The sequence below is a fragment of the Tauraco erythrolophus genome, chromosome Z (genome assembly GCF_009769465.1).
Source record: "Tauraco erythrolophus isolate bTauEry1 chromosome Z, bTauEry1.pri, whole genome shotgun sequence".
Classification (NCBI taxonomy): domain Eukaryota; kingdom Metazoa; phylum Chordata; class Aves; order Musophagiformes; family Musophagidae; genus Tauraco; species Tauraco erythrolophus.
The window spans coordinates 53,334,741-53,478,919 of NC_141496.1; the positions used below are offsets into that span (position 1 = coordinate 53,334,741).

At 39.2% G+C, this 144,179-nt stretch overlaps 2 protein-coding genes across 3 annotated transcripts; both read left to right on the forward strand.

Moving 5' to 3' along the window:
* The first annotated feature begins 9,744 nt into the window (after positions 1 to 9,744).
* On the forward strand, positions 9,745 to 13,243 carry TNFAIP8 (TNF alpha induced protein 8). 2 transcript variants are annotated; one of them, XM_009986875.2, is made up of 2 exons: positions 9,745 to 9,829; positions 12,594 to 13,243. In XM_009986875.2, the coding sequence occupies exons 1-2, from the start codon at positions 9,745 to 9,747 to the stop codon at positions 13,157 to 13,159; spliced, it is 651 nt and encodes a 216-aa protein (XP_009985177.2). In that variant the 3' UTR covers positions 13,160 to 13,243. The 2 variants fall into 2 exon arrangements, with proteins under 2 accessions (XP_009985177.2, XP_086485476.1); XM_086629350.1 differs by lacking the exon at positions 9,745 to 9,829 and adding an exon at positions 9,922 to 10,004.
* A 13,081-nt stretch (positions 13,244 to 26,324) lies between these two features.
* HSD17B4 (hydroxysteroid 17-beta dehydrogenase 4) lies at positions 26,325 to 98,124 on the forward strand. The gene is made up of 24 exons (XM_086628708.1): positions 26,325 to 26,382; positions 29,726 to 29,779; positions 33,875 to 33,982; positions 34,510 to 34,569; positions 35,631 to 35,652; positions 35,762 to 35,808; positions 36,579 to 36,663; positions 38,283 to 38,470; positions 43,819 to 43,910; positions 44,521 to 44,545; positions 46,185 to 46,313; positions 57,795 to 57,901; positions 58,572 to 58,805; positions 59,255 to 59,306; positions 60,687 to 60,758; positions 62,250 to 62,353; positions 66,169 to 66,234; positions 78,156 to 78,225; positions 81,553 to 81,659; positions 81,977 to 82,063; positions 84,489 to 84,578; positions 86,547 to 86,685; positions 95,723 to 95,850; positions 97,712 to 98,124. Exons 1-24 carry the CDS (start codon positions 26,325 to 26,327, stop codon positions 97,799 to 97,801), a joined length of 2,214 nt encoding a protein of 737 aa, XP_086484834.1. The 3' UTR covers positions 97,802 to 98,124.
* The last annotated feature ends 46,055 nt before the right edge of the window (positions 98,125 to 144,179 follow it).

Below are 144,179 nucleotides of genomic sequence, written 5' to 3' on the forward strand. Positions count from 1 at the left end.
TTGAGTCAGTAAGAGCACTGACTTAAAGCTGTTAAATCGTAAGAGTCTGGAAGCAGCTCCGCATCTCTCTCCTCAAAAATCGAAAGAATGTTTGGTTTTATTTTCTTGGTCAAATCAGGGTAACCTTTAAGATAACCCATCTGGGAATGGATTAGGTTGCCACTCTCGTTTTTTCTGCAGGCTCAGAACTGAATGTGTTGAACTGGTGTTTGAAAGTCCTTATGGAGTAGTTGTCTTCTGCAGACGCTTTGTACTGGCATATTTAGCAATCTCTCCCTTGTGCGTTTGGAGCAGATGAGGAAGCTAGGTGGTAATTTGAGCAGAGGCCACAGAATAAGCACTAACTGTAGCTGGTAGGTTACTTCACAGAATCACTGAAACACTTGACAGGTTAATAATTTAGCTACAATTATTGGGTGGAATGCTGGATTGCTTTGAGAAAATTCCATTAATATCATTACACTTATGCAATCAAATCTTTTAATCCATAGTGAACTGCAAGACTCACGTGTTTAGTCGCAAATAAGGTATAGTCCCTTGAGCTATCTGGTCGACAGAATCACAGATTAACTGAGGCTGGAGGGAACTTCTGGAGGTCATCGGGCACAGCCTTCCACTCAAGGCAGGGCCAGTTGTGAAGTTGGATCCAAATTCAAAGTTAGGTGAGGTTGCTTAGGCTTTTTCTAGTCAAGTTCGTAGTGTTTTCAAGAGGGGTAGTCCCACAACATCTCTAGCAACGTATTCCAACATTTGACCGCCCGTGCTATGAGGTGGTCATTCCTAATGAGAATCCCCTTGTTACTGCTGGTGTCTATCGCCGCTTGCTCTTTTGCTGCGTATCCTCAAAAAGAGCCTGGCTCTGTCTTCTCTGTGACGATTCAGTAAGAAGTTAGTTGTGTTGATTAGGTCCACTATTAGCCTTCAGGGTAAACAAACCTAGTGCTCTCAGCCGGTCCTCTATATCGTGCGCTCCAGCTCTCTATCTGTCTTGGTGGCTGTCTCTTCGACTTCCTTCAGATTGCCAGCTCCTTTTTTTTTGAGAGATAATAGGGAGGCCAAAACTGGACACAGTACTCCACATATGGAGTCCAAGATAGGACTTCGCTTTCAAATTCTACCAGTCTTTTCCATAGAATTTCCATAGAATTGACTGTATTACTGGAGACTTAGTTTCCTCTTCTTCCTTCCTTTTGTCTGTTGATAATAGCATTTGCTATATTATAGTACTACTTAGACCCTCAGGTTATTTTCTTTGAGGAATCTGCAAACTATGTGCTGTCATAAATGAGACAGATTATAGATCAGGGAGCAAAAGGCAGTGAATCTTCCGGAGAATCAAAAGAAGTATCTGGGTAAGGGAAGTTCCTTGCACCTACATTCAGAAAGGCTGTATACTTAGTCAGTATTATTTCCAAGTATAGGAACAGGCTAAATGAATGGCTTCTAAGAAAAGTGAGTATTTTGTAATAGAAGTGCCAGGGATAACATAAGGAAAATGTAATACTCAAATACTAATTGTAAGTTGCAACTTTTATTCAAAAGCACACATCATTCCTTTCATCAGTAACAATTGATCCTTTGGTCAAATCTTCTGTTAAATGTGACAGTTTTTTGAGAAGCAGATTGCTTCCCCTTACTCCTCTCTCCTCGGACATTGAGAGTCTCCATAAACACGGTTGGGTAGTAAATAAAGCAAATGAAAACTATATTGCAGGTGTTATTTCAACCTTCTGGACTAACTTTTTTTTTTGTTACAATTTGATTACAAAATGTGATAAGAGGAGAGCATTTCATAAAGAGGTGTGAAAGAGCTACTGATTTTTATGCTACTTTATGAAACAACTTCTGTTTTTCTTTTTCCATACATCACACTCAATAGAAGAAGTAGTAGGCTAAAAATAGTTTCATCTATTTCGTAACAGCTTTAAAGCCAATTACTTTTTTCATGTTCAAGGATTAATTTTTCATGTTTACTTATAGGGTAGATACTTAATAGATCCAGAGGTAGTACTGTTAGTAGTAACAGTTGCTTTGTAAGAAATTTGAGTGCTTGAACTGACTGTTTCTGCATTAATAAATAGCACTAATCTGAACATTAGTCTTATACATATTGACATTAACTTTTTTTTTTTTTTACTGTGGGAAATCTGAAAGTTAGGGGTTTTCATGTTTTCTCTGTCTGCATCAGTAGAATTGCCGAGTTGTGGTTTTTTAATGGTACACTTTTCCTTTTGTGGATGCATCTCCATCCTGACTACTGAACAGGATACATTGTGGGATTAGTGATGCAAATGCAACTCCCAGCAACTTGGTTCTTTTAACCATAATAGCAGCAAAAGCACAAGCCTTAAATCTGCTGTCATTTGGGCACAGTCTTGTTTTGAGCAAGGAAGAGGCAAACTGGGAAGCTGGTTCTTTAAGAGTTTTGTTCTACATTCATCATTTTGGGATGTTTTCTCATAAATTTTGTTTTTCTTCATAAGATTCCCTACTTGGGTAGGGGTGTGGTTTGATTCAGTTCCATCGGTTGATTCCCTTGTCGCAGTTCTGTTTTGTGGTTGATTTCTAATGCTTGACTGTCTGGCAATGAGAAGTAGGGAGCCCACGTGTCTGCAAGGCATGGCAGATTCAGTCTGGGAAACTTGGGATCCAAAATCTTCACCACAGATCTCTCAGCAGAAGGAAAGTAAAGAATCGAATACACACTGTATAAACTAATTTATTTTACCCTACTTTTTGCTGAATTGAATATTGATATTTGTAACCATAGAGATTAGTAATGAAAGATCAAAGAGTCCGTTTTGCATAGCAATAAGGGAAACCTGTGTTTCAGTTTGACATACGATATATGAATGTTGGAGTGTCTGCAGAGAGCCCTGTTCCTGCTGCCAGCTTACAGTAATGAGAATAAATTGCATTAAAGTAGGAGTTAGCGTTTTATTTATTTGAGAACGTTTATCCTTGAAAGGTTTATAATTTGGAATCCAGGGAGATACTCCGAGATTTATTTATGTATCCATGAAGGTCAGTACTTGCAGGTTTCTCCAAGGTGTTGGTAGCTGACCTGTGATTTCAGTCGACCTCTAAGAATGTGATTCTCTCAAGTCTAGATCCCAAAATGTTTACTTTTTGCTTTATACAGGAATTAATAAAGCACTGAATCAGTGCATGCACAGACAAGCTTCCACTTAATTAACTTCGTTGAGGTGTGTAGGAAACTTTGACATTGAAAAATGCAGAAATTCCATTGTTTTAAAACGTAAAGCTTTCACGAGATCTGTTTTTGCTTTTACTATGTCTGCTTTACCAAACTGTTCTACAAAGATAGTTTTATTTATAGAAGGAGAAAATTTTGGTTTAATATTAGCAAAAGCAAGTAACTGACACTGGTGAATACTTAACCTACTGATTCCAAGAAGAACAAGTTGCTAACAGTATTAAAGGCCTAATTTTTCTCTTATGCTTTATATTCTACCAGGATTTAATGACATTAATGAAAAGAAAACCAAACGCTTAAGATGCATGGGGAGGTGGACTTAATGTTTTGACAGTCTTAGTTTATGCTTGGGAGTTCAGGTGCTGTTAAGTCAAAGATTTTAAAGGTGAGGTTTTTTTTTTCCCCGGTAAATGTTACATGTGGAAATACTGTGCATACCTTTTAAGCTGTTTTGAGCATTGGTTTTGAATTGGAGTTGCCAGGAATAAAGCAAACCCAAGTGGAAACAAACAGGAGTCAAAGCAAAGCCTCCAAAAGATCAACTGTGCGTTTAGATCTTGGAGAACCTGTTCTGAACTGACAGCAAGGGAGTAAGGGAATGAAGGAGAGAAAATACTCTCAACTATTGATTTGTTGGCTGGAAGCTTGGATGAAAGTCCTGGTAGTTGTAGTGTGGATACAGAGAGAACAGGCTGTGGCTACTAAATATTGGGAGAAAAAATTCAAACTGAGAGGTTTAATTTGCTTCTCATGGAAGAGCAAAGTAAGGGACATGCATGTTAGCAGTGGCAACAGAAAAGACCATCGCAGCCACCAAGTGCAGTCCTCCATAATCACAGGTAACATGAATGACTGGTGGAGAAGAGTAGACAAAAACACACATTCTATGAACGGCCGTGCATTTAATGCCAGAAAACTTATCCTTTGTGCTATAAAACAGGAAAAGAGGTAGTGAAAAATTAAAACCTGCAAAATAGCTGGTGTCACTAGTGTCCCAGGCCTAAAGAACAGTCAGTATTTGATCACTAAAATTCTCGTGGTTTATAGTCCGCATTTCAACATTGATATCGGAAAAAGCATATACTAACCAGACACCAGGTAAGCGAGCACCCTGGGAATCACTACCGGTTTTCTCTGCATCTGGCCTGTAGCTATGGCAATCTTCAGTGCCTCAGAAGTTCCTTTAGAAAGGAAGAGACGGAAATCAAATTGGGAACGTGTGGGGCAGGTGTCGTTTGTTTTCTCAGGGTGAATAGTGGAAGATACGAGAGTAATACGTATAAACAAAGTGCAAGCTTCTCAACAGTGCAGTGAGAGAGAGAGATAACGAAGGACTCCTGTCCTGCCTGCAAGAATCAGACAGGGTGGCATACAGATCAACATGGAGAAGAAGACAGAACCAGAACTAGAAATACAGGAAAAGCGTTTTTTACTTTCAAAGCCATTGTAAGATCACTCACAAACCTTTCTGTCTCTTGAACTCTCTTGAAGCCTCTGCTGTGGCTTTCTTTACATGGTTTTCAAAATACATGCCCTTTGCGTTTTCACAGCCAGGTTGCTACCTTGTCCCTGTAATTGAGTTCCCTCTTCCTCTGATGCCAGATTGCCATCTTGTCTCGACCTCCCAGTTCATTGCATTTTTTCCACATGTATCTTAAACTTCCTCTTAACTCCCCCCTCCCTGCCCCAATGTCAACTTTAAGTCTCTCCAGTGCATTCAAAGTTCCCCAGGGCTGCTGGTCTCATGGCTCTTCCTTCTGCATTCAGGCCGGAAGCTCTTCTGTTACACTCTAGCTCCCATGCCTACAGGTAAGTTTTTTCTGTGAGAAGACTTTCCTTTTGCCAGGAAGGTTGTAATAGCAATTAGATACCTCTTTTTTAACTTTTGGTAGAACATTCCATCGTAACGGCTAGATTATTTTACTGGAAATGCCATTTGGGTTAGGGAGCTTGGCACTGTTGCCTTGCTCTAGTTTGGTACGTGTTTCTAAGGCTAGACAAAAAAAATACAGTACCTGTGTTGCATTTCCTTGGTCGGAAGGAATGACCTAAGATACGCTTTATTTCCTATGAAAAGATTTGTGCAGTATTACTGTTGAGTGTGCATGGACACCTGGTAGATACAGAGGAATTTGATGTAGCCCTGAAATGGCCAACAGCTGAAATAGACAAGCTGCATATTTAATACCACAGCATCTGTTGTTACATTCCAGGAAAGATAACAAGTGGTGGCAAAGGAATGAAATACCAAATTAAGTTCGTGACCCTACTCTGTGCGATTGTCATTTTCTCTTTTTAAAATCCAACATATTTTAAAATATGCTTCTCTAAGAGCAGTCATCAGAAGTTAATCTGACTTTTTTTTTTTTCGTATTAAAGCTGCACTGTTAATCAAAATGCATGCAGAGGCTCTAGGAAAAAGGGCTTTTAAGAAGGCTTTTTGAATTTCTAAATCAGCTACAGTATATGTATCATGTGATGCACAGGGTGGCTGTGGGAAGCACAGGCATGTAAAACCAGAATAACTTGTTGGCACAAACTGGTCTCATGGGACTGCAAAACTCTGCATATACATTTTTGTTGGAAATAGCATCTCTCCTTGCCACATTATCCAGCCTTAACCTCTAGGTACTTTTTTTGGCAATTCTTCTCACCTCTTGATCAAAAAAATAACTTTTTCATGGTTTGTTTTTGTTTTTGCAGCTAGAAAGTGCGTCATGTTTTGCTGTTTGTCAAATTTTGGACATTTTAATACACTAAGGCTAGAATTAAATAGCAAAATCAGGAAGCATATAACAAGATCATATACATTTCGCAAACCTATTGAAAATCACTTCTTCAGCACTTATATTGAGTAAGAAAAGGTGTTCCCAGCAGTGTTTGCTAGCTTTTCTTTTATCTTTCCCATGTTTCTGGTGCTGAGTGTATGCTCACTTTCAGTATGAGTATGCGGATTAGACATAATACGTATTTCAAAAAATGCTTGATTAGCCAGACTTTTTTCCAAAATGGCTTGATTAACTGTTGCTTCAGAGTGACTTGTAGGCTGAGAGCTGACTTCCAAATCCAGTAAGCCTGCTCATGCAACATTTGCCATGCATTAGGCTTGGCTTCAGATTGTGTATTCTTTCTTTTGAAGGTCTTCCAGTGTGAATGTTAAAATTAGTACACGTTGCTTGACTAATTAACATTCTCACAGTAGACTCAGTTAGTGAGTGAGAATTTAGTACAATCTACTGTTCTTATTAAGAGAACTGTTGGCAAAGGTTACTTACCTTTATGAAAGAACGCCTTCTATGCATTGAAAACTTTAGTTTAAGCTGTTTTCTAGTTAAAATTGATATTCATGTAAAATCTCCCTTTTTAAAAACAAAGTGCCAAATTAAATATTTGATCTTCAAATAAGGACCTTGTGTTCTTGAAGCAAAAAAGCAGAGACGTATGTGGAAGAAATTAGTGCTGTATAGAGCCCTTGGGTTTGGGTTGTGGTTTTTTTTTCTCCTTCTGCACTTAGCCGTTTGCCCTCTGGGTTTTCCACTGCCTGATGGTGCTTGCCCAAGCTATCTGCCCCGTTGCAATCCTTTCCTCAATAAACCCTGTGGCTGCCCGGGTCTCTTCTCGCCCCTGCCACCAGCCAGCTTAGAAATTCTGGTCCCAGTGTCTGAGGCTGAAGAGTGAAAGCTGTCAGAGCCCTGGCTGGTCTTTCACGTCTGGTACAAGCTTCAGTTTTCATCAGCTTTTGGAAAGCCAACATGTGAACAAACACTTGGAATGCAGAGACCGGCCAATACGCTGAAATGGCTGTCTGGGGACTGCTGCATTTTTGGACTGGTTTCTACACTGCAAGGACTTTATCTGTGCTTTCAAAAAGTTGAAATTTAACACACCTTTCACCCAGGAAGCATTGAAGCACTTAGATAGGAATCAAAACACTGACTCTTATGTTTAAAAAAAAAAGACAACACCAAAAAACGTTCTTTGAAACCGTGACTCACTCAGATAGTTATTAAGAAGAAGCTATAAATCATGATGGCAGCTAGAAAAATCAGCTTGCTTTGTTCATATCTGAAGAATTCATAGTCTGTGTCTTACCACTTGTTTTTTAATCTTATCGTCACGCAATAACTACATTGTGAAAATTGTTACAGCCCTGGTAACAGGTTTATTACTCTATTTCTGCCTGTTCTGTTCTTCAGGACTTGTTTGTTCCCTCATGCTAGCTCTTGCAGTTTATCACCATTAGAGCTTTACCTTACTGAAGTCATGTGTTTATACATGAAGGCATACATTTATACGCCTCAGTGTAGGTATTTTTTTAATGTTTCTGGCCTTTATCATCCCTGAAAACAAGGGTAGCCCAGTAAAGAGCCAGAAAACAGAAGGCACAAGGAAAAAAAAAAAAAGAGGAATTTTTTTATCCCTTGCTATCTAGGTGATCGCATGATTTTGGAGGTGCATGACTCATGGATGCATACACTTGGAGAGCGTAGCGCTGTCAATCCCGCTTGATTTGAGGTTGCCTCCTGGGGGAAAGGATGCTCTCTCACTCCGGGAGGCTGACTGAATATGCCGTTCGTATGGCGTGCGCAGGCTTTTAGCTGTCACTCTCACCCGCAGCCTGTAGAGAGACAAACACGCTCGTCCACACAGGATGCCTGGCAGGAAATCGGCTCCCACACTTCTCAAAGCGATGTGATACAGTCTTTTAAACGCTCCCTGAAGCCCTCAGTCGGTGCTGCCTCTTTCCTGCTAGTCCGATGTGAGTGTTTTTTGTGCCTTGCCCAAAAACCCCGTCATTTTCGGACCCTGCGCTCTCCAGGTACCAGCGCAGTAGCTGGGATGCCAGTCACTAAAATGGGAACTGGGTCCCGCGCAGCAGCGTCGTTATTAATGGCTTCACAGTCACATTTTCTCTTCCGCCAGGACTGTTGTGTCAACATACCGAGGATGTACACACGCACGCTAGAAATGCAGCTCATGTCAGAGAGCTCAGCTCTTGACTTGCTCATGAAATTTAACATGGTTCACTGGAAGTTTTTACTGGATGCTTTTTTTCCTGGTCCTTCTTTATTACAACAAGCCTAAAAATACTCAGTGAGTCAAGTGTTCAGTGTCAATGTACACGGGACTAAGTAAACTAAACTTAACTGCAAGTGATGTCGAATCTACTGTTGTCTGTTATCTTGTGGAAGAAACATTCTGCCTTGATTTAAGGCAGTGAAATCACCTGATGCAACTTTTTTTTTTTTTCCGTAGTTTAAATAGAGTTGAGAAATAGGGTATTTAGTAATAGGCGTTTGCTGCAGTACAGAGGGAGGTGTACTGGCTTCCATGTCGGGGAAAAGTCAGCATCGCAGTTGTAAGTAGTGTAGTAACCTTCTTGTGCTTTTATACCAGTCTCTTGACAGCTTATTAACCCACAGTTCTAAATTTTCACTGCAAGTTTATACTTCCACCACATTTTTAAGGAAAACATACATAAGGTGGAATAGTTCAGGGAAGACACATCCAGAATGCTGCATGTCCAATAGTTATTTACACAAAATACAAATTTTAAACACACATACTGTTGATTGCAAAAATTTCACAGGAGGCAGCCCTAGAAACTTCTTTGCTCCTCTAGATCATGAATTATAAGACTTTGCAGATGTCCCTATTACCCCTAAGATCCTGTGAATTTTGAAGCAATGGAGGCTTGATTTCCCCTGAGAGCCTTTCCCCTTGGACTGGTTTCCTCTGCGGAGGGGTGGCTCTACTGAACATAATCATCTTTATCTGTGTAGTTTGTACAGAAAATGACATCCTGTTGATTTCAAAAGGGTATTTTTTGATTATATGCTTTTAGGAAGTGAAGCGTAAAACTGCACAGGAAAGAAATAGTAGCTATAAAGAGCAGTCATGCGGAAAAACTGTCTGTGAGATCCTTAAAATTAGTGGGATTACCTGCCCATGCTCTAGGTCTACGACAGGCCACCAAAGAAATGGCACTATTTCGGTTTAATGTGCAAGGGTGGGACCTGTCCATACAGTAGGCGTGGTCAGAGATTTATACATCCTGGCCAGCTACTGTAATCACTCTTAAAAGGTGACTATGTACAATCAGCTCTTAAGAAAATGAGGCTGCTTTAAGTCGTTGTCTAAATCTGGATTTACAGGCTTGTTTTCAAAAGTTGTAGTCAGAGATTTGAACGGGGATGCTTGGTGGTCCTCACGTGAGGAACGGGGGCTGGTGACGCATGCGGCTGGTGGCCACCCCTCGCCGGCACCCTGTGACCTGTGAATTGGGCATCTCCCATACATGGTTCTATGATTCTATGGGAGCATCTACTTCTGCAGATACCAGGTTAATGTTTTAACCTCTTCTTGACATGTCCCCTGCCCTTTCGAGTCACAGGACCTGCCTTCTCCCTCCCTTTCTGCTAATTGTTCCACTCGTCAGTTGGCAATAACGGCTATTGGTGTTGCACTGCTTGCTCAGCAGTGCAATTTCCTTTCAGCTCTCTTTTCAAGGAAGTGAAACCGCTGCGATGTATTTTTGCATTCTGAGGTGCCAAAGCAAAATGAAGCACTGCAGGCAGCAGAGAAAGGTAGCTGAGAGGAGCTGCTGTTACGGTGAGGGGGAAATCACATTCATTCTGTGATAGCTTCTGACAGCGTTTCAAAGCGCATGGTAGAAGTGTGTGCTGGAATTAGCGGAGTAAATAAGCCTCAGGCCAGTCTTCACCTCGGATATTTTGTCTCTTTTCTGCTGTCAGCATTGGCAATTGCAATTCCATTTGATGAACAAGTAAGTAACAATTTTACTGTTTTTTAAGGAAGTATGTGTGTGCGGTCTGAAGGAGCTCTACAATCTTAGTGCTAAACTCAGTTTTATTTAAGTAATCGACTGTGAAATACACTTAAAGTCTTTCTGCCATTGGTAATGAGGAAGAAGTCTGATTATAAAATACAAATGGTTTGCAAGTTCCTTTTTGGATTGACTGAAATTCTGAAGTATGAAATTTACGTATTAAATTAGAACCCATGTAATAACAGAGGGAAAATGAAGCTGACTTCTGGTGTGTTGCAAAGTAGATAGAGAATAGGCCATGCTGGGTAGTCTCAAAACGTGGACAGTTTTTAGAGAAATGCTCTTAAGAGCATTTACCACCTCTTGTAAGTGAGCAATTCCTCTTTTGCTTAGCAATAATAATTACATGTCGAGCTCTGCAGGTTTTTTTTTCTGAAAAACTGTAGAATGTTTAGAAAACTGCCATGTTTTCAATTTCTTGAAATTGATACTTTGCAGGCTGTTAAGTGTAAATTGCTAGAACCATACCTGAGTGTGTGTGTCACTTGCTGGAGGCAGGTTGTACGGATTTCTGTTCAATTACAGTGGAGCATTCTGTATGATATAGTTAGCGTTTTATAAGAATACCTATAGCATCCTGGGAAAGAACATTTAAAAATACTTGTATTGTGGGGGGTTTTCTCTGCAAATTTATCGAATATACTTTGAAACAGCAACATCTATGTTATCTTTGTGGAGTGTCAAAGAAGACATCATGAGCAATCAGTAAACTGGAAGGCTTTAAGAAATAAGTTATGAAAGAACAATCAAAATTCCTGTTTTCGAGGAAAAAAGCTATTGTTCATCTGTAGATCTTTGTAAAGCATTGGCTGTTGAGTTCTAGTGTTTACCACCCTTTGAAATACTTTGATTAGTTTTATATGAATAGTAACAGAGGCAGTTTTATATTTAAAAACATAAAAAGTCAATCAAATGTTTTCAGTTCAGATTGACTGCTTAGCATCTTTAATGTCTTCCTGTGTCTTTGTGGTTGAGAAACGTCTCTATCTTGTGATCTTGAGTGCCTTGCCTAAGATGGTTAACAATGAGTTCTTTGGTTTTTGAGTGTCCTCATGTTGCAAAGATTTTTAAAAATGCGCTCAAACATTTCATGCTTCAAAACAAAATACAGATATGCACTGAAAGTCTTAAGAAACAAACCTCCTTGAAAGTTTCTGAGATGACAAAAAAGGACCTTGTTGCTAAGTTTCTTAAAGGTACTGTTGAAGAAAAAAATACAGATTTGTGTCTCACGTGTCCTGAAGGACAAGTTCCTTCTGTTTGTTGGAACCCCAGAGGCACCCTCTGTCTGAACACACCCAGCTGCCCAAATGCAAACAGCTAAGAGGAAACATTTTCCAAATTCAGGGACGTAGGATTTGGCATCTGCAGAGTTTATGTTTTCATTAAAAGAAAAAAAAAAGTTTCCAGGCCCTGTGTTTGCAAAGCAAACATTCCATATGTGAAGTAAATGTAAACAGATGAAGCTTTCCTTCAGCCTATCTGAGACTTCAGGAAAGCTGCAGTGTAAAGGCAGCCGTCCCCCAGACTGCTCAACCTGGAAATAAAAATTTACGTGTGACTTAGTGGAGAAAGTGCTGCAAAAGGAATGTGCTGTAAATAATTGCCACTGGCAACCGAACACGTGCAATAGCATTTCACAAAACAAGTCTCTGAAAGAATGTTGGGGGTTTTAAGTGTTTGAAGAAATTACAAACCAGTCATTGGGTATCTTAGTGCAAGCAAGCGTAGTTCTGGAGGTGGAAATCTGTTCTGAGATCTACTTTATGGGTGACGGAAGGATTTCTTTATAAGGTTATGCGTGTTGTGGCAATCCCTAGACTGTTCATTTTTGGCTATTTCTGCATTAAGTATAGGATACAGAAGTGTTAATCTATACTTGCTTCCTTTCTGAAAACTAGCATCTTCAGATTGCACCCAGAGGACATCAGTATTGTTTGCTGACACAGGATTTTTGAGTTTGTGTTACATTTTTATAGATGTAACTGTGTATGTGTTTATCTATATAAAATGAAGTACATGTGTGGGATCTGAATTCACTTATCATGTAAAATGCTAAGCAGGAAAAAGTTGCACAATAGCCAATTCACTGAATTACTGTCTCTAATTGAGGTAATACTCATGACATTGGAATAGTCGTGGTTTCGGATTTCGTTATGAATATGAGAATCAGATCAGAGTTATGACTCATCTGATCAGATAGGGTACGTTTATTGCCTCAGTTTGAAATCTCATCAATCCATATATAGGGAGATATTTTAAACCATTTTTGAGCAAGTTCTGTCTCATTTTGTGTTTTCTCAAAAGTAAAACAGTGTGAAAGAATATAAAGCTAAAGACAACAGATTTTAGGGTGTGAAAAGATGTGTTTCTCCGCCACGACCTACGTTAAATTTGCATTATTTTTGTGGCAGTTAGTAAGACTAACATGAATCGATAGACGTGGAAATATTCCTCAACTTACTGTCCATAGGATATCTGTTATGAAGTATTGACTGCATACTTTTTTTTTTCCCTCCCTCCCAGTGGCCACAGATGTCTTCAACTCCAAAAGTCTGGCCATTCAGGCCCAGAAGAAGATCCTTGGAAAAATGGTGTCCAAATCAATAGCAACTACTTTGATCGATGATACAAGCAGTGATGTTTTAGATGAGCTCTACAGAGTGACAAAGGAATATACACAAAATAAAAAGGAAGCAGAGAAAATAATCAAAAACCTCATTAAAATAGTCCTCAAATTGGCGATTCTCTACAGGAACAACCAATTTAACCAGGATGAAATAGCGTTGATGGAGAAATTCAAGAAGAAAGTTCATCAGCTGGCGAAGACCGTGGTCAGTTTCCATCAGGTGGATTATACCTTTGACAGGAATTTTTTGTCCAAACTGTTAAACGATTGTAGAGAGCTACTTCATGAAATCATTCAGCGTCACCTAACTGCAAAGTCACATGGACGTGTCAACAATGTGTTTGATCACTTCTCTGATTGTGAATTTTTGGCTGCCTTGTACAATCCCTTTGGACCTTATAAACTTCATTTGCAGAAACTTTGTGATGGTGTCAACAAAATGCTAGATGAGGGGAACATATAAGTACTTGTATTAAAGGTGACTGCCTATGCATTATTCGTAGATGGAACACTGTTGATTTATGAAGGAATAAGGGAGCATGCAAAAAGGGTTTTTTACATTATGAAAAGTATTTCTAAAATATCTTTATTAAATTGATTCCTTATTATGAGCTATCTGTTGCTATTCAGTCAATCTGCAAGAAAGACTGCACATGACTTTTTTACTGTGCTTTGCCTACAGAAAGAGCTGGATAAAGACAATAAAACAGAATGGTCCAAATAGAGTAAGAGTCTTGCAAAATAGATATACAAAACAATATGCTGTCAGACAATCCAAATCTTTCATACATTTACATAATTATTTCTGAACTATCAGAGTCCAGTAACGTTAGTAACAGGCTATCATGGTGATGGTGCACTCTATAATTTCTTTGACTTATTTGTAAAGTATATATTTGATTCATTTATAGTCTTTTATGCTCTCTGCACAGATCATGAACTTCCTAGTGTTGCCCTTATGAAGCATTCAGTTTTAATTAACATCAGTGATGCTGTCACGTTGAGTCTTAATGGGCTTGTTCATCTCCAGCTCAGTGGTGAGAACTTCCTGTCTGCAAGGCTACCAAGTATAGATACTTACAGACCGCACATATGCTTGCTTCCTTTGATTATATGGGGATTATTTGAGAAATAAGCTACAGTAAAATAGCCTAACTGGGGAAAAGTACTCCCTAGAAAACACTTGCGGTACATAACTTTAACTCTGCCTATGATAAGGTAAAATACAGTGACTGACCTGTGCATTTCCTTAAGATAGTTATAATCCTGCTAATAGGTCATAATTCTTTTTGAAAAGGTGTGAGTCAGTATATTCTATACACTCGGCTGATGTGTATGGTGATGTGAATTCAGCAGACTTAATCACCTGAAAATGAAATCCAAGCCAATTTGCTTTTTGTACAACGAATCTAGAAACAGAAATTAGTTTTATCATTGCGTTATATACTATTTAACTAATAGAAAAATGTCATCTCAACTAATTTTTTTTTTCTTCCTTTCTCCTCTCCTACCTTTCATCCTTCTTTTTCTCCCTCATCATCTTCCTGCTTTGCTCTTGGGGATAAAAAAAATGTGACTTTCTAGACACTGTATGTACTTAAAAGCATGAAGTTAATACATTTCAAACACCTGAAGACTTTTTGTTAGGAAGCATATAAAGAATTTGCTGTTTATTTAATTGCCAGTGTTTTTGCTATTTGCTGTGTTCTTTTGTTTTATTGAGTAAACCAAAGAATATTTGCACTCCGAACTTTTCATGCCTTTTTTTTTTCCTCTTGTTGCATTTTAAATGATAAAGAGCAAACTTTGGCCGTGCCAGCAACGAAAGCATCACAGCCATGACATTTGGCTTCACCATTACTTGTGATTTTTTAACAGAGAAAATTCACTTTCATTCATGTTTGTTTGGTCACTAGGCATTGAATATTCCCTGAAAGGTGCCAGAAAAATGTGTGTTCAAAATGTGAACTCATTTTATACGAGCCACTAGTGTACTACTAGGCTGGAACAACTAGGAACTGATGTAAGGATGGCACATCAGAATTTGCCAACAAGTAGATTATTAGCTTGACATCTGAAGGAATATAATTTAAGATCCCTTCCCATGTTTTACTTAAACAGTAAATACATTGTACTTTTGTCCATCAGAAGTCATGAATAGGAATGCAACATCATGAGGAAAATCCCACAAATTGTAAAGAGTATAGTTTCTGATGTATTCGCTCCACCTGTTTATTCTGTTTTCCCACCTAGAAAGAGAAAGCTGTTTGTTTTCTTTCCCAGTTCTTCTTTCTGAGGTGAGAATACAGAGGAACTTGACTTACAGAAATTGGAACGGTTTTCTTTACAAGTCCTATTTCTAACTCATGTTTTGATTCGTCAAAACAGCATAGTTTGTAGTGGATGGTAACAGTTACTGAAAGGAGGACAGGACGGTACCTTGTTTAGAACCAGGCACAATGTATGCATGTGCTGTGTAAACCACAGGAGATTTTCTTCAGCCATGACCTAGGATATTTTGACTGCTCAAATTTGAATTTTCTCTGGGACAAAAATTGCTTACATTGTCTTTGAATATCATTAACGAACATGTACTTACGTGTATATGAGCCATATTGTAGTCAAACCATGCACATTTTCAGTAACACAGTAACTTCTTGCTCAGGTGCATTATCTGGTCATATACTTTTTAAAGCGAAAATTGTCATGGAGATTGGATTGTAACATAAAAACTTGACAACTAAGAGAAGTTATATTTAGCTCACAATCTAGTTACATTCTTCTGAGATGCTGTAACAATAGTTCTTGTCTGGCATTCATTTTCAATCATAAAGAAGTGACTTCTGTAACGATGAAAAAAAGCTATTTTAATGGATTTCCAAAGACCTTACTTAATAAATAACACAACTTAGCACTTAAGCTGTATAATTTTGCAGTTAATTTGTTATTCCTGCAGCATGCATAAATAGTGTCTTTAATTACCAACATTTAAAAATAAATTGATAGCATTTTTCCTTGTAATACACTTGTTGTCGTATTAAAGTATTGATTCTCTAGCAGGAACTCGACATAGTCAAGAGTTTAAAAACGGTTACAGTACTACTGTTTAATTATGGGTAGGATAATGCCATTATTCTGTGCTGTAAAACTGATGCAACACTTTTAATAGGGTAGCAATTATTAATATATTAAAATCCAATCATCATGGATTCATTTTACAATAAGCTTTTAATTCTCAGTACCTTGAGTGTTCCATATTCTTTAATATTTAGTTAATATGTAGTGCCTAATGCCATCCAAGTGTTTGTTGGTGAAGTTGTGGAAGTTAAAACTAATGTTACAGACTTCTAGGGGAGCTGAATGGTAAGTCAGACCTTGGATACCTTTTGCAAGACCCATCAAACAACTATGATCTCAGCCATGCAAAGTATACAAGGTACAGGGGTGTTATCACGGCCGTTTTGTGTGCCACACTTTAAAAGGGATTTACTAGAACTTTTGGCCACCCCTTAATTATGTGTGTATGCATAGACAAACAAAAAGACACAATTGGGTAAATCGCGAGCCTTATTCCTGTCCTTAAGCTCTCTTTAGATTTATCTCCATTTAGAAGGTACAGAGATTAGCTGGAGTCTGGAAGCTTTCAGCGACTTGTGTGGTGGTGTTTTTTTTCTTTGGGAAAATACCAAATTAAATCTCTGCTAAAAAAGGATTCCACCCCACCCATAAAGCAAATTCCTGTAAAATAAAGGAATGAGGAGATAGCCAGCTGCTTTCTCGCATCTATCCCTAAAAAGATTGCATTGTACCAAGGAAGCAGTAGCAAACTGGTTTTGACGCCAATTGGCTTCAGATGCTTTCCAGCCCCTTGTTGTAGCTGTAACAGCTATAATGTGACTATTTCAAGGTAGACTGGAATTCTGCATGTTAACTCTTCAAAGGACCAGAACATGCTTTTTTCATGGTCTAGCACAGAGGAATCCAAACTACTCGTTAAGTCCATCGTTGTCAAAGATGTCAGTGTTATGAGGAGGATGGGTAAGCTGCACATTGTACTGGCTTAGATGATCTCTCTATGATGAGTGTTCACCATCTGGTGACCTGCTACCATAGCTTTCCTTTGACATGCTTTTCATGCCCTTTCAAGCAGCAGAAGTAGTCTTCAGACAGGTCCATTCCTTCCCTACTCTTTTTGCCACAAGATTATATTACATTGTGTATGCATCCAAGGAGAACAGTAGGTAGAATATGTTACCCACTTCACTTAATGAAAAAAACAGAGCTAAATACCAGTTTCCTGTTTTGGGTTTTTTTTGTGGGTTTTTTTTTGCAATGTAATTTGAAATTTGAAAGAATAGTCTATGTCTTGGTTTAGTTTTGGATATAACTATACCCTCATCGGTACAGTAAGCATTTAGCTGTGATTTCAGCACATGTACTTCTGAGCCTTTAAAAAAAAAAAAAAGTAGTGCTTTTGAATGCATTACAGCGTGCATATTCACTTTAGTGTGAACATGAAATGAAGATTCCCGTATGCGTAACCACTTGCAGAGAAACCTTCTTGTTACAACTGTTTTTCATTGAGATTTGGGCAGGTCAGCCAACATTCATGGGTAAGTGGCAAACATCTGTGCACTGGATAGAAGAACTGTCAAAGGAGATTATAGTTGTCCAGAAAAGTTCCATAATATCTTATTTTTGTGAGGTGCACATAAATGAAACTTCTTTTGGGAGAGGAAAGTTTCCTATCTATCTTTAAAAAAAACAATTGCTACCCAAAACCACCATGGCTACTACTCGGAATGACTAAGTAATGTAGTTGTTATTTCTAATTTTTTTGAAAATAAAACTTGCATTCTTGTTCTTGCAGAGAATGAAGTTCTAAAAAATTAATCTGTACTAAACTATTGGTGCTGAAGTTTGCATACTGCAGCTGAAATTATATTGCAACTTTGACATTCTTATCTATAGTATTATATATTTTAGGTTACCATGTGATTTATTTTCCTTCTACGAAAATAAAGGAGTAGTTATCTCCTTACAGGCTATGTCTAAGAGCTGTCTCTGTTACAATAGTGCTTGGTCTGCATCACAAATCAAGATTTTTTAATGTTTAAACCACAAATTGCTGAAGTGACCTCTCTTTGCTTAGTACTTACTTTTAATATTTAGAGTTCTGGCTTCCAATTTTAAAGCTGATGTTTACAGATAGGACATTCCTGAATCAATACCCACTTTTTCTTGCGAGTTTGGGAAATACAGGAGCTGAAGTATATTTTCTAACAATCTGTAAATTCCTACTTGCTATCACTCCACCAGTTTCTGGAGAAACATCCCTTACGGCATTTCTTTCTATTAGGGAGCAAACTGAAAAGCACCAGCTCATAGCTTCGAGATGTCCCATAATTACACAGTATCAAGCAAAGAAGCAGACTATAGCAGTTAAGAGTAATGGAACTAAGGAGATACGTTACTTCCCCAACTTTCCCAAGCAACCGAAACCTGTTTGTTATTTGTTGTTCTCCCCTGTGGGAAAGTCTTGGTGTGGTAGGTAGAGGACAAAGGTGGAGCTTCCTACAGTTACTGTGATTTAGATATAAATTTTACTATCACACGTAAGACCTTCCATTTTCTACTCTAAAAACCTTAACACTGGATTTTAAAATCATGCTTCCCATTGTCTTCATGACAAATTAATTCCTACTTCAGTTTGTATTAAATATTTGGGTTTAAAATGTACTTTTATTAGTGCACATAAATATGAGCTGAAACAAAATAGAATTCAGCCGTGTGCATTATACTTTTTTTCCTAGATACCTTGTTTTTTTTCAGTCAGTACGTGTTCCGTATACTATAAAGAAACTTCTTTGTGGATGTAATTCTTAAGGTTTTGATAAATGCAGGTTGTTCCAAGAGAAAATTCTTGGCTTTTCACGCACTTGTTCTCCAGTTCCTGCTGGCAGCTTTTCAGAGTATTGGCTCCACTGGTCTTTAAACAGCAATTTAGAGCTCTTCATTTGCAACACTCTTTGTGGGACATTTTGAATTATGTTTTTCAGAATTCATTTATTGTTGATTGTTCTGGCCAAGTCACAGCTAATAGCGGATGAAAAATATTGTTACATTTAATTTGTGTGAGGGTTTTTTTTTAATACAGAGAGTATGACAGTGTAGATGGAACAAATCAGCCCAAATAGGGTCCGTATAACACCAACGCTTCTTTTCTTGCATTGAAATGGCAGTGCACTAGTTCTACTCCATCATGGTCTGGTGTTGAAAAATAATTTGGCTTTCTTGAGCATGATTTAGTCCCCTTCTATTTGAAGAATCTATTTCAGTAGCTGGGCTTGTCTTGGGTCCTGAGGAGAAAGTCCCCTGGATGTTGATAGACTATTGTTAATTAAGGGTTCCTGTGACATGAAAGGACAGCGTTTCCCCATTCCAGAAGCACTTAGCTGATGCTCTCAATTTACTTCACTGCCTGGACTTGAGATCCTGTGGTTTTTTGCTTGCTTTGTTTGGGGTTAGGTTTTATTTTGTGGAGAGTCAAGACCTAGAACTGTGTATCATCTGCTAGGCCTTCTAAGAGATTGAAGAAATAAAACAGACTGAGGCAGTGCTTTGAACCAAGGAGGGAATAAGTGCTTTCGTCTCAGGACATAACATGGGATCAGCTGTTACTTTCAAGAAAGCTGGTTCTGTATCTCAAGGATCTTGATAATTCAGCAACAGAAAAATGATCTCATCCTTGGAACTAAAGGGAGTCTCTTCACCCAACTGAAAAGCTATCTCGGTTATAGGCTGCTTATCTTGATTTCAGCTGTATGGATACTCCCAAAGGTGCATTTACTGTGCCATCATACAAGAAACTATTAGGGAAAAGTGGAAAGGAAAGCTCAGCACTTTTCTGGGAGAAAGGGCTGTGATCAAACCAAAATCTCATTAAGTTTGCTTTGCCGTCTTCACTGAGATAAGGTCTACTGCCTACCATAAGCACAGGCATTTTACTTTGGCTGAGTAAGACAATATGTTTAAGCTTACAGTTCCAGTATCCTATGACACCGCAATCTACAGTTTACCTCAAAACTAGAACTGAGAAGCTAATGCTGGAGAATATGCAAACAGGGAAGGAGGACCTTTACAAAACTATCAAAACTAGTCTTTGCTTCCGTTTGGAGCTGGGATAACCTCGTCTTGGGAGTTCAGACTTTCCACCTCATTCCTGATTGAGCAAAGCAAGTGCTGAAGAGGAGTACAAGCTACTACAGGAAAAAGCGTTTATCTTGTTACTTAGTTGACTGGCTGTTCTTCACCTATCCATCTTGCTTCTCAGGTAAGTGGGCTATTTCATACTTCATGTATTCTTGACTAAAATTGCTCTTTATTGCAGGTTGGGAAGGAATTCTCACTACAGAATATAGTTAATCTGAGCCTGTGTTGTTTGGCTTTCATCTGCGTTTTTGGGGTTGTTGGGATGAAAGCTGGTGGAGTAGGTATTTCAGAGAGACAACTGGTCATCGGCTGTTCATCCAAGGGGAACAAATATATATGTGCTGTTGTGCACAGAGAAAACTTCTGTAACAGCGCTGGGATTCAGAACTCTAGAATGTACTTGGTGGCAGCTTGAGAAAACAGGCCATTTTAGGAATCACAGTTTAAAGTAGCTTATCTTTTGTGCACGTCTTGTTTATTAAAGGAGCTGTCTGGATTTATTCCAAGAGCAGAACCTCTTGGAATTTTTGGCCATTCTAAAGCTCAGTATGGCCATTAACTCAGGAAGCAACTGAACTGAATCAGTTTTCTCAGGAGGCATTTCAAGTCTTCCATCTATTCTGTGAAGACTGAGCTCATCTGTAGATTCTATTTCCCCATAACTTCGTAGTAATGCCAATATGCATCTGATTTCCACAGACTGTGACATACGGCTATTTGCCAGTCTTTTTACCTCTTATTTTAGTCCATGTGGGTTTTATGCTCCTTTTTTTGCCTTCAAGGAGAGAGATCAAGTTAATGGATTTTTCATGAAGAATCATTTAGGATGAAACAGAGTGGTTGTGTTATGGGAGCAACACCATAACCTTTTGCTGGCACCTCCCTAACATTTCTCCGCAGGATGTATTTTCAAAGCTGTAGATGTGTACAAGCAACTAGTTTCTGCTTGATGAGTTTGTTTTACTAATGTGTTATTACATACCAGCTCAGCGGTGCACCAAGCCCTCACTGACCCAGGGCTTCAGTCTCCCTTAAACCATGAGTCTCTGATGGAATCAAATGGAGAGCTTCCATAGTGCTCTGCTTGTGCCCTCAGCATGGATTTTCCACTTAATTGAGTGGTATGTGCGACAAATGCCAAAATTAACGTTTCTTGCCAAAATAGGACATAAGACCTCCTGTGATGTGGGCTGCTGACAAGAGCTGTAAAAATGTTTGCATTTACATTTGTAACTGGTTCGTAGGAATATATCAGGTCTTAACTACACAGTAGGCTGTTCCTCAACATCACATCAGGAATGCTGCTTTTCAATTTCTGAGGATGACAAACAATGAATTCAATGGCAAGAAAAACCTCACTTGCTAACTGCTGTAGGCTCACAGAAAAATAAAAGCACACAATAGAATGCAAGTTAGAATGGAAATAATACTTTTTGCTGTTCCTGCAGATGAAAGGAGTCTCTATTAGAAACACTATATGCTAGCTATAAAGAATTCCTCGACAGGGCATTCTACTATGTAAAACTGTATACCTAATCAAAATTAGTTTTCTCTAACCACTTTTACGGAGAGAGTAATTAGTAGGGTGAGCTGGGCCGTACTGTTCGTTTATATTAGATGAATATTTGTGACCAGCTCAGGGCTGAGAACTCTCAATGACCTCTCTGCACTGGCAGCCAGAGGATGGCTGCAGAGAGAGAGGAAATGGGGAATGATGACCTGTCTGCAAGCGAGTCCTCTCTGGTCACAGCAGAAAACATGTATCTTCAAAACCCTGGGGACTTCTACAGCACTAAGGCTGTGGGCAAGTACCATCTGCTTTAGGCCATGTTTCATACTGTTTCAGTGAAAGGTGCCACAGTTTTTAGCATGGGTTAAATATCTAGTTGCTGGTCATGGCAGGAAACATCTGGTTGCCCTCTTCACTCACATTTGTAGAGAAATCTGTGTTCCCAGTGAACAGGCCACTACAAATCTCCATCAGCAAAACCATTTACAAAGCAAATAAAGTACTTGAAAATGAGCCCTACGATCCAAACAGATCTTTTTGCAATATTAAAAAACACAGAGTAAAAGCAAGTCAGTCAATTCTTTTATTCTCCCTGAATAAAAGGTTCAAAGGTGCTCACTATCTACAGCAGCAGATGGCAGAAAACATTTTAAATGGGATTAAGACTCGTACAGTATCCACAGCACATGCAACCCCAAGTTTGTAAAAGAGACAGCCAAAACCACCCCGATTATCTCACCTGTAACTCCAAAGAATGGCTTTAGAACATACACCAAATTTGTTTTAGTGCACAACATGAAAATTCACTGTTTATAAAAGAACTTACCTGCTCTAGGCATTGAAGTGTAACAAAAAAAAAACATAATCATACTCAGTATTACATGGTACTGCTTGGGGTTTTTAGCAAATTTTTCCCGGTGTAGAAAGCCTGCTATGCCAGTAACAGAGTTAAATATATGCTTGTTCACAGTGCTCACTAAGAGACAAAGTAGAATCGGTCTTCCTTTTTAACTCACTTATTTCGTTACCAGTTTCAACCACTTTAAACCTGTCTGGCTGAGTTTAGAATCTGGATATCATGCTATTCATCTCTCACTATGGCTCACTCATTCAAAACTCAGTTTGACACCTGCTACTGATTTGTCGCTTGACACCTGCTCCATTCAAGCTTCTGCCTAACATCACCCCACTTTTGTTAACAGCGGTAGTGTTTTGCGCTCATACCTTGTTTCAGACTGATGCAAATATTTTCTGATAGCTGTACAAATTTTGGAACAAACTGCTTCTGACTGTTAAGGGAACCCATCAAACCCCTTTCCATTCTGAGTGGCTCTTAGTATTTTGATCTCTTTAATACAGTCAGAGTTCACTTTAAAGACATAAATGTGACCTACTTTCACTCCAGTGCACTTTCCAGTGTGTTTTCCAGAAATAAACCTCCATTTTTCTTTATTATTTTGCAGTGTGAGCTCTTTGAAGATTCTAATTCCAGTCTATGCAATAAAATGAGGAAGCTATAAAAGATCCTGACTTGTTAACAAGGCTTGTTTGTTAGCTACCTAAAGAGCAAATTATGCTATAGAAGTACCTCAGAGCCTGATCTTACTTGGGGCACTAACCACTAGCTTCCAGGCAAATTCAAGAGTACAGTCCTTTCCTTGAATAGCCCATCATCTGAAAAAAAATAGGGCATGGAAGGCTCTGGAAACTGAAAAGCTAGAGCTGAAATGGCCTGTTTAAGATCATGTAAGAGGCCAGAACCAGCACCAAAAAAGAACCCAGCTCTCCCAGAACTTGTTTATAGCCATGCACACAGAATGATACTGCTTTAGATAGATACGATTACATACGGGATTACAGGAATAAATTTGGTGGTGTAAGGATGACCACATTAGTTCCTGTCTAAACGTCTCAGTATTTCCAGTCTGAACCAGATGTTTCCAGAAGCCCATGCACAGTTGACTAAGCTGGGTATTTGTGCTTAGTTTGCATGCATTCCCTACCCTAACAAATTACATCCGAATCGTAATGGACAGTACAGAAACAAGCCCCTAACACTCCTAATAAACGCGTGGGAGCCAGTAAAGGTATGTAACACTCAGCATATAGCACAGTGGCTACAGACTGCATCAGTGCAAAGGTCTCTTCTGTGCTCCGTACCTTTAGAGGTACACGGTGGGTCAAGGTCGTGTTGCAGGGCCAGGGAAGCGGCTGTCGCAGCAGCCAGTGCTGTTCTTGTCCTGGAGACTTCCCTCTCTTTTCCCAGGTGGGAACCCAATCCCACAGTGTAGCAACAAGAAACAAAATACTGAGCATTGAGGCTGAATTGAAGCTCACACACGGTTATGAGCTCAGTCCGTTACTTCCTCAGAAAGAACAATCGCAAACTGACTCACAGCTCTGCCCTCCCGGGAGGCAGCTTCCTCCAGCCGGACAAATCACGATGAGTGACGTTCCCTCTGTGATACACGGCCAACTGCACGGGGCCACTGACGGCTGGAAAATTTGCTCTTGTGTTGAGCTGCGTTCAAGTGAAACAGGCAAACTTTGCAAGTGTAATTAGTTGTGAGGGTATTTTGTGCTGATTAATACAGTGCCAGAATAACACTTGTCCAGTGTTGTTGTTTTGGTGCATATTCAACAATATTTCCCATACTTGTGATTTTTTGTAGACTGTTCATCTGTCCTGTGTTCCCTTACCTGCCTTCAGAACAAATTTTTTGTAGCTTCCAGTGAATCTACTGGCTAAGTAAAATCAGCGTGTATTAAAAGCAGTGTCCCTTCGACTCGATCTGTGCGTAAGCCTTTTTTAGGTTCTTCGTGTAAGAATTTCACTACTTTCTGGTGCGATAGTTGTCAAGTTTAAGTCGGTTTTACTGTAGCACAACGCTCCCTCTAGTGCGCAAACTGTAAATTGCAATTATAGTATTTAATGCAGTGCAATTTCTCCGTTCAAACTGAACTGTGTGTGATAAAGCCACACGCAATACATCTCTGTTCCTAATACTGCTAAAGGAGCCAATGTTACAGACTATGTGAGGTCAGGAATGCTAACTCCTTCTGCTTTGGAATTATCCAAATAGCTGTCACTCAGGTAGCTATCACCTCTCTTTAGTGTAGACAGTAAAGCACTAACAGCCAAGGGGATAATCTTCAGCAAAACCAGTTTTTATTTCTACTAGCTCCAGAAATAATCCAAACTTTGCAAATTGTACAAGAAAGGTTAATCATGAATTAAAGTTCATCTGTGCAGAGGGAGCATGTAGATGATTTCCCCAATAAAACAAGTTCATCAGCTGCTCTGAATTTCGAGCGCTCCTTACACCATCCTCTGTTCCCTGGGCACCTCCTAGGTTTGAGACAGACAACGCAGAGAAGCAGGGAGTTCACAGCTCCCAGAGGCTCAGGTTTATGGTGCTCTCAATTCAGCTGTAGAGTAAGCAAGTAAGAAGGAATAGCTCCATGAAATCTCTGTCCATAGTTCAGGTGAAGTTTGTCATCACCTGCATTGAGTGGGTAATACTGGAACATGCTACCTAGATTTACTGCTGAGATCCTGAGCAGTGGCCCTATGAAACTCCGATACTTCAGAACTTACGTTCTGAACGACATTGTCTCACACTACACCATGCCTGCAATGGTATACTGAATAGGCATGTTCATTCCTACTTAACCCGCTGGCTGGTTCCACAAAACATAATCATCTCTGCTACTCTTTTCCTCCTCACGCTGTTCCCCTGCTTCACTATGGGGTCACTCCCATGCGTTCTCCATGAACTGCTCTAGTGTGGGTCCTCTCCAAGGGGTGCAGTCCTTCAGGAACAGACTGCTTGAGTGCGGGTCCCCCGTGGGGTCACAGCTCCTGCCAGAAAACCGGCTCCACTGTAGGCCTCCATGGGCTGCAAGGAGACAGCCTGCCTCACCATGGTCTTCTCCACGGGATGCAGAGGAATTTCTGCTCCAGCACATGGAGCACCTCCTCCCCCTCCTTCTTCACCAAGCTTGGTGTCTGCAGGTTTGTTTCTCTCACCGTTTTCTCCCTCACAATTGCCTTGCAGTGTTTTTTACTCTTTCTTAAACATGTTCTCACAGAGGCACCACCGTTGCGGCCACTGGGCTCAGCCGTGCCCTGCGGCAGGTCTGCTGGAGCCGGCTGGAAGCGGCTGTGCCCAGCACCGGCCTCTCCTCGCAGAGGGCCCTGCAGCTCCCCCGCCAGCGCCTGGGCACGGACCCCCGCACAGCCTTCCGCCCACAGAGAGGCAAAATCTCGGGAGGGGGAAAAACGCTCCGAGTTTCACGTGAATTGTTCAATCTAAAGAACTCCCACGACCAGGGAAGCAACAGCTGAAAGCAGTAATGTGGATTGGGAAATAGTTAAGTGAAGAAAAAAACAAAACAAAACAAAAACAACAAAACAAAAAACCCCACAGCATATTAGATTAATACGAAAGAAGTAAATAAAGAAATAACTTTAAACGGAGGCGTGATGTCTACATTCGGGCAGCCTGATCTTGAAATCCACCCTGCCCGGACACGGCCTCTTTAGACACCGAGGATGCGCCTGTTATGGAGCGGACAGACGAGCTCGCCGGTTGAAATTCCTGCGTTTCACAACCGCCTCACCTCGCCTCGCCTGTAAGGCTACGGAAACGCAGGGAGCAGGCGGAGCTGGAGCCTGGCAGCCTCCGCCTCCGCCGCCCCGGGGCCGCGCTCCCGCCCCCGCCCCGCTCCGCGCCGCCGGGGCGGGCGCTGCCGCCCAGAGCCACCGCCCCGGAAGGCGGCAGCGCATGCGCAGTGCCGACGCGCGCTCCGCCCCCGCCGCCCGTCCCTACCGTCCCCGCGGCGGCCGGCCCGGCGGGCAGCGTAGTGCAGCGAGCGCAGGGCGGCGGAGCGGAGCGAGAGCGCCATGGCGGGCGGGCTGAGGTTTGACGGGCGGGTGGTGCTGGTAACCGGCGCTGGAGGAGGTGAGCAGCGCCGTCCCGTCCCGTCCCACTGTGTTTCGTCCGCCGGGAGAGGCGGCTGGGACCGTGGCGGGGCTTGGCAGCGGGAGACCGGGCGAGGCGGGAGCCCCGCAGCCGCCGCTGCCCGCGGCCCTGGCAGGTCCCCCCGTGCCCTGCGGTGGCAGCGGGGGGCGTCGGTGGGGGCTTCGCTTGTTCCAAAGGGGTTTTTCCCCGCAGAAGGGAGAGGCGCGGCGGCAGGACGGAGTCGCGGCGCGCCAGGCGCCCGCTGCGGCGGCGGCGGGCGGGCCCCGCGGCGGCCCTGTCAGGTGCCGGCCCTCGGCCGCCAGGGCCGCCGAGGTGGTGCCAAGGCTGTGCAGGGGTTACCGCCGCGCTGCGTGCAGGGCTGTGAAGCTGCGGCGGCTCGATCTGAGCCCCACCGCTGCTGAAAGTGAGCACGGCAGTGCCGCCGCCGGGTGCGTGCGTCCGGCTCCTTAAATACGTGAGAGAAGGAACGCCGCTTCGTGCCAGCCCGTAATGGCTGTCCTGCGCCACGTATCGCTGGGGTATCCTCGTTCTTTGCAGTTCGGCCCTGGAACTGGCGACCGGCGCTCGTAACTTGTGCGGTCTGGCAGCGTTGTTCCAGCAGGGCTTTGGCGCGTGCCTCCGACCGGCACCTGCCTGCTCCCGGGAGGCGGTCTGAAGGAACGGGGGAGAGGGCAGCGCGGAGGTGGAAGTGTGGCGGGGTGGCTGGCCCGTGCTGTTGGTGGGCTGCGGGCCCGGCCTCTCCAGGGAAGGTGGTTCTGCAGTGGAATGCTCGGTTTTGCCAGGAAATGTTTTTGTATTTGTTGTTGTGGCGTGGGATTGGTTTGGGTGTGGGTTTTTTTTTTGTATTTTTTTTTCTTCTTCCTCTGAATGCATGCTTTGACCTTTGCCTACTCTGCTACTTCCTGTGAAGATATGAGCTGTGAGTGTGGATGAGAGAGGCCAAGTTTGTAGTTGTGATGAGCTGCTAAAGGAACTTGTTCTGCCATCCTCTAAGAAAGTTCTGCCTTCCCACAGTGAAGTTTTGCTTTTTTTTTTTTTTTTTTTCGTGGAGCTGCACTTAGCCAGAGGAGTCATTTTGGGGACGTAGATTATGTAAAGTCTTGCAGAGAGGGATCAAAAGATTTTGTGGAAGGCACTGAACAGTCCCCTCATACCACCTGAAGGTGACAAACCTGAGACTAATTCAGGCCAGATCTTTGCATGGTGCTTTTTATTTTTTTACCAGAGCTGTGTTTATATGCTTCTCTATATAGAATCATAGAATCATAGAATGGTTAGGATTGGAAGGGACCTCGAAAATCATCTAGTTCCAACTCCCCTGCCATGGGCAGGGACACCCTCCACTACACCAGGTTGCCCAAAGCCTCATCCAACCTGGCCTTGAACACTTCCCGGGATGGGGCATCTACAACTTCTCTGGGCAACGTGTTCCAGTGCCTCACCACCCTCTGAGTGAACAATTTCTTCCTTACTTATAATAAGTTAACTTATAATAAGTTCCACTGAAGAACAGATTAAGACCTTAGGTAACAGCAAAACAAAGACACTTAGGCAATAACAAAGCTTCTAGAAAGCACTGCATGGAGCAAAAATTGCTTGTCATACGTGTGGGTGCAGTGAACCTTGTATTTCTAGTATTAGGGTGCTTGAAAATGGTCTCTTAACAGAGAAAACTATCTTTGGATGTGTTATTTCACAATAATTTTTTTGATAAGTTGTTGATTAAAGGGCTGATTACAGGGTTGATTAATCTTCCCTCAAAATAAAGGGAAGTGCTCTTAACTTCAGATTACTTCTTGTTTTGCTTTTATTTAGTTTACTGTGCTGTAATTAGACTGTACTGCTAATAGCATTGTTTGTTGACATTGATTTTTTTTGAATTGGATGCCAGTGAACAGATCAGAGCTGGGAATTTGTCTAAAACATCTGGATCACTAATTTGTTTTAAAGTGAGACCTGTCTTCACATACATAAGCATCTAAAAATACAGTAGTTTCTTTTCGCTTTGAGCAAATCCCTTGTGAAGTATTGCTCCTACTTGTAATGCAGCACTGTCATTGTTTATGCAATTCAAGGTGATTGATTTATATTTATTTTTTTTTTTTTTTTAAGATTAGTTTTGATTCTTAAGCATTCAGTCCTTACTTGCCAATTCAGAATACCAGCACATATAACATGGTCTGGGTTTTTTGCACTTCTCAGTTATGTGGCTTTTAAAAAAAAAAATAAAAATTCTTGGACTTGAGTAACATCAGGCAGTGGATGTATCTGCCCCTCACGTCTGACACTCTCCATTGCAGAGGCTCGTAGGAGTCTTTAGAAAAATTCCAATTTGTGGGCGTGAGATTAATGTGTTTCAAAACACTCTAAACAGTTCTGGTTGGGTTTTTTTGTTTGTTTGTTTTGTTTTTGTTTTTTCCCCCCCATTTTCAGTTTTGAGAGGTAGCTTTGTATACTTTGTTGAGAGGCAAGGTACTGTTGCACTCTGAGAAATTTTTTCCTGTCTTTGATCATCTTTTGATCATTCAAATCTCAGTTTCTTTTAGAATGAAAAAAAGGATCATCATCATTGATTTCAGTAGCTTTTGACTGGTACAATGGATAATATCTCTGTAAATCATTTGTTGTAACAAATAACTAATCTATAACACACCTAGAATTTAAGCCAGAGTAAAGGTGCAAAAGTCTAGCTGTTGTATGCGAGGCAAAATAAGTGTTCTGTTATGATAGGTAAACTGTGGGTGCATCTGATTAACTGTGATATTAAGTAATTCCTTTTTATCCGAATAATTGGAGGGGTTTTCTCAGTACATCTTCAGTTACGGTTAAATTTTGTTGTTTCTTCTTCGAATCTTGAAGTCTAGCTTTAAAGTCTAACTTTAACCAGGGAAGTACTTTATTCACTTATAATGTAATTAATTAACATGAAACATCCCCTCCTTCTTCAAGGTTACATCAAGACATTAAACTTTCTGCCTTGCAAATGTATTTTTCTATCACAAGTGCAAACTGGGCAGCAGACAGCTTTCCCTGATGGTTTCGTTGAGTGCAATAACAAAGAGTAAGCATGGGGATTTTTTTTTTTTCCCCCCTCTGCCTGGAGGTTTGTCTACAATTTATCTGTTTGTTTACTTTTTTGTTTCGAACTTACCTGAAACTTTAAACTCCTGGGGTATATAGTGTCTTTTGAACCTTTGAGGTGTTTGTGTTGATTTGGTGCATTTTTCTTCTTGCAGCTAATTTTTGTGTGGCTTTTTCTCTGAATTGAGATTCAGGAGACAAATTGACTCTTTTTTTATTTTCTTTTATTTTTTGAAACTAGGTTTGGGCAGAGCATATGCTTTGGCTTTTGCTGAAAGAGGAGCTTCAGTAGTTGGTAAGTTTTATTTTAACTGACTTGATCTAGGCAATAACCTTTGCTTTTTCACGTAGCTTGCATTCAGCTGCCGGTGCCCTTTTTGATAGTAACCTTGATAATAATTTTTTATTTAGTTGTTATCTGCCGTATCTTTTGCTATTTAAATTTTGCTTCTAAGCTTTATATTCTTATGAAATGAGTTGCTCAAGTTTGTCCAAGGGCTTATCTTTGCTGGAAAGCTGATTTGAATCAGATCATTTTGTGGGCTTGACTTTCATCCATGCACACCAACCTTTACAGTGAGTTGTGGCCAGAGAGGATATTGTCCTAGGTGAATACTGTTCAGAAACTATTAATATGACCGTTTGAAAATGTGAATATGTATCTTCTAGTATCTTCTCCTAGGAAAGGAGTTACTGGAATGTAACACACTGTCAGTAGCCTCCAGAAAACACAGAATGTGCTGAAAGTGCACTCCCTTGTTTCTGCAGCACAAGAGCCATCTGGTCTCAATGACAGTGCCAAGTAGCTCTCACTAAGGGTTTTCTGATATTTTCATAGCCATTTGGCTGAACCTTCTTCGGGGAGTACTTAGTTGTGCAAAATGCTGTATCACAAGGTAATTCTGAAGGATAAATTGTATTATTGGACACTCTCTGCCAGTTGGCATTGCCATTTGGCTGCCTGTGAATGAATTTGTACAGGTATTGTTGATGAGTTCAAGTTAAATGTTTAAACAGATTATGGACAAGAGCTTGCTGACTGATTTTAGTAGCTTTCAACTAAAAACCTCAATCTCAGTTTGCAAAATTTCATAAAAATTGTTCGTTTCTAGTTTATTGATTAAATGTGAGAAGTCTGTGTATAGGTGACTTAAAAAAAGTAGGTTTTTTTCCTGATAGTTGCCACCTTTGATACTTACCTTATTTACTAGGAACATGAATACTTCATCTCAAGTTCTTATTTAACAAAAATTAGGTCACTAAAGCAGCCCAAATGTTTAATTGTATTGATTCTGTGTAGCTAGTGGTTTTCTGACTTTCCAGAACAATCTGAAAGAAAATGTATTATATTGCCTGACCACAGCTAATACTCCTTTGTCTCATGGCCTTATTGCACAATAGCTAAATCAATAGTTAAGAATTGACTTTGTGTAAGGGAAACATCTTGTTTCTCTTTGGAGGCTGCACCTCACTGCACTTCTTATAGTAGTGCTTTGCAGTTACCTCTACGTGCTTGTATTTGTTTTTCATACTCTTGTTCTCTTATGATTCCGACTTCAAAGAGGTGAGAAGTTACTTGTGTAAAGATTTGATTTTTTTTTTTTTAACTAAAGCAAATAAGAGACTTGCATCTTGTCTCTTTAAAATAAGTTCCCGTTTTTAAGTTACGGAAATGAAGGTACGTTGTAAAAACAGTGATCAAATACTCTAGCTGGAGGAATACCAGTGGGTCCCAACATGGGAGCTTTCTCTGCCCGGTCCCACATCTCTCCGCGTACAACCCTCTGTTGCGAGGGAGTTGCTGTCGGCATGGTTAGACTGACCAGTGTGACCCAAGTGGAACCCTCCCTTTTCTTACCACACAAAGGCTGCCTGCTACCACCTTCTTTGTCATGCTTTATCTCTTTTATGCTTCTCATCAAAAAAAAGGTCCAAGCAGGAGGAAGGGAATGCTTTGTTTTTGTTTTGCAACCTTTATTATGTCCAGACGCTATTGTTTCTTCCTCTTCAGTCTACCTGAGGACTCTTCTGCGTTGCCATTTTAGTTTAGATTAGAGTCCTGCTTTTGAAGCAAGCATTTCTCCAGATTTATATTTATTTGTGTTTTTGTTTGCCTTGTGGGATGGTATTGAAGTGTGTGAGTGGAGTTCCTTTGAAAAGCAAACTGGAAGATGCAGCTGAGCAGTGCAGCTAACTTGTTTCAAAGGTGTGTTTGGTTTGTGGCACCAGACTACAGCAAGAAATGAGCTGGTTTATTTTTTTAAAAAACATCTACTGTGGATGTCAGGTCCTCAGCACCAACGGTTTCACTCCACAGGTTTGCTTCTGCTGCTCTGCACTACTTCGTGATAACACACTCATAGCCTTAGAGGAATTCTTCTCTGCTGTTCAGACTATAACAATGCCATGACACGCCTGCTCCAGTCTCTGACTCTTTTCTACTGGGTGTTTTCAACTGGAGATTATATGATGTAAAGCTTGATCCTAAAATAATGTTATTTATCCATTGTTTGTTTGTTTTTTAAAAAAATTACTCTGTCACACTTGCAGAATTATTTTATAATTTTTGAAGCCTAGAATAGCTCTGTTATTTCTTGTGTACTGTATCAACTCTGTTAGTGTCTGCGCTCAGCCTAAGGTGCTTTGCTGCCTCTGGAAAATTTCCCAAATATTGAGTTAAGCTTTTGTTGGCAAATTACTATTGAAGTGGAGAACAAACATGCGTAAGTGTGTTTTTGGTAGAGAGTTGTAATGTTTTAACAAGACTAACTGAATATTTTTGTGTACATACTTACCACAAAATTGTCCACTCTTCTTTCCCAGGACAGATTAGAAATCTTAATGCTGTTCCTGACTCGCTTTTCTTTAATGTCATGTTAAAGACCTTTGATGTTGCGGACCGAGGCAGTCTGCCCATGTTGCCTATTCACTGCACTTGGAAATTATCCCTAGTACCTCACCTGAATTTTGCTACCTGCATGTTTGAACTGTTAGATATTGATCTATTTAGCTTGGAGATTTTGTTTCCTTTCTTTTTTAAATCAGTCTGTTAGCGTACTTGAATATGTCATCATGTTCTGTTTTAATTCTTCCAGGTTCAGGATAGACGATTCTTGGGTTTGGTTTGTTGTTGTGGTTTGGTCTTTTCTGTTTGTTAGTTTGGTGGTTTTTTTTTCCTGCTCTTTACATGGCTCACTTTTTCTGGGCTTTGGCATTTTCATTTACTCATTTGGATTTTCTACAGTGTTCCCACACTTCTCTTGAAGTGCTGTCTACAAAATTGAATACAGGGTTCCAGATGAGACTTTCTTGGTCTGAATAATAGAGAATGATTTTTATCATGTGCCTTGCAAGCTACGTTCCTCTTTACATGGAAAGTTGTTTAAAAAAAAAAAAAGAAGGGAAAGGGGCACAACATGGGTTTATTATCTTTTGTGATGATACAGCAGACTTACAGTTGCTGTTTATCACAAAAACTAGCAAGAATATCTTCCGTATTTTGTAGATTTCGCTATGGCTGGTTTCTTGAGGACTTTGAAGAAGTTAGAAGGCACAAAGTTGGAGTTCATCCTAGCAAAAGAGTGTTTAGCGAAATACCGATGTTGCATGTAAATCTGGGTCAATTCTGTTTTCCTTACAATTTTATTTTGCACCCATTTAAACATAATTCTTACCATTTTTTTTAAATTTTATCCAAATATAACATGTATGGATTTTTTTTTTAGGGTATTTTGTTCCCTTGATGAATTCTGTGAAGCTGTGGTACATGCAAACAGAGCAATGCACCAAATTGAGTTGATGATACAATGCAGCTGTGAAGACTGATGCATGCCCCAGTACTGAAAGCAGTCTGGGAACAAAGCTCTTTGTCAGGTGGCCTTCTTATCCTACAGGAGCAGGATCTGAAACTCCAGAGCAGGCTCTTCTCCCATTGTTCAGACTTCTTGATCTGTTCTTTTGTGGAGTTTACTTGTAACATTTTAGCTACTCTATTAAACAGGAACAAAGTCTTCTCAGTCTTGTTTACAGTTCATGCAGTAGCTATAGCAGTTTGACAAAAGACCAGAATTAATCGCCTGTGATTGATATGTAATCTTAATCTTCATCTCTGAACTACAATAACACAATTGGTGAGGTAGCCTCTGCAGGGCAAGCAAGTTGGGGAAAAAAAAGTTCAGTTTCCCATGTTATTTTGAAAAAACTATACCATATGTTATACTACTTTAAAAAAAAAAGTGACCTACTGTTCTTCTCTAGTCATCAGAGATTCTCAGTAGGATACAAATGCAGCAGGTTTTATTAATACTCCTTATAACTTCCAGCATGATATAGAAGGCGCTATGAAGTCTGAGTGTTAACAATGAAAAATTAATTTCTCTGTGATGCACAGTGAATGATCTTGGAGGTGATTTCAAGGGATATGGCAAGAGCTCCTCAGCTGCTGACAAAGTTGTCAACGAAATCAGAGCAAAAGGAGGGAAAGCAGTACCCAATTATGGTATGTTATTTTTCCAGACTAGTGTAATGCTTTATCTGTAGGAATAGTGGGTGTGTTGAATGAAAAGTTGACACTGCTTAATAAAGGACTACTGCCAGCTTGCTAATATTATGTGAATTAAATTGGTGTAATGTCACGTGGAGTAGGGGGACAGAGACACTAAAAACAAGTGCATAAATTGCTTTTTAAATTAATACTCATCTAGTAATGCCATTTTCTTTCATATGCTTTCTCAGCAGTGAAACACTAAGAAACTGCCTCTCTGTAGTTGTCAGAGGCAAAATGGGAAGAGGTGATCCTTACTTGTTTTGCTTCTTGTTTTTCTTGCAATGGCAAACGTGCCATTTAGACTTACTGTGTGGGATTTGCTTTAGGCCATGTGCAAGTAGTGGCTGAATTTGAATTTATTTTATATTGGGGTTGTATACGATTTATTTTTCTTAGCTATGTGGAATTAGTTCTGAATAACCTGGAAGTGCAGTGTGTCCAGTTCATTTTACTTGAAAATTCATACTTTTTTCTTATAGATTCCGTGGAGGATGGTGAAAAGCTTGTGAAGACAGCACTTGAGGCTTTTGGCAGGATAGGTACAGTTGCTTAATCCTTCTTGTAACTCATTTGCAAGTGCAGAGCCATTATAAACAATGCAGTTGACAAGAAGTGCATGAAGTACAGTGTGACAACAGTAGAACTCAGCAACCTTTGGTGCCCTTAGTTAGTGAAACCTAAATCAGGGGCTTTCCACTTCTAATCTGAATGGGCAACTTTTCTGTCTTTTTGGTACTTTTTAGCAGAAGTTAAAAGCTTGATATAGAATTCTTGTTTTCCTGCCCTTCAAAATTTTGGTACTTCAGTTGTGGAGTAATGTTTAACAATTTCTGTCGCAAAGCACAGAATTCATCAGGTATGATAACTAACTGCATAAAATTGGGATAAATAATGTTGCTGAAGAGTCAGAGGTGCTCTCTCATGTTTTGGAAGCTCTTTTGCCTACGTGAAGATCAAAATGCTTTAACGCAAATTAAAAAAAAAGTAAAGCTTGAGGTATTTTATCTAACGAGTAACGTTCCTCTTTACCATATGTTTACCACTATTTAGTTGTGATGTTTATGTGATATTAACTCAGGGTTAAATGGCTTAAAGTACGCATGATCAAAGTCAACAGGAACAAAATTAAATATTTGACAAAAAATTGTTATGATCCAGGTTGCTTTAGTGGCTCTATGACTGTGACGTTCTTTCAGTTATCATTTGGGCTTACTGCAGCAGAGACAGTGGCACAAACTGCGTAATTGGGAGCACTCTGGAATTCAAAGCAAGCTGCAAAACTGTGCAGGATGGCGGCATCCTGCAAGTATTCTATTCCTAGGTAGCCAGCACTTCTCAGCTATATCTCCCTGTCAGACTTTGTTCTGTTGGCAGGCCGAGGCTTGCTTGTGCTGAAGCATTTTGTCTTGTCTTAGTTATTGTCCAGTAGTAGAGTTCCACTGTTTGGGACAAGGAGTTATAGAATAGTACTATGATATTTGTGTGCAGTGTTCTTGTTTATATATATTTTTAGAAGTGGGAGAAAAATAGAAACAAGCTTGTATTTTATCAGTGTGTTCACTTAGTTTATTTTTTTTATTTTACTTTTTTTTCCCCCCAGATATTGTTATAAACAATGCTGGGTGAGTAAACCTGAAAATTTTTTCCTCTCTGATTCTGGGCTGTCACTTTTATATAAACACCTGTTAATGTTTTGTTTGTTTTGTTTGTTCTCCTAATAATGCATTTTAGGATCCTAAGAGACCGTTCATTTGTTCGGATAAGTGATGAAGATTGGGGTGAGTTGATAAACTTTGCAATGTACTTACTGTGTGAAAGTTGCATTCTTCCCATTGATACAAGGAAGAAGAGAGGCGAGGAAGGCTGTCTGAAGATGAGAGGATTATCTTTTGCCTTGAAAGCTTAGTGGTAAGCTGCTTGTGTTCAGCTTGCAAACCAGATCTGTGCTGCAATGCCTAGTAGGTGTATGTAATTCCAAAGGGGAATAAAGGCTTTAGCTGCCACTCCTAGTTGCTGAGTGGAATGCAAAAAAGAGCCATGTAAAACACACACACACAATAGTTTTTGTGAGCAGAACACATTCCTAGCACCAGCACTGACTGGCTGAATGCTAAACAGGCTTAAAAGACCCAGAACTAACAACAGAGGAAATAAAGCTGATGTGCCAAGGGACAGAAGAACAGGGGGAACTTTCTGTGAAATAATAGGTGGTGATAAGCCAGTTGAGCAGATTTTTGCTAAGATGATCTAGCTTCTGTAGTCCTTGTTTGACTGTGCTTAAGCGCAGAAGTTTTGAATACTTGTGCATTCTGTACAGGAGAAGCCCATCCAAGAGACAGATGATCAGTTCATGTTCAAGAAAGCACTTCAAAATGATCTATAAAAAAGGGAAAACAAAATAAAAAAAAAAAGGCCCACCACTTTTTTAATAACAGTTTGAGAGTGTGAAGAGAGTGCAGTTTTTTGTCATGACAAAGAAACGAATGGCATATTTCAAGCTGGGAGACGAAATCTTGGAATTTTTAAACCAACATTAATTTGTTCCTAGATATAATTCATAGAATTCATTTGAGGGGATCGTTCCTGGTCACCCGAGCTGCATGGGATCATATGAAAAATCAGAAATTTGGCAGGTAAAAATTTTTCTTTTTTTTTTATGAAAAAAAATTCGTCTAAACGTGTGAGCCCTTGCCCTTTCGGTTCTGCCCTCCTTGTCTGCCTCCCCAGCCAAATTTTTAAAGGCTTTTTCCATGTAGATGTAAATATCCCGGACAGGAGCCTGGGATAAACAGAAATACTGTTTCTTTTAATGAGGATGGGTTAGAAGTGTTTGTTACTTGTATGTTACTGCAAGTCCGAGGGATTCTTCTCCTTCTCCTTCTTATTCAAGTGACAGGTACATGCAGTGCTGCTTGTGGGTCTTGGGTTTTTTGTTTGGGGCTGCTTTTCCCCTCCCTTCCCCATTGGGCAAATGTCCTTGTTTTAGAAGTTGTGGGGGTGTTCTTTATCTGTCTTGGTATGTGTTACTGTTAATTGAAATTGTGCAGTGAATTCAGACCTTTACATTTTTTCACTTTTGTTGTTCTTTGTCAAAACACTGACGTGATCATAGTAATCGTAAAAACGTACCCAGATTTTGAAAGCTGTATGAGCTTCTTTGTCATTCAGTGACCAAAATGACATTCATTCTCATTCAGGGAACTGAACTGTAAGGCTAAGGGAAGAGATCAGCAGGCAGAATACAGGGCTAAAGTCTAGGAGTTGCATCCATTTATGAAAATGCTTCCCTTGGCTCCTTTTCTGTGTTTGCCTAGGTAACAATGGTAGTGATTGCTTCTGCAGTTTACGTTTAGATTTGTGCCATCTGCAAGATGCCTGTTTTGTGTAGATTTTGCAGCTTTTTTCATCTTCATCATATTAAGCCAGTACTTGTAACACATCTCTTTATTTAGATTTAAAACAGTGGATTATTGCCAGTGAGACAAATTATAATAAAAATTAAATAGATTTTGGTCCTGGCTGTGCAGTCTGTTTACAGTAGATTGGAACAGATTCTGATAAGATTCTTTATAAAGGTGAAAGTGTGGACCTTTCTCTTTTGAATTCCAATTTATGAGAAGACATGCAGCACAATGATTTCTTGACTTAAGCTATGAACTGCAGTGGTTTTAGAGCTTTCTTGTGAGCAGTTCAGTCATCTCCAGAGCAGTAATGTTAGGGGACAGCAAGGGGCAAGACTTTTCATGTTTTTAACGCACATTAGAATTCTTTGAGCATGAATTCTGTAAGAATTCACATATTACTAGGTAGATATTAAGGTGAAGTAATTTTCAATAGTAATTCAATAAAATAATTTTCTTCTGACCCCTGAAGCCATTTGTGAGTTGTAAGAACAACGCCACTTGCAGTGCAGTTAAAACATGAAAAGAAAATATGTTTTTTACTGTACCCTATTGTCAGAGAATGTCTGTTCCAGTTGTGCAATATGACTCAAAAAGGCTCATGACTTTTTGTTAGTTTTCTGCTACTATGACAAAGCTTCAGGATTTGTCAGATGTTTGCTATCAAAGATAAAAAAGGCATATGTTTGTTACCGAAACCAACAAATAATGTTTTCTTATTTGCACACTTTTTTTTGTGGCATATAAAGAATATAATGCCAAAGCTGGAAAATGCTGTTGTGTAGAATTAAAAAACTTGAAGAAATCATTAAACTTTTCTTTTTCTTTTTTTTCCCCTCCTCTCCTCTAAGAATAATTATGACATCCTCAGCTGCAGGAATATATGGGAACTTTGGTCAGGCAAACTACAGTGCTGCAAAACTTGGCCTTTTGGGTCTTTCAAACACAATTGCGATTGAAGGCCGGAAGTATAACATCCACTGCAACACAATTGCGCCTACTGCTGGATCCAGACTGACCCAGACAATCATGCCACAAGGTGAATCATTTAAGGTGTACATGTACTGAAATTTTTCAATAATTTGAAGCACAGCTGACTTTCTTCTCCCTTAGAAAATGCAACTCCTTTACAGTTCTTACTCTGCTAATTCGTTATTCCAACTGTCTTTTTGTCTCTGAACGGGCAACTTACTTTGTCTGTTGTAAGGAATTCTTTTTTTCTGCCACAAGATAAGAAGCAATTTTTGTAATTCACAAAAGCAATTTCTCATGGCAAGGCTCTTTAATTATAGCCTCTTCCAAGATCCTCATACAGGAGTGGAAAGGCTTGTTTGTTTCATCACATGTGGAATCAGGTATGTGCCTAAGGTGTCTGCGCTTGTAATAATATTATCAGATTACAAAATACCATTTTTTGCACAACACGTCATGTGTGTACTTCTTTCTTCCATGATCAGCAGGAGATGATAGTGAACCGACTTGCCCAATATATTATGTTTTTCTTTATTGCATAGTTACTAATCTTTGAACAGTGTTTAACAGAGTGCTGATTGGGAAGTCAGAATAAAGAATGTTGTAGGAGGCAGCTGTGTGTAAAGTGTAAATTTAGGATAAATAGAGTGGCTAAGTACTTCAGCAAATGACCAGAAAAGCAAAAGGAATTTAGGCAAAAAAGTCCATAAAAGGAACCTGCTCTCGGAGTCTTCCAGCATCAGCCTATTTTATTTCCCACCCACCCATCTGCTAGTGATAGGCAGATTTCAAAGCCAGGGGAACCATTACATTTTTCAGCCTGATATACAAGATACTGAAGAGTTACATATTTTATGCAGTTATACATGGATTGAATGCATGATTTTGACTAATTCAGTTCTGTGTCAAGTATTCTGGTTTAGCTCTAAATAATCCAAGTGATCAGGAGAACTTTAAAGGTTGAAGGTTCCAGGGATTTATTGCACAGAAGAGTCAAATGCATTAAGAAGCTTGCAGCTGTGAGTTCCTGAAGTGTAAAGTGGCGTTCAGTAGCTGGAATTTCCAAAGATATTTACATAGAGTGATAAAACCTCCTCCTAATTTTCTTTCTTAGTCAGTTTAAGAAGAGTGAGATCCTTTAGTCTTCCTATAAGATAGTTACAGCTCTGACCATTTATTTTTAACCTCGCTCCCTCCCTGTCACAGAATCACAGAATGTTAGGGATTGGAAGCGACCTCAAAGGATCATCTAGTCCAGTCCCCCTGCCGGAGCAGGACCACTTACATTAGATCACACAAGAACGCGTCCAGGCGCGTTTTGAACAGCTCCATCTCCACAGAAGGAGACTCCACAACCTGTCTGGGCAGCCTGTTCCAGTGTTCTGTTACCCTTACTGTGAAGAAGTTCTTCCTCATGTTTAAGTGGAACCTCCTATGTTCCAGCTTATATCCGTTTCCCCTTGTCCTGTCATTGGATGCCAGTGAGAAGAGCCTGGCTCCATCCTCATGACAGTCACCCTTCACATATTTATAAACATTAATGAAGTCCCCCCTCAGTCTCCTCCAAGCTAAAGAGATCCAGCTCTCTTAGCCTTTCCTCATAAAGGAGATGCTCCACTCCCTTCATCATCTTTGTGGCCCTGTGCTGGACTCTCAAGCAGTTCCTTGTCCTTCTTGTACTGAGGGGCCCAGAACTGGACACAATATTCCAGATGCGGCCTCACCAGGCCAGAGTAGAGGGGGAGGAGAACCGCTCTTGACCTACTAACCACACCCCTTCTAATACAGCCCAGGATGCCATTGGCCTTCTTGGTCACAAGGGCACATTGCTGGCTCATGGTCATCTTGCTGTCCACCAGGACCCCCAGGTCCCTTTCCCCTGTGCTGTTCCCCAGCAGTTCAGTCCCCAACTTGTACTGGTACATGGGGTTGTTCTTACCCAGATGCAAGACTTGCCCTTGTTGTATTTCATTAAATTTCTCCCGCCCAACTCTCCAGCCTGTCCAGGTCTCTCTGAATGGCAGCACAGCCTTCTGGTGCATCAGCCACTCCTTCCAGTTTAGTGTCATCAGCAAACTTGCTGGCCGTGTACTCTATTCCCTCATCCAAATCATCAATGAATGTGTTGAACAGTACGGGTCCCAGTACCGACCCTTGAGGGACTCCACTGGATACAGGCCTCCAACTGGACTCTGTCCCATTGACCACTACTCTCTGGCTTCTATCCTTCAGCCAGTTCACAATCCACCTCACTACCCAATCATCTAGACCACACTTGCTCAGTTTAGCTGTGAGGATGCCGTGGGAGACTGTGTCAAATGCTTTACTGAAGTCAAGATAGACCACCTCCACTGCTCTACCATCATCCACCCACTGGGTGATGTCCTCATAAAAGGCTATCAGGTTTGTCAAGCACGACTTCCCCTTAGTGAAGCCATGTTGACTGCCCCTAATGACCCTCTTATCCTTGATGTGCCTAGAGACAGCACCAAGGAGAAGTTGTTCCATTATCTTTCCAGGGATGGAGGTGAGGCTGACTAGTCTATAGTTACCTGGGTCTTTCTTCTTGCCCTTTTTGAAGAGCGGAGTGACATTTGCTTTCCTCCAGTCCTCAGGCACCTCTCCCGTTCCCCACGATTTAGCAAAGATGATGGCGAGTGGCCTGGCAATGACATCCGCCAGCTCCCTCAGCACCCGCAGGTGCATCGCATCAGGACCTATGGATTTATGGATGGCCAGGTTGCTTAATTGGTCCCTAACCAAGTCCTCGTCAACCAGGGTAGACTCCTCCTCTATCCTGACTTCCTCAGGAGCCTTAGGGTTCCGCTGCTCATCAGGATAGCCTCCAGCAGTTTAGACTGAGGCCAAGAAGGCATTCAGTAACTCTGCCGCCTTCTTATCCTGTCACCAGGGCACCCTCGTTATTCCCCAGTGGGCCTACATTGCCTCTAGTGTTAGTTTTATCTGCAATGTATTTGAAGAAGCCCTTTCTGTTGTCCTTGACCTTTCTTGCAAGGTTTAATTCCAAGGAGGTCTTAGCTTTCCTAGTTGCCTCCCTACATCCTCTGACAGCAGACCAATATTCCTCCCAAGTGGCCTGCCCCTCCTTCCATGATCTGTACACTCTCTTTTTCCACTTGAGTTTGCCCAACAGTTCCCTGTTTAACCATGCAGATCTCTTGGTGCCCTTTCTTGACTTCCTACCTGTTGGGTTGCATCTGTCTTGAGCTCGGAAGAAGAGGTCCTTGAAGGCTAACCAACTATCTTGGGCCCCTTTAACTTCCAGTACTCTGTCCCATGGGATTTCTCCTAGCAATTGTTTGAAAAGATCAAAGTTGGCCCTACTGAAGTCCAGGCTTCTAGTTCTGCTAGGTGTTCTCTTCCTGCCACATGAGATCCTGAACTCCACCATTTCCTGGTCACTACAACCAAGGCTACCCTCGATCTTCAGCGCTTCAACCAGACCCTCCTTATTAGTGAGAAAAAGATCCAGCAGTGCTCCTCTCCTAGTAGGCTCATCCACCGTTTGCATCAGGAAGTTATCATCAATGCACTGAAGGAACCTCGTGGACTGTGGATGGCTGGCTGAGTAGGCCTTCCAGCAGATATCAAGATAATTGAAGTCCCCCATGACAAGTTTTCTGTCAATTGAAGTCCCCGATGACAACTGTCTAGTTGTTCAAATGCTCTTTAAAAGATTGTACACTAGAACTTCAAAAACATTTTCATTTGTCTTACCGAATTATCCTTGTTATCATAGTCAGTACTTTCCTGTTCATCTTTAGATGTCTGCAAGCATCTGTGCTTTAGCATTGCCACAATTATGTATGTTCAACTTGGCCCACTTGTTGTTGTTGTTCTTGCTAGAACTTTAAATGTAGTTTGCATCTTTTTTTGTGTATTTTTTTTTAACCTTGTAACACATTTCTTAATAATTTCTGTAGTAGTGGATTAATTGTATTAGTGATAAGTCTAGTGCTAGCTTTTGAGACTAAATGGTGTGTGGCATAAAGTGGAATACTTTAGAATAGCCTAAGGCTTTTGTTGTGCACTTACAACGTGACATGTTAAATAGAGTTCAATTTCCTTTTACCTTTGTGGAGCTTCTGAAAAATGAAATTCTGTTACTTCAGCTTGGCTATTAAAGAAGTACCCATAACATTGAATTTTCCCAACTCTTCATCTGTCAGGGTATATTTGAAAATGCTTGCTGACCTTTAGCAGAGAAACAGCTATGTATCTGTTGCTTTTGAAAGAATAATATTCTAAAAGTTGAAAGAAGAAGTTTAAGTTATTTTTTTCTTTTCAGATGGGGTAGAACATGTGGTAAGAGCTGCCTGGACAGCCACACTCTGCTCCATGACAATATCTCAATTTTCAGATAGTTTTCTCTTGTGCCAGGTGACAATGAAAATCATAGAATCATAGAATGGTTAGGGTTAGAAGGGACCTTAAAGATCATCTAGTTCCAACCCCCCTGCCATGGGCAGGGAAACCCTCCACTACACCAGGTTGCCCAAAGCCTCATCCAACCTGGCCTTGAACACTTCCAGGGATGGAGCATCCACAACTTCTCTGGGCAACCTGTTCCACTGCCTCACCACCCTCAGAGTGAAGAATTTCTTCCTTATATCCAATCTAAATCTGCCCTCTTTTCAGTTTAAATCCATTGCCCCTTGTCCTATCACTACACGCCCTTGTAAAAAATCCCTCTTCAGCTTTCCTGTAGGCCCCCTTTAGGTACTGGAAAGCTGCTATAAGGTCACCCCGGAGCCTTCTCTTCTCCAGGCTGAACAGCCCCAACTCTCTCAGCCTGTCTTCATAGGAGAGGTGCTCCAGCCCTCGGATCATCTTCGTGGCCCTCCTCTGGAATTATCAAAATATAATTGGTAAATAAATTTAGCAGGGCTAATAATTCCTGATATCTCATTTGGAAATAACGTCATTTCCAAACGGGATGTTTTTCAAATATTCAGCAGCTACAATTCTTTTTGTATTGTCTCATCTTTGTAAATGACTAGCAAATTTGAAGGGAAATTGCACAGGTACATCTCCATCAGGATTATGTCTAGCTGGCTTAGCCTTGTTTCAGGCTGCCTGTCAGATGTAAGTTTAGGAAGGTACCTGGCTTTGCAGTCTGCATCTTACAGCGCTCCCAACGATTAGACCATGTTTCACCTGTCTGGCTGAGAACCACTGTCATTGGGTGTGGAGGCATACGTACGTCTCACGAGTTCTTTGTATTTAATGAATCTTCAAAGGTTTCATTTCACTTCGCCTTTCTTTTCATGGCAGAACACTGTTGATTGAATTCTTCTTAGTTCTGCTGTTCATCAAGAGGTGTTAGAATAAGAATAATTTGGTGAAATCATACAGTTTTTCTATTTTATAATTCTCTCCTCCAATTTACTCTAGATATGATTGATGCTTTCAAACCAGAGTATGTTGCTCCCTTAGTTGTTTGGCTTTGCCATGAGAGCTGTGCAGAGAATGGCAGTCTGTTCGAGGTAATTTTCTCGTTTTCCCTTTCTTCCCCTTCTTCCCCTCCCTTTACCCCTTCCCCTGACATCAGTCATTTGCTTTAGCCTGTCCAGTCTTAAACTTTTTGCTGAAACTGAATTATTATGTGAGATACTACGTAGTCAGCATAGACAGAAAAAATGTTGACCTTGTTGTGACAAGTACATCATGCAGTAACAACTTTGTCAAATTCTAGTGTGTGCTCAAAATACTACTGATTTGATTGTTACAATTCTTATTGTGCCCTTGAGAGGTTCAAAAGGTACCAAAGCAACTACCTCAAGAGAAGTTTTTGTTTTCTGTATCATTCAAACACAAAGAGCAACTTGCAGGAAGGATGAATTACTTAGTTATGGAATACACTATAGTTATTGTTATCGAACTGCTAGCTCATAAATTGCGTGGAAGCTGTTATCTTGTTCTTGGAGTTTTATGTTGCTCGTGTTCCAGTGCTGGTTAAACTGTTAAATACAACCAGCAGTAGTTCAGAAATTTGTATTATATTGAGTTTGTTCTGAAGCCTAGTTTCGTTTTCCTGCATTAACAAATCTTTGGTTTGTAATGTGGTAAGCTGATGATTTTCTTTTTTCTTGACAGGTGGGAGCTGGATGGATTGGAAAATGTAAGTACTTTGTGTTGCAGGATTGATTTTGTTTTTTTCAGTTGACAACAAAAACGTGCAAATCATCTTTGCAGTTAACCTCTGCTCAAGACATTTTTATATAGGGAGAGAAGATTAGCAAAAGCCTAGGATTCTGAGGAGACTGCTTCTTTTACTTAAAAGTCACAAATTTCACGACACATTGGGGAAATGGGTGACTTAGGTATGGGCTTTGTTATGCTTTTGAGCTGACTAATAGTAACTGAAAATCTGCCTAAGTAAACCTTAACGCTTGGATTGTGAGATGTAATTGAAGTCAAGAATCTCCATTTATGGTGCTAAGCATATGTTGTTGCCTTTTTTTTGATAACTTCTGTTTTTCATGATATAAAAGTATCACACAATGGTAAACAGACTGCTTTTTAGTTGCTTTCTGCCTTTATTTATACTTCTGTAAGAATACTAGTGATAATGCATTAACATATTGATGCAGTTAGTCTTGTTAATGAGCAGTTGCTATGCTAGCTAAGTATTTTCCTTAAGTGACTCTAGTAACTAACTTAAATATGAATATAAAGAAAACTTGCAGACAATACTGAGGGTTTACGAGATGGGAAACTTAATCCATTGTGTGAAATGTCTTAACCTTTTTTCTAAATATGTCAAACCTAATACCAGCATTATTTTCCTGAACTGTTCAAGGACTTTTCAGCCTACGTGAGTATCATCAGTGGGTTGGAAGTAGGGCATTCAGTTAAGAAGTTGTTCTCCCTTCTTCCAAAACATTTTTTTTTTCCCCACTTGATAAAGATTTTGTACATCTCTGATTATGGTGGTGGCACTGGAATAGCTTTTCCCAAGTAGTGTATTAAACAGATTAAACAAACTGGCAGCAGCGTAGAACCTCTTGCTACCCTCCACAAGGAGCTGAGTTTTCATACAGCTGAAAATCTCTGACTTCTCTTCTCTGGTCCGAAGAAAATACCGTTTTTCATCATTATAATGCCTGCTGTTGAAGTCTTTAAAATGAAGCCAGATTGTTAGTGAGGTACCAGCATGGTCTCATTAATTGTTTATTTCTAATTAAGAGCAAAACCAACATGACAGGTTAAGGATTAATTGCAATCCAGGAAGTCTGTATCCTTCCAGAACTGATTTCACATTAGCCTCACCAGTTTCTCTTAAGTTACAATATTAAAATAAAACTTCAGGGACCATTTGGAGTTGCTGGCTACTGGTATTAACATTCTTTTGTAGATTAAAAGTGGTTTTCACATTTCCCTTATAGTTTTCCAAGACTTTCAGAAGATTCCTAAGCATTAGTAGCCAAAATGATATCAGAAGAGAATGTCTGTAGATATATACTAGCTACAGCTTTTCACTAGGCAGAATCCTAAAACTGATGCAATATTTTTAGAAGGCAATCAGTCTGTTGTGGCTTTAATGAAATTTAAACCCAGTCCTATTCCTTTTCTAAATGTTGGTTAAAAGCAGTGAGTCCTTTTAGTCCAGCTTAAAGTTATAATGGTGAGTTAAACTGGAGTACTTATAACTTTTCCTTTCTTGCACCATCTTGAATGTAGCGGCCTAGATAAAAATGGTCTAAAGAAACGAAAAGTTTCTTTGTTACTTTAACTCTCTGGCTCATTTTTCCCACTAGTGCGCTGGGAGAGATCCCTGGGTGCTATTGTCAGAGGAAAGAATCAGCCAATGACACCTGAAGCAGTGAGAGAGAAATGGGAGAAGGTCTGTGACTTTGATAACGCCAGCAAACCCAGAAGTATCCAAGGTAAAGGAGACTTTGATAATATGGATAGTTTGGGCAAGCAAAGCTTAGAAGGGAATGCTTTCTTGTCAGACATTTGATGAAACTTAACTTCAAAAGTTTACAGAAGCAGTGAATTCTTTGGTAAATGTGTAACTTTAATCATTTACTGCTTCAGTACAGTCACATCATTTTAAGAAAACTTTTTTGTTCTTACATGTAGAATTAAGAGAGTTTTATCTATCTTAAGAGTTTCTAGGGAAGCAACATCACTGTTGTTTTATGTATTATGGCCAGACTAATGGCAGTGTTTTATTTGATGGCACATACATAGAAGTAGTAGCAGTTTAATAGATTGTACTTTCTTTTGAGTCCTGGAATCTTGTTTTTTTGGGAGACATTTCCATACCAAAAAGATCTTTGGTTAAGTCATTTGATATAACACAGCAAAGAAATTCTTCCTTACTGCCTTGTGTTCCTGGGTAACATCACCTCCTTGGCTAGTGACCAAGATGACTGTCTCTTCCAATGTGTTTTTTTTTTTTACTTTCTATGTTCCTTCCCATTGCTGATTTGTTGTTTGTTTGGGTTTTGTGGGGTTTTTTTTAGCCAAAATGACTCTGATCTTTCCTGTTGCCATACTTGGTTCTCTGTCATCTACCAAGCTTTCTCTTTGTTGTCTTATGTCTCTCTTTATTTAGATCCTTTATTTATTAGTTGTCATAGTTCATAAATGAATCATACAGACTAATTTTCCTGGCTGCTTTCCAAGATTTCTTGAGATATTCTCTTTAGTTTGTTAGTGTGAGTTGCATGATGATTGTTATTATGCATGTCATTATTTAGGTCAAAGATTATTTGTCAAATTAGGAAATGCCAGTGTTTGAGGGAGGAGGGAAAGAGGCATCTTTATGTACAATGCCAGTTGAGTTTCCGAGATACTTAGATACACAGTAGATGCTTAAGCTGTTGGTCCTGAAATCCATTAGAGCATTTCATTAAAACCTTAGGGATATGCTTTTAGGTGCCTAAACTAAAACTAGAATAGAAGACACTTCGCCCTTTCCCTCAGATCTTGGTAGAGGAATGTAATGAGCCATACAGTAGTTCTGTATCGCCTTACTGACTGTATTCACTAATCTTTGGCTTACAGATGTCCCATTTCCAAATGTATGTCAGTTCATAAATGTTCTCTGTCCTTATGGAATGGTATTTATAGCAACATATTCCAGCTTTGTAGTTTCTGATGTGTTCACCAGCCTGTCACATGCGCTATGGTGTTTTTATGGGTTGCTAGCAGAAAAATGTCGTAGGAAAATAGTTGTAGATGGAAATTTCTTTTGAAAGTTGCTTCAGCGTTACATAAAATATTCCACGTCTGGTTCTTGATTTTATTGGGAGAAAGAATTGAATAGGATTTTGGACTTCTGATATGAATGTGCTTAAAATACAACATAGCAGGTTTCTACAGTCAGGAAATTGTAAATATCATATTAGCATGAGTCTTCCATGAAGTTTACATTCCTTAACTTATGTTTTGTTATGAACTTAATCAAAATGCAGCATTGTCCTTTCAGTGATATCAAGTCATAGATTACTGAATGAAAACTCTTGCATTAATTCATTGCATGTGAGAGTCAGCAGAAGGATTGAGGAAAATCCTGAAAAAGTTATTTGAATGGAGTTTTCAGTTCTATATTAAAAGTTCTTTCCACTATCAAAGTCTCACTACCACTCTATTGTTTAAAGGTACTCAGCTGTTAAATAAGGGAAATTAATTAGAGTACTTGCATTAAAACTGAAAAGCTACAATACCTAATATCTGCAAATTAAAACTCTCCCAGAAGATTTGATTAATTTAAGTAATTTGATGCTGTGAAGAGCAGTCATGTATTAGCCATTATGTATAATTATAAAAAAATACCAAATAGATGAAGTATTTGGTTGTAATATAGTAGAAAATCCCATAATCAAGAGATGTTAATCTTGTTTCATAATTTAGGCATACTGATAAAAGCCGTTTGACTTTATTCATTTGAGATTAGAAAAAAAGCAGGAGTGTCATCTCATGGTTGATTGGGGTTTTTTTAAAGGTAATTTTTCTTACTTATGTAACACTCATACGTAACTGAATACTTGGATTTATGTTGTAGTTTTTGGTTTTACTTTTTTGCAAGCATAGGAGAAAGTAATTCTCTTAAAGATAAATAAATTAAATGCTCCATACCTAATGTGTGCATGATCATGCATTTAGAGCTCAACCTAGCAAAGCACTCATTTGATGTTTAACTAGAGCACGTTCATAGTTGTGTGTTTTAGCCAAGGTCATTCTGCTGGAGATGCTGAACGCTTAAAGACTAAATAGAGATACTGTCTCATCTTGGTTTTAATGGTGGTCTTTTAGGAAATGAAAACATCGAATTCTTTTTCTGAAAACCAGTTTAAGTAAAAAGATCTGAATTTTTCTTCCCATCTTTTTTTGGCTTGCTTGAAGCACTTCTTCAGTTCATAGGCTTAAGTTGTTCTCTTGGCCCATAAACTGAATCAAGATAATAAACTCGTACTTGTGTACCAGAATATGAATTTATAGAGTTTGTGCAATTTTAATTAATAGGAAATAGCTAATTGTCACTTGATTTGGCAGTTGATGTTAATTCAGTAACTCATTGAAGTTTCTCAAGTATCATAGAATCATGGAATGATTAGAGTTGGAAGGGACCTCAAAGATCATCTAGTTCCAACCCCCCTGCCATGGGCAGGGAAACCCTCCACTACACTAGGTTGCCCAAAGCCTCATCCAACCTGGCCTTGAACACTTACAGGGATGGGCCATCTACAGCTTCTCTGGGCAACCTGTTCCAGTGCCTCAGCACCCTCAGAGTGAAAAATTTCTTCCTTAGATCTAATCGAAATCTGCCCTCTTTCCGTTTAAAGCCATTGCCCCTTGTCCTATCACTACACGCCCTTGTAAAAAGTCCCTCTCCAGCTTTCTAGTAGGCCCCCTTTAAGTACTGGAAGGCTGCTATAAGATCACCCCGGAGCCTTCTCTTCTCCAGGCTGAACAGCCCCATCTCTCTCAGCCTGTCTTCATAGGGTAGGTGTTCCAGCCGTCGGATGATCGTTGTGGCCCCCCTCTGGACCCGCTCCAGCAGCTCCATGTCCTTCTTGTGCTGGGGACTCCAGAGCTGAACACAGTATTCCAGGTGGGGTCTCATGAGAGCTGAGTAGAGGGGCAGAATCACCTCCCTCGACCTGCTGGCCACGCTTCTTTTGATGCGGCCCAGGACACGGTTGGCTTTCTGGGCTGCCAGCGCACATTGCCGGCTCATGTTGAGTGTTTCATCCACCAGCACTCCCAAGTCCTTTTCCTCAGGGCTGCTCTCAATCCATCCTTGGCCCCGTCTGTACTTGTGCTTGGGATTGCCCCGACTCATGTGCAGGACCTTGCACTTGGCCTTGTTGAACTTCATGAGGTTCTCACAGGCCCACCTCTCCAGCCTGTCAGGGTCCCTCTAGATGGCATCCCTTCCCTCCAGCGTGTCCACAAAACCACACAACTTGGTGTCATCTGCAAACTTACTGAGGGTGCACTCGATCCCACTGTCCGTGTCGCTGACAAATACGTTAAATAGCACTGGCCCCAGTACTGAGCCCTGAGGAATACCACTCGTCACTGGCCTCCACTTGGACATTGAACTGTTGACCACAGCTCTTGCGATCATCCAGCCAATTCCTTATCCACCGAGTGGTCCATCCATCAAAACCATGTCTTTCCAGTTTAGAGACAAGGATGTCGTGTGGGACAGTATCAAATGCTTTGGTTAAGTCCAGGTAGACGATGTCAGTTGCTCTTCCCCTATCCATCAATGCTGTAACCTCATCATAGAAGGCCACCAAATTAGTCAGGCAGGATTTGCCCTTAGTGAAGCCATGTTGGCTGTCACCAATCACCTCCTTATTTTCTATGTGCCTTAGCATAGTCACCAGGAGGATCTGCTCCATGATCTTGCCAGGCACAGAGGTGAGACTACCTGGCCTGTAGTTCCTTGGGTCTTCTTTTTTTCCCTTTCTAAAAATGGGGGCTATGTTTCCCCTTTTCCAGTCATTGGGAACTTCGCCAGATCGCCACGACTTCTGAAATATGATGAATAGCGGCTTAGCAGCTTCATCTGCCAGTTCCCTCAGGACCCATGGATGCACCTCATCAGGTCCCATGGACTTGTGCACCTTCAGGTTCCTTAGATGGTCTCGAACCTGATCTTCTCCTACAGTGGGCAGTTCTACATTCTCCCAGTCCCTGCCTTTGCCTTCTGTGGCTTCGGCTGTGCAGCTGGAGCTCTTGTCAGTGAAGACTGAGGATAATGTGCTCAGTAAAACAGTCTTTCTTAGTAGTTGCCCTGCATCTTTCTAGATGAGCAGCTACTGCTGATGCAGTACAGTCTTTTGCCCAAACTCCTCTTAACCCCAAAAGCTGTCTGACACAGTCGTTGTAACTGACTATGCCTGCCTTTTCCCTTTCCTTGTAATGCCTTAAGTGTCTTTGAATGTCTGTAGTTACTCCCTAAAGCTTTACAGGCTTTGTCATTAATGTACTTGGAGAAGTTCTGACAGTTCCTCTGTACTCCCACGCAGTTTCAGGTGTAGTCCTGTTAACTAGCAAAAGATAGGTTACTTGTGCATTCACTACACGATGTCTTTTTAACAGAAAAAGTCTGAGAACAGGCCTCTTTTTTTAAGAAGCTATGTGTGAATTTAGGTCTTAGGAAGTTGAAGTGCAAGATGTAGTTTTGCTGGTGTGTATTTTCCTACGTTCTGTTTACCAGGAGTGAAAGGTAGTGATCTGCTTAATGTAACATGAAAATGTCACTGCCTCTGAGACAACAGTGAATCTGCAGTGACTTGCATGTCAGAGCTTTTTTCTAATTTGCATGATGATGTTATTTTCTTACTAATAGTTAAGACAAATGTCCTGCTTTTGACTGGGACAGAGTTAGTTTTTCTTTTTAGCAGCTAGAAGAGCTCTGTGTTTTGGTTTTAGTCTGGGATTTGTTATGAGAAGGATGTTGACAGCGCAATGATGTTTATGGTTGGTGCTGAGACCTCAAGGACTTCTCAGCTTCCCATGTTCTTGCTGTGTGCATGAGCACAACAGGATAGGGGGAGTCTGGCTGGGGCAGAGAGTCCACAACTCCCCTTATGATTTGAACTTAGATTTAGGATTGAGGGTCAAATTGGCCAATGGAGTATTCCATATCACGCAGCGTCATGCCTAGTGTATAGATGAGGGCTGACCGGGAAGAGGCTTTTGCTATTCCAGGGGCCTGTTCCCTCAGCCTCTGAGAGTGCTTTCCACCTCCCCCCACAACCCTTGCATCGTCGCTTGTCCGGGATTGCAGTGTTACGACTTAGCTGTTTTGGAATCGTATGCCGAGACAGGACAGGTGTTGGTCACCACGTGGACAGCAGTGACACTGTGCATCACTTGTTTGCATATATTGTTATCGTTATACATATATATATATTCATATGTTATTATTATCATTATGATGCTTAATTTTATGTTATTATTAAATTTTACTTTTCTCAACCCACTAGATTCCTTCTCTTTTCCTCTTTAATTCTCTTCCCCTTTCCCCAGGGGTAGAGGAGGGGAAGCAAGTGGCTGCATGACATTTAGGCCTGGCTAAACCGCAACACTGAAAAAATAGTTTTAGCTTACTTTGTACCACTTTAGAACAAGCTAGAAATCTTTCAAGAAGACAAGCAGGGCATAATCAGAGCCTTAAGTTTAGGGCACAGTATCAACTTAAAATGTACATCAATGAGTCAGTGTAACCAGCTCCCTGTAGGCCCTTAGGCAGTAGCAACTGCAGAATAATGTGTCTTAGCTTAACTAGTACTAGAAAGGAATTGCTAAGGCTCTCATTTGCAGCTGGATCTAGTGAGCTGACATATTTGTTGTGGCAATATGATTTCATGTTTTGAGATACTGAGAGGTCCTGGGCTTCTGTGCCTGTGCATAAGCAGGAAGAACGAATTAAATGTCATAACAGAAGCTTCTGAATGTGCGGTGCATGTGCAGTAGGTCACAGTTGCACACTGCATTGCACGTTGGCGTATTGTCTCCTTGTATTCCCTCTCAGGCAAAGCTAAATCCAGTAGCCCTTTCCTCTACAGTGCTGCTTGCTCTTGTGTCCTAGTCTTATTCTTCCTGTTACGCAAAGAGAGAAATCAAATTGTGTTGTGAGGTAGCTGAAAGACAACCATGCTGCCTTGCAGATTGTACGCTGTATACAGCATGCTGTAGTATGTGTTGCAGAGGTTAATATGTTCAGTTGTTTTGCTTTATCTAGGAAAACAGAATTGATTATCTCTGTCACCCGTATGAGGCAATCTCTCTCTGTCTGTCTTGGTTTCCTCCTCAGTTGTGAAGATGTGAGGCAGTTTCAGCTAAATACAGTATTTTAGAGGTCTGTAATTTGCTCTTATGTTGAAGTGCATTTTTAATTCTCTTAGAAGCTGCCTGGGTACATAAAACAACTTGAGTATTCTAACTGGCTGACTTCTGTCACACTTCAAAAGCTTATCTCTGGTATATAGCAAATTGATATAAATCCGGAGGTGTGCATGTATGTACACTTTGTGTGAACACAAAGCAAGATTTTGCATGAGAAGAAAACTGTTCCAGCTTCAATTTCAGCTTTATTCATACATGTTTAAAAAGGATTTAAACACTGATACTGTCTCCTTCATAGTTAAAGGCTATGGTTCACGTGCAATATTCCCTAACTGAGTGAGAGATGTACTTCCAGGAAGAGACAGGCTTTGCCATAGCTGTTTTCAGCCTCTGCTCTTCAGGTTAATCTTTCCCTGCTGTCTGCTAATTGTTTGCTCTATAATAGCAGACCATAGTGGTGTAGTGGACATTTAAGGTTTTAGAGTTGACTGACAGTATGCCAACTTAAAAAATACTCCAAAACCAATATTAAAATTAATTCTATTAATGAAAAGGTTTCCTACTGAGTTTGTTTCTGCTAAAATTATACCCTTCAAGCTATTTCTTGGATCTTAGAAGAACGTTACTCAACTTTTAGAGTCATATATTAAAAAGTACATATTGTCATAGTTAAGTCCACTGCTGAAACATTAATTTCAGACATCCTGTGTGTATACACTTTCTGCTGATTGATACCTGTCAAGAAATTTGACCCTAGAACCATAGACATACTTCATATGGTTGATGTCTGTCATAGATATAAAGAAATAAACTCAGAAGTCCTTGAAGAAACATTCCATCCTGAAAGACTATTTTCTGCATACATATGCTTTGAAAAAATCAATAGAAGTGTTAGTAAATGTCCTGGTTTTAGCTGGGACAGAGTTTTTAACAGCCAGAAGAGCTCCGTGTTTTGGTTTTACTCAGAGGCTCACTCTGAGAAGAATGTTGATAGCAAGCTGATGTTTGTGGTTGGAAGTGAAACTCCAAGGACTTTTCAGTGTGCCGGAGTGCAGAAACACAGTGGGACAAGGGGGACACGATTCCCCTTGTGATTTGTGGTGGAACTTAAGATTGAGGGCCAAACTGGCCAATTAGTATTCCATATCATGCAGCGTCATGCCCAGTATAAAAGTGAGGGTCAGCCGGGAAGAAGGGCTTTTGCGCTTTGGCTCTTTTGCACTTTTGCTCTTTTGCGCTTGCTGCGCTTTTGCTCTATTGTTTTTCTTTCTTTTTTTCTCTCTCTCTCTCTCTCTGTCTCTGCCCCTCTCTATTTCGGGGCCTCGCGTTTGTCCGGGATTGCAGCTTTGGGACGAGACGGGCTTCGCATACGAGGGGCTGGTGAGCACCTACACTGTATTAAGTCATTTGTATTAAGTCATTTGTATTAAATCATACTTATCTCAACCCATGGGTTTCCCGTTTATCCTTTAATTCTCTCCCTCATTCCTGGGGGTGGGGGAGGGGGAGTGACTGGCTTTGGGCAGGGGGGGGAGGGGTGGTTTCAACCTAACCCATGACAGTAAATGATTCTGGTAGGGTCTAGGTCAAGTGCTGTTGCTGATTACAAATACAACAGTAGGCCAAAGTTTAAAAAAACACACAATTTTCGAGAGGCCTTTGATGTAAAAGGTGAACAATGCCCCACCTCACGTTTTAAAAAGGGTAGAAAGCAGGACTTGGGAACTATAAACCTGTCAGCCTCACCTCTGTGCCTTGGAAGATCATGGCACAGATCTTCCTGGAAGCTATGCTAAGACACACAGAGGACAGAGGGGTAATTCAAGATGGCCTGCCTGACCAACATAGTGGCCTTCTATGATGGAGTGACTATGTCAGTGGACAAGGGAAGAGCTACTGATGTCATCTACCTCGACTTCTGTAAGGCCTTTGATGCAGTCCCCCACAACATCCTTCTCTCTTAAGTTGAAGAGAGATGGATTTGATGGCTAGACTGTTCAGTGGATGAGGAATTGGTTGAATGGTTGCATCCAGAGAGTAGCAGTCAACAGCTAAATGTCTAGATGGAGACCAGTGATGAGTAGTACCCCTCAGAGGTCTGTATGGGACCAGTACAGTTTAATATCTTCATCAGTAACATAGACAGCGGGTTTGAGTGCAACCTCAACAAGCTTGCAGATGACACCAAGCTGAGTAGTGTGATTGACACACCTGAGGGACGGGGTGCCATCCAGAGGGACTTGGACAAGCTCGAGAGGTGGGCCTGTGGTGAATGTCATGAGGTTCAACAAGGCCAAGTGCAAGGTCCTACCAACCGCATCCTGGGCTGCATCAAAAGAGGCATGACCAGCAGGTCCAGGGAGGTGATTCTGCCTCTCTTCTCTGTTCTGGTGGGACCCCACCTGCAGTACTGCATCCAGCTCTGGAGTCCTACAGGAAGGACATGGACCTGTTGGAGGTTGGCCAGAGGAGGGCCACAAAAATGATAATGGGGAATGGAACGCTTCTCCTATGAGGAAAGGCTGAGAGAGTTGGCGTTGTTCAGCTGGAGAAGGTTCTGAGGAGACATTATTGCAGCCTTTCAGTACTTAAAGAGAGCTTGTAAGAAAGATGGGGACAAACTTTTTAGCAGGGCCTGTTGTGATAGGACGGTGGTAATGGTTTTATGATAAAAGAGGGTAGATTCAGACTAGATACAAGGAAGATGTTTTTTACGATGAGCGTGGTAATGACCTATCCTTGGAAATGTTAAAGGAATTCTTTGTCCTAGGTTTCCCGCAGCAGTCACAGATGTCATATTCCAGGTTAAAAAAAATATAAACGAGTGGTACAGCAATAGGAGCAGCTCAAGCTGGATGGCTCCGGGAGAGGGACCCTGAACAACAAAACCCCTGGACATTTTTACCCTTACAGACTATGCAACCATTCGTCATACGCTGTTCACATCTGTGGCACGCGCTTCCAGGTCCAGTGGTAATTTTTGGTCAGGGGTAGTCTTCGTTCCTTACTGGATTCTTTCTCTGCCTCCAGACGGGCTGATAGCTGTTTCTTATCTGGATGAGTTGTACCTTTTGTGGACAGTGGTGGCTGCCTTGTCTTTCAGCTTGCACTGGAAGATTCCTGTAATTGCACTCTCGTAACTAGGCAGCAGTTCAAGATAAGTTCTACTTTCCTAGGTGAAAGTTCAAAGCTTGCAGCCTAAGGCTTCAGCACATTTAGCTGCTAATGCTAAACAAGGCTATTAGTCCTAACGATTTTTAGCAGTGCTAAGAAAGACTATTCAGACAAAAGAGTGCAATTAAAAGAATCCAGTTAACCAAACTTAATCTACAATAGAAACATTCGAGGTCAACCTGAGCTAGTTGAAGATGTTCCTGCTTATTGCAGAGGGCTTGAACTAGATAACCTTTGAAGATCTCTTCCAAGCGAAACTATTCTATGATTCTGTGATGTCCTTAGTGTTCAGCCTGACAGTAGCCAGCTCACCAATTTGAGAGTCCAGTCATATCATATATTCTGGAAGAAAGAATCCTTGAAAAGGAGATTGTGGTATTCTGCAGCATTATTAAATTACAGATTGCCTTCATACTGTTTGTCTTAATGATGTCATTGTATGTAAAATACATCTTGGTAATCTTCCTTTAAGATTTTATCATTAAAAGTGATAGTTATGTTCCTGCATGGAAATGGACTGTGGACATGAAACGTTGAGGGAATGTTCAGGTTTACTTGGAGGTCAAAGCTGTATTTTCCCTTGAAGATTTTAAAGCCATGTGAAAGCCTTTCTTTGATTTGTGCAAGAGTGGTGGAAACAGTCTGTAACTTCTCCCAGCAGCTCAGTATTGCTTTTCCTTCATTAGTTTCATGAATTAAAAAAGTAATGAGATTACCTTTTAAAGGATTCTATAAATTACAAAACTCTTGTTTTGCACATTTTCACATTATGTAAATGTTGTAACCTCATGTCATCTTCTGACAGCACTTGTAGCCAAAGATATAAGGCTTGTCTTTGGCAGAAGAGGTGACAAGGTGTGTTTGTTTCATAGGTGTTCCTTTTTCTTCGTGAGATTCAGGCCACAAATAAAACATTGTGATGATTTTGGTAGTGAGACCGGGAAGGGAGAAATAATTTAGGGAATCAAGATTCTGCAAGAGGGTATGCAGCCAACTTGCAGGATATTCAGGGAGTGCTGTGCAATAGAGCAACGCGGTGTTAGTCGGAGCGACTGTGCAAGTCAGTATGGGTATAGGGGTTTTGAAGTGGAGGGGAGCAGCTCCAAGATAAAGATAGTTTAATAATGATTTTGCACTCCTCTGATTTAAATGCTTTTTTATTTTTCGTGCATGATTCTCATCGCTTTTTGGTTGGTTCTTTTTAACACGCGAATGTTTAATATTAATTTTAGCCGTGTTGAGCTTCAAGGAGTTAGCTGTTCTTGATGGCTTGCCTTTACCATAACTGAGTTCTGTATCTCAGCCATGCATCATCTCACTTGTAATCTTGGCATTGTTCAAGCCTCAGACTTATTTATTTCTTATTTATTTATGTGACTCAGGAAAGAGGGTAACTGCCAGGGGATGAGACCTGTTACTTGTATTGCAAATAATTTTCAAGATAAGAAAAGCAGAACTAATTTTCAGATGTTTACTTCTGAGACAGTTGAAATGTAATACATGTTATCCTCTCCACAACACTGTGGTTCAGGGAATAAAACAAAATATTTACTGGCACATTCCTCTTGGCTTGAATGGTGGCGTATAGCACCAGTTTCGTTTCAGGGACTTGAGTTAGATAGGTGTCATAGTTGGCTGCTGGGTGCAGAACTGATGGAATCGGTGTAGAGCTCACTTAACCATCAACTGTTGTGTAGATGCCTATAAAATGCAGCACTATGCTCAATTTGCAGATGTATATTTATTGTGTTTAAAAATCAAATTGAGAAGTAGCAGGCTATATCTCACTTGCTGACATGTTTTTTGTGTATCTAACTGAAGCATCTCATTTATGGTTATTTATAAGTGTTTTTTTTTTCAATTCTGTTCTGTAGAGTCCATAACTGTATTGAATGATGCTCTAAGTCAGATAGAGTCTCCAGAGAATGTTTCTATGAATTCGACAAGTGCTGGATCAGTGGTCTCTTCATCTGTTGACATGGTACGTACCTCTGTCTACCAGATACATTCAAAGGTCGGTGAAAACCTTAAGCAGAGAGACTTGTGTTGCTGATCAGCTTCTACTCTGGCTTGCTGTCTGCAAAGAGAAGGGTGGGTTTTAAACTATGAAGTGAGGAAGCAGAGTAAGAAACATCTCCAGACTTCACTCTTTATTTTTCTTATCGATGATGGGAAAACTTAAGGCTGAATAGACTGAATAATGCAGAATGCAAGTGCTTGTAAGTTATTTAAGCCTCTTTAGTTAGAGTATTGTTCAGAAAAGGGGCAGGAGACAGGTCTTGCCGGACAATGTGGTTTTGCTCTGCTTCTTCCTTCCTTCCTTGTTTCAATCTTATTACAGTTAATGTTACTTGTTTCATTTGTGGTTTGTTCTAGTGACTTTCTTGTGCATTGCTGGGAGCAGAGCTGTGTGAAGTTGTACTACCTATTCTTGCTGTAAACTGCAGCAAGATACAATGCGTTACATTAGAGTTGCTTGTACTGCAACAAATACAGTAATATTCTATGGTATATTTACTACTCATATTTTATGTTTACATGTGACTGTAAAGTCAGATGAGAATTTTGTTTGATATGAGAATTGCAGAAAGAACGCAAGTGCAACATTAACTGTTATGAAGTTTTATTTTATACTGTTTTTTAATTTCCAGGCAAGCATTGTTGGCCGGGAATTGGGTACCAACGTGTATAAATATACTCACTTAGAGCCTATTCTATATGCCCTTGGTGTGGGAATGTCAACTAAGGATCCGGATCACCTGAAATTTCTCTTTGAAGGAAGTGAAGACTTCTGCTGTTTACCTAGCTTTGGAGTAATTCCTGCTCAGACTTCGATGTTTAGTGGTATTCCTTCTCTTCTAGGACTAAATATAGATCTTGCAAAGGTATGGAAGAGTTAAGTACCTGATTTTGCTTGTGCTTTAGGTAACTATAATGTGCCTTTAATTCATATGTTTGCAATATTAATAAGTTTCCTTTATTCTAGAAAAGGAAAATTCAGTGTTTTGTATTCTTACATCTTAAGAAATTATGTGTCTACTTCACTTGTGTAACCTGTGTCTTCCTAAGATGGTATGAATGATCAGTTTTTCGTAAAATTTTAATTTGTGTTCATTACGCTTTTTTAAATCACAAAAGCTTAAAACTTTCTTCAAAAATGTTTTCTGTTGGGCATAAAATTGGAAAAACAAAACAACAAACCTGTGGTTTTGATTCTTTTTAATTTGTTCTTTCTGAACATTTTCTAAAATAACTGTATATTTTCTTGCAATTGTGATGAGAAAAGCAATAGTATATATTGGTTGTTGTTATAGCACTGCCTTTCTTTACATAGATGCTGCATGGTGAGCAGTATCTGGAACTATATAAACCATTACCGACCTCAGGTCAGTCCTTTTGTGTTGCTGATTTGCCTTTCACTATGACAACAGTCCCTGTAGCCATATTGTAAATGGAAGTAGGGAAGCTCTGTTTCCAACTGTTTCTTTTGCATATTCTTTTTACAAAGGGTGGAGGAGAAGAGAGGCAACCTGTTGTGTTATTGAAGGAATTCTGAAACTCTGTGGTTTTGGTACCAGGTGTTGCTTTTCTATAGTTTACTTAGTAAACTCATGCCTCATCTTTTATATAATAGGCAAATACACTACATGCTGATTTATTACTCGTATAATTTGATACAACCTTAATGAAAGAATTAAAAGTTCTGCTAGTTAGTATTATAGAACTTTTGCTATGTTTACCTAAAAATTCTTCAACATTGGTTGCATCTGTGTGACTGTAAGAGGATAAGATTTAAATGACATAGGTAAAGGAGGAATGGACAACTTGATGAGGAGGCTAAACAACAACAACTTTTCTTCCTGTCAAAATCCTCAACATATTAGTTACTGCAGTAGCAAGCCCTTTTCACAGATGGCTGTGTTTTCCCAGATTGCAACGCTTGAGAGATACTTAGTAGACTTGTTTGGGGTATGCATGCATGTGTCTGTGTTTCTTTAAAAATTAACTTTTCCAGAGTGTAGAAGGAAAAAAAAATCTTGCAAGCCACAGATAAATGGCATAATTTCTTGTTGAAACAAAAAGGAGATTTATGAAACTTATATTAACTTCAAAGGAGTCTGATAATTAATAATGAACTGCCAGGACTTCGTAAAGCTTATTATTTTTCCATTCTGTAGGCTGATTACGTAAACATATATGGTTACATACCTCTCTAGAGTGATAACCTCTTCAGAGACAAACTTCGTAAACCCACAGGCCAAGGGCCCTGAGCTGAGCTGCTCGTCTGTAGAACTGTAGTTGTCTCAGCCCACTTGAAATTTATGGACACTCCTTAAGTGATTTGAGCTATCTTTGAAGGTAGCAATGTGTTCAAGTCTGAAACGTGATTTGTGTTTAGCTCTGAATACATAAATATAGCAAGATTCTATTTAAAAAAATGCAAAAACTTACAATATAATTCTTCACATCTGCAAACCAAGATTTGCAGAGATTCCCAGACACTTTTCTTATAGTCATGTGGATTGTGATTACTATTACTATGATTATTATTACCATTATTATTAGTAGTAGTAGTAGTAGTAAGAGTTTTTACTTTGTAAAGAGGGATCTATGGACTTAATTCCTGAAGAAAAACCTTACAACATATGTATGTTCTTCATAGATTCATAGATTCATAGATTTCTAGGTTGGAAAAGACCTTAGAGATCATCGAGTCCAACCATCCCTAATCCCCATTAAACCGTATTCTCATTCTTTTCTTACAGGGCAATTAACTTCAGTTTCAAGTGTTGCTGATATTCTCGACAAAGGATCAGGAGCAGTCGTGCTTATAGATGGTAAGAAGGTTTATAATTTTTGGAGGGGATGCAGTAAAATTTGACAGGCTCAGTTTTTATCTAGCTGTACCGATAACTGCCAGCCTTTCCACAGTAAAGACTGAATGAGAGCTGAGAAATGAGGTAATTATCAATAGCTGTGTAGGTGTACAACCTGATTGTTCCTGGGCAGCTAACATACTGAAATAAGAACACTCTCTTTTTGAAAAAAATTTCAAAGGTGGTTTTTTTTTCTGTGTAGGTAGAATAGTGCACTATGCAAACTGAACAAAATTCTTTAATAATAATAATACTTAGTCTTATCTGAAGGCAGCCATTTTAGATTCTACTACCTTTCAGCAAGGTGAAGTGTCTGCGCATGTGTGCGTGTGTTTTGCAGGGTGGTTTTGCAAAGGTTAGTCATGTGCATATGTTGTGTAGACTCATCTGCAAAGCAACCATCTTTAAGAGCGTGTCCTGCATTCTTTTTTTGTGTCCTCACTACTCTTTTCTAAACAAAATAAAACCCCATTTTCTTTCTCTTGTATCCAAGTTAAAGGATCAGAATATCTCCAGAAGTTGCTAAGTTATTGTTTTCAGAATTTTGGTATCTTTAGGTGCAGTTATACCAAGGTCCCTTGGAAAATTAGATTGCAAGATCAGGTTAACAGGCAGTGAATCTCTAACCACTCTTGAATTTTTATTCCTTCAGTGTACAGATAAAATTGTAAAGAGGTCTTTATTGTCCCTTTTTTCTTCCGAGCTGTGTTTTGCTGCCATACTGGGCTAATGCTGAACCTATCTGTTTCTGCAGCACAGAAAAGTACTTTTTGTGAGCAGAGTCTTAGTGGTTTTTAAATTTTTTTCCAGAACTGGAAATGAACATTATTAGCAATACTGTAAATTTCAGTCTTAAGGTGTAAGGGAGTGGAATAGGCATGAACTGGAAACAGGAAGTTGAATCTTGATTCAGTGTAAGAGGTTTAACTTCTTCAAAAGAAGGAGTAGGTGACCTTAAACTAAAGCTTATTCTGGAGCTCTTTTCATACAAGGTACTAGTACTGCTTTTGTATGAGTTGGTAATGTGCTTTACACACTAGGGATTCTTAATAGCTTCTAATATATCGTATTTTATGGCACAATTCTATAATATTTAAATAAATTGCTAATGCAATGTGAGATGCTGAAATAAGTACTAATTTCAGTACTCTTGTCAAATATTTTTAGCACTTTGAATGTCATCAGCATTTTGATAGCTCATTTTTTAATTTTAATGCTTTCATGTGTATGTAAAATTAATGGTAATGTTATGTGAAACAGATCATTAGTCTTCACTAGTCAAGAAGCAACTTGCAGCAGTGCAACATGAAAGTGTGACCATTGTCCCTTCATTTGTTAGAACAGGCTTTGTCGTGTATGAAGCTGAACTTTTCTCACGTAACAACAAATGCTAATTATGTCAAAAAGGAGATTGAAGACAATATATAACTTTCCTCTTTTGTTGTCTTTCAGTGAACACCTATTGTGGAAAGGACCTCGTGTGTTATAATCAGTTCTCTTTGTTTTTCATTGGAGCTGGAAGATTTGGTGGAAAACGAATATCAGAAAAGGCCAAGGTAAATTCACATATATTCATATTTTAAAAAAATGCATAAAAACTTCCGTCAGCCTTGCTAGAAAAATATTTGCTATATCAACTAGGAAGGATAAACTAGCATTTGAGCGTTGTTGTGATATAAACTTAAATGGAATTTAAAAGCTTCTGTTCATTGAAAAGCTTGAGTGAAGAGTTCTGTTCAGGGCCTGGGAAACCAATGGTTTTGTTTTGACAATTAGACAGAAAAGTGAATTGCTAAACATACAACTGATGAGATAATCCTACTTTCAAATATTCGAAATTACAGATATGGAATATCCTAATAGAAAACAGAATAGGAGATTCTCTGGAAAATTTAGAGTCTAAGTTCTCTGGACTTGACATTAGAAAATTATGTCTGAAGTTAAAATACAATTGAAATGCATATAAATGGGACAAAACAGTCCTCTAGAGGATTCCTATTAGAGATTTTAGAAGAAGGTCTTTTGAAGTTGACAGTGTAGCAGGCTGTAATCTGACCCAATTTGACCCAATTAATTCCATAGAAGTGGTAAAATCTTCTACTTTGGGCTTAAAATCCTACCTCTGTAGGTCAGAAGATGCTATGAGTTCAACTGTCCAATTTGGCAAGCGTCTTATTGACTCTTGGTTTTATGAAACACAAATGTAAGCTTTGCAAACAAAAGCAACTTTGTGTTTTGATTTTCTGTGTTCAGTTACTCCTAGTCACACTCCCCATAAATGAATGGATGAGGAAAGTTACTAATTTCTTGTAAAAAGGTAGCTAGAAAGGTTTTATTTTCTCAATCTACTTTTGATATGAAAAACTTTGAGAAACCTCTTAGATCAGAATAAGGACAGAGAAGTTGCTTTTATTTCTGAGTCTTCATTTCTTCAAGTAGATTTCAGGAGCTTTACCTTTCTTATATGTAGCTTTAAGAACATATTTTTTGGCTGCTCTTGTTTGAGCATGGGCAGCAAGAGGAGTGACAAAGTTGTTGAGATTCTAGATACTTTGTCTAGGGGGCTACTACTGAGGTGTTGGATTGTGCCAACTCGACTCAGAACAGAGCCCCAGTTTAAACCGGTCTCAGCTCTGCCGTCATGATCGTGTTTCAATTTCTGCGTCAGTGCTTACATCGTCGATTTGGTATGCGTGATCTGTGTGTCATCAGTTCAGCATTACAGTGTGTTCTGCTGATGCACCTCAGAGATTTTCTTTGCTTCTGTTTAAGGTGGTGGGGGGACTATTTATATTAAAAAATAAATTGATACCTAGTGATAATTTCATGTGTATGTGTGCAGAGAGTGTTCATGTTTAGGTCAGTAATTTGTTTTTCATGTGTTAAATTTGTGCTGATAGGTATGATCATATGTTAATATTGCAAGAGTGAAAGTCCTGCTCTAGTAAAAGAGTAAAAATACTGCCCTGGTAAAAACACTAGCTTAGTAAAAAGCTGAGAATTACTCCAATGTGTGATGTTAGGTTTGAACTTGCAATGTCTGGAAGAGATCTCTAGGTGTAGCTCTTTATGTGTTTGCGTGTAATAGGTTTGGAAAGCATAAAGAGGTAAAGAGAGAAGTGACATTATAGCTTTTTACTTTGAGTGGAGTGGAACTCCTGCGTTTTGGGAGGAAGTTAGCAAATGACGAGTGATTTACGTGAACACATAGTGCGTATGCTCAAATGCAGGAAGTACCTGTTCAGGTACATGATGTATAACTGTTTTCTCCTTCAATACTATGTTTAAGGGTAGTGCCAGCTATGACTGAATGTTGTTATTGTGAACTAGAGTCACTAGCGTAATGAACAGTCAATTGAAGCTATTTTAAGCTCAGTATTTTTTAAGATTTATGATGAAATACCTAGGGTTTGTACATCTGTAATACCGTAGGTAATGTTCTTTGGGATTTTTGGCTGTAAACTTAAATCTGTATCAATTATATAGAAGTTTTCCCATATGTAACTTAACAAATCAAATCTTGAAATGCCTGCTGCTTTGAAGAGACTTAGGAAAAGCCTCTGTGTAGTATAAAAAATTCACAGAATATTGTTGCAGAGAGTGTATAAAGGTCTTTGATGTAACCCTCAATTCTGTAATCAGGTTTTATAATACTGCGTGTAAAAAAAATAGTGGTTGAAAGAAAATGTTGCTGTTCTATAGTGGTGGCATCAGTGAGTCCAGTGTAGTGCCTTAGCACTTTTTAGTTTAACTTTAGGCAGCTGCAACTTCTTCACTCTGTTTCGTGAAGTATAAGAATGCTATCTAAAAGATTTCATATTTTAAAATATAAAGAATACCTGTTTCAGACAGCAGTCTTTCCTGCAGTAGAAGAAAACAAAATGTAGTCTAGTTAAGGCAACGCAATCATAGCAAATTCAACAGAGGCCACTGCAAGAGGCCAGTTTCAAACAATAAATTTTCCTGCTTTTTCTTTGCTAACATTCCAAATTAAAAAGACTATCATGTCCCAATGTGCCAAAAAGAAATCCCAAGCTTATCAGACGTATTTTGTAATGTGTCTTTTTGTCACTTTACACTTACACGTTTATTGTATCTGCAAACTACAGAGAACAGATTTCCAAGTTGAGGTCTATGATGAGCAACACGTTGCGTAAGTCATGTCGCTCCCCTTGAGTTGAGGTTTTTTGGCCCTACTGGCAGAGGATTTTCCTTGATTATTCATATGTTGACTAGTTTTCACGTCTTAGTGACTTGGTAGGTCAAGTTGATTTTCTTTAAACCAACTGGAAATAGATCGGCAAGCCATTTTGATTTTTGAAAGCATGTTAGATAGTGTCCTTGTAATTAAGCTGATTGATGTGTAGGTCCATCGTGGTTCTCTGAAGTGACAAAAGGAGGAGTGATGTTATCAAGTCTTCCACCCAAGAGATGGCTTGACTCTGCTGTTAATAATCAGGAAAGAGCCTTTGCTGTTAGTAGATGTGAAACTACACAGCACTCAGTTGCTTTTGATTTCTTTTTCCTTTGGTAAAGATCTTACACAAACTAAGATTGAGCAGAATTACTACAGGTGAGAGTCAAGTTGCTTCTTTTCATTTTAGAGCTTATGTCAGTTTCTCGTTGTTTGGGCTTTTTTTGTTTGTTTTGAAAACCCAAGAAGGAGAGGTGGAAAAAAAGATTTCAGCTACTTTAATAGTTTTTAACTGGTTATGGTGTTCTTTGTGTTTGTCACAATCTAGGATGTTCTCTTCCAGTCTGTTGGTGACGTTTATATCTTCAAAACTGAAAAATGAAGCTGTAGATTATACAAAGAACAGATTTTTTACAATAATGTGAGGCTTAAAATGCAGCATGTAATTGCAAAAACAAGAGAAAAAGGTGCAAAACAAAAAAAGAGCTGGAAGCTCTTAGAGGACGAAAGTGATATAGTCCATGAGTGAATTATTAAAAAATTTTGTGCTCCATTGCACTTTTAAAAGTATTATTTTAAAAGTTTCATTTTTGTTTCTGTGTTCCAAAACACTAATGTTCTATGAGACAACTGTTTTTTTTTTTATGAGTGAATAATTCTTGCTTGAGCTGTTTTGGATAGTTTGGAAGAAATGTAATCAAACTGATCAGCTGTAACAGGGAACTGTTAGGCAGATCTGATGCCGCAGTTTTGCTATCTTTGTAAAGGAAACCTTGATAAGAAACTTTTTCTGGCCTAAATATCTTTTTCCATTTGTCTGTAAATGTAGAAAGGGTAGGAGGAACCTTAACAGCTTTGTAAATGCTGTTTCTTTTTATACATACCTTGCGTATTCTGGCATGGGTACAAATAAAAGATTTTTACAGTGAAATATTAAAACTGCTACTTTTGCTTTAGGAAACAGTGGATCCACCCAAGAGACCCCCTGATGCTGTAACTTTGGATGTCACAACAACTCATCAGGTAAAGTTGTGTATGCTCTAGGTGTGGAAACATTTTTTTGTTTATTTGGAGAAAGGAGTCTTATAGGATGTTCACTAATAGTTCAAATTTTCTCATATACCTCATGTATTTGTGTATGTATGTTTGTGTATATGTGTATCATGTGTGGTGTATACCTATCTGTGTATAATGTGAAACTAAAATTTGGGCTGGGTTATGACAGTGTGTTCAATGTACTATCTAAAATCTAGAACATTATTTTCATAAGGCTGATGAAATTTTATAATTGTTAAAGAATTCTACATATAAGGAGGAATTTAAGAAAATAAGAGGTTCAAAATCTATGAAATTAGGACAAATTGTGCAAGCAAACACATTGTAACAAAAAAGTGCTTAAAGTTTTGAAAAAGTTAAATTTCTGTAGTAGTCAGAGAAACCTTGAATTTCGATAGATACCCGTCCAAGTATATTACTGTCTGTCCCTAGTCCCACTGGTTCACAGGCATCTACTTTCCTTAGGCAAAAACTGGAGTAAATAAATATATCCTCCTCTGGAGGTGTACATATGCAGAAGTCAAACAAATAAGACAGGAAAGTCTGGAGCTACCAATATTAGGACAATGAGTAGTGTTTTCAAAAGCAACTTAGTCATGGCAGGAGGCTGTAGCTTTTGGAGATGCAATTAAATGTTGAGCATCAGCTGAACTGAGGTAACTGTGATGTCTGCTTAGCCTCTGATTGTATGTGGTATAATTAAACTTAAGTCTCATCCAGCTGATTCGTGTGCTTGAAGTCCAAGTTAGCCCTACTGACTTAAACCAGAAAAGAGTGCTTAGATGAGCATTTTGGTTTCTATCACCGATACACTTGCCGCATCCTAAAATTCACAGTATTGGTCTAGGAGGTGCAGATGTCTAATTCTTCCGAATAGGCTTCATTGAAAGTTGTCAAGGTGAGCAAGCAGCAGGGAACAGTCAGAAAGTACTTTGCTCTTGGGAGGTGGTTAAATGTAGTGAAAGGTGCATTCTATCAGCTGGCACTTTATTACATAAGATACATCAACCCTAGTGGCCCAGTAGTTGAAAGTATTTGCTTTGAATGTTGGAACCCTAATTCAGATTCTCCTCTGCGTGATTATATCCATCAATTTTCAGATAACATTTGTGATCCTCTTGTTCATATGGTAATCTTTGTTTCTGTGTCTTAAACTCCTATGTCTGGAATTGTTACTGTGAACAAAATGCTGAGTTCATGAGATAAAAGAATATGGTAGTGACTCTATAATGCAGAATTTAGGAGACTTTGCTACTGCAAAATCAATTTTTGGAAATAAAGGAAGCAGCACAGAGTAGCCACCACACTTGTTTTATTTTAAGATCTACTCTGACAGGTAGATATTATATTGTAGTGGTTTTAGGCTGATCCAGCAACTAAAACTCACACAGTCTCTCCTTCTCCAGTAAAGTAGAGAGGAGAGAAATTAAAAAAAAACCAAAGGGACTGAGGGTTGAGACAAGAACAGAGGGAGCACCCACCAACCATGGTCCTGGGCAAAACAGGCAGAGCTTTTCTCAAAGCAAAACAGTTTATTAATGATTACTTAGAAGGACAAAGGGAAACAAAAACCGATTACTTGAGAGGACAGAAAGAAACAAAACCAGATCTTAAAACCGACACCTTCCCCCCCCCCCCCCTTCCTTTTCCTCCCGGCTCTACCTCCTCCCCCCAGCAGCACAGGGGGCAGGGACTGGGGGAGTGCAGGTCAGTTCATTCCGTGCTGTTACTGCTGCTTCTTTCTTAAAGGAGAAGGAGTCCTTACACCCTTTTCCCCTGCTCCAATGGATCCCCTACCCACGAGGAAAAATCCACAAACTTCTCCAACGTGAGTCCAGCCCACTGGAAACAATCCTTCTCCACAGATTGCTCCGGTGTGGGCTTTACCACAGTCCCGGGTACTTAGGGAGCTGTAGCCACTCGCTCCGGCGTGGGTTGTCACGCAGACTCCAGATGCCTCTCTGCCTTGTCGTGCACCCCAACAGGACCATGCTCAGGCTCAGGCATCTTCTCCCCACGGGCTGCGAGTGGGTCTCTACTCCACCGAGGCCGTCCTGGTTGCAGGGGGGCCGCCTGCTATCTCACCACCAGCCGCAGGGGAAACTCGGCTCCGGCACACCTCCTCCCGCTCCATCCTCACTGACCTGCTGTCGATGCAGCTGTTTCTCTCAGATCTCAGTCCTCTCCAGGTGAACTCAGCCCAGTGGGCACCCCGGCAGTGGGGTGCCCCCAAGTTCCCCAGCTGGCTCCGCCGCCGCCATTCTCCGTGGGCGGCGCCGGCCCGACGCAGGCAGCTGCCCGGCCGGGAGCCAGGGAGCGGGGGCAGTGCCCTCCTCCCTTCTCTGCTCGATCCTGGGTGAAGCACCTTTTCCGGTCCCTTTGTCCTGACTTAAATAGGGCAATTCGCAGAGGCGCCCTATTGGCTCAATCCCGAGGGGGATGGCAGTCTGATCTGGTGGCCGGAACTAAACCTAACCCGGTTCCAAAACCGGGGAGGTCGCAGGGAGCAAAACCCCTCTCCTGCCACCAGAACCACCCCCTCTCCACATCAAACCATGACATATATAAAGAGAATTACTCTCCAATTAGATCTTGCAGGAGCCAGAGCCAGTGGACTTTGAGAATCGCATGAAGGCTTATCTGCCAAATTATTCAGTAGCATGTATGCTTAAGTGAGCGTGCTGGTGTACAGGAGGAGGAATGCCTAGAACTTGGGAACTTTATGGGCAGCAATACAGACTTTCATGTGAAGGACAGCTTGGGGAAGTGTTACCAAGACTTCACATTCATGTGTCTGTGGAATGACACTTGACTGCCTAAAATCCTTTTTGGAAATGGAAGCTGGCACACAAATTGCATCAAATTTTTTTAAATTTTTTTTGTTTCTTAGTGTTTAAATGAAAAGGGTGTTGGCAGAAATGACTGTTGTCATTCAGCTATTGAATTAGTATAGAGTATGAGTCAGAGCGAAAGAGTCAGTTTGCAGACAATATTTGAGTTAGCTTGAACTGTGTTAATTTCCAATGATTGTTGTGACATTCACCATTCAGTTTTTGTGTTACCACAATTGCGTGGCTGAACTGCTCTTCTTAATTAGCATTTTTCCCTCTTAATTTTTAGTAGCATGATCATGTAGTAAACTTCCTGATAAACAGACCATCGTGCATATTGTAAAAATGTTTGCAGTCGTGACTTCTGTCTTTCACTGAAGTCAATGACTGGTTATCTTGAAAGTTATATTCAGTTCTAACTCAACTGCACTGGATTAAGCTTTTTCCAAGAGGAAGAATGTTTTTTACATGTTTTCAGACAGGAGGAATCGCTGCTTAGCGAAGAAGATACTGGGAACGGAGGGCTAATAACCATTTTTGCCCTTCACCATGTGTTCAGCAGAATGGAGGGTACAGCCACCTACAATTTCTTGAAAAATGACTGTGTTACGTCAGTGACCATTGACAGAACAAGTTAATCCTTTTGGTTAGCAGTATGAAAGACTAATAACAGGTATAATAAATGTTTATCCCATTCAAATCTGTACCCATTCCTGAGAAGTTCTTTAAACACCAACCAGTGCTTATGAATGAGTTGCAGTACCATGCTGTAAGCTGCTTAAAGATTAAAAAATGGTTAAGAAAAATTTAGAAGTATTTGACCTTCTAAAAGGTTTTAAGGCTTTAAATTTGCATCCTGCTAAAGAGGGACATAAATTATTTCTTCTGTATGTCATGAATTTTTTTTGCAAAGAACTAGGTGAGATTTTTTTCCATCTTGCCCTGTAGAGATGTGCATGCGCTGTGGTATTTTTCTAGCTTGTTCTCTCTCTGTAACCTGAGCTATGCTTTACTAGGTATGCTGCCATAAATCTTTTGAATAAAATAGACCTTTTGACAGAAGATCAAGAAGTCTAGAGGGTGTTTGACTGTTAGCTGTTTAGCAAGAAATGAATCATTCGATTTCAACCCTGTAGGGAATGTTTAATGTAGTTACAGAGCTTCAGTATCACCAAGCTACTCTTGTCCTGCTGATTTTCGTACCAGGGCCTTAAATTAGTCAAACAAATTTTTACTGAATGGTTCCTAATGCAGTTAAGAATCACAGGCAGTGAATGACTTGTATCTCTGGAGAGTTTTGCCTCTGTAGAGTTTTCTTTTCACTCCCATCACTGCCTCCCATGCTTTGGGACCAGCTGCGCATATGCAGCTGTGCCCCCTGTAAGTCTCTGCAAAGCAGCATCTTGGGAGCTAACACGTGTATTTCTGCCAGAGCTGCTTTTACATGCAAGTTGGGTATCTCATGCACATGATGCTTCTGCTCTGTGGTTTCCAGGGTCAGGAAAATTGGCCATCCTTCCTTTGAAGAGTTTTTGAATTCCTTGTTAGAGCTGATGAAACTGAAACTGATACTGGTCTGTTGGAGGAACAGCTTTTTGATATCCTGCCATTTTTAAGTTGCTTTCATTTGGAAAACTATGATAATGTTTTAAATGTTGCAGAATGTCTAAAAAGATAAAAATTCCAAGTAAAGCTTGCTTTGCTTGTAGTCTTAATCCCCTTTGTAAGCAATGCTTTATGATAACAGTTTTCAGTCATGCAGACATAAATGGTGTGTTTGTTCCCTCTCCTTCCAGAACTCCTTCCACAGGCAAAGAGAGGGCTCTAGGCATGAGCTGAGATAGTGTAGGAAGTCAGATTTCCTATGTTATTTGTTCCAAGAAACTGTGTTCTGAGAAGGAGTAATGAGAGAAAAATGATCTCATGATTAGTGGCTGGTTAGAGCTGCAGGCCTTCAACAATGGGTTTTCTTTGTTTTTTCCATAAAATTCTTATGGTCTGTGGGCAGCTGTTACCCAGATATCTCAAAGTACTCTTACATGGATGCTCCTTAATCAATGATTGATAAGAAAGGATGGTACAATGGAATTTGGAAGTTAGACTAGCGGGGGGTGTCTGAGCATCACAGACTGGAATTGAAATTCACAGGAGCTCTGTTCTGAGCTTGTACAGTGTACCTCACAAATGTGATGCGCTCTGAAGAATTAGGCCTTCAAACATTAAATGGAGGAGCTGCAGTTGGTTTGTGCTGCTGACGATCACGACCTCTTCTGCTGTCTTATAGTTTTTGGTAAGGATGCTCATAAGTGTTTGAGGCATTTTAATTGTGCAGAGTATTTAAAGGAGTGGTGTATAGCATCTGATGGTGATTTTTGAGAATGTGATACAGTGTGCAGCATAAAAAAAAAAAGCCAGTTTAGAGAGTATAATGATTCTTTACTCATTCAGAGATTTTCAGAGAGATTCAGTAAATTCACATCTAGACTAGTCTGATAGGATTTAAAATATACAAGCTATGTAAAGCCTTCTGTTCCAGGTGTAGATCGAGCATTGACTGACAGAGTGTGAAGAAATCACTTTGTAGTGGTTTGGTTTTTTTTCTAAAATACGGTTCTTTCTGTTTTCTCTGAAAGAGGAGAAAATAATTGGCACCTGCCATGTTTCAAGTAGTGTCATCAGCATCCTGTGACTGAGACTGCAGGAATGTCCTTCCCTTCCTGAGTCATTCTCAGTCCTGCAGTCCTCTTGCTCATACTGCTGTCCTCTAGCTACCTGAGTTTAGTTTTTCACTGTGTCAAGTTCAGCTAAAACTGCAGTTCTTAATGTAACTGGAAACAATTGCAAAGACAATTAATGCTCAAATCTAGTTTTTTGTAAAAGAGTGGACTTTGCAATAAAAACTTATTAAAAAGACATCTTGGAAGGTAAGAGGTGCATGGGAAACATTTAACTGCCTAATGAATTATTAAACTGCTGTAAAATGTGTTCTACCTTTTGTCAACAGGTTCAGTACTATGAGTCAGTGCTTTGCTTTGAGGATGGTGTGATAAGATCCTCACAAGCTTCTGTGTAATTGAGATGCAGATACTTACCTGTGGAAAGTCATCTTTTTTTATTCTACACAGATTTCAGTTGTGTTTCATTTTAAGCATGTGCAAATACTTGTGTGTGTTTTTAGAGAACAGATGTGTAGATAGAATAAGTAATCGTTAACATCATACGGAAAAAAAAAAGTAGTTGATTATTTCCAGCTTATGTTTGTTTCCTTGGGGAGATTTTATGCTTATTTTAAACAGACGAGAAGAAAAAAGTTACAGGAAGGTGAGTATTTTGAGTTAAGGTAGTTTTTTGAATGAGTACAGTAAAGTCATATGAGAGAAGATGATGAAAACGTGCATGGATGGGGAAAACATGGTTATAGGACAAACGGTGTTTTTTAATGTCATGCTCTGTATATATGTAGTACAGTGTTGCCTGAAAACATGTAAATTTAAATTAACTTCAGAGAACTGTACAAGAGAGCCTCCTGAGAGCCTCAGGTGATTTTTTTTTTTTTTCTGTTTGTAGCATAAATAATTTCTTTCATGATAGAGAAAATGAAGTGCTGCGGTAGGTTCACGGATATGGAGAGCATGCCAGAAAAGAAGTGCTTAACAGCAAAGGATGATACAAGCAAAACAAAGGGATGTGAAACCATTGCAAGGATTTGATAATTTTTCCTAATTTGTCTAGAGATTTCAGTATGCAGAGATGATACTCTCAGAACCCTTGAAATTGTATAGTGAGTGAGCATTTGTAATAGTAATTACTTTAAAGTTTGTAACATGTTATGATGCTAATTTCAAGATTTATACACACACCACCCTCCCACCCTCCTTGTGTTTATTCCTGTTGGGAAGATCAAAATATAATTTTCTCATCATAGCAATTTTGAAAAATAGTTGAGGGCTTGTATTATACTAGAATTTTGTGTAGCAAGATGATAAGAAAAAGAAAAGATACTAGCGTGACAGTCACTTTTTTTTAAACAAGATGCTCTTCATTACTGGGAGCTTGTTTCCACCCTTTATATGTGTGTCTTAGTAAAGGATATAAAAATTGTTATTCCTTTTGAAATTCTCCAAACCAAAGTGGTTTGTTCTTTTTGATTAATAAGGGAGGCACTGTTAAAGGAAGGGCTTATTGTACGTTTGGCATGCTACTGAAAAATGGTTAATGTTCTGTGAAGCCTGTGCCAGAATACGCAAGTTGATTTTAAATTTGAAAAATACGTGGTAGGGATAAACAGTAAACACATGAGTAATGTGGAGTGAGGAAGGAGAAGAGATTAGCGCCATTTTATACCTATCATACCTATTCCTGTTTATAGCTGTGTATGTGAAGGTGCTTTAATTGAACATATTAGTGATTCTTATTCTTGAGGGAATCAAAGGTATGTAGGGACCATGGTAGTGTTTTGATAGTCCAGACCTCTTAAAAACAAATAATTGCAAACCAAAGATTGGCTAGGAAACTATATACTTGTAGTTCTTAATTACAGTAGAAATTAGAATCATGTGACCAGGATTTTCACAAAATATGCTTGGGCATAGGTAACTAGTATGAGCAACTTAAACTATTTTGTTTATTTTCCACATACACCTACTTTGAGAAAAATAGTTGGTTATCTGGAGGAACAGATAAACCTTTTTATCTTTCTATGTGTTCATTTATACCAATTGTTGTTTCCTAATATCTCTCCTTGCCCTTACAGAGATAAATAATTCAAAAAGAAGATATGTCAAATGGGAATCTCAGATAGTCAAAGAATATCTGCTTAATTTTAAGTACAGTGAATTACTTAAGTACCGTGCTAAATTTGAACCCTTGAGGCATCAAGGGTGCCAGTTTAACTGGAAACATTAATTGTTTTTAATGTAAATCAGAGCTCATTGAAATGTGTAGATGAGATCTATGGCTGTGTTTTCTTCATGAGGTTACTTGACTGCTTGCTCTTACTTAAATAAACTGTTAGATAAAGTATATGTACATGCATGTATACACACGTGTACATGTATACACACACACTTGGTGATATAATCTTCTTGGGCAGGGCTATTTTTCTCCTCAGTTAGAAGGGGAAATGTATGGATATTTGGCTTCCGTTTTTCAGCTTTACCACTGACCTTTATTGCAGTCTGCAGGCAAGACTGAAAAATTGGCACAGACAGATTGGATATAGGCTTTTCTTTTGTGGTCTGGCAGAACTCCTAAATTGTTAGGAAATGAGACTTGACAGTTTGTGTTATTAATTGGAGAACAATCTAACCATATTATGATTGCAGAACTCCTAAATTGTTAGGAAATGAGACTTGACAGTTTGTGTTATTAATTGGAGAACAATCTAACCATATTATGATTGACTTCAGTCTATTGACTCTTGTCATCCTCCAAGGATGCATCACTTTTTTTTTCTTTATTTTCTTTTCTTTTTTCTTTTTTTTTTTTTAATACTATCAGTCAAGACTGCAGGAAGTGTCATTTTTTGAGCAATGTAGAAAGTAGAGCCAACAAGGCTTATAAAACAGTTCTGTTCTCATGTGAAATATGATTTGTATAATGAAGTAGTACCAAAGACTGTGGTAAATGTAAAGAGAAGTTTGTTGGCAGACCTGACTAGTCTGCACTGACTCTGAAATAACGTGCTATGTGACTGTTTTATTCAGTTCAACCTGTGTGCTTTCTACCTATGACCAATGCCGCTCTAGTTGTTGAAAGTACAAAAAGACAAGTATTGTCTCCCATATTCATGCATCACACTTTTAAATACATTGATCACATTTAATTATTTGAAATTCATTATTTTCTAAATGCTACGTTTATTTTGTTAGCAATGCACAAGTATTTTTTACTACTGTAATTCTGAAAAGCATTTGGTAGAAGTGTTATCTCCCAAGTAGTGCTTATTATCACTGCAGATAAATAGCTACTTCTTATTGCAGCTGCATAGCTAGATTTAAATTGAGATTTGAGCTTAAAACATAAGTTTGTCTTTTTTTGTCATAAATAAATAGAATTTTCCAGTACTACAACTAAATGTTATTTATTTTGGATTAAAGTTTATTACAACAGCTCCTTCATGAAAATAGCCTCCTAACAGCTTTTGTAAAAATTCAAATTAATGGAAGAGTGAAAGTGAGACCTTTAGAATTTTAATTTAGTTCAAAAATAATTTAATTTAATTATTTCACATGTGGCAATTTTTATTTTGTAGTTCTGAATAGTGGTGATTTCCTGTTAGATTTTAGACTCTCTTGAAAGAAAACTTCAGTAATGAAGGGTGATACTCTACTTTGTAGTATTCTGTCAACAGCAACTCTCTTTAAATTGTCAGGTTTTGATTTTTTTTTTTTTAAAGGAACTAAGGATTTACTCCTTACTAAAAGCCTCTTTCATAGTGTTATAACTTTGATATTGTTGGCATTGAGGCCTTAGACAGCTCTTAGCAAAGAAGCTAGTGGTACTTCAGAGCTGCTCATCTCTGCCTTTCGACAGTGAAAACACAGTTTTAACTGCTCAGGGAAAGAGTGGAGACAAGTGAAGATGCAGCAAGTCAGAGCAGCAGCATGCGCATGTTCACTGAACCTCTGCTGCTGTGGGATTTTTATGTGTGCAAGTGGGAGTGTGATGGCACTGTTAGTTCCCCTTTTTTTTTCTATTTGTGTGAGAATTGAGGTAAGAGAGAACAATAAGTGAAGACAGCAGGTGCTCTCCATGGATGCTTCCCACTCATCACTTCACTCCAGCTGCCTTAGTGGTGTAGTAGAGTGTAAATATTTACATTATCTCAGTTCGATTTCCTGTTCCGCCCTCAACCTGCACCTGTATGTTTCACCACTCACTCCTTGGCTGCCCCTTGTAGAATGGCCTCTGTGGTGTAGGATCACTTGACAGTCCGTTTGGCTTGCTCTTTTGGACTTGATTAGGCTTTCAGATTGTTAGCTGAAGAGTCTTGGCAGTGGAGGATGCTGCTTTCAGGAGATCTTGACTTTATTCTTCTCGTCAGATGAAATATCTTAGCTATTTCTGCTTCTTGGTGATGCTATAAGATTTATTTCAGGTTATCTGTTCCTTCAGCAAAATATTTCCCCTCTCCTTTATCGCTTTTGAAAGATCAAACTTGAACTGTAGTCTTACATTAGTATGAAATTTCCAGTCTATCTTTTCCTAAGAATTTGTAGGATCATTTAGAAGACAATTACAAAAAGAAAGTTATAATAAATACATGTTTTGGGCAAAAGTAGAGTTACAGTTAGAAATTTCAGATCCAATGATGCCATCTTAGTGATACATCTGTGTTTTCAAAAGAAAAAGTGTTTCAGAAAGAGTAAACAACAATATAAGCAGCCTTGGAGAAGTAGCTTAGTACTTGCCTTCTAAGATTCGCATGCTGAAGCTATAGTACAGTTTAGGATTTTCTTCTTGCTGTTTTTAGTGCGTGTATCCAACTCTTACACACAAAAGCAGTGACAAGCTCTTCTACATTCCACCATAACTGAGACTCAAAACACTTGATGTATTGGTGAAGGCTACCAAGACAAGTAAAAGAGAATTAGAGTTTAGTGTGAAAGCTGTATATACTTGAAGAAATGGACTTGAATATTAACAGATTAAAAATAAAACAAATGGATTATGGATTAAAATGATAATATGAGTTTAGAACCTTCTTAACCACAGTCCTTTGCTTCAGATTTGATAGAAGAAATGGTGTCAGATATATATGACAAAATACTTCCTTTGGGTAATCCTTTTTTTTTCCTTCCTTTTAAAAAATCTGTTAGCTTCTTTCCTCCAAACAGAATTTAGTGCGTTTTACCCTCATTTGGACAAAAACATACTGATTTTTATGATCCCAGTCCAAAACGCTGGGAGAAAACATTTAGTGATAAGGGGTTCCAAAGACGAATAATGTGCTTGATTAAAATAAAATTTGTTTTCAGTTTGGAAGCTCTTCTCAGTTTAGTTCATATTCAATTTGTATATGCCACAATATAAAACTACTAAATTACTGAAATCTCCACTAGCATTAGTTAATGTGAGGTATTGATTTTCTCTGTATTTTGGGGAATGGCATAGTAGAGAGTACTCCACAATCATTTAGTCACTGAATTTCACTGGAATCTGATGACCAAGGAATAAGTTTTAGTGCAGAAAGATGCACAAGTTGCCCTGTCATACCTCTTGTATTATGGACTGCTGGCCACATACAGCAAACATAAGATTTAGTAATGAAAATGCTAGTGCCACACAGAGACAGAAGACTGTAATACGGTAGCAATATTCTTCGTTGTTTCTCACGTTTATTCACATTTAGAATATATACACTAAATCTGGATTTCTCTACTGTTTATTAGTGAAAGAGAATATTTAACATGAGGCAAAGTCTTCTAGAACGCTTGACGTTACTTTGGGGTTTTCTTTGTTTCTTTTTGATATTGGGACCAGCTACCCATGAAGCTGCTGCAAGAGAAGTGTATAAAAATTAGTTAATTATGTTACTCTTAAAAGGGAAGGATAAGGATATTTCTGATCTCTGTGAGATGAAGCCAATGTTGAAAAAGTGTGGTACTGTGTGTGTAAAATAACTAAAACTTTCATTTGTAATTTTTTTTAATTGTGAATGAATCTGTCAAGGGCGAAGACTCTTTAAAATTACTCTTCCAGCTAAAGAACCTGTGGATGAATTCTAGAAAATGCATTACTTCACTGTTGCCAAATTTTAGTGAAGCTGGATCTGTATATCAGCAGGTTGTTTTCACCTTCCGTTAGGCAGTTGTATTGTTTTAGTATGTACCAAGACCATACACAGTTCTTGGCATGTTTCACTGGAGCTTTGGCCATTTGTCTGCACAATAATAACATTTAATTTCCATTTTACCTGCTTTGTTGTAGAGTGTTATCTAAGGACTTGTAAAATAGATTATGATAAATTGATTAATCTGTTCTAAGTTTTTGAGTGAGTTGCTCATTTCTGCCAAGCACTGGTAGCCTCCCATTTTTCTTTCTCTGTTTCTGCAGGCTGCCTTATATCGGCTGAGTGGGGATTGGAATCCTTTACATATTGATCCAAGCTTTGCTGCTCTTGGAGGTGAGCTGAGGGATACCATTGTATTAATACTTGGACAAAAGATGACATAAATGTGGTTTTAATCTTTTTTTCACTTAGTCTGTATGTCTTTAATAAGCTGGAAAAAGCAGTGCTTTTTTTATAGCGGTTCTTAGAGTCACCATTCGGTATCTTCAAAATTCTGCGTGACACTTGATTTTAAAGCATTGCTTCTTGTAACTGGGAATGCGGAATGATGCTCTGCCTGCAATGGAAACCTGCCTCCTACCCTATTTTCCTTTTAGAGCTAATTTGTTGCCACTATCCCATCTTTACAATCTCTGTTTCATAAGCATAAATAATTGACTATCAAAATTCCTTGGTAGATAATTCTTGTGTCTAAATAATTTTGAAGTTATGTTGGTCTCAGTGGAATTTTTTTTGCTTCTCAGTCTCCATAAATCTCAGGAAGGCAGGAAAGATTTATATTTTTCCTATAAAATTGCTTTACTGCACCTCCTGTTAGTGCGGTAGCTTGTTCTTTAACGTAATGCTACATGCCAAAGCAACAGACCATAGACTACATTAACTGATTCTTGCAGAGATGTAATTACTAAAAAAGGGTCTTGTTCCCTTAAATTTCTGTTGTAAAGGTATTTTTCAGAGTTCTTTTCATGCCTTGCTAGTAGCATAGTGTGATTACTCCAGGCAGACTGAAATTTCATTTACATAAGAAATTTTCCTGAATATGTGTGCTATCATCATAAATCATATTTTCTTAATACATGAAAATACTGGTCTGTACTAATCGGTCTGCAGTTTTCTGGTGACTTCTTAATGTAGAGGTATCATTGTGTGATGTTCTTACCAAGATAAATAGAGCGGAGCTATGCTTCCTTGTTGAGATGATGCTTAACATACTTCCACAAATCATCTCCTTTCATAAATGCATACTAATTGTTTGATTAACTCTGTTTTATATAATTCTATTTAAATTTGTGTTAATAAATAATGATAATCAAATACCAGAGTCCATAAAGAGATTTCCTCAGTTTATTGAACCATTCTGTTTGTTTGTTCAGCTGATGACTTCAAGTAAATATTTACATGGAGTCACCCAATTACTCTTGAAGATGCTGGAGGAGAAAAATACATGTTTATAATTGAAATCCTAGTGTTAAAAATAATTATGATAATCCTATAAAAACCTTACAAAAGAAGAGAAGCAGAAATCTATCTGCTCACACAAAGAGCACTGGCACGTAGACACAGTGAAAAATGAAATTATCTCTGTGGATGAGGTAGTCTCTTTGTCTGAACAGAAAACTGCCGCTCTGGATTTTGGAACTGTGGCAGTGTCCTACCTAAATACCTATACTAAATTCAAACAAGGAAGAAAATAACTGTAGAGTTATTCCGCAAATATTTTTTTCTTAGTTATACAAAAGCTTTCTTCTTTGGGCATATTCACACCCTTTCTTACCTTTAATTTCTGTAAATGTTCTCTTTGCCTGGCTCTCACTAGTACACACTGGAAGCAAGCATTCAGCGTAACGTGCTTAGGTTGTTCCAGGATTATTGTTAAACCTTCCTGTGGGTAGTGTTTCAGAGGAGATATACTACCTGAAAATACCTGTTTATATTCTTGTGCCTTTATTCAGCTTGTGAGTATTTTGAGATACTGGAAAGTGGAAACAACGTTTACTTAGTTTTCATTTTAGTCTAGGTAAAAAATAACTTGATTGCCTTATGGATTTTTCCTCGAGCATGCATTAGTTTTATAAAGAAAATATTAGGGAAAATAAGACTGTATGTATTTGTTCATTTCTGAGTTCTGAAAATAGTGGTGGGTTTTGGTTCTTGAATGGTGAATGGAGCTAAGCTTCTGAAGAGCTAAGTGCCACTATAACATTCCATGTGAGAGATACTGAATACTGATATTGTTACAATAATGCTATTAATCTGTTTTAAATTTGACTGCATGGTGTCTTTGTGCTTTCAGAAATGCTCTGTGCACAGTGTACAAAACAGAGCGTGCTATTAAAAGGGTGCATATTCAAGTATTTTGCAGGAAAGAAATAGCAAAACGGTCAGAATGGAATACTTGGAACAGGATCATGTTCTTTTTAGCCTGTCCTTTTGTCACATCTCTCCTAACCTAACAAGTTAAAATTTCTGTTTCTCATCCCTACTCCTGCTAGTCTTGTATTCCCTTTGGGCCATGTCTCAGAGTTTGCGTCTTCCCCAGCATTGAGTCTTGATGGCTTTTTTGTTTCTGTGTTCAAGCAGGTTTCTTCTTCTACATCTTCTGATTCCTTGCAGGCTAGACTTTCTCCTGTTTCTTCTTTTTGTTCTTTTGGTTTTGTTTTTTTCACCCAACTGTTATCCCTTGGGACAACTTTTCATGCTGTGTAGATGCTCTGAGGAGTTGTTTAGAGCTCAGGGAAAAGAGACTCTGGCAGCCGACAGTGGCAAATGAGTTCCAGGCAAAGCAACTGGTTTCAGAGCCAAAGCTGGACAGACCTGTCTTGAATCCATGGGCTGTTGCAGGAGTCATCAGTTACTGTTCGTGTGCCCTGTCAGGTCAGAGCAACCTGTTAAGGGATCGGAACACGCTCGGTACAAGCAGCATCTTTAAAACTTAACTGTTGCACTTGACCAAATCTCAGGCCAGCTTGCAGAAGTTTATGTTGTCAGACTTTGACAGGGCTGGGAAAAGAATCAGCGCTAATGCAAAGATTATCCTCTGCCAAGTTTCAGCTCCTGCTCCAAAGCATGGAAGTTCAAGGAAACCTGACCAAAAATGTCAGAATAAACAAAACACTATTTTTTTTCCTCTTTTTGTTAGATGGGTTCAAAATGCCTGAAATCTTTTCAGGGATTTTTCCACCTCTAAATAAAAGTTAATCCTGAAGCATGCACTATAATTGAAGACTTTTGGCAACTGTGAATAGGAATTAAGAATGAGAGGCATCACATAATCTTAGTATCACCACTTTTTAATCATTACCTCTTAGCCTTGATATGTGTACTTCCATGTAACCTGGTGTGCTTATACACATATACTAAAACAGCCAATCTCCTTATTTTTCATTTTGTCACCTCTACAGACAGGAACTAGATCTACTTGAGAGTCTTACATAGCATACACAATGTTGGAGTGCCATTTCTCAGTGAGCACTTTCCTTTAACTTGAAGCAGAGGGAACGGTAAATGGTAACACTTTTTCAGTGGGATAAATTAGGTTAAAAAGAAAAAGGATTAAGAACATTATTGGAGGAAAATACTATGAATAAAATACAGATATTTGTAGAAGGAATATGCAAAGTCTTAATAATACAAATGCTAAAATGTGACTTTTTGAAATAGGGTTTAAGAAGCCTATACTTCATGGACTATGCACCTTTGGGTTTGCTGCTAGAAACGTTCTGAAGCAGTTTGCAAATAATGATGTGAACAGATTGAAGGCGATCAAGGTCTGTGTGTTCATTCCTTGCAGTTAATTTTCTTGATTTTTTTTCCTGGTTTTAATGCCAAAAAAAATCTGTAGGGTGGGAAGAGACTTTTACGCTGTCTTAACTGCCCCAATTGCTTTTACTTATTGCTGCATACTTTTTAATGCCTTTATCTAGTATGTCTACTTGAATATTTAGGCTTTCTGCATTGCTAGTTGACTGATTTTTCTCTTTGTGTTTTCTCATTTCATTAGAGCCTATGCTTTTAAGCTTTGCATGTACATATGATAGATCTGTTCACACTCCCACTTCATTTTTTCTTGCTTTTTTTGTTTTAGGTTCGCTTTGCAAAACCAGTCTTTCCGGGGCAAACTTTACAAACAGAAATGTGGAAGGAAGGAAGTAGAATCCATTTTCAGACCAAGGTCAGAACACATTCACCATTGTGGACTTTAGAGAAAGATGTGTTGGTTAAAAGACTTGGGGGTATGAGGGGAAGCAAAAAGAGTGGCTTGTCAAGCACACCATTGAAGAAGGTCTCGTAAAGAAATTAAGTGAATAGAATGAAATATTCTTACTTAATTTGTGATGTCACTAAGATTTCAGTAAAAATGTTGTTGTAGGACTTAACACGCTCCCTGTATTAAATATTACGAGAACTCATTTCATTGTATTGCATTTTCTGTGTTTATCCACTGTGGAGGAGCAAAAAGCAGTCATTCTCAGGTCAGCATTGTTTGTACTTGTTTTCTGCAGTTAATCATAACCTTTTGTATGCATCTTTGTTTAAACATTTATCTATCTTAAGTCAGACTCCTGACCATTAGTCTATGTAGGTAAACGTCTACAAATTTAACTTAAATTGAGTTAAACTTAAGCTGCATCTACGCAGAACAACTTATTTAAATATTGAAATTTCAGAGCCATTGGATGTAGTAGCTACAATAAAACAGAGTTTACACTTTTTATAAATTCACGTTTTGCATTATTCTATTTTCTTTGGCATTGCTGTTACTATTTTGTGTGGATATCCTGTAATCCTCTCCCACAGTTGGCAGGATACTTACTGGAAGTGAAGGATAAAATACTCCATGTAGAGATGAAAAGTAAATTTTCATCGCTTCTGTTGTAGCATCCTGTGACACTGTCACTTTCTTAAACTACGATTTGCTGCTGGTATTTGTCAATATGTGTTGGCTTATACAGTGATGAAGTTTACGTTGCTTTGCCTGGCCAAAGTTTTGCAACCCCATCTCTGTAAAAATGTAACCAGGTGTTGATTAGTGAGTACAGCACCAGGGATAGTTGCAGCTGCAGAAAGGATTGGACAGGCAAAATCAAATGAGAAGAGTCATCATAAGGATTGCTGTTTCCACAGGAATACAATTTTGTGAAATAAATGTTGACTGAAGGAGGTAAATTTTGTTTGCAGATCTCATGAATGTTAACAGCTGTAGAATTTCAGAATGATAACAGCATTAAGGCTACTACATACAAACTCTCTGCCTCTGGTTACTAGTAGTAAACAAGACAGTTTTGTGCCACAGATGAGCTTTGGAGATGACTGTATTGGAGATGGTGTAACTATTTTTAAAAGGTACTAACATCCAATCCCGACAGAATTTCTAGGCTTCAAGTATTTACTTCTGAGGGTTTGCATGTGCAGTGGAAATTAACAGAATTCATTATATGCTTCCAAGCCCTTTGGAATTTGTAAACAGAGTGGGATGTTTTGTTGTGTTTAGAGGCTGGATTTGTTGTTATGCTTCATTTAGTCATTGCTAATATGTAGAGTTTTGGGGGATTTTGCTGCAGGCTCTTTTTCCAGAAGTGTGGAGTAACTTATTTTGGTAAGAAATTACACTGTTTAACAGGATTATAGAAAACCACCTTGTTTCAATGGTTACGAATTGTGCAGAATTCTGTTTCTTATTGCATGTTGGATTAGTCTGAAGTAAAGCCATCTTTGTACTTGTAATAAACTGTGTTTAAATCAAACTAAAAGTAGACATATAAGTTGGATGCGCTGGTTTAAATCCATTTTTGACATTGTCTGAAGTGCAGTGGCAGCTGGTGACAAGCTGTTAGGCGTGATTTGAGTAATTGCTATTATGTAGTCTTTCTGTATTAATTTCGTCTGTGCAATAAGCTAGACTATGATACTGAATATCCTCTGCTTTGGCTATTTATCATTTATCATATAGCTCTCTTAAATCTTCCGTTTGCTGTCATAAGTCAGACTGTTTTGTGAGACCCCTTAGAGAGACAATGCCAAAACGAAACCCATTTTCTTCTCTGACTTAACTATTTCAAAAAATTAAAACAGATGAGAATTCAGGTATTTTTCATCTTTCTTGTGTAATCTTTCTGGTTTTGCAATGCTTAAAAAATTGTTTCTAGTCCAATTTGCAGTGTAAAGCACCTGGGGATAGTAAAACTTTCTAGGTGAACTCTTGACAACTGCATATCTACCTTAAGGAAAAACATTTTCAACCAATGTCTTTCTGAAAACTATGTATGAAGTGCCGTTAACACTGGAGGTAAATTTTCACGTAAAATGGGGGTTTCTACCATTTTGTGAACAGAAAAACAGCAATATATTTTAGTATAATTTCTTAAGAAACAAATAATTACTTTATTTGAAGACCTGTTTGCAAAACATAGTATACTAACTTGCCTCAAGACTACACGTCATTTATGGGGTGATTTTTTTTTTGCTCTGAAGCTTTTATGTTTTCTCTTTTCTTCATCTCCAATTTTAAAATGTAAGGAAGACTCCTTGATAGCCCTTCTGTTGTGACTTTTTGCAAATATGTTACCTCTTTAATGTAATTTTTTACCTCACCACAGGTCAAAGAGACTGGAGAAGTTGCTATTGCAGGGGCCTATGTGGATATAGTACCAGCATTGGCTAAGCCAGCTGCTCAGGAGCCTCTGAAGGTAGGAGGAAGCAACAGAAGTCTTAAATTGCAAAGCAGTGCAGTTAGTCTTTGTTTTTGTGAAAAACACGGGGAAAAAAAAAAACTTAGATTCCCCTACCAGTCTTATTTGCAGTACTTAGATGACCATATTAGTTCAGAGATATGCACAAGCACATTGTTTAAGATACAGAGGTTCATGGATCTGTTTGAGGGGAAAAATACAGATGTTTTGAGATACGCAGGATGATGGATGAAGTTTGAAGTGCTCAATGCCAATTGAACAGTTAGGTTAAGCATCGCACTGTGTATTACAAAACAAGTGAGGCATGCACTGGTGAGGGCCACAAGTTTTGAGCACTTGCGTAACTTAAGATTGGAATTAGTCCCTATAATTCGGGGCTGTGCCTGTGAAATCAGCCTTTTTGGTTTTATTTTGTAGGTGTTGAAGACCAAACTAAATGTAGATTATACAAGTGTGCGACCTTTCTTTCTCAGTTTTTTCAGAGAGATGTGGGGAAAGTTGCAGGAAGGCTCTAGAAGAACAGAACAAATGAAAATGAGATAATATACTCATAGAAAACAACAGTTTTGTCACTGAATCATTTTGAAAGGAGTCTGATGGCTGTTTGTGCATGTGGTTAGGCCTGACACACAATATGTACTTTATATAGTTTTAAAAAATCCTCTGCATGCATGCATTGAGCTTTGAGTACTGGACTTGCCACGAAAGACAGAATTATACATGCAGTGCTGAGGATGTTCTGGGTTCGTAATACGGTCTAAAAGACATGGGTGCACAGTGCATTGTCTTAATAAACGATATCTTTTTTTCGCCATTGGTTCCTTCTTGCAAAGAATGAAACTTTAGTGCATTGAAGTTTATGAAGTACTGAGATATTGACATTCACATATAGCTTGTGATATATTCCTGGAACATGTTTCTTTTTGCTGATTGTGTTTAGTCCTAGTCTAGCATTGTGAACTGTTGCTAAATCTACATTTGAAGTTTAAACATAAAAACATTAGAACTTTTCAGTGAAATAATTACAGAGATTTTTTTTTAACATAGGCAAAACAGTATTTTTTTCTTTAAGCTTACTCTGAGAAATGTAAAGTGCTTTGGCAGAAGTTTGCTGACAGAGGCAGACACCCACCTGAGTAAACTAGCCCGAGTGAGTGAAGATTGGGAAATTTAGATGTCATCGGGAACTCTGTTATATAATGGAAAATGTGAGGCTTAACCAAAGAGGTGACAAGATAGCTGTGTGAGCAGTATTGCGTTATGATGTACAGATAGATACAGCAGAACAACTAAAGCCATGAGACCTTCTTTGCTCCAATTCCTGTTAGATGAAAAATGTCTCTGGAGCAGCTTCTTAAAGTGTAGCATTTTACCCAGTACAAATATTTGTTAAAAGAAAGACAATGAAAGGCTTACAAAATAATACGTGTTTGGAAAAGTTGAAAATATAAATGTAGCTAATCTCACTCTTAAATGATAAGCATGTGTCTATGCTGGAGTTCTGGCTGTGTTCATAGTGCGATATGTTTTGAACATCCTCCGTGTCAAGTTAAAGTGATGTACTGGTAAAAACATTTTTATGTTCTAAAAACTAACATGCCATTCACCATAAAAAAAAAGTGGCAATGGTTATCGTCCAAAGGGAAAAAAGGGCAATTTAGAAGCCCTTAGAGCCCTAATTATAAAACATGTCTTAAATTGTAGTGATAAATGACAAAAACTGCAAAAGCAAGATTTGAAATAATTCTGAAGGAAGAGTCCATGAAGCGTTTTCTGCTTGAATGTACTCTTTGATGCTTACAATTGCTAGAGGTGATTATTTGTAGTGGAAGAAATCTGAATTGCATTTAATAATTCTGCAATAGAGACTTCCCTGGACACAGTGCTTGAAATAAAAGACGTATTTAGTACTTTTTTAACAGAGTTTCAATTTTAAAATCTTCATACTCACTGTCTTTTTTTAAGACTGCAGGGCTGCAGAGTGACCTTGTGTTTGAAGAAATTAATCGTCGCGTAAAAGAGATTGGAAATGAATTGGTAAAGAAAGTAAATGCTGTATTCCAGTGGGACATCACTAAAGATGGAAAAAAAGCAATGCAGTGGAGTAAGTTGTAACTTTTATATAATGCCCTGATGCATTTTTTTTAATGAAGTGAGATTAATTATACCCATTCTAATTAAACTGGTGTCTCGAAAATAAGCATAAGGTACTAGATGAATACTCACTGAGACCTAAAAATCTAAATGCATACTGAATGCACATGTAACAAGGAGTTCAGATAAAGTTCTATAATGGCAGTTACTAACCTTTCTAGAAACATACCTCTGTAACTTCCCTTTTTAGCTGTAGGCATAGGCAAACCATCCTCTAAAACTTCAGTGTATTTCTGTGTACATTTTCCAGGATGAATCGCCACAGCACTTAGAAAAGCAGGCTAAATTAACCTGCTAGGAGCTCTGTGTTACAGTAATTAGTCTGTTGGTGATGTACACCCTAACTAATCTATAACAAATAAGTATTTATTTCTACTGTGTTGTTCTTGTCACTTCGGTGAAAATATGGCCCAGTTTGTTTCCATTCAAATTTTCTGAGATCAGGATTTAATGAAGGTATAATGATGCTTACCCATCCTTTAAGCATGGGACTGGATTGATGAAGAGAGGCTAAAGCTTGTGATAGCAATGGGTCAGAGAGGAAGTGTTTCCTAGTCAAGTGGATTATGCAAGTGTGTGACATGGTCCGATGGGGGCAAAACTGCTTCCTCAGAAAACTTCTCTTAAATTCTCTTCTGTCTAGTTTCTGAGGACATATATTTTTGCAAAAAGCAGTCTGATTTTAGTAATTGGATATATTTCATTGTCTTTTGAATTATTCAAGTTTTTTTTTACTGAGGTGTCCTAAATGGTCTATTAGAAAAATGTAAAGTTTTACCAAAGGAATAAACCACAATCAGTTTGTAATGTCCAGGCCTTTGCTTCTTTGTGCAGAAAGCCTTGGGGTCAAATCTGTCACTTAAACTGCTTCATTTTGATAGATCTCAATGGTTGGATCCAGTCAGAACAGTTCTGGGGAAGATACAGATGAGGTGGGCTGTGCTTTGACAGGCTGAGGGGAAGAGACTGACATGTTGGTAGGTCAGATCAGGTCTGCGTTGTGCTTTGTGCCATAGATTGTGACTTTTTTAACTATTGTTAAGTCTTTGCAATGTCTATTCTCAATAAATGGTTATTGTGTTTAAGAATCTGCTCTTCCTTTTACGGAGCCATTTAGAAACCTGTAATTTCACTTTCTCCTTTCCTATTGTTAGCCAGCAGAGATTCTGAGTAGCAAGACTGCTGTTAAGTTTCAGGAAAAATACCATACATAGATTGATCAAGGTAGTTCTGTTCCACCTGTATTGCCTTTTAAGCAATTTTTGAGGGATAAGGGGTGATTTCCACTTGGAGAGCAGTTAATCATTGAATATACCTGTGTAGATTATGCAGGCTAAGTACCTATACATCAACATGAGAGGGGGATAAATACTGTGTAATTCAGCTCAGAACATCTGTCTTAAAACTCATTACTGCTCTTAATCATTCCTGGCATCTGCAGTTTTCCCCTTTTACACTCAGTAATCTAAATGATGGGCATGCTTAGAACCTGGATAGAAAGCTTATGAAGACTTTCCTGTGTTCTTGCTTCCATTTTTAGAAAATACATTAGAAGCACATAGAGTAAATTCCAAAACGCTTAAAGTAGATACTCATGTTTGTTAGAGAATCACTTTGTACACTACATCAATCATGTCTATTGTTTCATGTGTAACTAAACATCATGTAAGTGATGGTCAAGTTTGTAATAGCAACCAGAAAACTATCTTCAAGATGATTTAGCATTGTCTTTAATTTTGGAACTGCTTTGTTTGTCACCTAAACTCAGTATTACATATGTGCAAAGAAAAGAGGGACAAATCTATGGAAGAAGAATCTGATGAGAAATGTTCAAGACACGAATAAAATTTCTTGCTCAGGAAGACCTTAAGCTGCAAACTGCTAAACGCAAAACAGGCATGCTTAAAGATTTAGGCCTGAGCAGTGGCCTTGCCTGCCTCATGAGACCAGGTTTTATTAGAGGGGAAACAGGTGGATTTTTTGCTATTGTATCCAGAGAGAGAGAGAGTACTCCTGCTTTGAGTAAATCAAGAGTCAGCCTCTTCTGTTTTTCAAGGAAAGCTTGTCCTCCCTTCTGTTTCCTACTGAAACAGTAGGAGGAAAGTAGTGCCTTCTTCCAGTGCTTATTTCTGTAGCTAAAAGGGATTAAATAGACATAACATTTCTTTGTCCTGTTCCCTCTGCTTCTGTTGCAGTGAACAATAACTGTACTTTTATATGAATTTGGAACTACTTAAAGGTCCTTGTGGGATGGAGGGTGGAAGAGGTAATCTAATATTTTAAACATTTTCTGTTGCTGAATACTATTAGCTGCTTGAGCTTAAATGAAACATTTCCAAAATCTTGGAAAAGTTACTGCAAATTTTTGTATAGTGTGCTATAGCTTCCTTCAAGCTTAGGTGTCAAAACAGTGGCTAGTGTTTATGAATTACTGTAGTCTCTATAGTGTAGTCAATATGTAAGACTGAAAGAAAATACCTAGGTGGCAAGAAAGGTGTCTGTAGAAAATGCTGCTTATTTTCCTTATCAGGAATATTGATATGCAAATACTCCCCTTGTATATCACTTTTTCCAAAGAACTTTCTGTTTCATCTGATGTTTTCTGAATGTTTTTGTGTGTCTGAAGTTTCAAGCAGTTGAAGAATGAAGAAACCAAGAGTTAGTTAATGTAAAAATAAAATAATTAAAATTAAATTTTGATTAATAATTTAAATATTCAATTGTAATATTAAAATAGTTATGTAAACTCACTGGCAGAGTATTAGCAGTTGTGACAACTGTAATGTCAACTCTCACAGTTTGTCCTTGTGTGAATTGATGGCATACTACTGTTGCTGTCTAACTCTGATGGTAGATTTCTAGTGCCAAGGTATGTATATCTGCATGATGGAATTTTTATTTTGAGGATTTTTTAAGCACTATTCTGATCATTAAAAAACCCCTAAACAAACACAGAGCAAAAAAAAAGACATTCCAGAGGCAAGCATTCTAGATTTTTAAGCAATTGCCAGCTTAATTCTTTTTGCTTGTTTGCCTACATTATTACTCAGTATTCAAGAGCATCCTCATGTACTGTTACTGTCATTTCTACCAGATACTAGCGTAATTCATTTTGCGTGGTGAATGTGGAAGAAGAGAGTAGTTTGTGGCTTTGCATTCAAAGGAAGTCAGCTTTCTTGGAGTTAAGATACTGTCTGTAACCCAGAAGATTTCTGACAGATCTTTATATGGTCATCACCAAGATTTTTGTAATGCAGATGAATGATGACAGCCAATTTAGAATATGTAACATTGACAATGCCAATTACTGACTTGAATGCGTGACTTTTTCTGTTTTTAATGGAATGGAAGCTTCTGTACATAATTAGATATTTTAACCTTTGACAAATTAATGTTTTACTTCAAAAACAGAAGGTGATAGTAAGATGTTACCTTTACTGTAGCTTGATTTTAATTGTATGTCACTGTTTTGACTGGTTTCAAACCTGCTTCAGATGTTAATGCTAGTCAGCTCTGTCAGTAGAATTGCACTTCTTTACACTACCTTTAAATTTGGCCCGCTGATTATTAGTTAATCTTCTGTGTACAATAATTCAAAATCAGTTTCGTAAATGTTATACTAAGATTATAACAATTTTGATTTATGTTTCTCTCTTTAAGTAAAATTGCTGTTTTCAGAGCTAGATCCTACAACATACATTGCTACAATAAAGCAAAGAGGAAAATATGACATTAAAATTAATTTAAAACCTGGTTCCTGTGGATAAATATTGCATACTCTTTCAATGTGTGGTCAAAATTCTTGACATGGGGCAGTTTTTTTGTTTTGTTTTAAGCATTGAATTAATGCTAATTGTTTCATTAATTGTCTCCTTTTTAGGCCTCTCTTTCTAAGGGTGTCCCAGGTCTTTACAGGCATTGTTTGTGGTTCTTTTGGGCTACCTGCTAGGTCTCTTTCCCTTACTATATTTGTTACATAGTTGTGCTGGCTTGTCTTTCAGTTTTTTGACTTGTCACTTCTGCACAGATTTGTGCTGTTGTGAAAACTGCAGCAATTGACAGCGCTAGAAACATCTGGGCCCCGCAACTCACTGCTGTCTTACTCAGTGATTGTAGCTCCAGCATCTTCTGCTAATGTCCTTGAGCCTTTTAACATCTGGGAGGAGACTGAGAGGGAAGCAAATGAGAAAAAGCAATGTTAAGGACTTCTGTGAAATTTCTTCTCTTGTACACAGTTGTTCTGGTGTTTTCCAAACTGTCAGAAATCAAACTTTTTTTTTAAATTTTCTGTTTATTTTTAATGTTTTGTTTATATCGCAAATGTAACCTTTTGATCTCTCTTCTCTGCAGTAAGCCAAGGTTTTTGTTTATTACTTTAAATGAAGTGGGATTTGTGAATTGGATTTAGCTTTTGTTGTTACAGAGACACTTCTTGATGGTAACACTAATATTAGTAGCACTAGTCTGTTTAATTAGCAATGACCTTTACTTTTATGTAATTCTCTGTGGATGGTGTGAAGCCATGAGGAGGTGTAGAACCATTGATCTTGCACTCAGAATGTGAAATTTTAGATAGCTCATTCGCTGTCTAAACAGCATTGAACTGTAGCCACTGACAGCTGGTCTTAATTACTGGTATTTTTTCATAGAAGCAATCTGTTCTAATTTAAGAGGATGCTGAAAATCCTCTTAAGAAGATAAAGCAATACAGATTTTGACAGTGTCAAAACCTAAGGAATAAGCTTAGCGGTACTATCTTTTCTTATTTTTAAACAGAATTCTTAATTGAAACCCTTTGACTTCTCCACTTGGCTTCACTGCCTAAAGCATGCTTTCCTAGATATTTATTACTGTACAAGAATTGCCTTTGTTTTCAACAGTTATAAAATATTTATCTTTTTATAGAGTTAACTACTTCATTTCAACTTCTCTTTCCATAGAGAAAAGACATTGCCATTCAGATTTGTTAGCTGATAGTTAACGGCTCTCTAGAACAGTACTCATAAGAGCTTACCCATCTGTTGCTTTTCATCATGCTTCTGAAGGCAGAAGATACTTCTGGTCCTTTCCAGTTCTCAAAAGAATAAAACTTTTTTAGGAGAACTGGGGAGAAATTGTTACATGCAGTTGATTGTGACCATCTGACAAATGATGGCGAAACTGCTTAATAATTTACGACACAATATAACTTCAGGCAATGAAGGGTGGGTGACACTTTGTTTTGTTTGCGTTGAGGATGAGTCTTGCAGTCACTTACTCTGTGTAAAGCAGAATAAAAATCAAACCGAACCAAACAAAATGTAGTCTGACCCCTTAAGATTTCTCTCCCGGAAACAGTAAGGCACTTCTTGAAAGAAAAGCAAAATCTGTGCCCCAAACCTTAGGTTTTTAGGCTATTTGGCTACCTGCTATAGAATGTCAATGTCCAGTGTTATAGCCTGTATATATGTGATTATATTTTATATATATATGTGATAATAATTCATAGATACTTATTTGCTGTAATGTAACACTTATGTATACAAGTAAAAACAAAAATTTGAAGGATAACTACTGTTTCATCCACTGAAATTGCTTAATTCTGCTTTTCTACCAGGTGTGTAGTACTAAAACTTTACATATTTAAGAAGCTAGCTGATCTTTAAAGAGGATTTCAGGTGTCATTTGTGTTACTACACACAGTATTCAGGAGTACCATGCTCGTGTTTCAGACTTTTTTTTTTTTTTTTTTGTATGGAGTGGATCAGCCATGCGGATGGCTAGGAGAAGAGCTGCATCTGTGGCAGACACACAGGCTACATATTCTCAGGAACAAAGAACACCAGAGACACCTTGAAGCTACTCATCTGTTACTACTAGCAGCGGAGCCGCACTAGCAGCTGCCCAGGTCACCAGCCACCTCAGCACGGACATAGCTGTGCCAGTACCAAGTCATGTCAAGCTGGCCGCTGCAAACGTAGCGCGGCGTGCAAGCTGCAGTGACGAGGCGGTAGCTATAACCACAGAGACGTGTATCCAGGAGATACGTGCAGAAGTGATGTGTAGGAGACTTGCATCAAGACTGCTTCCTGCTACAGCAGGCAGCTGTGTTAAATAACTTTGTCTCATAAAGTTGTAATTTACAAGAAGGCACCCTTTCTGGTCGTTTTGGAAAGCTAGAATTTTTCTGCTCTGGTCGTTGGAATCTGTTCTGGTATTCGGCTCATTTCTTTCATTGCTAGTTGATATCAATTTGTCCATGTGCCAGTGCTGTAGTTTAGTCTCGGTTGTCATCTGAATACTCTAGGGTGGGTGTATGTGAGGAGACAAGAAGAATGACGGTGTGTGTTTCTAATCCTTTTTTTTTTTCCCCTCTGAAAAAAAATGAATGAGGAAGTTTTTGGGTAGTTTTCAATTCTCTGTAAGGAGGGCAGTTCCTTTCCCTCTTTAAAATATCAACATATGGTGTATTTTGGATCAGTCTTACTCCAGTGTGATTCATCAGAATTCACCCACTAGGGCTTATGTATCAAGTTTTGGGATTTCATTTCCTTCTGCTAGTTCCTTTGGGGGTTGGAGTGGCTTTTTTTTTTTTTTTTTGACTGCTTGCATTAGAGGTGTCATAAATTGATCATGATGAAGCTAATGAAAAGGAATGGGTCAAGTAACAGTAGAAGGTCCGTCATGTTTTACGAAAAAACCAACATTTGTTGTCACAGATCTCGTCCCTTTTGTGGCTGCTTTATTTTTTTTTCTTTTTTTCTTCTTAGCAAAAATCTTAATGCTCTTTAAAAAGAATAAAGAAGAAAAAGAAGTGATATCTTTATATTTTTGGGAAAAGAAAATACTATTGGATTGTTGTTTCCTTAGAATTTCTAATAAGTTTTAATTTGAGATGGGTTAAGGATTTGATCTGATTAAACATAACAGTTTTGCCCACGATACCATGATTATGCAATGTTTACATGTATATTTCTGCTTTGAGAGTTTACAATTATAGACGTGGATTGATAAGTGATGCTCTTGAGACTTGGATAGGGAATGGAGAAGGAGAACAGGGATTGTAACAATATTAAGTATGTACTGTATTTAGATTAAAATCTAACTGTTGTTAGGACTTGCCTGAGTCACAATACCTTTTTGATTCTTTTTGTTGTCTGAACTTTGCACTGCTAAGACTGATGGATCAGTGCTATCAATAAGATATACCAAAACAGCTTTTCCACCCAGTGCTTAATAGAGAAGGAGAAGAAGGTCTGTTGTGTCTTGGGAGATGTTGTGTCAGGCTTTCAGCATCTGGGGTTCCTTGTGGAACAGTCTGGGAAGGATAAGGATAGCGAAAATCATTAATGCATGCAAAACGAAGCACAAGAATGGACTCATTCTCTTTTGATAGAAATAAGGTCCAGAAGTTATTAAAAATAAATAATTAAGATCTGTAAGCATCTAGAAAACCATGTGTGTTTTGTGAATTTATATGTGCAACTTGCTGACCAGTGCTATTTGACTTGAAGCTCGGTGTGGCTGCATTGGCATGGTTTGTAACATTGCTAGCATTTGAGTAGAGGTGTATTTTAAAAGCACGTTGGCAGTTGAGCTTGGTTAACTTAATCTGAGAAGCTGGTATCCACTGTGAAACTTGCTTTTTTTTTTTTTTAAATAGTCTGTGCCTGCATAACCTACAGGGGCAATGTTTAAAGGCTCGTTTATGGTATTAGACTATATAGTAGATGTTTTGAATCAAAAGAATGTTACACAACTCCTACCCACAAATATAGGAGGTATAGATTGTTTGTCTGGTGCTCAGTAATTTTTTTTTGTTTCTTCTCCTCTTATTGCATCAATTAGTGATGTCCATTATACATGTTCCTGAAATGACAATCTACCTTAAAATTGAGTGGATAATAATAATCCAGTATGTCAGTTCTCACTGAGCATCATTGTACACTAATTCCCCTTCTAGTTGTGTTACAACCGAACAAATATTACTTAGATTTCAGAAAATGAAGGACTTTACTAACAAAAGTTATTCTCAGTCTGTATAGTTCACCTTACCCTTTCAGAAAAATTATTTGGAACAAAAATACACGTGAGGCGATAGTTTATGCAGAAATAAGTCTCCATAGTTAGGCGAGCATCTTAAAATTTGGCAATTAAGAGAAACCAACTGACAGTATTAGTATTGGCTAGGCAGCCATGATTCTGTGATTAGAGATGTCATGTCCTTATGGGAACATCCACTTGAATAATGGTTTGGTTTTGTGCTGAAAAAGCAGGGGGAGACCAAGAGGAAAAGGTATAAAGGGGAAGACTGGGAATTTGCAAAACCTGAGAATGATTTGGCAGAGCACATCCTGTCAAAATATTCTTCTAAACAAAGGACACAATACCTGTTAGTGTTAGCCTTGTAATAGATTATTTTGGCAGGTCATTTAATGTGAGGACAGAACACTCTGAAGCTTCAGACACTTTGAGGAATTTTTGGCTTTCCGGAAGAGAAAGACAGATATTTGGCAAGGCTTTAAATGTTATTTGCATGAAGCAGAACAGGCTATATTGCCTATAGGGCAGAATAGGGAAAATGCAGCAGCATGTTTGAACACCACCACATTTGGCTTATATAAATATAGGATGCAGTTTTAAAGCACTAGGGCTTTATTACTAACTTTAACATTTTTGCAGTAATTGCATTAATTAATATCTTGTGAATCTTAAGTGTTGTTTAAAAATGGTTCCTGCCATCTATGAAAGAATTTTCCAATTGCAGTCCTTGCTGTAAGCCGCATCCCCCTTAGTACAGGAATAAATTTTTTTTCTCTTCTCATCTAAATTATTTTCTTTCATTAAAGAAGAAGAATTAAAATACTTTCATTTTCTAAGTGGCTGTTAGCTCAGGATTTATGTTCATACTGGATGCTCCATAATGATAGATAAGGAGAGTAGTGTTCTTTAGACCGAAAATTTTATCTTTATTTTGAGATAAAACTATGTTTGCTGCTTCTTCTCAGCAATTGACTTAAAAAATGGCTCTGGAGAAGTGTATCCAGGACCTGCAAGAAGTACTGCTGATGCCACCTTCACTCTGTCAGACGAGGATTTCATGGATGTGGTACAACAAAAGACCAACCCCCAAAAGGTAAAAACCTCTGCGTCACATACTCACTTGCATGGGGACATATTATTTGCCTTAAATCAAGCTCTGGTTCATGACTCTGCATTCCGAAATCTGCAACACTGGCTGTTTTGACAGCGCAAACTAGAATCAGATGAGGTATGAGTGCATCATTACCTTATACTGAATTAGTCAGAAGACATGATGAGGTATTTATGCCATCTTTGCCATCTCGAGACAAAGATACCTCAAATGACATAAAGTCTGGCAGTACAAAGTTAGTTGTTCGGTTTTTTCCTTGCACTTCACAATATATGATTTGCAAGGTTAGAGTTTGTCAGTTTGATCATTCAGGCTGTTTTGATTGGTCATGTGGCAGAAGGTTGGTATTTGTTGCAATGTTCTGATCTACTGCTACTGCTGCAGCAGAGAGAAATCTCGGACAATGCATGCATGTAGATCCGTTGAAACTGGTAAAAATTCACCCAAACTAGGTAGATTCTTAAAGGAAAAGAAATATTTAAGAAAGATACGTAATCCAGGTCTGCACTTTTAGCTTCTTGGAGTAATCAGCTGCTTAAAACTACTAATTTTACTAATAAAAATGCCTTCTGTAAAAGTAAATTAAACTATCACAAATTTAATATGTCAGCTTACAGATTAAAGCTTGAGCAAATGAAAACTTTAATTAAGCTCATCATATATCAAACAGTTCATTTTCTTTGATCCCAAGCAGAAGTTGTTGGAGACTTTGATTGTAAAATTGGAGACTAACGATGATGCAAATGTTTGTTCTAAGTCCTGCATGCCACATGAGTAAAATCCTTTGTGACCCTTTGTATATAGCAGGCATAAAGCATAAACAAACAAGGTGTTGATGTGTAATCTTCAGAATGCTAAAGAACAGTGATTGCAATTCAGGAGCATTATCTGTTCTTAGGCATTAGTATTTCCTTTGAGTTTCTGTGAATTTTTTCATCTAAAGAAGCTCAAAGCATGTATTAAACTTTTCTGCTGGCTTTCTCTCTTTTCCTTATTTGAATGTATTTCAAGGTAATGGAACTGTGCAAAAGCACATTGTTTCAGAATTTTCAAAGAGCTTTCAAACTGCAAAGCCACAGCGAAGCAAAACTGGGTTTAAAAAATACTGAACTAGATTGAAGCAGGGTATACAGCCCTTTGAAGTAGGGACAATAAAAATGTAATATACCAGCATTTCAGTGAAAATATTGGTTGATCTATGATTCTGCAAGTGCAACGAAATCTTGTTTAGTTCTTGTTTGTTGTAATATGCTATGTGTAAAGCCAGTGCATTTCTTTGGAAAATGTGTGCACATATATTGTACAAGTTCCTGTTTGGATTTGTTAGGAATTTGAGTGAATAGCTGACCTTTTCATTAGACCTTTAATTTTCATTAAATGGCTTTTTCATTCCATTTTCTCATTTCACATAAGGACATATGGATATCTGTAGCATAGGGAGGGGAGGACTGGAAACTTTATTTTTTTGCCTTGATGAAATTTTACCATCAGCTTCTGTGAAGAAGTTTTGTCTTATACCAGGAGAGGTCCTCTGTGCTATATGTAGAAAAGAAAGGGAGGCCACTGAAGTTGCTTTGTATTTATTTTTTTCCCCTGAGTGATAGACTTGGCTTTGCCTGCACACTAGATAGATGGCATCCAGAATAAGAGTTTTATATTAAAATTGAACTTGCATGATTTTCTGTTAATAACCAATAACTAATGGGCATTGCGCTTTGAAAGCTTTCTCCTGAGCACTAAACAACCGCATTTATCTTTGGCTTCGTCTTTGATTCTAGCAGCTCTTGGTGAGTAAACAGTTGTATAATTTTTTTTTTTTTTTCCTCTCCTCTGCTTTTTGTAGGCATTCTTTTCTGGTAAAATAAAAGTGAAGGGGAACATCATGCTGAGCCAGAAATTGGAAATGATCCTGAAAGATTATGCCAAACTCTGAACTACTTGTTCATCTACAACAGCAGTGAAGAACTTAGAAGATGGAAACTCGATTAGTTCAGAACCAATGACTGAAACATTTGCAAGTTACTTAACATCAATATACTGATTCATTACTGATCCACTTCTAGTGGAAGGTGTCCCTGCCCATGGCAGGGAGGTTGGAACTGGATGATCTTTAAGATCCCTTCCAACCCAAACCATTCTATGATTCTACTGCTAATGTGCAAGCTGTTTTAATTGCTGTAGACAGAAAATTATTAAATGAACCTAACTGTTAATATTGTCCCTTTTTTGTTTCTCAGCAATGGTAAAGAATCATACTTTTCCCATTGCATACCTGTATCTAAATAAAATGTATGTAGTTCTTACAAAGATGCATATATTTCTATATTAATTCTGAAGAAAATTAAACCAATACAGCTCTTTGATATCGCATTCTATGTGTCTGTCAGTCTTCATTTATATTGCCTTCAGCTGTCTGATTTCTGTGAATCTAGCTGGTTTATTATTAAAATTAACATCATTTTTTGTCTTAAGTTCTCATGATCCCATTAAAACAACTGGAAGATGGAAGGAAGTCAGTTCCATTTATTTACATCTTGTCATCATAGCCTTTCTTCTGTACAGGAAAAAACTCTTGAGCTTCAGCTCCACCAAATGACAGTCATTTTTGTATAAGTTACTCTTATTAATTACATGGAAAGTGGTAAGCATTAATTCTTTAGGGAAAAAATCTTCATTGGAGCGGTGTTACACTGCACCAAAGGCAGTCACTGTAACCAAATTGCTCTTCAAGTAGATCCATTCTCATGAAGGCCTTCCTCTGATTCAGGCAGAGAAATACAAATCTGGAATGTGTCAACAAGTATCTCAAGTGGATTACATCGTGAATAGATGAGAAACAGAACAAGTGTGATGTTCACCACCTTGAAGAGGCCATCCAATGGAAAGAATTGAAGAAACGTCCTTTAACCACTTAACGTTTACCTTTTTCTCAGCAGTCATTTCCGTATATAAGTAGGACCTAATCATTGCCCACACTGCCCAGCTTCTATTTACCGAGCAACTTTGTGTACAGCAGATAAAGATGTGTTCTGTGACTTTCTCTTAAGAAATTGTATGAGAAACCTTGAATTGCAGCTTTCCATGTGCATTCATGAATGTGCTACATCAAAAAAAAAAAGTTTTCTACATAGATCTGTCCTGTCTATAAATCTGTATATAATGCCATAAAAATATGTGTATTAAGAAAAAGGAACCGTGAGGAACTAACTTTGAGTCTATGAAAGCAATTATCAATACATCCATTTAATAATATAGTGTTTACTGTAAGTCACATGGTCTTGAAAATTCTCAACAGGTGATTTTTTTTCCTCAGCCCTACAGTGAAACCTTAAAGCACAGCTCTGCAAGGAGGGAACAGACTGCTAATAAGCTTTTTTTATCCTTCCTGTTGGAAGCAAAAATATTCAGAAAAGAGAAGCTGGTATTGTTGAAACCTATTGCGATTTAACAGGTTGGAGTTCAGTTAGCTAAAGAACATCAGTTTACTAAATGTGTTGGGTGAGGATGAAAGAAGAACCCAAAAACCAGTATCAATTTTAGACTATATTCTTGTCATGATTTCTATCCTGCATAGTTTCAGTTGGGCACAAAATCCACATGCTTCAGTTGTATCCTCAGTACTGGCCTTAATTAAAAACACAGAAGATACACCCCAAAGTTTCACTAGTGTTTGACATACTCATCCTAGGCATTAGCCTGACTTCATCTTCTTCCTGCACCATGACCTGGTCATAGGTGTTAATGTTGGGTGCAACAGAAAGCCCTCCCTGCTTTGCTGCAAAAGGCTCTTCCTTTTGCTCTCTTTACTGAGGCTAATTAAGCGCAACTCTTGGTATTGTTGTAGACTCTTCTAGGAGCACAATTCAAGTGTTCATCTGTGTTCAAGTGTTATTCAAGTGTTCAATTCTTTCATCTGCTTCGTGGCCTGATTAGCCGTTATTAATGATTTTGGCATGTTGGTCTCCTCTCTGCCCCAATGTGTTTACCATCAGAATGCTCTAGCTGGCTCACACTAACTAGCGACTTAATCCATTGCTGTTGAAGGTACAAGGTCACTTTGCTATGTTGAATATATATCTGAAGTGATTCAGAGGTTTTGGGTTTTATTTTCTTCCTAGTATACAAAAACCTTCTGTTCTTGGTTGCCAGCTTTTAAGAGTGATATTATCGAAACAAGTAAGAGAATCCATGCAAGCGAATATTGGCCAGTTTGGTAGGTGTTTCTTTTCAGTCTTGCATGATTCTCACCTGCGTTTGTCTAGAATGATGTCATTCTTTGGGGGCTTGTGTTTCAAACCTGCACATATCTCTTTCATTTGGAGTGTTTTTGGGGACTTTTCTTGACATTCAGCAGCAACAATACGAGTATAGTGTTGCATCCATTTCCATACAGGACCTGGAGACATGCAGCAGGAAGGGAATTTTTCACCAAGTTCTTTTTTTCAGGGTCGTTGCTGCTTAGAATGTTTTTCCTTTGCTAGGAATAAGCACCATTACTTTGGATTACAAAGCCCCACTTGTTTGCCAAACATATCAGGTAGCGCTTTGGTGATATTGCTGAGTTCTCTAGCAAATAAGGAGTCTTTTACAAGCATCTGAGAAGTAAAATTCTTAATGGTGCGTATACTCTGTTTAATGTAGAGGAGAGCAATTGCAATGTGTGCTTCATAGTGTTTTGATTAATTCTGTATACATGTAAATAAGATGCTGTCTGGACATCAGTGTAAAGTCTTGTAGCAGATGAAGGTAAGAATTCAGTTGTTTGTCCTTCTGGAATAATTGAGTTAGTGCTAAACCTGGTCCTGTAAATTGATGTGATTTTTAATCATGACACAATATTGGTTTATTTCTCTTTTTCCTTCTTACCTTCATTATAGTCTTCCTGCTGGCTTGCAATTATGTCCATCCTCCAAAAACTAAATTGCAGTTCCACTGACATATGTCCTCTTCGGTCATTTATGGGTCCTCTGATTAAAGCAGGAGAGCAGTAATAATGGATGGGGAAAGTTATATAAGCTTTCTGTCTGTTAGTATTGGCTTCAGAGAAGCCTGTGCTGAATTTTATGCTTTCTAGTCACTGGAGTTGTTCTTAATTAGTTTATTTCAGAGGAGTTCAATACACCTTCCAGCTGTCATCAATAATTACAGATAACAGCTCTTTAAATGTTGACAAGTGCATTCATAGTCAGAGAATATTAAAACAAGTAAAACTGGGGAGGAGTGGAGGCATGAGAGAGAGGTAAACTTGAGCAACTTCAGACAGAGAAACTTACATGCTGTCTCCTCTAAAGTTTATTCCCACCTCCCTACAAGCACCGTGCTTCTAAGGGTTGTTTGTATTCTAGTCTGTTGGGCTGCACCACTTTTAAAAAAAAGCCCTCCTTCATCACTCAAGAGTCACCTTGATAAATTAAAGTGCTTTGTAAAATGGAAGAATTCAGTGGTATAACAAGAAGATACACACACAAAAAGTATTCTAAGCTGGATAAATAAGGATTTTAAAATAGTTTAATGAACTTTTTTTTTATTTTTTTTTTTTTTTAAATAAGGCTCTTTAATATAGTGCAATATACCCCAATGAGGGTCAACGTCACTGAAATTATATGTTCTGTTACCCTGCACAAGCCTTAGGAGCAGAACAGCATTCAGAAGGTGGTGACTCTGTTTACCTGACATTGCCTCCTTCTAGCATGAACAAAGGTCTGTGTAAAGAAAGGATAAGTCTCATTACAGTGTTTTCTTTCTGATCAGAACTTTTGAGAGTAAAGAGAGAACAGAAATACTGTATCTCCCAATTCCTGCAATGTTTTTTTTTCTTTTACATCAATGGGTGCTTATATCTATCTACTCGGGAGACAATGACTTCTCCATGATGATTTACCTGCAGTAAAAAATTCCATCCCATAGGTCTTCAGCTGTATCTCCAGCAGACTGACCAAGACAGCACCAGACATCCGATCAGGAGGTCTGTCAGTTAAGAAAAATGTAGTAGACTATGAATGTGGTTGTGTGTATATGACTTCGAGATTACCCTCTGTCGTGGGTTAGGCCGCTCCGGCAACTGAACCCTACACAGTTGCTCACTCGCCCTCCCCCAGCCCTAGGGATGAGGGAAAGAATTAAAGGATAAACGGGAAACCCGTAGGTTGAGATAAGAACAATTTAATACAGATAAGTAATACACAGTGTAGGTGCTCACCACCCCCTCTTGTCCGCAGCCTGTCTCGTCCAAAACTGCAAATCCCGGACAAACGTGAAGCCCCGAAATAGAGAGGGGGAGAGAGAGAGAGAGAGAGAGATAGTACTCCGAGAGTGGGAGTACTGGGAGAGAGAAGGAAAAAAAGGCAATAGAGCAAAAGCGCAGAAGCGCAAAAGAGCAAAAGCAGTGAAAGAGCCAAAGCGCAAAAGCCCTTCTTTCCAGCTGACCCTCACCTTTATACTGGGCATGACGCTGCATGATATGGAATAGTAATTGGCCAGTTTGGCCCTCAATCTTAAGTTCCACCACAAATCACAAGGGGAGTCTTGGGCCCCCTTGTCCCGGCTATGCTTCCCCCTTTTCCCGCCGTGCTTCTGCACTCTGGCCAGGACATGGCACACTGAAAAGTCCTTGGAGTTTCACTTCCAACCACAAACATCAGCTTGCTATCAACATTCTTCTCAGAGTGAGCCTCTGAGTGAAATCAAAACATGGAGCTCTTCTAGCTGCTAAAAAGAAGAGCTAACTCTGTCCCAGCTAAAACCAGGACACCCTCATGGTACAATTCAGATGTTTCATCTGTCTAAAATCGGTGCATTGAACTGGTGCAATAGGATCTTAGATCAGTGGGTAGGCTGAACTCCGTAAGAGGTGGATCTCTTGTATCTCTGGGTAGGTACTATCGAAGTTCCCATAGTCTGCTGAGTTAACTGACATTTCTAAGGTCACTGTGTCTCAAAGATAGAATCAAGCAAGATACGATAATAAGTTGTCCAAATAACATAATACATTGTCTAAATTATATGGTGTGAGGTGTATGCATCTTGCTAGAAGCCATTTTAGAACATTATTCCTCTGATATTTCCCCATGCTACATATACCTTGATGATGTCAAGTGCCTTTTTTAACTAGAAATAATATTATTTTAATAAAAAATGGGCATCACATAGGCTGAAAGAAATATCTCATTTAGGATCCGGTTAAACTTCTTTGAATTTCTAGTTATAGAAGAATATAGTCTCATACAATCTTAATTTTTCAGCAAGTCAGTGTACTGAATTTGTTATCTTTTTTAATCAATACTTCCTCTTTCCCCTTTCCTACCTATACCTTCTCCCGTTTCGATGGTTCCCTTGTGAAAGCATGTCAGAAGGAGCACAAGCACAGGTTAGCGTAATGATGTCTGTAGTTTATGAAGACTTAGATTTGAAATGGGAAAGAACAGTCCATTGTGGCACCTAGATTTCATCTGGATCTCACTCAACCTAGAGTCAGGACAGAAGTGAAGCTGCCAGAAAAGTCTTGCAGTTGGCATTCCAGGACTTCTGTGAACTAAGTGAAAAATGGAGTAAGTAGATACAAATTTGTGTTTCTATCCAAGTTTGTGTTTCTATTTGCAGCCCACTCAAAAAAGCATATGTTCCTTTAAATGCTAAAAAACTAATCAGAGTGAATTGCTGAGGTTTGATTACATCCTCTAACGTTACCCAAATAGTTTCCTGTTTCTACAGGATTAGGAAAAAAAAAAAACAAAAACAAAAACAGAAAATAAAAGAATGCCTTAATGTCATACTAGAGTCTAAGAGTCTAAAATCTGTTTAGTGTTTCCAATGTTATTAGGACAGCATGTTCCCATAGAAAACAGAAATTTAATTGCTACTTGCATCTACCAACGTACCAACGTTAAATCTCAAAGCGCCGTGCAAGTATTTTTCTCTTACATTGCTATTTTGTGTTCTGTTCTTTATTCGTACTAGTCTCTCCATTGAGATGAAGTGCATGTGACTCATGAAGCTGCTCGATCTTTTCGTGAAGCTGCCTGACCCTCTTGCTTTGTATACCCCTGTGTCTCTTCTGGTCAAAACTGGTCTGTGCTCTGCACAGTTCAGCCTTCTGCTGTGTGAAGCTCAGCCTGATTTTTGTGAACAATGGGGCGATGCAGTTCTGGGTATCTGCTGTAACCTTATCAGAGCTCATAATAGCTATGGTGCTGAAAGCATCATAATCCCTTTAGAGAATGATGATAAAAGGTAGCAGAGCTTCTGACTGAATGTAATACATGTGGTTTTTAGGTGTGTCTTTTTTCATAAAGATAAAAAGAGGCCACCTGAGGACTGTATCAGGGAAAATATAACCTTCCTAGCTCAAAACATATTTTAAATGAATTTTTGATTATTTGGTTTTTCAGTGTTGTTTTTCACGTGTGACCAGGCACAGCAGGGAAAACTACAAACGTCGAAAAGAAGAAGGGAAAAAAAAAACACAAAACCTGTCTGATATTTTTCATTTTCTGAGGTAAAAAAGAAATATTTTAAATGAGAAAATATGTTCCTTGTGGGGTCTGTGACCCACATCACTGACTCAGTTGGGTTAAGCAAATGCCGAGAACTGTCTGTGAGGCTGGCAATGGTCAACGTTGACCAAGCTTCAGTTTGGCTTTAGGAAAGTCTTCTGATAGATGATCTTATTCACATCTGAAGTGAAATCAAATGTCTAATCGCTTGCGGTCATTCAAAGGTAGCATGGGGTTTTAGGGGGTTTTGTTTTGGTTTTAAAAGAGATGTGTTTATCTGCGTGCGTTTTGCAACTTCAAGCTTGATGGTTAATTCCAGGCCACTTACTGAGTCTACAATTTCAGTAGTTTTCTTGGTCAGCCTAAAATCTGAGGCCAATGTTGTTCATTACCAAAATATATTATTTTGAAATATTTCTTACCAAAATATCTTGGTTTATTTTATTGGCATTTTTGAATACTAATTTACAATCAGAATAGCATACTTTTAATTAGTTTTTCACTACTCCAAAAAGATCAGTAAAACCACTCTTCAGAGATCAAGGACTCTGTTAAACAAGTGCCTGCTTGATGATGAGAGGTCATATGATGGCCTTTTGTGATTTCCTAGCAGGGTTGTAGTTAGTGAAGGAATTTTCATGGTTATTTATGACAGTTCATGTAAGCATAGTAGCCGGTCTTACTCATCTAGACTTTGAGAGTCTACAACACACAGGTATGTGGGGAAACTTTCTAATGAAGGTCAAGGAGACCTAAGAAAAATTAACTTTTTTTTTTTTTTTCCAATGGCTTAGAAACCAGAGGCTGTAATGTATCTGATAGCTCTCATAAAACAGAGCCATCAGATAGCTTTGAATTCAGAAGATTGTAGTAAAATATATATAAGTGTGTTTCGACTCTTTAGAGCTGTTTGCAAAGCTCCACCAGCAAGCGCGTTGCTACAGCCAGTTAGAAAGTAATTTTTTTTTAAGTGCCTTCTCAATGTCAGAAGTCTTTAAGGAGCTTTCGTGGTTACTGAGATTTTGTAGCTAGGAGAGAAATGACATAAAAAAATGGTTTTCCTAGGCTGATAGAGTGCTATTTGTAAGCAGACCAAAACGGAGACATTAACCCATATCGAGGTGGGGAGAGCAGGACTCCCACGCAATTTGTTCTTACCAAACCATTCCCCCTCAGAAGAGGCCAAAAATGAAAGCAGCAGCGGGGTCCTGGGTTTTGAAATACTGTTGGGTGGTAGGTGCAGAGTCTTTCTTTACATATGGATTTAATCATCATGAAAACAGAGTCTGGCGGTAAACATCTTTGCTATTCTCTGTAATCCAAGAGTTTTAACATGTATATTTGATGGAGCACTCTGTCACTCAGTTGCGATGTGACTGACAGGCAACAACCAAAAGGCATGCTACATTACAGATTTTTCACTTATTTTTAAGTCATTCCTGAAGGAACCAGGCTGTGCTTTAATGGTGTAGTCATTGGTTTGATTGCCTTAGAGTTGTTTTTATGAAGAGCAAATAAAAGCAGACCACAAAAGATCATAACGACTCTAATGAATTTGCACACGACTGATAATGGACTGATAAGAAACTTTTCTTTTAAAACCGGCTGTGTGGTTCCTGGCTGCTCCCTCCTGCTCCCTGAGAGGCCCTTGGGCAGGCAGAACTTTCCATAGGCACACTTGGGAGTGGAGAGCCTGACTCCAGCCAGACAGGAGTGTAACCCTGGATACTGAAATTATAGATTTAATAAAGACACTGATTTTGTAGTGCATTGACATTTCCCTCACAATGTATCTCAACCAGCTCCTCAGTGATCTGCAGGTAGTAATTGCTTGTGTCTCTCCCTCCCACCAGGGATAATGACTTTCCATGTTTGTGACTTGCACCCCTTTATGCTCTGGTAGTGCCAATCACCATCCCATTTCAAGTGCTCTAATTATCATGGTTGCATTAACTCAGAACAATTATTCATATTCTGCATTTAGCTCAAAATTACTCCTAGTTCGTATGTGAAATAGCAAAATGTGCTTGGATGCATTTCTGGCTTTTACTACAGATACCACTTGGATAATTCAAGTCTTCTAGTAACTTAGTTGTTAAATGCTGGTTAATTTCTTATTTCAATCTCTTCAGGTTTATTTGTTTCAACATAGATGGACTTGTGGTAGCATTGTACTGTTTTGCTTATTGATGTCCTTTTTCACAAGGAGTAGTTGTCCTATAGTCAGTCTCACCCCTGTGCCTGACAAGATCATGGAGCAGATCCTCCTGGCTACTATGCTAAGGCACATAGAAAATAAGGAGATGATTGATGACAGCCAACATGGCTTCACTAAGGGCAAATCCTGCCTGACTAATTTGGTGGACTTCTATGATGAGGTTACAGCATTGATGGATAGGGGAAGAGCAACTGACGTCATCTACCTGGACTTATCCAAAGTATTTGATACTGTCCCACATGATGTCCTTGCCTCTAAACTGGAATGACATGGTTTTGATGGATGGACCACTCGGTGAATAAGGAATTGGCTGGATGGTCGCACTCAAAGAGCTGTGGTCAACGGTTCAATGTCCAAGTGGAGGCCAGTGACGAGTGGTGTTCCTCAGGAGTCAGTACTGGGGCCAGTGCTATTTAACATCTTTTTTGGTGACATGGAGAGTGAGATCGAGTGCACCCTCAGCAAGTTTGCAGATGACACCAAGTTGTGTGGTGTTGTGGACACGCTGGAGGGAAGGGATACCATCCAGAGAGACCTTGACAGGCTGGAGAGGTGGGCCTGTGAGAACCTCATGAAGTTCAACAAGGCCAAGTGCAAGGTCCTGCACGTGGGTCGGGGCAATCCCAAGCACAAGTACAGGCTGGGTGGAGAATGGATTGAGAGCAGCCCTGAGGAAAAGGACTCGGGAGTGCTGGTGGATGAGACGCTCAACATGAGATGGCAATGTGTACTGGCAGCCCAGAAAGCCAACTATGTCCTGGGCTGCATCAAAATGAGCATGGCCAGCAGGTCGAGGGAGGTGATTATGCCCCTCTACTCTGCTCTCATGAGACACCACCTGGAATACTGTGTTCACTTCTGGAGTCCCCAGCACAAGAAGGACATGGAGCTGCTGGAATGAGTCCAGAGGAGGGCCACAAAGATGATCCGAGGGCAGGAACACCTCTGCTATGAAGACAGGCTGAGACAGTTGTGGCTGTTCAGCCTGGAGAAGAGAAGGCTCTGGGGTGATGTTATAGCAGCCTTCCAGTACTTAAAGGGGGCCTACTAGAAAGCTGGAGAGGGACTTTTTACAAGGGCGTGTAGTGATAGGACAAGGGGCAATGGCTTTAAACTGAAAGAGGGCAGATTTCGATTAGATCTAAGGAAGAAATTTTTCACTCTGAGGGTGGTGAGGCAGTGGAACAGGTTGCCCAGAGAAGCTGTGGATGCCCCATCCCTGGAAGTGTTCAAGGCCAGGTTGGATGAGGCTTTGGGCAACCTGGTGTAGTGGAGGGTTTCCCCGCCTATGGCAGGGGGGTTGGAACTAGATGATCTTTGAGGTCCCTTCCAACTCTAACCATTCTATGATTCTATGATTGTATGATTCTATGTTGCATGCAACAAATAAGAAAATCTTATTGTTAAAGTAATTTATGAATTTTAGCAATTCTAACTACATTTTTCAACAGACCTTAGCACGTGCCTTTTATGAAAATTGAAAGCTCTCATGGAAAAAAAAAAAAGTTGCCATCCATACACTGTGTCAACGTAGTTGTTTCGCTAGTCCCTTTGTTCTTGGCTGTGAATTGGCGTTTGGACCCCATGCTATGTTTTCAGGTGTGCTGCGTGTGCATTCCAGCCTCCTTCGTTTTCCTGTCAGCAGCTGTGTCTTCCTGACAGCAGCTTCACTATGCCACTGCCTCCTGCCTGTAATCAGTGATTTTAGCAGACACAGAAGTTGTTCTGTTTGGTTTCTTCTTCATAACGATAGTTTGAAACTTCCAGTGCTCCTTGCTTGGATTTTTAGCATTTACGTGGGTTTTTTAAGGTTATTTTGGAGCCAGACAAACATTGTGTCAAGTAGCTGAAGTCGCCATGGCAGTACAAACGGTACTTTGAGAAACACTTACTGGTTTAAAACTTCTCAGTTGACAAATAATTATGTAAGGTGATTAGTATTTAGTGAAATTCTGCTGATACAAAGATGAGCATGGACGTTATCAGTAATTAATAAATTCAGTGCTATAGATAATGCTTGGTTTGCTCATCACAGACACTGTATAATCGCTCTTTAACTCCAAGCAATAATGCACCTTTAAACAATCTATTATTTTGCTTTTTTTGTGGTTGTGAAGGAATATGCAAATGTAGACCCGGTTTGAAATTCTGATTTGATTAACAAGCATTGTTATGTAGACTGGAATTAATTAAACACTACATTAACTTTGTGTGCACCCTGTGTCTTGAAACTGCTGATTCCTCCTTTGACACTTATAATACAAAGAAGTGGCATTCAAATATGTATAAAGAGTCCTGGCAATCTCAGTTGGCGATCTCCAGTTTAGGCTGCCAGTTAAAACCCGTTTTGGTTCATCTGTTCAGTGATCTGGGAGCTCCTCTGGGCATATGAGGCAAGGGAAAGGAGCTGGAGAGGAGGATGTGCTGTCCCAATAAACGAAGCTGGAGTTTTAGTTATCTCAGACACGAATCTATTGTCTCTGTGGGAAATTAAGTGGCTCCGCTATGGTCGTGCCACAGGTTCATGATATATGGAAAACAACAAATACATTTCTTAAACGTTTGAGATCCATGGGTAAAAACATCAACAAAGGTACTCTAAGACATAGATCTTTCAGATGAACGTACGTGTCCATGCTGCCTTCTGTGTAACCGCTTGTTTACATTTAAATGCAGGTGGAAAAGGTGTTGCTGGTCCAGAAATGTTGTGTCTTGTGCAATTTGAATATCAAAATTATTTTCATGGTATTCTCTGTGGCCAGTTAGCGAAAATAACATTCTGATAAAAACAAAATTACAGGAACATTATTACCTGTCATTACCCACCAAAAACCTGTTACGTGAAGGCAATGTTCTGTAATCTAAAGTGAGGGAAAAGCCAGAAACTCCAGGTAGCCTGTCTAATTAGTGCAGCAAGTGGTTAAGCACAGTAGGACTGGTCAGCAGTATAAATCATTAATATAGATGGAGTGTTTTAGCAATATTATTTAGCTACAAGGATAATTGAAGTTTTAAAGGGTCATCAAATCATGTGTACTCTGTGTACTCTATTATGAGTGTAATTGCTTTCATTGATTGCTGGTACTGTTACAAAGTAAGTGGAGTGATGCTAATCAATCATTTCAGAGAACCAGAAGAATAGGTTCTGATAATAAGTTCCTTGAAAGCTTTTGTTTAATTAAAAATCCAGCCAGACAAGAAGGAGAATGAAATAATCAGTAGTGTTGTAGAGTGAGTGCTTCTTACAGATTTGTAGGTGAATATTAACTCCATTCTGGCAGTACAGTCAGATGGAACGCTTTCCTTATGAGGCTCAAACATCAATATCTTTCTCCAGTACTTCTATATGTGATTATACTACGTAAGAGTATTATATGGCATTGTAATAATAACGTAACAATATTACTATATTGCATGCTATATGTGTAAGAATTCCAGTCTTTTATAAGTCTGAGGGTATGTAATAACTTCTATAAAACTGGGTCTGGAACATCTGAAAATATCAGGAATGCTTGGACTGGAATTTCTTTCTAATAATGAAAAAATAGATCTTGGTTCCAATGCTGTGTTTCTTTATTCATTGCTCCGATCTTCTTTGTTGCATTAATAATACTCTCTTAAATATTTAAAATATTTCCCCAATATGGAGACGATAGTCCCCTGCATGAATGTCTCTTTAAAGTTGTGCGTAGACATCTGTCACAGAAGAACTAATTTAAGAAAGAATCTTCAGCAGCAGATTGAGTGAAATCTGAGGGAAAGTGTTATAAATCATTAATAACACGAATACATTAAATCCCTTCGAAGAGCTAAAATGAAAATTCCCTTGTTAGGCATGAATTTAGTGTTTATTTAGCAAAGGCAAAGATGATGACTACATTGTTGGAAAGACTAATTTGTTAACAATTTTAGAGTAATTTAAATGATAGATCAATTTGCAAAAATCTGCATGTATCAGTCAAGATGACCGGTTTGTCCTGATGCTAAAATACCCAAGGATTTCTTCCCACTGCATGTATAATTGTTGGATTCTCCTTGCTTAAGTCGTATCATAGGTGCCATTGTAGGCGATAATGACAATTTACTCCGTTTTGTCAGTTTCTCACTGAAGCAGCCATTGATTACTATTTTCTTCTTCTGTTTTACAATTGAACCCAGAATGTTAAAATGATGCACTGAGATGTGCATGTTATATAAATTTTGCCTGGATCCTGGTGAGTCGCCCTGTGTATCAGCAGGAAATTCACCATTTCTCACTGTTCCCCAGACTTTAGTGAATAGTAGTAGTGAACTGCCAGCACCTGTTTTCACACAAGGCAAATAAAATCTAGATCATCTGATCGAACTGGAGCTGACACATTGCTGAGCTCAGAAAAGTTCCCTGTTACATCTTGATAAAATTTGAGTGTCCTCAGTTTACATGCTTTGTGAGTCAGGGAAGATTTTCACTTTTGTAATGTCTTTTATAAAGTCTGTGGTGTTTCTGTCTTATCTTCTTAGGCATCTGGTTTTGTCCTTTTAAGATTCAGTGCCTGTGTAAGAGAAATCTGCTGATTACTGGTCAATAATTTTATGCACTAAACTGAGCAAGCTGGAAGCTGCACTGGGGAACGGGTAATCTTGCCCTGAAAACAAGCATGCAACCTTACCGTTTTCCAAATATCCTGTGTTAATAACAACATTCCTTTCTGTTGCAGAATTGTGACCCTTACTAAAGACATACTGTATCAAATCTCCCAGTGTCTTAATCTCCAGAGTGGGACTGGGTTTTCCCTTTCCTTTTATCTCCTAACTGTGAGAACTTGAGATATGCCTCTGTTATTTCTAGAGTGAACACGGCAAATAACACGATATGGTGCTTTGCCTGTCCTGAGGAAGCTATCGCCATAAGCTCTGGAAGTATCTTACCAACATTTAACACGGTCTGTTTGAAGTGATATTTATTCTTTCTGATAAGGGAGATAATGATGCACTTTTTTTGACCTGCTGAGGTGTTTCCAGAGCAAAATCTAGGTTGGTAATTCTCAGACTTATGAAGCTGCAAGTAACCTTTTGAATAATGGCTTTTCTCATTGATGTATCTTGATAGAAGACTTCTCTCATCATGATAAAAGCTAAGGATTAAGAAATATGTTGATGACTTTAAAGTCATTGAAAGTTCACGGCCTCCAAAGGTCTATACTGAGCCAGCACTTTAAATTAAGAAGGACAGAGAAATCTAAATATGAATCAAGTTAGGAAACCCTGAAAATAAACTAGATGAGGATATAACAATATGAACAATATGAACGACATGACAGAACGTCTTGAAATGGTGTTTAGTTGCCAGGTGCAGCCACATCATATTGGTTCTATCTGTACAGTGCTATTCGTCTAACATGACAAGTATTAATATTCCCTGACTCCAGTAACATCCATTTAATTGACTTATGTATTGAGCAAATGGAAACAATCACATTAATACTGTTGTGTGGATTTATGGTAACAGTATCTGTGCTATTATCATCCTTTGTTTTGCTATAATCACATTTACTAAAGGCACTGCAGTTCCCATGGCTAACCATATCAGAGGATAGAGAAATGATTATATTTTGCCATGTTTGATTCAAAGTGATGTACAGAACATTACTTTTGTGTTAACTGTTAAGTTACTTGAATCATCATTGCTTGAAAGAAAAGGTGCTTATCCGAAGGAGTAAGAAGCCATGAAAATTATATGCTCTGTTTTAATGCCTTTCCTCTTCATAAATGAAATACATCCATTAGGGAATGTATTTTTCATCTGAAGTATAATGGAACCTGCACCCTTGCTGGTCATGATGAACGCTTACTCTACTGGACAAGGTCAGATTTGTTCTACTGCATGTGACGAACTGGGTGGTATGATTAAAATATATCTGTCTGAACTCCTGACAATCAAGAGAAAATCTTCTGCTTTTGGTGTTGGAGAATGGTATGATCTGTCACTGCTGTGAAAATCCAAGCAGCCATGACGAAGACCTTTAAAGTCTTTAGATGATAGCCATGTTTTTATTGCAGTATTATGCATGCTTTTCTACTCTGTCGTTTCAAAATATTTGTGTAATAGATGTTCTATGTTCAATGCAGGATTTTTTTTAAAACATTAGGTCATATAAAATGGTGATCTTTAGGAATTAGTCATTTCCAAATGCAAAGAGATATTACCAGTGTATCTGCACTAATTTGATGAAAAACTTGGAAGCTATTAGAAATGTTTTTTGATGTAATAATCTGGATTATGAATAATTTTTTTAGTGACTCTTTAGCACTTTATTAATGCGTTTGCATTCTTTACATGAACGAAATCATAGAATAATAGAATAATTTAGGTTGGAAAACACCTTCAAGATCATCTACTCCAACTGTGAACCTACAGAGTTAAAGATGTCAGGAAGAAGCTTCCTTCCTTAGTACGGCCCTCAGACTATTACCCCTTTTGTTGTTTCAGCTAGGCAGTGAGGAATTAGGAAGAACCACTCCAAGGACAATGAAGAAGGACTTCTGAGCCTTGGGGCGCCTGGTCAAGGGATCAGGAGCACAGGTTGTGTTCTCCTCTATCCCTCCAGCTGTGGGCAATGATGAGGGATTAGGCAGGAAGTACCAACAGATTAATACCTGACTCCAAGCCTGGTGTGTCCAGCAGGGGTTTGTTTTTTTTGACAGCGGCTGGACCTGCAAGAGGCCAGGTCTGTTAGAAAGGCATGGTAATAGCCTGTCCCACAGAGGGAGAAGTGTTTTGGGAAGGGAATTGGCAGGGCTCATAGACAGAGCTTTAAACTAGATATGAAAGGGGGTGGGGGTGCAATCAGGATCACTGGAAGGGAGCCGGAATGCAGTATGCCGGTGCTTGTGGGGAGGAATGCACTAGCAAGATCGCACAGTCTTGTGAATTAGGAAGGGATCAAGGTGTCATGCCGGGTTGCAGACAGAGCACAGGGGTTGTTGAGGGGTTGGTTACTGTGGAAACATCTGAGCATCATCAGGGGGCTCCAGGTACCTCATCAGGGACCCAACTCGAATGTCTCTATATGAATGCCCACAGCTTGGGCAATAAACAAGAGGAGCTGGAGATGCTTGTGAGCCTGCAGTGTTATGACCTGACCGGCATCACAGAGACATGTTGGAATGACTCCTGCGATTGGTGTGTTGGACTAGAGGGGTATAAACTGTTCAGGAAGGACAGGCAGGGGAGACGAGGAGGGGGTGTTGCCCTCTATGTCAATGAACAGCTAGAATACATGAAGCTCCACCTGGCAAGTGATGACAATAGAACTGAGTGCCTGTGGGCCAGGGTGAAAGGAAGGGTAGGAGACTTTACAGTGGGAGTGTACTACAGACCACCCAATCAGGAGGACCAAGTGGATGAGGCCCTACATAGGCAGATAGGAGTTGCTGCTCATTCACAAGCCCTGGTCCTCATGGGGGATTTTTACCACCCTGATATCAGTTGGAAAAACAACACGGCAGGGAACAAGCAATACAGGGGATTCCTGCAATGCATTAAGGATAACTTCCTTATCCAAGTGATAGAGGAACCAACGAGGAGAGGTGCCATGTTAGACCTCGTTCTCGTCAATAGGGAAGGACTGGTAGGTAATGTTGAACTCGTGGGTAACCTTGACTGCAGTGACCATGAGATGGAGGAGTTTGAGATCCTAAGGGCAGCTAAGAGGGGGAAGCTCAGCAAGCTTGAAACCCTCGATTTCAGAAGAGCTGACTTTCGCCGCTTCAGGAACCTCCTTGGTAGTGTGCCAAGGGATAAAGCCCTGGAGGTACTGGGAGCCCAAGATTGCTGGTGGACTTTCAAGGATCATCTCCTCCACGTTCAAAGGCATTGCATCCCTAAAAGGAAGAAATCAGGCAAAAACACCAGGAGACCTATATGGATAAACAAAGAACTCCTGGCTAAAATCAAATACAAAAGGGGAACACACAAAGCATGGAAGCAGGGACTGGTAACCTGGGATGAGTACAAGGAAGTTGCTCGTGTACTCAGAGACCAGGTTAGAAAAGCTAAGGCCCTGACAGAGTCAAATCTGGCCAGCCATAATAGAAATAACAGAAAAGGATTTTATAGGTATGTGAGAGAAAAAGAAAAATGAGAGAATGTGGGGCTTCTCCAGAAGGATACGGGTGACCGGGTTGCTGAGGACATGGAGAAGGCTGAAATTTTCAACAACTTTTTTTCCTCAGTCTTCACTGGCAACCACTTGAACCACACCACCCCAATCACAGAGGATGTTGGCTGGGTCTGGGAGAGTGAAGAACCACCCAGGGCAGGAGTAGATCAGGTCCGGGAACACTTAGAGAACCTGAAGGTGCACAAGTCCATGGGACCTGATGAGATACATCTACGGGTCCTGAAGGAACTGGTCGCTGAAGTTGCTAGGCCACTAGCCATCATATTTGAGAGGTCCTGGTAGTCTGGTGAGGTTCCTACAGATTGGAAAAGGGCAAACATAACCCCCATCTTTAAAAAAGGGACCAAAGACAACCCGGGAAACTACAGACCAGTCAGCCTTACCTCTGTGCCAGGTAAAATCATGGAACAGATTCTCCTGGTAGCTGTACTAAGGCACATAAAAAATAACCAAGTGGTTGGTGACAGCCAACATGGCTTCACTAGGGGCAAGTCGTGCCTGACTAATTTAGTGGCCTTCTACGACAAAGCTACAGCGCTGGTTGACATGGGTAAAGCAATGGATGTCATCTTCCTGGACTTGTGCAAGGCGTTTGACACTGTCTCACATGACATCCTTGTCTCTAAAATGGAGAGACATGGATTTGACTGATGGACCACTCGGTGGATAAAGAACTGGTTGGATGGTTGCACTCAAAGAGTTGTGGTCAATGATGCGATGTCTACATGGAGACCAGTGTCAAGTCGTGTCCCTCAGGGGTCTGTTCTGGGTCCAGTGCTGTTCAACATCTTTGTCAGCGACATGGATGACGGCATTGAGTGCACCCTCAGTAAGTTTGCCGATGACACCAAGCTGTGTGGTGCCGTGGACTCACTTGAGGGAAGAGATGCCATCCAGAGGGACCTTGATAGGCTTGAGAATTGGGCCAGTGCAAACTGCATGAGCTTCAACAAGTCAAGATGCAAGGTCCTTCAGCTGGGTCGGGCCAATCCTAGGCACAAATACAAACTGGGCACAGAGTGGGTTGAGAATAGCCCTGAAGAGAAGGCTTTGGGAGTGTTTATAGAAGAGAAGCTCAACATGAACCGGCAGCGCGCTCATGTGGCCCAGAAGGCCGACCGCATCCTGGGATGTATCAAGAGAAATGTGGTCAGCAGGTCAAGAGAGGTGATTCTCTCCCTCTACTCTGCTCTTGTGAGACCCCACCTTGAATACTGCATCCAGTTCTGGTGTCCCCACCATAAGAGAGACATATATTTGTTGGCGCGTGTTCAGAGGAGGGCCACAAAGATGATCCAGGGGCTGGAGCACCTCTGCTACGAGGACAGGTTGCAGGAGCTGGGATTGTTCAGCCTTGAAAAGAGAAGACTTTGGGGCGACCTAATAGCTACCTTCAAATACCTGAAGGGAACCTACAGAAAGGCTGGGGAGGGACTTTTTACAAGAGTGTCCACTGACAGGACAAGGGAAAATGGGTTTAAGTTGAAGGAGAACAGATTTAGATTGGATCTTAGGAAGAAATTCTTCAGTACGAGGGTGGTAAGACTTTCGACTAAATTGCCCAGAGAAGTTGAGGATGTCCCCTCCCTGGAGGTGTTCAAGGCCAAGTTGGACAGAGCCTTGAGTAGCCTGATCTAGTTGAGAGGCGTCCCTGCCCATGACAGGGAGGTTGGATTAGATGATCTCTGAGGTCCCTTCCAGCCTATGCCATTCTGTGGTTCTATGATTGTATGAAGTCCACCACTGAACCCTAAGCACCACATCTACGTGTCTTTTAAATGCTTCCAGGGATAGTGACTCAACCACTTCCCTGGACAGCCTGTTCCAATGCTTGACAACCCTTTCAGTGAAGACATTTTCCTAATATGCATACTAAACCTCCCCTGGCGCAATTTGAGGCCATTTCCTGTCTTCCTGTTACTTGTTACTTTGGAGAAAAGACCGACACCCAACACGCTACAACCTCCTTTCAGGCAGTTGTGGAGAGAGATCAGGTCTCCCCTGAGCCTCCTTTTCTCCAGGCTAAACAATCCCAGTTCCCTCAGCTGCTCCTCACAGGACTTGTGCTCTTCTCCAACTGCTTCACCAGCTTCATAGCCCTTCTCTGGACGTGCTCCACCACCTCGATGTCTCTCTTGTAGTGAGGGGCCCAAAACTGGACACAGCATTTGAGGGGCAGCCTCACCAGTGCTGAGTACAGGAGGACGGTCACTTCTCTAGAGCTGCTGGCCACACTGTTTCTGATACAAGCGTATGGGCATATTAATCTTCTTACTGATTGTGTTAAAATTAATTAAAGTTTTAAAATGCTATTGCAAGTCAGAAGTTCCCAAGTTTGTAAGCCAAAAAAAGACTAAGGAAGTCTCTCTCATTAGCAATCTTTCTTTCCTCCATGTTGTATTTTCTGGTTGTGGAAAAGTGTAATTGAAATAAGCTCAGGGCTGATTTTTTAAAAACGTTTCTTACACACATCCATATGATCTCAACATTGAAGTGAAATTCTGTGAATTGACTGAGAGGCAAAATAACCCTTCAGTGCTAGCCTAGCACGCAGTGACAGCTGTGTGGCAATGAAGTCTGATATCCAATGGCAATTGCTAGCAATTAGTGGTGGTCTTTCTTTTCAAGGTAGTCATTTCAGCATCTAGTGCAAACCTCTTGAGTTTCAAGATTCTTTTTCAACTTGGCTCTGTACATACAGAATTTATTTGTGCTGACCCTCTTTGCTTACCTGGCACTGTCCTCCTTATCCGCCTTTTCTGCAAGTCTCAACACGATACCTGGGTATGTACAACTGGTCTTTTGAATAACTTTTGTGTGTTGACTGCTCTGGTTCTTCAGTCTAAATCTGAAGATGCATCTCCTCTGCCTGTAAAATGCACTTCTCTCTCATGCTGATTTCTGCAGTCACACCGCACTGCTAGGGAGTTTGGTTGTTGATATTTACTTCAAAGATGACTCAGATGACAAAGATAAATTATTTCAGGCTTGCTTAACTCACTAGATAGGAGGAAACTGTGGAATTTGAGTTAAGTAATTTGTAGAAAACCTCTTTGAAATTTTGATGCTATTTGATACTGGGAGAGAGCCTTAGTTGGATTGGTTTTGGCTGCCCTAGACCTCCTTATGGCCTTTAATATCTTTCATTCAGAGCAACCTTTTCTTTTGCATTTTATGTTTGAACTACTAGGCTTGTGGTAAGACCAGATGCAGTTTCAGCAGGTGAAGGTCTGCAGTCATTCCTGCAGCCGCAGAGCTGCCTGGCAGAGGGACTTCCAGGGACTTCCAGAGCTCAGAGCAAGCCATGCAGCTCATGCTGACCTCGGTCCTTCTGCAAGCGCCTGCAGCAGCTCTGTTAGAGCTAGCCTGGTATCTTTTTGCCAAATTGCAGCCACTATACTGGCTTCGGCAGAGGCTTATTCTGAAAACACAATGAGTCTTTTCGGTGTGGAGGTGATCAGATTTACATGTGTTTGCTGCGTGGCTTGGCTCTGCTCTTCTATTTGACTACGGAAATTGCAGTTTCATCCATTCAGCATTAATGCACGTGGGTCTGAGATACTACCTGTGTATCCGTGAACTAACACAAAGCTTTAACCTGATTAACTGTGCTAAGGTTCTTACTTGTTACTTGGGGGACAGAATGGTCAACATGGCATCTGGGATAGAGATTTTTTTCAGAGACTTGGAAATGGGAAGAACGGGTTGTTTTTCATGATGTTAATTTTGTTATTTGTTATAACATTTTAACTGTCCAATTTTGTTACTAATGATTTCCTTGACATTAAACATTAAGGAGGAAGCCTGTGGTAAGACCGTTCTACTGGGTGAAATTCCTTACCTATATTCTGCTGGCCAAATGAACATAAAAGTCTCTTTTGAAGCTTTGATCTTTAAACAATGGAGATGAAAATATCACTTCTTAGAGAAAAGCAGGTGTAAAACATTCCGTTAGCACTGCTGCTGAGGTGAGTCTTAGAAACCTTGAACAGTGCCAAGAAGAGAAGTGGTTAACTATGTCATGGTGCCCTGGGAGATGTTGATACAATTGTTAAAACATTTGGGGCATGTCCAACAGACGTAATGACTACCTCAGCATAGTCATGTGAATATTGTGAACATTGCCCCTTGAATATTACTGAGATTAATGCAGTTCTGTGACAAGTATGTTGGTAATTTGTCTCGTCTAAATTGAAGAAGTGATAGCACGTTGAGTTCAATGTGATTGTAGGTTGCATGGACTTAATAATAACAAATAGCATGTATTACTGTTCATTTGTTGTAAACCTAGAAAATGATGTCTTTTGGTTTAGAAACAATTAGAAATATTTCATAGAGTAGTGGCAATAATACACAGCAGATTTTCTAGTTGTTAACTGATGTACATTATTAGTGAACTGAGCTACACTATACTTGCTCAGATAACCAAAGAGCAAACTAAGAGTCTAAATAGCATCTTAATTTATGGGCAGACTGCTGCCCTGAGAGTCAACACTGCTCGAAAAGCTTGGCCCCTTCCATAGTGAAGCAGAGTGGATAGCTGGCAGCTGCAGCTACTGCACCCCTTCTCCTCGTCAGGACTGCCAGCTTCTCTCTGCTTGCTTTCCCTGGATCTGTTTGCTGCCTATGTCTGTATGATCCCACCTTGCTTCCAGGTTAGTCCAGCTAAACCTCATGACTAAGTGTGAGATGTGGTTATAATATTAGGTCTTTTCCGTGTGCCTCCATGTGTTGTTTTTAGTCTCAGGCTTGTGGTGCAGAGACGTCCGAACATCCCTGCATATAGCAACAGCTATGCATGCCCAGGGATTGTGTGAAACCCGACATAACCCAAAATGAATTAAGTTAATTACATCTCCTCTTCCATGTTGGAACTTTTGAGACAGTTGTTTGCTTTCTCTTTCTGTCCTCCAAACTGATTTTCTCCTAAAATGTCTCTTTTCATTTATTTGTGGGTAGGAGGTGTGGATACTTGAAAACATAGACCTTTGCTCCTGAGGTCAAATGAACATAAAACCTGTTTAGACTAATTAATGAAATCCAAGTCTTGTGAATTAGCTACATTTATTTGAGTAGTCCTGTGCAGCTCTTTACCTCATGAAATCAAGTATAGCATTATGGAACAGTTCTGTCAATGGTATATGTAGAACGATATAAATAGTATCTGAGATAAGGAGTGAGAAGAGTTAAGTCATTTATCCAGTATATTTGACTGAATTAAAATTAAATGCATTTGTGCAGAGATTGTAATTTATACTATATCTATCCTGTGCCTATCACAATGAGCTCGTGCTTTTCAACAGCGTAAGTTTTAAACAGCAGTTAAATACAGTTTCTTGATTATAAAGGGTCTATAAAAGCATGCAGATTGATACAGACATTTTGCTGTTCAGGCTGTCAAAAATACTTAAGAATTACCCAGGCTGTGGTAATTGTTTACAAAGCAAAAGCACATGTTAAGCAATTGAAGGTTTCAGAACACATTAAAAAGAAATTTGGTGTGATAGGTAGGATTAACTAGTATTTAAGCGGTGCTGGGTAATGTGAATTGCTCAGCAACAACTTAAATGCTTGGGAAAAAAATTCAGCTGTGATCCTTTGAATTTCTTAAAAATTTGGTTCTTACAGTGGGATAGGCAGTTTTTATTGTGGTTTTCTCTAGATTATTTTGGGTTTAATGAGTAGTATGTCAGTAGTCAATGTTTTACATACAATATGAAAGACTCAATATCTAGTGATAGGAAAAATGTGCAGGTACTCTGACCTATTAGTGGTGGAAAGTCTGCCTGCAGACTGCACAGCCTGTGTTTCATTTTAGTCACAGTGGAGAGGTAATGGTGCTGGTTCAGTTCTATGCCAAATCTTGCTCAATTTGTCCAACCAGCAGTGAAGCAGAATGTTTCAGCCTGGAGGAAGGATCTGAGTACCCAGCTGGATACCAGATGCTTTCCTAATCCAGCACTTTACCTTTTCTGGTATTTGGAATGACTCATATGAGGTTCAGACAACGTAGCTTCTGCCAAAGTTTGGGGTAAAACACCTTTCTCTAAGCATTCTAATGCAGTTAAAAAGGCTGTAGAAGTCTTTCTGCAGTGGATGGTAACAGGGCCAGCTGCTCCAATCACCGCTCTCTGCAGTTGCACAGCAGCTGTGGATGAAAGCCATTCTTATTTTTGCTGCCTTTTCACTGATAACCCTCTGAAATACTTACGGATGGTTAGGGTTGATCTTGTATCAACAGAGTTGACTGCACCAAACACAGTCATCCTAAATCCCTATCTTACCTGGGAACATTGGAACATGCAGTCAGCCTTTCCTTTGCAAGACAACTCAGGCAACAGAAGGTGAGAGGGGCTATTTCACCATCTCTGGCACACAGCCGCATCCAGCAGTCTTCTGCTTTGCTTGTCTCTAAACTCAGCATCAGACAACCATATGGCAGAAAAGAGGTTGGATATAATAGGCCGTTAACCAAATATTAGCCAACGAGATGCTGCTGCTGTGAAAAGGTGACTAGACACCTGGGATGGGTAAGCAGGACTATTGGGCAGAGCACAGCTCTTGTCTTGACCCTCTGTCGTGGTTTTTGGACTGAGAGTTGAGACAAGAACCGAAAGGGAGCACCCACCAAACATGGTCCCGGGCAAAACATCACTCAGGCTTTCTTCATAAAACAAAACAATTTATTAACAGTTACTAAACAAAAGACAAAAGGGAACGAAAAACGGTTACTTGAGAGGAGAAAGAGAAAACAAGGCCAGATCTTAAAACAACAACCTCCCCACCCCCTATTTTCTTTCCTTCCTGGCTCTACCTCCCCCCCGGCGGCATAGGGGGACAGGGAATGGGGGAGTGCAGGTCAGTTCATCCATGCTGTTAACTGCCGCGCCTTTCTTAAAGGAGGAGGAGTCTTTACACCATTTTTCCCTTGCTTCGGTGGATCCCCTACTCACGAAGAAAAAGTCCCCAAATTTTTCCAGTATGAGTCCTGCCCGCAGGATTGCAATCCTCCCCATGGATCGCACCAGTTTGGGCTTTACCAGTCTCGGCCTCTTAGGGAGCTGCTGCCACTCGCGTCGGCGTGGGCCGTCCCACGGATTCCAGATGCCTCCACGACCTCGTCGTGCATTCCATGCCCCATTGTTAACAGTACCTGGTCACGCATCCCCTGCTCCACGACCTCTCCCGGGCTCAGGCATCTCCTTTCCGACGTGGGTTTCTCCACGGGCCACGAGTGGGTCTCTGCTCCGCCGAGTACACCCTGGCTGCAGGGGGGCCACCCACCATCTTCACACCTATTTGCAAGGGAAGCCTCAGCTCCAGTACACCTCCTCCTGCTCCATCTTGGCTGACCCGGTCGTTGTGGTTGTTTTCTCTTAGATATTAATCCTCTCTGGGGGAGCTCGGCCCGGCGGGCACCCCGGGAGCGGGGCGCTTACCGAGTCCCCCATGCGGCTCCCCGGCGCCATCTTGAGCACATGGCGCCGGCCCGGGTCCGGGCAGCCGCCCGGCCGGGAGCCGGGAGCGAGGGCAGCTCCTGAGCAAAAAGCCCTTTCCCGCCCCTTTGTCTCAACTTAAATAGGGCAATTTGCAGAGGCGCCAATTTGGCTCAACCTTCACCGGGGGGGATGGGACTCAGATCTGGTGGCACAGGGAGCAAATCCCCTCCCCTGCCACCAGAACACGCCCCCACACATCAAACTATCACACCCTCCTAAAGCCTCACTCAGTAGGAGTGGTGTGTAGGTGTGTGTTGATTGTACAATTGCTGTGATAGCAGAGACAAAACTTGTTAACACCTCATTCCACTGGAATGGACAGTATTTTACTGAAAAGCTTAGCAAAATGATTACGTATCAATCAATATTTGCAGCAGGTGCCTAATGCAATACTATTTTGGGGAGAGAAAGGTATTGGTAGAGGCCTGAAGGCCAATAGCAATGAGCACATTGGGTGTGGGTGGCATTTTTTCTTGTTGGGTTGTTTTTTTTTAACCTTTATATTCTTCTTCAATTCTTCTGCTTCTCTCTCTTGCATGAACCCTTTTTTTCCCCCCTCAGTTCCCTCTTACTGCTTCCAGCCTTGACAGTGCTGTGATATGCTGTGTATGCATCTGTTGACACACTAGCAGGTTTATTTTTCTGAACACAGCTGGTTACCAGTTGTGAGTGAATAAGCACTATTACTACCTACCTAAGTATTACACTGTTGAGGTCTATAATCACATTTCAGACTTTTTTTCTTTTTCTCATCCCTGCAAAAGTTCCTGCAAATGCTTTATTTGGTGTACTTAAGGAAGATGACACAGAATAATATCTGCACTTTCTGTTAAAATATTCTGGTTTCAGTGTTATGTCTGTGACAGCACAAAATATTGGCATGGAAAGCTTTATTTTAATATAGATAAAGGTGTAGATTTTGAAGGGTAAATCTGTGTTCCTTTACAACCTTTGCAGAAGTGTATGGATGACCCTGTTATGCTCTTTCAATTGTTTTTTGTTCTTTTTTTTTTTTTTTTTCTCCTTATGCTTTGGTTATTCCTGAGAGATTACATAAAAGGAGATGTTTCTTTTCTATGGTAAAATGTAAATGTAATCAATTCTGATTGAACAGTCTTTTAAGTTGGCTTTCTACTGAATACTGGGCAAGCCCAGTTCTTGCAGCATAATACTATGCTCCCTGCTGATCTGAAAAATATGGAAGGTAGCTGGACTGTTACCAAGTCTATTTTTTCTTCTGGAGAGGAGAGAACAATGAAGGGAAACAGATCATCCACTCTTAAATCTGTGTTCAAGTAGAAGCAAGAAGCAAATCCCTCTGGATTTCTCTTGGTGCGGAGAGACTGATAATCTGAGACACAGTCATTGAAGAAGGTGATTCACAAGCAAAAATAGACTCAATATTTCAATGAGGCAACGGGGGGAAATGCTTGATGGATATAAAATGGTGTGAATGGGACACGCAACGCAGACAGTAACAGGACACTAGTCTAAAGAGCAGTAAGGGTACATCTGTTCCTTAACCCAACCCAGAAAGTTGGGTTACTTTCTGCCGTCCTATGTAAGCTGTTTTGTTTCTTAAAGGCAAAGACAAGTGTTATTTCGGTGAGTGAGGTGGGATGAGAGGGACTGTTTCACACCTTACATGCCCTCAGGGTACGACTTACAGGTCACAGCCACCCTGCGCCAGAAGGGTGACCGGCTGAGTGTGTACCTCTGTGTGCAGGTGTGCACATCTGGATCACATCGGTGGTCTGACTTACGCTGTCTTCCACGATGCCTACTCTGTGTACTGTGTTTCTGTTACCCAAATAAATAATTCTGTCATCTTGAAAGAGTGGTTGGTTTCCTTTCCTTGATTATCTCTGCAGCAGAAAAGTAGAAAGCCAGAACACCCCAATTCCATCAATTTTACAGAGTCTCAACATGTCTGAGTAACCAGTCACTGTTTTAACTCCCTTGCAGGACATATATACTGTATTCTGAGTTTTCAAACTCACAGACATGTAATGTTTCTATCCCTAACAGCAGCATCATTATTCTTATCCCATTTAGCTGAAACTTTGCATTTACTTGGACTCACGCCAGGTGAGAAGCTCATTATCGCCAGCCATCCCTGCAGTACTTCCTGGCAAAAGCTTTGAATCCTTCTAGCTTCCTTGGCCATGGACGACATCGGCAGTCAGAGCTCCTCGGGATCTTTTGACTTCCCTGACCCTTCATTAGTCAGTTATTCTCCTCCTCATTCCATATCCATTATTTTTCCTGGGCAGTATTCCTTTAGTTTATGATTAAGGTGAAAGCTGTGGTTTAGCTAAAAAACATTGTGAGAGAGAAGGAGAGCACGACTCCAAAAAATGCTTGTGTCACAAGTGCGGTGTTTAGTTTGTCTTTGTTTCCTTACTAATTATCTCTTCGATGGTAAATTTCAGGACTTTTTGTTATGTTACATTCTTCCTTGTTATCATAGTTTCAGCCTGAAATAGGTGTCAGGATGGTTGCCTTCCCTTTACGAAGTTTTGTCTTTTTTTGAAGCTGTTATATTTGATTTTAAAAAAATCAGTTTGTGTGTTCTGAGTTGAAGCTGTACTCGTAATTGGGTTAAGATTGTCAAGCTATCAAGCTGTTGATACGAAAAATGCATATCTCCTGGTTAGAGGTAAACCAGAATGCTTCCTTTAACAGTATTTTTTAAAATATAAATACCTGTGGTAAAATTTCATGAAAGCAGAAATGAGTGATCTTGACTGTATCTGTTTTCTCCCTCCTCTGCAATCTTTGAAGCACTGCATTAGGCCACGATTTTTGGTCTTCAGAAGACAGGAAATAATATTAATAAAAAATAATGGCAATAAGAGCAGCACAATTCCTGTGCTGTATGTTCCCTGTTCCATAAATATCTGAATTTCTAGAGAGCTGGCAAAAGAGCCTGTGATGTCTTCCAGACCAGTTAATAGCAATTTCCTCCATTGTCACTCTGCAGCCTCATCCTGTGTGTCAGACCCAATATTGTTCATCTTTAATCTGGTATCACGCAAGAGATCTGGTTTTGATAAGGTGTGGTAAATCCAGTCACAGGAATTTAGTGCTCTATTTGAAAATACTAGCAGATTTGTTTTCTCACATTCCAGAGGGCAATATAGTCCTATATCTTATGTTGCTCTCAACATCTGTTTCAAATATTTTTGGAGATAGTCCTTTCTATTTTTATGGTAACTTGTACCAATTAGCATCTCATGCATGGGTGCTTTCATGCCAGTAAACTAAAGGGTAATATGCCTATATAAGACTATGTCATCTGCTGTTAAAAGCTGCAGCTTGGAGTGTCAGACGTTTTTCCAAAGCTGGTGTCTGACCTTGGTTTGTGATCATAGCTGAAGTGTTTAACCTCTCTGAATCTCATGACTCCTCAGCCATTCATTTTATAGCACTGAAAAGTTTTCCTGTAATCCTCCAAGTTTAGTATATTTATTTTTTTCCTTTCACTGAAAAGAATGTTGATCAATGGCATTTATTTACCAATAGGATAGGCTCATTTAGATTTCTAGAGATTTACAAGTGCTGTAATCATTCCCATTTCTAGGATATTCAATGTTGTCATGGATCGGTATAAATAATGTCTTTCTTAATTTATCCATTTTTGCCTACTAAACCTCACTGGAGCCTCTTAACAGTGAAAAGAGGTTTTTCATAGTGCTCTGAATCCCATTTGTATTGAAAGTAGAGGATAATGCTGTCAGCAGAAATTCCAAATGTTTCACAGAGATGATAAGAAACACCTTTTTTTTAAGATGAAGAAACGGAAAGCTGAAATCTAGCATGGAGACCACCCACTGGAGGAGAGTCCACACTTGATATATGTTTTGATATACCTGTGCCACTTCTAGTCATCGCTTCTAATGCTGACCTAGTCTTTTTTAGAGACCACCACAGGGAGAAACAACATCTGTCCTTACTTCTCCTTGCTGCAACTTAGGTGCACCATGTAATTTCCCTCTACTAGGCATTTTTTGAAGTATTCTTCTGTAAGGAGACAGTGATTTCGTTTACATTTGTTTGATTAAATTTTTTTTTCTAGGTAATTTGAAATTATAGAAACTGTTTGTGTTTTGTTTACTGCAATTAGAACTGTATGTTTTTTAAAAGGTTTTTGTTCTTTTTTTTTTTTTTATTTTTAAACTATATATACAAGTTCAATAATGTTGCTTTGGTCAATGAAACCTCCAAACAATTCTTTAAAATCATAAACTTTTTTATCAGTTAAACATTTTGATATTTGAATTTGAAAGGATTTTTTTTTAAATTACTTTTAACAGTTGTAGTAAACTCAGCTTATTTCATGTACCTAAAGGGCATTTTCAGTATATAAAAATGCATTTGTTTGCATACCTCATGCTATTACCACAAGATGTCTCTGTCCTTGCATTCCCTGTAAATGATCATACTATGTTGTGAAGTCACATCTGTAAGAGAAAAAGTTCTGTGGAACCTAAAAAATGTAGTCAAACAGAAATGATCTTCAGATTTTAATCATCTCTTGATCAGTTTCAAGTTATAGATTAGCAGGAGGTTTATAAACATGGTGTCTTACTCCCTGAATTATTACATAACTATCTAGGAACCTTAAACAACATCCCTCCTTGGATTTAAAACCAGAAGGTTGTAGATTGGTTTTAGTCTGTGCTTTTATAATGGGGATATCTAGATCTATGATGCTACAACAGTCTTTTGTTTAAATAAACTGAAATAAAGCAGTCAGAGTAAGTAAACAGGAAACAAAATTGAAAGCAATAGAGACAAAAAAAAGTGTCTAAAAAGAACAGTAAAAAAAAATGGGACAGAGAGGGGAAAACTGGTGAGGTGCATGATCAAGTTCTGAGGAGCAGCTTGGAGAAGAAGTGTGATTGCATTTAGTTATCTCCTAACGTGAACTCCATCTCTCTCTGATAGCAAAGTCTTAAAATTCATGGCCACAGTATACATCTATTTTCTCTCTTTTTTCCCTTCCCTCTCAAACCTGATATTTCATGACATGCTCCTTCTCTGTTGGCTGTGATGAATACACTGTAATTAATGCTCCCTGTGGGACCGTGCTTGAAGGAATATAATTGGGAACGAAGCAGAAGCTACAATAGCTGCCACTGTCCACACTTAGGGAAGCCAGCTTTGCATCCCTGCCTCTTTCAGGCTGACTGTTTTTCCTGTTCTGGACATTACAGATTTACAATTCCATGGCTTTAGTCTCATGAGGCTCAATTTAACGATACAGTGTAACAATTTGCAATGTTTAAGAGATCTTCTTATTGAAAGCTTTCTTTAAATAGATTGAAAATGCTTTGTATGCTACATAAAATAGCTTTACAGCCACTGAAGAAAAGTGAAGCTAAGTGTCTAACTATTCTTTTTTGAATGTCAATGTTGCAGGAAAAAAACCCTGACCTTTCTACTGCTTGCCTCTGTCAGGGAAGCTACCCAAAGCCGCATGAAAGAAAAGATGAAATTCCTAAAACTTAAAGAGGAGCCATGCAGTGTCTTCCCACTTTACCTCTGGCTCCTTTCCAAGTCTCAGATTTGACAGTCAAGTCCCAGGGTGTGAAGTGCTTCTCAGCATCTGCCCTTTTAAACTGCTGCGCGGAGGGGGAAGGACGTGGCTCTGAACTTGGAAGGCTGCAGCAATTAGTTTTCCTTTGTATAATAGGTGAGACCTGGAATGCATTAAGTGTGTCCAGGAGTTTTCAGAATACAGCTTTTCTTCTCTCTGTTAATCAGGCATTTGGAGAAAAAAAAAAAAAGCCACCTTCTCAGAATTTGAGACTCATAACTGTTTAAAACCTTAGCAAATACCACAGTATGTGTATACTCTAAATGTCAGCCATATTTTTCTGAGGAGATTGGATTTTTGCAGGAGAGAGTGAAGAATATCAATCAGCTGTAGCCCGGTGACCCTTTACTCCTCGAGCTGAAGAGTGAATGTGTGTGTAGCTTTTGATCAATGGCAGAGTGGACTGCTTCAGGAAGGATAACCTCTCTGAACCATGAAAAGTATTTTAGGAGTCTAGAGGCTTCATCCTTTTGCCTTTTTTATTTTGGTTTCATTGCCTTATAAATGAAACTTGATCTCCTTCCAAATATTTGTGTGTGTGTGTTTATTGGCTCTTGGGGGACTTAAAAATTTTGCTGCAATCAGTTTCTTGCTAAGACTTTAAGTTTTCTTTAGTTTTCACCTTTTGTTAAGTAGGTATTAGTCTTTGTAATCTCTACTGTCTTCTGGCTTGTCTTTAAAAATTATATCCTTGGCCATCACGAGCTGCCTTCTCTGTGTCAGTGTTGATTCTCTGCCTTATCTTGCAAGTAGTGCCTGTGAATATTCTCACTCGTGTAAACAGCTTCGTCAAAGTTGGCTCATTCATTTTAGTGGGATTATAAGTATTGCTCCCAGATGGTATCCCCCATCAATATAATAAGCCAGGAAAAAATTTGTTTATTCTGTGCTACCCAGCAAGATACCGTCTTTTAAAGCCCTCACAGAGCTTTGAAGATCATCCATCTAAACAACTACAAGAGGGCAGGAAGGGCTTGAAGTTGGGCAGAAGAGATCTGACCTGCAGCTGCTTTTATCTTTGTCAGATTTCTTTTTTCAACTCGTGAGACCAAGCAGAGCCTAATTTATTTTGTATGCTGACTTTAACAGTGGGAGAGCTGTTAAATTTTGCTTTTTACTTAACTATTTGACCAGCACCATATTCCTGTAATAATTCTCTTGTACTAGGAAGGGAGTGTTTTCTGCTTTATATTTCATTTTATAACTTTAAAAAGAAAATTCCAAGCTCATGATGTAAATTTAAACACATTTAAAAGCATATAAAAGGGACCATTAGCCTGTCAAGGTTTCTTTAAGAAGTAATGAAGATACTTGCCTTGCAGAAAAGGCTCATTCATACCTTGGTTGAACCTAGAGGTGAATATTGTTAAATTCTGGTCCTTTTCATTTGAACTGCATGCATTTTATCTGCTCTCAGTATTTTGGTGGATTTGCTCATGCCAGGCTCTGTCCAGCTGGAGCAGCAGCAGGACGTGCCAAGCAGCATCTTGAGCAGTCCCAGGAGCAGTTTCGTCCATCTCTACTCTTTCTTATTTCCTATCAGAGCAACCTGCAGCTGGCACGTTTCCCCCTCGTTTCCGAATCTTTGCTCACTGCCTCTTGCTGATATAGAAACCATCACCTTCTGACCGATACAGAAACCTCACTCTGACTGTTCTTCCTCTTTTTGAGGGCCTGTAACAATAGGAAGGGAAAAAAGCCAGGAAAAAAATGAGAGTACAATATTTCGCAGTGGAATTTTGATAAACCTCTTTCTAGAGACAAAATCTTTGCAGCTTTTTATGCTTTTAGATGAGCAAGAACTGCAAATTAAATGAAACGTATTTGGTATTGTGAAAGCCTGTATTGTTAAGTTTGTCTAAAAAAAAACCAAGGAGGAAGATATATTTGGCAGATCTGCATGTAGCATCCTTCAGAAAAGGTTATATGAAAATGTCTTGAAATAAATAGCTATTTTCTTAGCACATTCTTCCACTTTTTGGGAGATCCTAAATGTTAGCATATTGAAAACTCAAAGCTGCCAACACTGACACATGCTTTATTTTATAGATTTGCAGCCTGTAAGACCTTGGAAAATTTGATCATCTAGTCTGAACTGTTGTCAGTGTAGACTAAAGTAATTTTCTGAATTAGAATTTAAATAATAGGGGAAAAGAGCTGATCTTCAGTTAAAATGGCCAATCAGGGAGATTCTGCTATAATTCGTAACCCTATTTTGTAATGTGTGATGTGACTTAAAACAGCTTCAGCTTCCACCCACTTTATGATGTTATGTTTATGTTTCTTATGCTACATGGAGATTATGTAAGTTTTGTTAGGTACTTATCACCTTCTACCCTTCTGTTTGAGAAGTAAAGAAGGTAATCAAAATTCTGCATTTTCTCGTAAAGCGTGCTTTACAACTTTATTTTTTTTTTTGGTGGCTTTTTCAAGTTCTCTTTCATATAACAACTTTCATCTTTAAGTGTTGACACCAAATTTCAGTGTAGTTGTAGAGTGCTTGGGGTAGATGATTGAGGTCCTCGGGATTTCTCTGTTAATCCAATCAAGAAGAACACTTATCCTCTTGACCTAATAATGGATGTTCAGCTTTTTACCTATCGTGATTCGCAAGTCCTATTTGGAGTTGCAGTTTCCCAGGATGATGCGCTGTTGTGTAAATATTTACTGTGTTCTCATATTGCTTCAGTTTGGAATAACGTAACACACAGACTGTAGCAGTGGTCTCTGCGGCAGCAGGCAAACACTGTGGTTTCATGCAATCCTAGACGAGGCATTTCTACATGTGATGTTTTCTCTGTGACATTATGAGCTGTCATTCATTTTTTCATCTGTTTAATATCTGTCACAGTATTTTATAGTCTTCTAGTTTCTTAATTTGGAATTTTTGTGGTGTTACGTTATGTTAGGTGTTTTACGAAGGTCTAATTACATTGCACTGATATTACTTTGTGGTGTGTTGACTTTGGCTAGCTGCCAAGTGCTCACCAAGCCAGTGTGTCACTTCTGCTCCATCAACAACACAAGGGAGAAAAATGTGAGGAAAAGCTTGCGGGTCAAGATAAGGACAGGCAAGTCACTTACCAATTACTGTCACAGGCAAAATGGACTTGACTTGGGGAAATTAATTTAATTTATTATCAGTCAAAATCAGAATAAGATAATGAGAATAAGGACAAACCTAAAAAACACCTCCCTCCCACCCCTCCCTTCTTCCCAGGCTCAGCTTCACTCCCAATTCTTCTACCTCCTCCCCCTAAACAGCACAGGGGGACAGGGATTGGAGATTGTGGTCAGTTGATAGCACTTCATCTCTGCTACATCTTCCTCCTCATGCTCTTCTTTTGCTCCTGTGTGGGCCACCACCCACAGGAGACAGCCCTCCATGAACTTCACCAATGTGGGTCTTTCCCATGGGCTACAGTTCTTCATGAACTGCTCCAGCGTGGGACCCTTCCATGGAGTGCAGTCCTTCAGGAACAGACTGCTCCAGCGTGGATCACCCATGGGGTCACGAGTCCTGCCAGCAAACCTGCTCCTGCTTGGGCTCCTCTCCTGCTTGGGCTTCTCTCCACAGGCCACAGGACTTGCAAGGAGCCTGCTCCAGTGTAGGCTCCCCACTGGGTCACAGCTTCCTTCAGGGTGTATCCACCTGCTCTGGCGTGAGGTCCTTCATGGGCTGCAGGTGGATCTCTGCTCCACTGTGGACCTCCATGGGCTGCAGAGGCACAGCCTGCCTCACCATAGTCTTTACCACGGACTAAAGAGAAATCTGTACCCTGGCTCCAGAAGCATCTCCTCCCCCTCCTTCTCCCCTGACCTGGGTGTTTGCAGGACAGTTTCTCACACTGTTTTGCTCACTCCTCTCTGCCAGCTGCTGTTGCACAGAGTTTTTTACCCTTTCTTAAATGCGTTACTATAGAGGTGCTACCAATGCTGCTGATGGGCTCAGGTTTGGCCAGTGGCAGCAGCTTCTGGCATCTTCTCACAGACGCCCACCCCTGCAGCTCCCCCACTACCAAAACCTTGCAGCATAAACCCAATTCATACTTACATAAGCTGTATATGTGGTATTCTAAGATAAGATGTTTTTAGTTGGACAGAACTGGTGTTAGGCTTACAATTCTTCCTTTCACCTCTTGATTACGTGATGCCTAGGTTAGTGAACCCATTATTTTTACTTCAGTGACTTTTTTCACTTGCTTAAAGTGTAATGTGCTCTCAGACTTGTGGGAGTAGAGCTGTAATCAGAACATTTAAGTCCCTACTATGGGGGAAAAAATAAAAAAGATGATGTCGTATTTTTGAGATTTTTCCTCCTCTCTTCTCTCCAGGCTTCAGAGCTGCTTGGCAGCCCGTGTTTCTAAGCTGTTTGACTGTTATTTATGCATCTTCAGTCACAGATGCTTTGAATTATCACATTATCATTTTACAGTCCTCCATTTTCCACACTATTTTATGTGAGCTCTGTGAAGGATGCTCAAATAACTAGGATCAATTTGTATCAAGAGCACAGAAAGCTATAATATTATAATAGGGCTAGCAGTTAATGGTGTACTAACTATTTGCATTTGTTGCACTAGTAGAACAGTTTGTTCCTTTTGGCTCCCTGTTAGCAGTATACTGTGAATTTCTTTAATTGTTTGTTGGTTTCATTTCCATTTTCTAGGTATGCTTGTACCATCAGCACGTTTTTCTAAGCTTCTTTCATGAAATATTTAGTTGTTATATTTAGTGTGCAAAATCAAAGTAGAATCTCATCTTTAGCTGTTGCCTATTTCTTGCCTTTGTTAGAACTTGTTTCTGGTAGACTTTAATGATTACATGATGTTTATTGTATAATGTTTATTGTATGATGACATGGGAAAACATTAGAAATACATGTTCTATACAAATGTACTAACAAAAACAATATACAGTTCCAAGAAATATTTGTGGGTTTCTTCTTCCTAGTGTTTCAACATTGGCCTTAAAACAGCTGTAAATTAGAAAAGTAATGACATTGACTTATATTGTTGTAAAACTTTTCTGAGTTTAGTTTGATGGCACAAACAGACAGTCCCTTTTGCTGATATAATTTGGTTTTAGTTGTGTTGCAATGCACAATAGTGTGCAATGCTTTACCACTGCAGTTTGGTGTAAGGGTGATAATATAGGCTATATGAGTCTATGCTTATTAATACCATATCTATGCATTAGTAGGTCACCTGACTGCACTAGTAGATCTATATCAGCCATAAGCCCATGGCTGCGTTCCTGTAAGTTATGCAAAAACACAAGTAACACCATGATGCTCGTGGGAGAAGAGGCAACATGTGCTGGAAGAAAGTACTTGTCAAGCAACTGTTTTGTCAAAACTCTCCTAACATGTTTTGAACGAACATGGATAGGTTGAGATCATACTGATTAAGTACTTAATCTGAGCTACTTAGGTCAGTGATTTAAGCCTTTTGTGAAATAATGGCCTTGTTAAAACATGCCAACATGATCACAAGTGATCATCTGGTTTTAGTCTTAGACATGGTCATAGCTTGTAGAAAATCAAGCTGACATTTCTATGACTATTTTTTTCATATAGTTAAAAACGAACTGCTTAGGCTTCTTTGGGCTTTATCACAAGAGTATTCAACAGGTTTTTTTAAAGAGGATGCACTGACCAGGAGGAGGCTATTTGTATCATGTCACTGTCATTTTCTGGAAAAGTATATGCTGTGTTGTGGGAGAAAGATGGTTGGAAATCAGCAGCAGGGTGTAGGAGTTCCTAGTGGGGGAAAGAAACAGCCAAAAGCGAAAAAAAAGTGAAGGAGATGTTTTGGGGCACACTGGAGAGAAGACTGCATGTTGAAAAGGCAAGCTAACAGAAAACTACTGTTTGGAATTTGGAGGGGATTTGAGCAAAGAATCTGGCAGGAGAGATTAGAAATAGACCACAAAGAACAAGTGCCACCAGGTAAACTAGCTGCAGTTTACAGCATTCCGACCAAGCCTTGGAGCCTGTTAATGTCTATGTCTGTTAGAAATGCTGGGCACAGAAAGTCCCTGTGAGGAAGGAGATTGTACACAAAACAGCGTTTCTCTTTTGTTGAGGGGTAAGATATATTGGACTTTGCAGCAGAAAAAAAGATGGAGATTGAGTACGTGAACACCTTTTCTTACTTGACAGTAATTCCTTGTATCATGACAGAAAGCACTTTGCAGAGAGTTTGGAGGTTTCTAATCACAAAATACGATCCATTGATGTACTGTTTTGTACTGCATTATGCCCATGTAAGGAAAACCTGTCTTAAATCTTGAATTGTTGTGAACACTTGAAAACTTGCAATATCTTTCTAATGCACAGATTTTATATCCTCAATGGTATTTCAAATTCCGAAAAGGTAACATTTCAGAGTTCCAGTGTCATTCCTTCTGATATCCAAAACGGGTTTGTTTGATTTTCACTTTACTTGGGCTACATTGAACTGTTTTCTATAATGGGATAATTTCAGACTTTAGATTTGTGAAAATGTGAAAAAGTGAAAACTCGCATCCTGTTATTTCTGGTTTGTTAATTTCAATCGTCTCTTACAGACCAGCACTCTGCTCTCTGGAGAGGTTCCCCTTTCTGCATTGACACTTTCTTCTGTGTTCTTCACACCATTACTTCTGGTTCATAGACATCAAAGAGTTAGGGAACTACTTGGCAGCTGTTGTTTTATGTGACTTGACCTTCACTTTGCTCCAGAGAGGGTCTTAAAAGTCATGAGGAGAGAAGACTTTAAAAATCTGATCTCACACATAGCCTAGAAGATGTGGTCGAATACTTTCTTGGCTAAGAGGAACTGGTGATGTAGTCGGTATTTTCATTTGAAAAAAATAAATACAATTGAGTGCCTCTAAACATGAAGGGATCAAACATCAGGAAACAGTTAATTAATAGTTCAATTTTTCTCATAGTTCCACATCTAAGTCAACCAATATTCAGCACCAGAACTCTTTTCTCACTTTCCTCAGAGTTACTCCAGCTGTCTTTTCTGATTTGTCTTGTCTTATTCTTTTCTTACTGCATCTCTTTTAGCATGTGCACAAATGTGAGAACTGCAACCAAGTCAGTCCTCCCACTTGGGAGTTTAACATCAGCCCATATAATTAAAATTCCTGAAGGACTTCCAGCATGGCGTGTAGTTTGTGTGATGGCTTTTATTGTTTCACCATGTCTAATCAAAGGGACATTTCACTGTAGCCTTGGGCTTCAGATGAAAGGTGTTTCTGCTTACCAGTTCCAGTCTGGTTTCTCCCAAGTCGTAATAACATTCTTATTTTTCAATACTTTATAAAGTTGAAGATTGAGAATTGAACTGTCAGTCCTAATTATACAGATGTTGTGGGAAGAACAAAGTAAGGAAATATAGATGTGAGATTTTTAAAAACGAAAAAGGAATTCTTGGGGAAAGCACTTCTGTAGTCCTTTCGGCTTTCCCAAACCTCAAAGCAGTAAACCAAGGAGAAAAAATTATTTTCTCTAGTAGGAAGACTATGAAGGCTTAGCTGCTAATCCAAGAGTAAAATTTGATGGATCAGATGAATGTTCTGCATAAGTAAGAATGAAATTTAAATCATAGAAAGAAGTTTAGTGCTCAGATGAACTCAACTACAATATTTGTTGCTAAAAATTTTCTGTTAAACTCCGTATAAGCACTTAATATTACATGATAGTTCTGCACAACTTGAGTTCTAATTATGGTATATGATCCTCCTACATATAATGTAGGAAATTTTATGTATGCTAAATCAAGTTCTTCAAATAACACCTGGTATTTTATGTGTTTACTGAGCAATCAAACAGCAATCATAACAGTGTATGTGAGAAATAATTTTTACTTTACCTTGAAAGAGTTTGTGCAAAGTGTATTACCTCTCTGTTATTTTCCCCTGATAGAAGCTTATCTTAGTAATTAATTGTATGCTGAAAATATTTCTGAAAAAATTGGGTAACTGTAGGTTACTTTGTACTGCCCTTGGATAACGCACCCATTACAAACTGAGCTGTGCTTAAGCAGGATTAACAGAGACTGCACACTAACCACAACACTTCATCCTAATTAGTAGAAGAGTGCAACCAGGGTAACCTTACAAACAGTAATTCCCTTATTTTTAAAAGAGCAGTGCGTGTGGAATTAAGAACAGAGTGTCTTGGGGGCTGTCATAATTTTTTGAAAAAAGTGTGAAATCGTATATTTTTGTTGTTATCAATATTTCTTAACTTCTCTTATGCTAATAAGGATGCTACTAAGACAACCATTCTACTGTCTTTTAAAACCCTAATGAAGTTACTTTAAAGAAATCCCTAAAATATCAAGCTGACATTAATTTTCTTTATTATCTAAGAACTTACACTAGTCAACATAATGTGCTGCTTTAATCTGTTGCCTCATTCTCTTTTATATTTGCTTTGGTGCTCATTAATTACAAAACATTTTAAAAATCCATTTTATTACTATTTTATTTGTATTTTTTTCTTACTCAGTAATGGAAATAAGTCTAATTTTATAATGCAAATTACATTTTTTTCTACTATATGCACAGAATATGGGAAACAACTGCTAACAGACTGGCATGAAAAATGAAATTGTGAAGGCAGAATGATTAATGGAGGAATTTCTTCTGCTCTTATATAATTTTCAACAGTAATGAACAGTGGGCTTGAGAAGACCTTGCTAGTGTCATGCTGGAAGGGGAGGTTGGCTGTGACTTAGGCTCTCTGGAGCCTGTAGCAGGCTCAGTCCCTCATACGGTACTTTGAGGCCATAGTAACCATAGATTGGAGAAAGTCTGAGCTTGTAAACACCACAAGGAAGAGTGAAAGATAAGAAAAGACAAGACCGATGGAGAGGCTGATGTGGTGGTGGAGAGTGGCTCATGCAGCTGGAGTGGTTGATTTCCCAAGGGAGGGACGGCCAGGAGGGTCACCACTAGCAGGCTGTTATTACCTGCCTTTCTGCGTTCAGTATCCTAAGAACTTAGGACAAATATTAATTTTGACTCACCCCTACGCTGCAGAGCGTACAAAAATGGATGGGAGTCTGGGTGAAGCAGAAAGCTGTGCTGGGGTGTGCTTGTGGCACTGTGGCACTGTGGCAGCACTGCCTGCAGAAGCCTCAGAAAGTGTGTGTGCGTCACGAAGGAGGTGTGCGGAAAAATACTGAATGCTTTGTTGATTCAGCTATTTTGCTCGTCTTGGGACCTAGTCTGCGTGTCATTACATGGCTGTATTCTGTTGTGCCATGGAGATCTTTCAGGCTACATAATGTCTGCTCGGATTCCATCTTGTGGCTGACTACATTTGCTGTTTAGAATTAAAACTGTGGAAATTGCTGTAGCTGTCTAACGTCTTGCAAGACTGTTTCAGGTTGCTTGTAATTTGCTTATCTGTCAAGATTAGGCTGAGGTTTTGTATGCTAGACAATTGTTTTGGCTTTTTTTTTTCTCTGGAAATCCCAAATGACTAAATTGTTTCTGACCATGAGAATAGGGAGAAATACCTTCTGTTCTTCTACGTTAAAAAAGAAATGGATGGGTTTGTTTTAGAAAATGCTACCACACCTCCTGGGTTTGGGCTGGGAGCCTGAACTGTGTCAGTGTGGATTTGTCAGGCGCGTGACATTTGCTATAACTCTTAAAATCTGTCCAGGTTTGTCTTTTAAGTGCCTCAAATTGGTGTTTTCGAGAGAGACTGGAAAATTTATTTCACTGAAGGTTTTTACCAGCTCTTAGTGTTTTCCAGAAAGTCCATGAAACTGTTGTCACACAGTGTCTGAGCGTTGACTAAAATGATTTTCTCTGAAATGACTGCTAGGGCGAAGAGATGTTGGCAACTTAACCATGATCCTTTTCTACTACATGGAGTGATGCCATGTTTGTCATCCAGGCTCAAGAAGACGGAGGGAAAGGGAACAAAACTTAGGAACAATATTAGAGAGTAGCAGGTTAGGGCAAAGAATCTAGTGAGACGTGGACTGGTGTGGGAAAGAGAAGAATCTTGCTCTAAGTTAAGGGATACTTAGGATGATTGGGAAAAAAATCAGGCTGGGGATGTTTGGGAATATCTTCCCCATTTTTGATGCGGGAAAATAAGCTGGGACTATTTGGCTGAATTGTGAGATCTCAAACGAAGGGAAATCTAGGCCTGGTAAACTGCAGGTTTGGGATGGAGCATTGCATCTTGCCAGGGATGTAGACAGATCCTGGCAACGGTATGGTGAAATGGAGGGCTAGATACCGCTTATGGTCACTGTGTTTAGGAAGGGATCTGAGAGCCAGGACAAATTGCTCTGGGCAGGCATCCGAGCCATGAGTCCAAATGTATGGTACTTGGACTACGTTGCCCAAAGCTGAGGGTGGTAAATCACCAATGGTCAGGACTTGGCGAGGCACTATATTGCGTTTGGTGCTACAACTAGCTCAGTTTTGAATTAGCTAATCTTGAGCCATCTTGAATAGTGCTGTGTAGCATGACTATGCATGTTTTGCTATACTCATGTACAACAGGCCATGAGGCTTTTGTAGACGGCGAAATTTCATCTCAGGGGTGCTCTTCAGCCTGGCTGTCCTTTATTAACATGAAGCTACGGATTGAGTGTTCCGCTAATTATGCTATAATGCCTTGACTTGGGAGGACACAGTTTCTCACACAAGTAAGACCAAATTTATCTCTTGAAGTAGGTTTATTTCATAGGAAAAAGGATCTGAGATGTGGTCTACATATTTTGATAGACATCTAAAATTTTATAGATTTGCTTAATAAATCTGCAGGCAGATATCAAGTTTTCATTTGCTCATTTGCTTTCAAAATCTGGGATTCAAGCATTCAGGTGTTTGAAAAGGCTTTTTTTTTTTTTTTTTTTTTAAATCTCAGTGATCTGTATACATGCTTTGCTCTTCCTGAATTTGGTTGTGAATTTTTTACCATAAACAAACCAAGCAGACTGACTTCAAATATGCATTCAAAAATACCTCACTGTTGATGTCGCTTGGCTCAATTTTGACCTTAATTTGTGTGAGATGTTTACTCTGTTTGAATCCTTGATTTTGAAAGAGAATCACATGCTAATAGATTCTGTGATCTAATATATTTTTATATATCGTCACACAATCCCCTTGAAGTAAAAGTAAGAGAGGAAGAAGAAAATAAATGTTGGGTTTTTTTAATGCTTTAGAATTTGAATCTTTACTACAAGATATTGTTATGCATAAAAATTAAAGAGTTTTGGTTTTGTTGTCTTTTTTTTTTTTTGTTAGTGTGTTTATCAGCATAGCAAGCCTTGCAGCTTTTCTTTTCTTTTCTTTTCTTTTCTTTTCTTTTCTTTTCTTTTCTTTTCTTTTCTTTTCTTTTCTTTTCTTTTCTTTTCTTTTCTTTTCTTTTCTTTTCTTTTCTTTTCTTTTCTTTTCTTTTCTTTTCTTTTCTTTTCTTTTCTTTTCTTTTCTTTTCTTTTCTTTTCTTTTCTTTTCTTTTCTTTTCTTTTCTTTTCTTTTCTTTTTTTTTCTTTTCTTTTCTTTTCTTTTCTTTTCTTTTCTTTTCTTTTCTTTTCTTTTCTTTTTTTTTTTTTTTTTTTTCTTAACACTCAAAAAACCCCCGAATTTGCTGCATGGGATGAGCCAGCAATAAGTTGCTGGGTTTAGAACACTTCTACTTTATATCCAGATTATCTCTAATGGTTTTTGGGGAAATTAAAAGACCAGTTACAATTGCTTTTCCAGCAGGTAGGAGGGCTGGAGGAGAACCAAAACCCACAGTTTACAGGCAGAGCTGGCACCTTAGCATTGACTGAAATGAGTTTCTTGACTCACTGTTAGGATGACTTGTAGGAGCTAAATATCTGCACCAATGTCATTACCATGTGTTGTCGTTCAATTATTATTTGAAAGACTCTGCCATATCTGTCTACATGTGGATGTATTGTCTACGTGCCATGTCTAAGGAGGAAAAAAAAGCTCTGAAAATTGTGATGTTAAAAGATGTAGGAGCAGCTTGAGAGCATTTCAAGTGGAGGACTTTGCTGATCTGAGCATGGCTCTGTACAAATGCAACTCTCCTGCTTCTGATGTGAAACTGGTGGCTCACTTTGAGTACCTCTGTGGTGTCTTAAACACACATACACACACGCATACACATACACACACACACACACACTTACATATACACATGTGCGTATATATATATATATATGACTTGTTTCATTAACTGATAACAGATGCAGTGGCCTAAGAAAGCAGTTCAAGAGAGGTCACCATTACACGGTAAATATTTAGGTTTATTAAGTATTACGACAAACAACAAACATGTATGTGCATCTCCAAAGGGTGTGAAATTACAGATACAAAACCAGAGCTGATTAATTTTCAGTTTGCAAGTAGAAGATGACCAAAACTCCTCTTGGTGTGTATAAACACTGCTGCTGGAAGAATGAGAATGTCCTATGCAGTAAGTATAGAACGCTCTTGAGTGTTGTCACACTCTTCTTCAGGGTTAGGCAGAATGTCAGTTATGGCAGATCTGTCTCCTATCCCCTAACATTGCAGCCTGTTTTGTTAACATTCTGGATGAAAAATAATGGAAAAATCAGGCAAATACTTGCTTATGACATTCCTACAGTCTTGCTGACAGACAGAGCCATGCTAACAAATCCGTGGTGTCTGAAGAAGAGTAATGGTTTGGAAAAAAGAACCATTAACAGAAGGAAAAAGAGAATTCAGTAATGGATAATGTAAGTGTGTAATATGATCACCTGGAGGAAAGGACAGGCAATATCTTGAGAAATTGTTAAAAAACCCCAAATGAGCTGTAATTAAAAAAAAAAAAAGGGTAAATTTTTCCTTAGCTGTTAGAACTAATATCTACTGATTACATTCAATATTTGCATCAGGAATGCCACAATATTTGCCAGACTGAAGAACCTTTGTGCCACAGGAACTGGGTCATATTTTGAAGCCATTGAAAAGTCCAGTCTATTAACACAGGTAATTAGGTTTCCATGCTCTGACCAAGATGATTTTGGGTATGCTGTTAGCAACAACTTGAGATTCACCCGATACACTGGTTTACATTTTGTGGAATGACCACTGCTAAAGCAGCTGTACTCAGCTCCCGTCCTACTGTTTTTCAAGGATCTGAATATTTTAGAACAGCTGTTCAGCAGAATGATTTGGTAAAATCTTGACTCTAATTCTTGGAGAATTGTCAATATGTTGTCCAGTTTTCAGGACATCAAATATAGACCAAATTGATAGAAGAATAAAGTTTTTCCCCCCTCACCGTCTTATTCCTGGCAATGACCCGGTGGGAATTATGCATGTGATCTGTCCTGAGAAAGTCACATAATATAAAACTTTCTGTCAGATTGAAAAGCAAAATAGAAATTTACATTTTTTTTTGTCTACGGCCGTTTCTTTTTGTTTACAGCTTTTTCATCTTACTCTCCTTTTCCTTTGCCCACTGCCTAGCCAATATATACCTCACAATCTGGAACCCACACAGTCTAAAACTTCATAGTTCGCTGAAGGCAGAAAAAAAATCAGCAAATGAAACTATCACCCTATCTAACTCTCCGCTCAGTCAAAAGCTACTCAATATTTCATACACCTGTCTGCTACAGTGCTTCTTGAAGAAATACTTGGCTTCAGAGAAGATGCGTCCTTGTGTCAGTAGGTGTTCTAGTCTTAACATTTGCTCTTGGGGAACTGGAGAAAACCATAGACTTTATGTTAGGTCACTGTCATGTCTTCCAATCAAAATTTTAGTGTTATGTTTAAAAGGAGCTAACTCATTTTCATTATAAAAAGCCTCATAATCTTATTATGCTGATAGATACATATTATGCTTAATTAATAGAATTAAGTAATTATCTTCTATTATTTTATGTTAGAAGTGTGTAGACTGGAAAAACAATGTGCTGCAGCACGCTAGCTCAGAGTTTTGAAGCATTGAAGAGCCTAGTCTAGTCAACATATTGCTTACTAGAAACAAATTGTATTTACTGTGTATGAGTTTAAAAACCAGCCCAGAAAAACAAGGAAGATATTAATATTCATGCACTGACATCTAATTCAGTCTATGGCAACTCAGCTAAGAATGGCTTTACATGAATCTAAAGAATTAATACCTGTGTTGTAGCCCGTTACTTGATCTGAAATCATTCATGGTTTTGCGAGCAAAGATCAAATATACAACCATCATGCAATTAAAAAGCTTGTTACCATGGCAAAAGTACTTAACATGTTATACAATCTATACGTAATTTGATTTCACTCTACTAACCCTAAGATGGAATGAGGATGTGATATATGTGCTCTTCAATGTGGCCTAGAATTTCTCACCTGTGATTACACAGCATTTCTCCACTGAAATTGGATTTTTCTGGCAGGGAATAACTGGATTCAAGAAGGCAGTTTGAGTATGAACATTGTGGGCAGTTCGGATCATCTTTATCACATCTGAAAACAGCAATAAATCTTCACTCTGTCCTGCATAACCTGAGAAAATAATTGACATGCTCATTACCTTTTCTCCATGCCAAGAGCTGAGTGAAGTTTACCGTTATGTACTGTATGAAAAGGATGAATGTACAGCTTTTCTTGACTTTGTTGTGTCTTTGCACAAGTATTTATTGTGCTGTTTCTTTGCAAATTTTCCCTTATAGCTGTTAAAAAAAAAGAGTTAACAAAGTTTTCTGCTTTCCAAAGAGAAGCTTTTGCTTAAGGTTTGACGGCTTTGAGTTATAAATTCCTGTGAAACATATTGTATATAAAGTGGCTCACAATCAAAATATAGGATATGAAGCAGTCTAAACAAATAATTTGATAATCATATGTAATATTTTTAAGTAATTTCTAACACTCATTTCCTGCCATTCTTGTGGCACTCTTAAGAAATTTTTTCTATAACCTCCCCAATGCTTTTTAATTTGTATTGACAAATCAAAAATAAAACCTGTACTAGACAATTTATTAAGCATCATGGTTTTAGGAAAATGAAGGAAAGGCTAGGTGCTTTCTTTTATTGCCTGTCATTCTTAGCTACACTGAATATAAGAGTTTTAAATTTTTTTATATATAAAGCTTTAAAAAAAATCTATGAGAATAATGTATTAATACGCCCAGTCTAATTTTAAGAGTATCTAGATGTCAAGCAATAGAGATAACATGTGTTGTTGAATCAGAATAATTAAAATTGGAGCTTTTGATGCTTATTAAAATAAATGACAGATTTAGAAAAAGCATGAACCTAAGAAGGACATAGTTTGAAAAGAATATAACTGAGTTTATGACATCTAAAAATGAATTACAGACATACTTTGAATTTCTTTGACAGGAATTATCTTTGTATGAGGTGATAATTGTAAGCTCTTCCTTAACTAGGCTGAGAATGTGGCCATGCAACAGGTTTTGACAGAGTGGACCCAAGAAGGGCAGAAGTGACTTTGCAAAAACAAGCTATCCGTCAAATCATTGTAAAGGAAAACTTGAAAACTTGACTTTTCAATTAAGTGTAAAAGTGAGCTTTTCCCTTGGTGGTGAAACCAAAATGGCAGGAAGAGGGGTACATGTGTGTGTGTAATAAATAACTTGAAATTATTTTTTTAACATAGAAGAAAGGAAAAAATAAGAAAGGAAAAATCCTGGTGATATAGTTAGGCATAAGTGAAAAGAAATACTTTCTTACTGTGAAACAAAATGTTTCACTTTCATTAGGAGCATTTCAACAAGACAAATATATGTTAAATCTGTGACTGGTTTGGGGACAATTGAAACAGTTCCTGTTAGCACAATGGATTTTTTTCCCTCTATATGACCTTTCAGGACATGAAGTTATCAAAAGATTCTGTCTTCTTTCTTAATACTGATTGAATGTATGTTCCTCAGATGGACCATTTCCTCCCGTAACGGGTGAGGAGATTATGTGCTTTCTATAACACAGTGAAATATGTGAAAGGTACAGAGGGCACAATCTAGTACTACTGTCATCCGCATCTGAGTCACACTCTGGTCATAAAAAGAAGATATCACAAGTACTGAGAACTATCTCCTTCCAGTCTGTAAGGGTATAGTATTGTGACATGCTATTTTATTTCCTTTACTAGTGTTGTCAAGGGTGAAGGAAGGTAGGCAGAGCTGCCCATTTCTGACTGCCTGGCCTTTGAATGCTATGCAGGGTTTTTTTGCTTGTTTGTTTGTTTGTTTGTTTAACGTGCTTTTAAATTTACTGGAAAAGCAAAGCTCTTCACTTTTTTGTCTATCACATTTATACTGTACTATCTTTCTCCTTATTCTAATAATAGATTATATTTTGAAAGTATATTATGA

Coding starts and splice junctions, on each gene's coding strand:
- TNFAIP8 (XM_009986875.2), top strand. CDS start 9,745: ATGTATTTTTGCATTCTGAGGTGCCAAAGCAAAATGAAGCACTGCAGG. Junction 9,830..12,593: donor TGAGAGGAGCTGCTGTTACG/GTGAGGGGGAAA, acceptor CCTCCCTCCCAG/TGGCCACAGATGTCTTCAAC.
- HSD17B4 (XM_086628708.1), top strand. CDS start 26,325: ATGGCGGGCGGGCTGAGGTTTGACGGGCGGGTGGTGCTGGTAACCGGC. Junction 33,983..34,509: donor GAAAGCAGTACCCAATTATG/GTATGTTATTTT, acceptor TTTTTCTTATAG/ATTCCGTGGAGGATGGTGAA. Junction 34,570..35,630: donor TGAGGCTTTTGGCAGGATAG/GTACAGTTGCTT, acceptor TTTTCCCCCCAG/ATATTGTTATAAACAATGCT.